General features: G+C 33.9%; 1 protein-coding gene across 2 annotated transcripts; it reads left to right on the top strand.

Moving 5' to 3' along the window:
• The first annotated feature begins 62,815 nt into the window (after positions 1-62,815).
• PIP4P2 (phosphatidylinositol-4,5-bisphosphate 4-phosphatase 2) lies at positions 62,816-132,785 on the top strand. 2 transcript variants are annotated; one of them, XM_031946967.1, is made up of 8 exons: positions 62,817-63,092; positions 88,991-89,139; positions 93,272-93,378; positions 94,599-94,722; positions 113,464-113,516; positions 128,987-129,077; positions 129,931-130,102; positions 132,296-132,785. In XM_031946967.1, the coding sequence occupies exons 1-7, from the start codon at positions 62,987-62,989 to the stop codon at positions 130,072-130,074; spliced, it is 774 nt and encodes a 257-aa protein (XP_031802827.1). In that variant the 5' UTR covers positions 62,817-62,986; the 3' UTR covers positions 130,075-130,102; positions 132,296-132,785. The 2 variants fall into 2 exon arrangements, with proteins under 2 accessions (XP_003770360.1, XP_031802827.1); XM_003770312.3 differs by lacking the exon at positions 132,296-132,785 and having other exon boundaries at positions 62,816-63,092; positions 129,931-131,444.
• The last annotated feature ends 235 nt before the right edge of the window (positions 132,786-133,020 follow it).

The following is a 133,020-nucleotide window of genomic DNA, read 5'->3' as shown; positions in this document are numbered from 1 at the left end:
CAAAATCCATTCAGAGGCTTGATCTAGCATTGATTCTAAGGAAGCTGGGGAGAGCTCAGACACTGTTCTGTCTATTTTCTGCTGTCTTCAATATTTATATGGCATAGACTCACCACTCCTAACTACCCTCCTCTGAATAGTCTGCAATATATCAATTTCCTTCCCTAAATTATAGCATCTATGTCATAGGACTATCATTAATGTATTCCTGGAAACTATTTTTCTTAATGCAACCCAAGACCTCATTAACTTGTTAGTCAGCCATCTATTTCATCTAGGGTTAAATAATTTCCCTTAATGGATGTAAAGAGGCTGTCTTCAAGATTTGGTTGATCCCAGGTATGATGGCTTGAACCATTAACATATGTTTTTCCTATTGCTTGAGGCATACAAAGTCCAGTCTATGGTAAGTTGGTGTGCTGAAGTTTTAGTAGAATTTCCATTCCTTTGTGGGAAGTTTTTCTCACCCAGGGTTGCTGCTATAGTAAATAGAAGAGAAGTACACATTTTCTCTTTAAACAAATGAGGTGTTTGTTTTTAACCTTGTACTAAGTGAATTTATTCTTATTGCATTTTACATTTCAGGAATGCTTCAAGATATTTCAATCCTGAGCCTAAATCATTGAATTAACCTGGAGTAGGCCTGGCCCAAAACATATGTTGCCCCAAATGTTTCCCTGTTTTATGCTTCACTTGATGTTGACATTCAACACGTCACTGAATACAATTTTTTTCATAAATGAATCAATCATAAAATGTAATAAAACTTTAGCATGTATGAGGTAATCCAGCATGTTTTAGGAGAATTTTTAAAATTAATTTTGTACTATTGAGTCAAATGCTTTAAAAAAAAAATCAAACCAAGGACAAACAAAGAGTTTTATATTCTAATCAGTTGTGATTGGGTAAAAAAAGGCCATATAAAAGCCTTTCTTCCACAATTTCATTTTTACCCCATTAAGAATACTTGTAATATGTGCAATAGTCATTCTCAACCTTTGTGCACAATATAAAACAGTTGACTTTGACTCATTCTTTCAGGCCTGGACCTATTACATTTTTACCACCACCTCCCTACCTCCCCTTTAGGGTTTTCAGAGACTCTGAAATGAGGTCCAGACATCTCTTCTCACCACTGCTATTGGCTTAAACCCAATTTGTTAGGGAAAAGCCGACAATTAGTACTTGCAATTCTATTAAATCATTTTATATCAGTTTTATTTTACTTCACAAAGTCAGCAAGAACAAACATGTATTTCCCCCGGACACCTTGGAGATATAATATCCTGCAAATCTCTGCAGGTCTTGAAGAGTTTCTGTGGGGAGAAATAGGAGATTAAACTCAAAAGTGGGACATTAGACTTAAATGTAGCTTGGTTTCTATACAGCAATGGTGGCATGACTACTGGGTGAGTTTGTGTCTCACGATTTTAACATCATAAAATCTGATGAAAGAAAAAAGGTAGGCTGCTTATGGCAAGAAAGAGGAATGAGAGTTTGACAGCCTGTGTGCCTACCTTGCTCCACACAACGAAGTAAAAGCAAAGTAAGACCTCTGGCATGTTTGATGGATGAGGTCATGGAGGATTTAGGAAGAACATGGAGAAGAGTGGCACAGTTTGAGAAATTAAAATTGTTATAGAAGTTTGAAGAAGTATCTATATTGATGAGATAGGTCATAGATTTAGCTAAGTTTTGAAGCATAAAATCTTAATAAGAATAATTGTACATATTGAGGGTGTCTGATGAAAAAAATAAGAAATTAATAGTCAATTATATATAGCCATTTTTCAATTACACAATTGATTACAATATAAAAACTTCATTGTCTTTTTGCTTCTAAAAACAAACAACAAGCTTTTTACTGAGTAGTACAAAATTGTTTTAAAATTCTGTTCCATTGCAAAGGATAATGTGTTTTATCAAAGCACTTTAAAATATTTTTCATGGCTTTCTTGTGGAAAAAATGGAAAGAGATGACATTGTCAATAGTGTAGGTGGATAAATTCAAAACTGGATAAATGACCAGACCCAAAGATTAAATATTAAAGGACTACGTCATCTTAGAAGAAAGTCTTTTTTGGAGCCCAGGAATCTATGCTTGATCTTGTGTCAGTAGGACCATTTGATAATATTTTGACTTAAAGACATATGGAATAAAATTGGGACAACTCTGAGATACCATTATACATCTCTCAGATTGGCTAAGATGATAAGAAAAGATAATGATAAATATTGTAGGGGATGTGGGAAAACTGGGACACTAATGCATTGTGAACTGATCCAGCCATTCTGAAGAGCAATTTGAAACTATGTCCAAATGGCTATCAAACTGTATATACCCTTTGATCCAACAGTGTGTCTACTGGACCTGTATCCCAAAGAGATCATAGAAAAAAGAGAAATGGACCCATATGTACAAAAATATTTGTAGCATCCCTTTTTATAGTAGCAATGAACTGGAAACTCAATGTATGCCCATCATTTGGGAAACATGATGTTATATGAATGTTATGAAACATTATTATTCTACAAGAAATGATCAACAAGATAATTTCAGAAAGGTCTGGAAAGATTCAGGTGAATTGATGCTAAGTGAAGTGAGTAGAACCAAGAAAACATTGTACATAGCAACAATAAGATTATATGATGATCAGTTTGGGTAGATATGGCAATTTCAATAGATTTGTGATGGAGAGAGCTATCTGTATTCAGAAAGAGAACTGTTGGAACTGAATATGGATCACAACATAGTTTCTTCATCTTTTGTTGTTGTTGTTGTTGTTATTTACTTGTTATTTTTTCTTTTTTTTTCTTTTTCCTTTTTGATCTGATTTTTCTTATGTAGCATGATAAAAGTGGAAATATGTATAGAATTCTACATGTTTAATATATATTGCATTACTTGCTATCTAGAGGAGGGCATGGGGGAAGCAGAGAGGAAAATTTGAAACACAAGGTTTTGCAAGGGTGAATTTTGAAAACTATCTGCATATATTTTGAAAATTAAAAGCTATTTTTTTAAAGAAAGAAAAAAATATATATGGCATATTTATCAAATTAGCATATGAAATAAAGTTTGGAAGGACAGCTAGCACATAGGAGGACAGAGTGAGGATCCAAAAGAAACTTTGAAAGTAGAATTTGGGGGCAGCTATTAAATATATTTGTTGATTTCTAAAAGCATCTGATTTGATACAAAAAGTACTTTCCTACAAGATGCTTTTTGTGTATATGTTAAAATTATATAAGCTATGACAAATGTAATCATGGAGATAACTTTGTTCAGTGATCCACTAAGTATGAACATCAAATGAAGCATAAAATAGGGAGACATATGTTCACCAAAGCTATTTGATGAAGTCATGGAAGATAGCCATGGATTTCAGACTTTATGTAACACCATCATCCCTACCACCATCCAAAAAAACTCACTCCCCCTTCTTTTTTTTTAAATTGAATTTTATTTCCCCCAATTACATGTAAAACGATTTGGTTTTTGGTTTTTTTTTTTTTTACTTAATTCCTTCATCTCTCCCTTCCCTTAGATAGTAAGTAATCTGATATTATACGTGTAAAATCATGGAAAACATTTCCATATTAATCATTTTGTGCAAGTCAACTCAAAAAGAATGGAAAAGGAAGTAAGGAAATAAAGAATGGAGAAGGGGGGAAGGAAGGAAAGAAAGAAAGAAGATAGGAAGGAAAGAAGGAAAAAGAGACAGAAGGGGTGGGTACATAAAGGGAGAGAGAAAGGGAGGAAGGAAATGAAAAACAATATTCAGATAATATCAGTTCTTTCTCTAGAGTTAGATAGCATTTTTCATCATGAATCCTTTGGGATTGTCTTAGGTCATTATATTGCTGAGAATAGCCAAGTCACTCACAATTCTTCATCATACAATATTGCTTTCATTCATTCAAATGAAATATTTGAATAAAGCAGTTTGGGAATCAATGTGTCTATTGCTGCAAGGTATCTGTGACTAAAATTTTTATTTTATTTATTTATTTTAATGAATTTTTAAAAATTTTTATTAGTAGAGGAAATTATATTCATGAATGTTCATTTTTTTCTTTATTTCATTGTAAATTGTTCTTTGGTTCTTTGCTACACACACTTTATTTACTTTATTCTTTTTTCCCTTTTCATCTTCCCCCTCCCAAGCAAGCTACAGTTAAGAAAAGCTATGTTTATGGATACATATAAGAATATATACATACATACATACACACACTTAAACCCACATACCCCACATTTACACACATCTTTTCTATCTCTGCTGTCTCTTTAATTAAATTCTGTTCCATAACTTGCCTTGTTATTACTTAACTTCCTCACATCAAGGATTTTTCCCTTGTCTTCTTCCCTGACCTTTGCTTTCCCATCCATCCACTGCTCCCTCCATTATTTCTTTATAGGTTTTAGAGGGTATTATACCCTTTATGATATATATGTAGTGTTACCTATTGAACCCATTCCTGATGTGAATAGGTTTTCAGAACTTGTCCTCTTCCCCTCTAATGCCAATAATGTCTATTCTTCCTCTGTACCTTATTTGTATAACATGATTACCATTTTTACCCTAACTCTGTCAATCTTTCTTTTGAGCTATCCTATAATTGATATGAATTTTGAACATATAATATACATATATAAAAATGTAAATAAATTGTCCATGTTTAAACAGTTTGTCCATGTCAAATTCCTTAAAAATGATCTTTCCTATTGAATCTTATATGTTAAATTTTTTGTTAAGTTTGGCTTTCGTTGAGAGAAAGACCTGAAAATCTGCAAGTCTGTTGAATATCTTTTTTTGTTGTTGTTCAGTATTATAGATAATTTTGCTGCCACAGGCCTAGCTCTTTTGATTGTCAGTAAATATGATCCAGGACCTGAGATCTTTTATTGTAGCTGCTGATAAGTCTTGTACAATTCTAATTAAAGCTCCAGCATATTATTTTCTTGTTTTGTTCTTTTTCTTGTTTCTTGCAAAATTTTCTTTTTGATCTGGGGGTTTCAAAATTTGGCAATAATGTTTTTGTGTGTTTTCCACAAAGGATCTCTTTGAGGTAGTGATCAGTGGATTTTTTTCTATTTCTACTTTCCCCTCATGTTCTATCACTCCAGGACAAATTTTTTTGGGGGATTATTTTCTGCATTATTGCATCAAGGTTCTCTTTTTGGTCAGAACTTTCAGTCAGTCCAATTATTCTTATATTTCCTCTTGATCTGTTCTCCAGATCTGCCCTTTTCTTTATAAAAATGTTGTACATTCTGTTCTATTTTCTCATTCTTTGTAGATACGTTTTATTATTATTATTTTTTTTTGGTTTCTTATAACTTCACTAGCTTCCCCTTGCCCAACTCTAATTTTCAAAGAATTATTTTCATCTTTGAGACTCTATACCTCCTTTTCTAGTTAGTTTTTTCATAATTTTTTAAATTTTTAATTATTTGTTCTTCTTGGATGATTTTTATTTTTCTTTTTCTCTGTGTAGGGAGCCATTTCATGTTATTCTTGGGTAAAAGCTTTTTTTTTTTTTTTTTTTTAAACTAAAATGTCCTCCTCTGAAGATGAACCCTGTTCTTTCCTGTTTCCATGATATGTTTCAGTAGTGGGGTTCTTTTCTTTTTTTTGCCAATTCATTTTTTTAAATAAGATGTTTTAATATAAACACTTCTAATCCTGGGGTGGGAGGATGCTGCTTCAAGCTTCCCTTCATCTCTCCACTCTGACTAGGAACCCCAAACCAAGAGCTCCATCCTCCTGCAAGTGTCCATAGCCAGCAGCATTCCTGTCCCACTGTCTTGCACTCATAGGTGTGTTGGTTCTTTCTCACCCATGGAAGCATCTCGGCAGCACAGCTGGGCCTGGTGTTCTTAATCAGGAGATTAAGTCTTCCTGGACTCAAACCCTGATTCCACAAATAATCTGGGAGGTGAAAATCTCTGTGGTTTCTCCTGAAGCTGGAGTTACGCTGATCTAGCCTGGGGACTCCCCACTTGCTGTTTTTGTAGAGCAATCTTCTCAGGTTGTATCCAGAGGACCTCAGTTCTGTCCCAAGTCTTTGCAATTTTTCACCAGTCTATATGTGCCCTAAGGTACAAATTTGTTCTATTTGTGGGGAAAATCTGGAGAACTTGAAATTTATCAACCTACTTGGTCATCTTCCCAGAATCCTCTCCTCAATTTCCAATTTTTAGCTACCACAAAAAAGAACTACTAAAAATATTTTTCTACAAATAAATAAACTCTCCTTAGAATACAGACCAGAGTGGTATTGCTGGATCAAAGAGTATGCACAATTATATTGCCCTTTGGGTATAGTTCCAAATTGTTTTCCATAACAGGTTGGGTCAGTTCACAACTCCACTAATAGTATGTTAATGTCCCATTTTTCCCATCACTTCCAAGATTGATCATTTTCCTTTTTTCCCCATATTAGCTAATTTAATTTAGCTAATTTAATAGGTATGAGGTGGTATCTCTGAGTTGTTTTAATTTTTGTTTCTATAAGAGTGATTTAGAGGATCTTTGCATATCATTATAGATAGTTTTGATTTTTTTGTCTGAAAACTGTTTATTCATTTCCATTGATCAATTATAAAGTGATCTCCTTGCCAGACCATGTACCTAATGTCCTCTAATCTCCCTATTCAGCTTTTTATGACAACCTAGAGAAGATAAAAAATTAGTCACTAACTTTTTTCTTGAATTCCTTGATCAGGAATTTTAGGTTACTTTGGGGAATATTCTGGAGTTTAGGGACCAAAAGATGACCAAGATTATAAATTGGGATAAGACACAGACCCAGATCCATGCTGAAGCACCACAATTTTGCCCTAGTGTGGGAATAGGTGTCAAATGGCAAATTTGTTGCTTACTATCAAGATCTGGGTCACAGATCCAGAGCAGACTGAGGAGGGGACCTATTCCCAAGAGTGCTGTTGAGAGAGAACTAGTAGTAGGTCCTAGGCTATATACTAAGGGAGTGAAGACTTCAAAAGCATGTAGCTATGTGGCTTGGACTTCAGGTCAGAACCTGATTTTAGTTTCAGCTTCTAGTTCTGTCTGAAGCCTATAGAGAGGAATAATTAGTGCAGGAATCCCAGTCTAAAATGAAGGCAACAATTCTGTCACTAGGAACCAGCAAAGCTAGGTTCACGTAGCAGGTTGATTGTGGCTGAAAATTCAGCATTATCATACTGAAATTCCCAAAGAGGTAAACCCACAGGCTTGTTTCTCAGGCCTAAACCCAGAGTAGGAGCTTGCAGAGCTTGTAACAGTAGGGCAGCAAACTTACCCCAAATCAAATCACTTTGAGATTATTGAAAGCTTGCTGGTTCCCAGTTAGTGATCCCTGAAATCCTGGAATAATAACAATACTCAATGCCCCAAGAAAGCAGCAAAAGTAGACCAGATATTTCCTCAAGGAGTGTGTAGTGCCTGACACTATGATGATAACATAAATATGAAGTTCAGGAAATAGGCTAGAATGAGCAAACAAAAGATTCACACCAGAAAAAAAAAAAGTATTACAGTGATAAGGATACTCAAAATACAAACTGAGGAGAGTTTATTTACTTAATTGAATGATCCTGAAATCTTTTTTTTTTTTTTTTTGTCTTTATGACATGAGCTAAGTCCATCATGGATTCCATGCGTGGTCAGAATATCTTAGTCTTTCAAATGTTTTCCAGAAAATATTACCACTAGTTGGTCAGGATGGGACTTGAATTGTTTAGTGATTTTTTTCCCCCCTTAGACTGATAGAGAACAGTTCTTAGGCATTGTTCATAGTGATTCTGATGATCCTGGAGCCAAAAAGAGAATAACTTCAAAGTATCAACAAGAAAGACAGAACTTGGGCAAAATTCAACTAGAAACAAAAATTTAAAAAGAGAAATAAAAATATTTTTATAAGTGAAATGTGAGCATGAAAGGAAAAAAAGTGAAATAGAAAAGATAGCTGTGGGAGAAAGAACTGGAAAGGGAATTAACTTGGCTTAAGAAGTACAAAAACTTTTGCAAGTAAAAAACTCCCTAAAAATTAGAAAGGACCAAATAGAAATTAATAACTTTGTGAGAAAACAAACAAAAAAAAACCATTCAAAAGGCAAAAAAGAAAGAAACAAAAAGTTAATTAAGGATTTTTTTTTTTCAAGGCAATTGGGATTAAATGACTAGGGTATCTTAATATTAAAAAAGCCTTGGAAAACAGATCAAAGAGAAAAATTTAAGTCACAGCCCTTTCCCACCTCACTCTAAGAGTTTAGATGTCATATTTCAAAAAAAAAATTCTAAATTAAAATTTCCCAGATCTCTTAGAACCAGAAGATAAAGTGAAAAAAGAATCTATCAGTTACTCTCTGAGAGAAATCTCAAGATGAAAACTCCAAGAGACATTATAGCCAAAATCCAAAGCTTCCAGGGCAAAGAAAAAAAAAATTCAAGTGAAGGTCTATGATAAGGTCATAAACAATTTGGTAGCCATCACTAAAAATGAATAGAAAGCTTGGCCTATGATTTTCTAGAAAGTAAAAGATAAAGGCTTTTAACTAAAAATAAATTATTTGTTTTTAATTATTTATTATATATATATATATATATTATATATATATAAAATTATTAATTTTTAAAAAGTGAATTCCAAGTATTTTCTTCCTCCTCACCTCCTCTCATACCCATTGAAAAGGCAAGCAATATGATATCAATTATATATGCAAAATCATGCAAGGAATATTTACATATTAGCCAAAGGAAAAAAATCAAGAAAAATAAAGTGAAAAAATTATGCTTTGATCTGTATTCAGACCATCAATATTCTCTCTCGAGGTGGATAACATTTTTCATCTAAGTCCTTTGGATTTGTCTTGGATCATTGATAAATAGTCAAAGGATATGAACAGACAATTTTCAGATGAAGAAATTAAAATTATTTCTAGTCATATGAAAAAATGCTCTAAATCACTATTAGTCAGAGAAATGCAAATTAAGACAACTCTAAGGTACTACTACATACCTCTCAAACTGGCTAAAATGACAGGAAAAGATAATGATGAATGTTGGAGGGGATGTGGGAAAACTAGGACACTAATACCTTATTGGTGGAATTGTGAACTGATCCATCCATTCTAGAGAGTAATATATGTGTTATCCATTCTAGAGAGTAATATAGCCCAAAGGGCTATCACATAATGTATACTTATTAAGTCTAAGCTAGCTCCCTGAAGGATCAGCCAGAGTCAGGATAAGTAAAAGTCCTTGGTCTTTAGGGAGGGAAGTGAAAGAAGCAGGCAAACTGCCAGGAGTTTTGCCAAAGATCTCTTCTCGATTCTGGAGTCCAGAATCTTCACCTTTCTCCTCATCATCCAGAGGACAAGTGACTCTGGCCTGTCTTACTCCACCCTCTAATCCTTGCCTACTATTATCTTAGCACCAAACATTGAGCCAGCATCAACTGTGAGAAGAGCCATTTATCCAAACATATGCTAATAGAGTCATTATCTCATATCAAATATGTAATTAACCTTAAATGCTCAGTTGTCTGATTCAAGTACACCTTTTCATAGTTTCAGACCTTTACATAAACCCTTTGATACAGCAGTGTTTCTACTGGGTCTGTATCCCAAAGAAATCATAATGGATTGGACCCATATGTGCAAAAATGTTTTTAGCAGCCCTTTTTGTAATGACTAGAAACTGGAAACTGAGTGAGTGGATGCCCATCAGTTGGAGAATGGCTAAATAAATTGTGGTATATGAATGTTATGGAATATTATTGCTCTGTAAGAAATGACCAGCAGCTTGATTTCAGAAAGGCCTGGAGAAACTTACATGAGCTGATGCTGAGTGAAAAACACCATACACAGCAACAGCAAGATTATATGTTCTTATGGATATGGCTCTTTTCAACAGAGAGGTGATTCAGGCCAGTTCCAATGGTCTTGTGATCTGCATCCAGAAAGAAGACTGTGAGAATTGAACGTATCACAATACAGTATTGTCACTTTTTATTGTTGTTTGCTTGCATTTTGTTTTTTTTTTCTCATTTTTTCCCTTTTTGACCTGATTTTTCTTTTGCAGAATGATAACTGTGAAAATATTTATAGAAGAATTGCACATACATTGGAATACTTGCCATCTAAGGGAAGGAATTGGGGAAAGGGGGGAAAGAGGGGAAAAAAATTGAAACACAAGGTTTTGCAAAGGTTAATGTTGAAAACTGTGTTTTGAAAATAAAAAGATTTAATTAAAAAAAAAAAAGAAAGGAATTGTCTTGGATCATTACATAGCTGAGAATAGCCAAATCATTCACATCTGGTACTGCTAAGCTGCCTTGTTTTACTTTTTTTCATTGATTCTGTTGATATTTCTGATCTTTTGTTCTTCATTTTACAACACTGCTGTTACTATGTACACAATTCTCCTAGCTCCGCTCATTTCACTCTGCATCAGTTTATATAAGTCATTTCACGTTTTTTCTGAAACCATACTGCTCATCATTTCTTCTGTTGCAATAATATTACATCACATTCATACACTACAATGTGCTCTGCCATTATCCAATTGATAGGCATCCCCGCAGTTTTGAATGCTTTCCAATTCTTTTCCTGGCCCCAGAGAGGTTCTATAAATATGTGTGTGTGTGTGTTATATATATATATATATATATATACAAAATACATACATACATATATATATGTATGTATGTATGTATGTATTTTTTCCTTTTTCTTTGATGTCTTTGAGATACAGACTTGGTACTAGTATTACTGAATCAAAGGACATACAGTTTTATGGCCCTTTGGGTTTAGTTCCAAGTTATTCCATTTTCCTTCCCCCCCAATTTTATTTTACTTAAAGAAACAGAATAAGAAAAAAGAAAAACAGAAAAGGAATACAAAACAAACTGAACAAAACAAAAGAGAACATTGTCACGTATCCAGCAGAACATCAGGGAGAATTCAAAATATATAACAAGAACCAGTTCAAGAAAGTATATATGTGTGTGTGTGTGTGTATTAATATAAGAAATTATATTTACGAGTGTCCATCTTTTCTTTATTTCCTTATAAATTGTTCTTTTGTTTTCTACTGCATACCTTTTTTACTTTATTCTTTTTCCCCCTTTTCATCCCCCTTACTACTCTCAAAGAGCTTATAATTAAGAAAGGATACATTTATATATACATATATAGATATATACATACATAGACACACACACACATACTCTCACACATAGACACACATACCTTTCCTATCCCTGTTGACCCTTTGCTTTAATTCTGCTTCTAACTTGCCTTGCTATTATTTAACCTTCCCCCCATGGTCCCTCCCTTGTCTTCTTCCCTCATCCTTTGCTTCCCAGTCTGCCTATCCCCTCCCCTCTTAGTTCTTTATAGATTTTGGAGGATGCTGTAGGTGCATATGTAGTATTGATCATTTAACCCATTCCCAGTGTAAGTTTTCAGAACTACGGAACCCTCCTCTCCTCTCTAATGCCTCTGAGTCTATTCTTTCTCTGCACTTCATTTGTATGATATAATTACTATTTTTTCCTTAATTCTGCCCCAAATTTTCTTTTGAATTGTTAATAGTAATCTTAAGCATGTTATAAATTTTCCATGTTAAAAAAACCAAACAATTTATCCATATTGAGTTCCTTTCTAATTGGTCTTTAATATTGGCTTTTATATGTTAAATATTCTATTAAATTCAGGTTCAATTGATAGAAAGTCCTGAAAATCTGCAATTTCATTGAATGTCCATTTTTTCCTTGTTCAATATTATGGATAATTTTGGTGGATACAATGTTTTTGGCCACAGACTTGATTCTTTTGATTGTCAGTAGATATAATTCCAGGACCTACAGTCATTTATTGTGGCTGCTGATGTCTTGAACAATTCTAATTGTAGCTCCAGCATATTTGAATTTTTTTCTTGTTTCTTGCAAAATTTTCCCTTTGATCTGAGGGTTATGAAATTTGGCAATAATGTTCCTATGTGTTTTCTACAAAGGATCTCTTTGAGATAGAGATTAATGGATTTATTCTGTTTCTACTTTCCCTTCATGTTCTCCCAAGACAATTTTCTTGGATTATTTCTTGCAAGGTTTTTTTGTTCACAACTTTGTCTTTTTTGATCTATTCTCCAAACCTTTCATTTTTCTTATGAGATGTTTCACATGCTGTTTTATTTTTTCATTTTTTATAATCTGCTTTATTATTTCTTGGTCTCTCTTAGCTTTACTGCCTTCCCCTTGCCTTATTCTAATTTTCAAAGAGTTTTTATCATCTCTGAGACTCTACTTTTCTAGTTGGTTAACTTTTTTTCAGAATTTTCTTGTTTTTCTTGGATGATTTTTATATTTTTGTTAGTTTTTCCTCACTGTCTCTTATTTGTTTTTAAAATTCTTTTTTTGAGTTCTATAAATTATCTCTGGACAGGGAGTCATTTCACATTACTCTTTGGGATAGAAGCTTTTTTTTTTTTTATTTCAGTGTCCTCCTCTGAAGACAAACTCTGATCTTTCTTGTTCCTATAGTATGTTTCAATGTGAGGTTCTTTTCTTCTTTGCCAATTCTTTTTTTTTTTTTAAATAAGAGATATTAGTGTAAGCATCTCTAATTCTGGAGTGGGGGAGATGGTGTCTCTGGCTTCACTTCAGCTCTCCCATCTCACCAGGAACCCCAAACCAAGAACTCCACCTTCCAGTAAATGTCCACCTGCAGCAACTCTGCCCCACTGCCTTTGTATTCATGATTACTTCTTGACCAGGGCTGCATTTCTGGACCTGGCATTCCTAATCAGCTGAGGTTCCCTCAGTTTTCTGGGACTCAGACCCAGACTCCACAAGTACTTAGGGAGGTAAAAGTCTCTGTGGTTCCTCCTGAAGCTTGAGTCAAACTCGGCTAGCCTGAGAAGTTCCCACTTGATGTTTCCATGCAGCTGGTCCAGAGGTAGTTGCACTCCATACAGGTTAATCCCGACCTTTGGTTTTCTCAAGATCTTCTTGAGTTGTAGAAGGGGGATCCCTGTTCTACCCCAAGTCTTCTTGATTTTTTACCAGTCTATGTTCAACCTGAGGCACAAATTTGTTTTATTTGTGGGGGAAATCTGGAGAACTAGAAATTTACCAACCTACTCTGCCATTTTCCCAGAATCCTGCTCCATCATTTTCCTTTTCTCTCCTTTTCTGAGCTAATAAGTATGAGGTGGTATCTCATAATTGCTTTGATTTTTCATTTCTCAATTCAAAAGTGATTTAAAACTTTTTTTACATGAATATGGATACTCTTGATTTCTTCTTCTGCAAACTACCTGTCCATATCCTTTGACTATTTATCAATTGAGGAATAGCTTTTATTTTTATAAATTTGACTCAGTTACTTTTGTATTTGAGAAATAAGGCCTTTATTGGAGAAACTTGCTATAAATTCCCTTCCTCCATTTTCCTGCTTTTCTTTTAATCTGGGATATATTGGGTTTGTTTGTGCAAAGTCTTTTTAATCTAATCTAATCAAAGATTCTTCTTTTATTTCCTATGATCCTATTACTTCTTTGGTCATAATTTCTTTTCTTAGACAAAGATCTGATAAATAAAATTTCCCATACTCCCCCAATTTACTGATGACATCACCCTTTATGTTAAATCATTTAACCGTTTTGACCTTATCTTGGTGTGAAATAATAGTTTAGACCTAGTTTCTGCCAAACTGATTTCCAGTTTTCCTAGCAATATTTTTCAAATAATGAGTTCTTTCTCCCAAAGCTTGGATCTTTAAGTTTGTCAAATACTAGATTACTATATTCACTTACTACTATATATTGTATACCTAATCTATTCCACTGATCCACCTTTCTATTTCTTAGCCAGTACCATATTATTGTGATTATTATATGCTACAAAACTGTAGTATATTTTGAAATCTGGTACTGCTAGGGTACCTTCTTTCACATCGATTCCTTTGATATTCCTGGCCTTTTGTTTTTCTAGATGAATTTTGTTATTATTTCTTCTAGTTCAACAAAATCTTTTTAGTTTGATTGGTATGGCACTGAATAAGTAAATTAATTAAAGTAAAAGCTAAAAATAATTTACTGAGCAAACCTGAGTATTATCCTACATGGGAGACAATGAATCTTTAATGAAATAGATGACTTCCAAGTATTCTTGATGAAAATATATGAAAATAAATTTTATATTCTAATATAGGGTAACTAACAAGTATTCCCTTTGAACCCTGTAAAGTCCAGGCTAGTTCCCTGGAGGCCTTAGGGTCAGTCAGAGTTAGGATAAGCAAAACTCCTTGGTCTTTAAAGGGAGGAGTGAAGGAGATGGAGAAAACTGCCAGGAGTTTTGCCAAGGATCTAGAGTTCAGAATCTCCACACTTTTCTCCTCTTCGTCCTGTGACCAAGTGAGTTTGACTCCACCATCTAATCCCTCCTACTACTATCTGTATACACCAAAAGATCGAGCCAGCATGGAATAGTAAGAAGGGCCATTTTCCCAAGCATATGCCAATAGAGTTATTGTCCAGTGGGTAATTAGCCTTAAGTGCTTGGTTGTCTGATTCAAGCACACTTTTTAAGAGTTTCAGCCCTTTACAGAACCCTATTATCATTAGGACTCAAGTCTAACTAGATAGAATATCTGGGAATGATTCTTTTATATCTCGATAACCTTAAGAGAATACAAAAGGAAGGAAAGAAGGTAAAAGGGAGCAGAACTTAAAGGAAAATTATCTTATATAATCAGAGTGCACAGAGAGAAATCTATAAGAGGAACAAGTTGCTGAGGAAATAAGAAGGAAAGTGTTAGGAAAGAAACTAATATTTGAACCTAACTCTAATTTGAGTTGGTGAAAAGAGAGAAAAATACACATACACAAAGTTAGGTATAAATAAATTTCACTTAACAGGGAATAAGATGAATTGGGGAGAAGGAAGGAACAATGAAGAAATTAGAGGGAGGGAAGATCAAAGGAGATATTAGTCTGAAATAAACTAAGATTGTACAAAAAATATTTAGGGGTATTTTTGTGATGTCAAAGTAGTGGAAACCAAGTAGGTGATCATCTATTAGAAAATGTCTACACAAATTATGAGTTGGTAAATGTGATAAAATAATGTAAGAGAAGATGAAGGGCATAGTTTCAGAGAAACCTGGGAAGACTTGTATGAACTAATGCAGAATGATGTGAGCAGAATTAGGAGAACAAAGAGAATATTTGTTGTGCCACAGTCTCCTCTAATTGTCCTGCCTCAGTTTCCCTAATTGTCCTGCCTCAGTTTTCCTAAATTGCTCTACCTCAGTTCCCCTGAATTGTTCTGCCTCAATTCCTTGAATTGCTCTAATTCAGTCCCCCTGGTTGCAACCTCCTTTTTTTGCTCATTAGGACTGAGATAACTAGGGCTGTGGAGATCTGACGATAAGACTCCAGATGTCCTATCTCAGATACCTAATTGGCATTGTTTGTATCTCTAAATTTTAGATTTCCTGGCTCTAGTTGGACACTTCTGAAGTCCTCCCAATTTGTAAGAATTTATGGTCCTACCCCCAACCTATCAGGACCAGATTGATGGTCCCCTTCTTGGAGATTTCTGCTCACCAGAGTTTGGATTCTCTCCCTCCCTCCCCCTCCAGTTGTCTACCCGAGCTTGGAGCTACCTGTATATCTATCTATCTATCTATCTATCTATCTATCTAAATATATATATACATGTCATTGAGAACTCACATTAGCTGCTGGATGCTTTGAAACATCAGTCCTGGGGGCAACATGCCCCCAGTACAATCTCTCCCTCTCAAATAAAATATTAAAAACTTTTTAATCTCTATCTTGCCTCAGTTTCTCCAGCATTACAATTGTAAAGGCAAATAACTTTGAAAGATTTAGAATTCTGATCAGCACAATGACCAATTGATTCCAAAGGATTTATGATGAATCATGCTACCTACCTCCTGATGAGGAGGTAAAATACTTTGAGTACAGAGTATTTACTCTGAGAGTGCAAAATTATATTAATTTATGTATAGCTTATGTATATATAATACATATCTATAATATACATATATGTATGTTTATGTATACATAAAAATTTGACATGATCAATTTGGAAATTTGTTTTACTTGATCATAAATGTTTGTGAAAGGGGTTTATGTGCCTTTTTTGGGATCTTGTTAGGAGAGTGGAGGGGAGAAAAGATGATTTTTTTTTTCTAATTAAAAAAATAAAATTTAATATAAAGATAATCAAATGAGCATTTAACTGCATCTGTTGTTTTATTCCCTTGTAATACCAGATGAAAAAATTTTAGGTTTTCAACTAATTAGTCACAAAATGAATTGATCTTCAATCAAATGGGTGATTTTTTTTCCCATCACATTATCATTAAGAGGAACCATGCAGAAATTTTTTGCTTGGAAATCAGTCATTATTTCAACTGTATAAGAACTGCAGGTATCTCAACATTTCATCTATCTTTTTTTTTCCTTGTTGAAGCAATTGGGATTAATTAACTTGCCCAGGGTTACACAGCCAGGAAATGTTAAGTGTCTGAGGCCACATTTGAACTTAGGTTCTCCTGACTTCAGGGCTGGTGCTCTAGCTACTACACCAACTAGCTTGTCCAGCATTTCATCTATCAAATTAGACTTTTTATATTCTGCAATTCTGTAACCAACCTTATGTGAAATAAATAATTCTGACATCACATTTATAATTTTTGTGAAAATTTGCTTTTCTTTATTAAAAGTATCTGGGAAAATTTCCCTCATGCCAACATATTCTGCATGTACCCTTTGAACATGTTTCAGTTTATCAGATTTTATGCCATTAGAGAGAGTAGGTGGCAGGGTGAATACAGTGCTGGGCCTGAAATTAGGAAGACCTGAATTCAAATTTGATCCAAGGCACATACTAGCTGTGTGATCCTAGACAAGTCACTTTACCTCTTTGTTTCAGTTTTCTCAACTGTGAAGTGGTGATAGTCTCAGTATCTGCCACAGAGTTGTAAAAATCAAATGAGATAGTATTTATAAAATGCTTAGCACTTGCCTGTCATTTAATAGGTACTTAATAAATAGTTATTCCCTTTGTTTCCTTTCCTAACTGAACTTATTTGTACAAAGCAATCAAGGAAGTCTTTCCTCTCTATCAACAGCTACACTAATAAATCCCAATGATAAATATAATGTTTTTTCAGATGTAGACTTTTTTTTTTGTATTTTTCTCTATTTCTATTAGTCACTGTTATATTCACTTGAAAGAATTTCAGTTGTTCCTATAGAATTTTCTCTTCAAACCAGTCACATGTTCACCTATCATATAGACATATCATTTAAAAATTAGAAATAAAAAAGTGAGACAAGTCTAAATTTGATTATTCATAATTTCAAATGATTACAAATACTTTAGAGCAGTCGATATTTTTCAAGCTACAGTTTTTGGAATACTAAAACTAACAAAATATATGATTCTGAAATATATAGCTGATATTGCAATACTTTTAACTTATACACGAATTGTTTAGCCTTAGATATGAACATGTCAATTCAAATTCAGCACCAAACTTGACATAACTCATTCTTGTCATAAGGACAATCAGTGCTTGATAGCTAGTTCATCCATTTCAAAATCTGTTACACATCAGCTCAAATTTGGCCCCTTTGTTCATATAGTATTAAATTATATCTTAATGGCATTCATTCACTGTCAGCTGAAACAAATTTACTGTATTATTTTTATTTTTTTTACTTTGATTCAAATGATAAAAAGTGGGAGATATACTATAAAATATACAATTCCTACTATTCTTTTCTATACCACCCTATTCAGAGAGCTTCATGTGTCACAAAATTCAGAAAACTTTAATGTACACAGTATTCAAGCAGGAGAATTCCTAGTGAGAGCAAAATTCATCAAGTGTTTATATCCATACCTGGCATTGTGTTGATTACAATAAGCCTTTGTTATTATCCAATAATTTCAATCATGTCCAACTTTTTGTGACTCCATTTGAAGTTTTCTTAGCAAAGGTATTAGAGTGATTTGCCATTTCCTTCTCTAGCTCATTTTACAGATGAGAAACTGAGGCAAACAGGGTTACTGTCACAAAGCTGTATGTGTTTGAGGTGAGATTTGAATTTAGAAAGATGAGTTTTCTTTATTAGCAGCCTGGTAATTTATTCACTGTACCATATAGGTACCCCAACCACAAGCCTTGGAATACTGAAAAGACTTCTCAATGAAATGCTTAATCATCTGAAAGAATTTGGACTAGATATTTGTAGTGGGGAAACAAAAACACATGTCCAAATTATGTTATTCAGTTAAATGGCCTTGGGGAACAGGTGTTCAAAGAATTATAGGTCAGAGGTTTTGAGACCAATCAGACTTGTAAGGCCATCCAGGTGAATTCTCTCACTTTGTAGAAGAGAAAATAGGTTCATAGAAATAAAGTGACTTGCCAAAGATTATACGGGTAGCAAATGGCAGATCAAGAATAGAAACCAATCTAGAGGCAGCTAGGTGGCACAGGAATATAGAGTACTAGAGTCAGGAAGATTTGAGTTTAAATTTAGTCTCAGACATGTATTGAGTATGTGAGTTTGGGCAAGTCATTGCCTATCTCTGTCTCTTGTGAAGACCGCGTATTTTAAAATCAGCCAGAGTCAGGAATTCAGGTTAGGGGAAAATCGTCAGTCTTTATTCTCAGTGAAGGAAGATCGGAGGTGGAAGGGAATGGGCAATAGCAATGTGTGCAGCTGAGTCAAGAAGCTAATTAGACCAGAAGCCACATGACTAGCAGCTGGGAGTATGGAACCCAGGCTCAATCTCTCCCAGCTTCTCTTCCTGTCTCTCTCTGCCTACACCCACCCAAATCGTCATTTCCTATACAATACATCAGGACTTGCACAGAGAGTGGGCGGGGGCCATTCTTTATCCAATCATGTATATTAATAGAGTATAGTCCAATTACTATTTAGCCTCATGTGCTTGGGACCTCAGTGCATCAACTCAAGCCTCAGCCCATTATAGTCTCTAAAACTATTTTTCTAGTGTTCTGAGGATCAAATTTTTAATGCACTTAGCATAGTGCTTGCACATGTACAAGTTTAGCAAAGGCTTTCCTTTCTTTCAATTTCAAATCTAATTATTCTTCTATTGTATCAAGCTGAAGTTCACTGGATTAGTATATTTGTACACAGAAATAGTCTGCTCAGGTATAAAGAGCATAGAATTTGAAGTCAAATGACCTGCATTTGAATCCTACTATGCAACTTGCTACCTGCATGACTTTGAATAAATCAAAATATTTCTGCCTCTTAATTCCCTCAACTGTAAAATGAGATGTTAAAATGGATGATTTCTAAGATCTCTTACTGTTCTAAATGTATGGTCCTAAAAGCTATAATCCCCTGGTAATATCAAATAGTTATGAATAATAGAACAAATATGATGATCTTAGAAAATCAAAATTGCAAGTTTATCCAAACATCATTGGAATGGCCCAGAGGATATGTCTGCAATACAGTAATAATAAGGGCAGCTAGATGTTTTAGTGGATAGAGTGCAAGCCTGAGATTAGGAAGGCTTACCTTCCTGAGTTCAAATCTGGCCTCAGACACTTAGTAGTTATGTAACCTGGGTAAGCCACTTAATCCTGTTACCCTCAGTTTCCTCATCTGTAAAATGACCTGGAGAAGGAAATGGCAAACTTTTCCAATCTTTCAGCCAACAGTACCGCAAATGGGGTCACAAAGAGTCCGACATGATTCAAATGACTTAACAGAAAGGAGAACCATATTAATAGTGAGTTGCATATAAGGAAGTACATAAAAGATGTCAAGGACTATGTTTGAACTGAAAATGAGGTCTGTCAAGTTTTTTGAAGTCAAGAAGATAATAACAAATGGACAAATCGAAGAGACAGAGGAAATCCTTCAGGATAAGAGTTGAATGTTTTGTGAAGAATTATGGTGAGATGTGAACAAGAACCACACAGAATGTGAAGTCATGGAAAAGGATATAAGTTACATCACTGGAAGGAATATTTGAATTGAAAAAAAATTTTCTCGAAGCATTAAAGTAAGTTGCCTATATCTGTAGTCACTGCCCCTATCTGATTACAGATACCTTCTAGGCAGGTGACATAGCAGCTAGAGCAAGTAGTCATAGAAAGCTTTGGGCAATGAAAGGACTAAGAAAATTGAGGATCCACTTTATAGTTAGTATTTGCATTAAAAAATAGGCATTTTAAAAAATATTTGCTTGATTGAATCTAGAACAATGTAAATAAGATTCTCTAAGAAATGTATATGAAATATTTAAATGTCATATAGACCAAAAGGGAAAGATCCTTAAATGTAAGGTGAATACTGAAGCATTTAACTGTGATTAAGTGGCTGTTCTATTTTGAACTGCCATCTCATCTTACAGATTTTAAATAGTTAAAGCCCCCTGTATTAAAATATCACATTAACACTACTTTGTTGTCTCTGGAGAATGATACTAATTCACAAGCTTAAGGAATCATTTTATGAACAGTGTGTTGTCAGATCCTAGTGTTCACCTTCCTTCATAACCACTTTCTGTCCTCCCTGTGTCATTCACCTTTATAACAGTTAGATGATAGCCTAATGCTGGCTCCAGCTGTTTCTAGTTGTTTTTTTCCCCAAGCTCTTTCTAGGTAAATGGCTTTTCAATGATTTAGAATCCTGATTTATAATGGAACCAAGCTATATTGCAAGAGAAATAATGTAGTTCAGTAATTAAAAAGAACAGTATTAAATTATATATAGATTTCATCAGTCATCTTTAGAGTCAATCTCTGTTGTAATGACTGCTTACAAATCATATTTTTATTTCAGCAAATTTAGAAGTTCAAAATTATGATTGTTTTTTTCCATAGATTCAAGTTGCTATCTTCTATAGTTCCAAATAGTTAACCTGCAAAGAAGTCTTAAAAGAAATAACAACTTGAACAGCAAAGAGTGCTAAACAGGATCTAACTCCTAGGAGTATTTCTGAATTTGTGGACCAAAGTCAAGAAAATGGAGCACTGAACTTTGTATAGCAGGCATTCAAGCTTCATACAAAGTCTAAGCTAGATGGCTTCTAAAATATTTTAAAACACTAAGTTTATTGTAAACACTGTAAAATGTGATTTATTAATAATACCTACCATTTAAGGTTTTCAAAATACTTCACAAATATTTTCTTATTTGTACCCACAATATCCCTGAAAGATAAGTGCTATTTTGTAGATAAGGAAACTGAAGTAGAAAACAATTAAGGGATTTGTTTAGGATCACATAATTAGGAAGCATTATATCTAACTGTGCCACCTAACTCCCTCAAGCTTAGTGGGCAGAGTACTGGGATGCAAATCAAGAGTGTGGGATCTAGCCTTGATTCTATGATAATCTATGGATATCATTAGATAAACTAATTCTGTACTCAAGTTTCTCATAGGCTTAAAAGAGAAACAATAATGTTTTAGGTACTTCCACAAGGTTCCTGAAAATAAAATGAGAACAGTAGGTTCCCAAAGTTTTAAGTTTTAATAGTTTAAAACTGTAACAAGACTTTTGGGCTAACTTCAGTCATCCTATTCTTTATCTGTCCATTGGACTCAGATGGCTCTAGAAGGCAAAGTGAAGCAGGTGACCTTGCAAAGCCCTTCCTCACTTGCATGTTGTCTCTCTGATGTCCTGGTTCTCTTTGAGAAGGAAGAACAAGCAACAGCAAGACTTAAACATTCTGTATAACAAATGCTCTGAAAAAGCCAAACATTATACAAAATAAATTATTCTTTGTAATTTAAAAAATGAGAAACACACCATAAAATGCCCACCTGGAATTCTTTAAGCAGCCAAGTAACCAACAGATATTTAGTAAGTGTTTATTGTATTCAGAGCATTTTGCTAGGCATTGGAGAGAACAAGAAGCCATATACTTTTTCTACCTAGTAATCAAAAACAATCAGCCCTAAATGTCTTACTTCAAGTGCTTACTAGAGCAAGAGAAATATGCTAGCTTTTAAAAAAAAATTTTTTCAGTATGCTTATGATGCTGTAGCTATTATAAGAAATTTTTGAAACATAAAACAGATCTGAATAACTATGAAGGATACAACATAGGAATAATACATAAGTAGCAGCTTTTATTTTAGATGTAGAATTCATAATAAAAGTAAATTTAGTGCCAATGTGAAGAATAGAAGATGAAGTCTAGAGAAAATAGCATTTTGTGATGAAATAATGAAAATGTCACAGATGATTGACATATAGGCACATGCTATCTGAAGCATTAATAGCTGCAACCAGAAGCAAGCAGGTTAGAGGAAAATGGACAGCTGAAGTCATTAACACTAAAAATGCTGGTGACATGGGTAATATCCAGACTAGATCACTGGAGGAGTTCCCCCACTATCTGTGGTACTCTACAGACTATCAGACCAAAATTCCTGGAAATTTCCTCATTTTATTTATCTCCCTATATAAAATTAGAATAACAATGCTAACAAATCATAATTGTATTTTGCTTTAAAGTTTGCACAGAGGATTTTCTTCTCAGCAACCTTGTGGATATAAATTGCACTTACCATTATCTGAATTTTATAAGTGAAATAACTGAATTGTCTGATTATATGGCTAGAGCCTAGGGGACTGGTGGGCTATATTGGGTGGTGGAAATTAATTAGAAAGGATTTGTTAAGATCTCATTCTGTGCTGTTGTTGTTTGTCCTTCATCTCAAAGAGGACCATGCCATCAGGGAGGTGATATGACCTGCAAGTGAATTGGATTTAAGTGAGAGAGAGAGAGAAAGTTGTGCAAAGTCATCTACCTCACTCTTTCCTCCAGTTTTATCTGGGTCCAGTAGCCAGATATAAATCAGGACTGGCTAGATTTTTTCTTAAAAATTACATTTTAAACCTAAACCACTCTGACTCTCATTAGTTGGCTAACAGTAGATCCCAGGCCAAGCTCCAATTGGTCCTGATTGACTCAGAGACAATGCAAATAGCTATTATTTCTGTTTTGGCCAGAAACCTCAAGGCTTTTCTTTCAGTTTTCTTTCTTTTTGTCTTTAGGTTTTGTTTTTGACAAGGTAAAAGAGATCATTCTTTGCCTCAATTGCTACCTAGACTTAATCACTGAATTGGTGTGACCTCAATCAAAGTAAGATCTGTTGAAGACCTTAGCTTAAAAAGGCCAAGATCTCTAGGGGCCATCTCTAGTCATCCTGACATATATCAGGTTGCTGGACCCAGATGACTCTGGAAGGGAAAGTGAGGCAGATGACCTTGCACATCCCTCCCTTACTTAAATCCAATTCACTTGCATGTTAGGATGTCACCTCTCTGATGTCATGATCCTCTTCAAGAATGAAGGACAAACAACAACAGCAAAGAGATGAAGTTTAACCAATGGAAACAAATGAGAATAACCATTCTCTCTTGCTTCAGCCCCAGTTCTAGAATTTATTAGCTATTTAACCTTGGGCATTTTGATAATCCTCATATATGAAGCAAGATGATACATTTATTACATACCTTATAGAATTATTATGAGGAAAGTATTAAGTAAACCTGAATATAATTATTAACATCTTGTATTTTCCTTCTTGGTACAAATGTCATCATCTCTTTAGATTAGAAAACCTTGTAGGGATTCTATTTATTTTACTTTATATTTCCAGTGCTTTGAACAAAGCAGCTGTTTAGCCTGAGGATTTTTAAATTGATCTCATCCTTCTAATTCCCTCCCCTCAGTATCTCCTGGCTAAATGTTCCTCTGTTCTCTTAGATGATCTTCATACAGCTTAGTGAAATTCTTCACCATCCTACTTACCCTCCACCTTGTAAATGATTCAACTGCATGCTGCTTCATAAGTGGTCTAAGGAAGGCAGAGTACAGAGAGACTACCACTTCACTTCCTTCCCTTTGGACAATAAAAATACTTTGGTGTTTCTAGTCCCATTGACTCTAGGACCATCCTAGGCTCAGTGTATACAATATGCTGATACAATACAATATAGCTGTTTTCTTTACTAACAAACCAAATGCAAACCATAAATCAAATAGTGAAGTATTTAATTGGGACACATTGATCAAGTAAATAACAGAGAAGATCAAGTAATAGATTAATTCCCAGTCCCCCTCCTCTCTACACAAAGGAATACAATCTCTCAGATTCTCATGTTGATGTGGGGTTAGAAGAAAAAGAGAGAGACTTTTTCCAGACAATTAATGCTCTATGGTGAATTTCATAATAAAGACATCTTTCTTGGCTCTGTCTTCTGCCACTCTGCCACAATGTTGGCAACTTTGCTTCTCAGGGTTACCTTATCTCTTTGTCATGTTCCCAGATGTCCAGCTAAGGTCATTATACTCTGCCTCCAAAGAACTACTTGTTAATTATTATTGCAGAGCTGTTACCCATTGCAAAATTTTTTTTATTACTTTTTTCTTTCTGGGGAAAGCGTTAGCACTCTTCTGTGAGACTGGTCAGCATGCCTTGGAACAAAAATTCCCACATATCTAATCTTCCTCCACCCCTTTTAAATATAGTTTTGTCACACCTGGTTGACGCACAAAAAATTCATTTAGACAGCTATCTATATTTTTTCTTTCATTTTTTTCTTGCTTTTCCTTAACAATAGATTTCCTGTTCCCTTACTCCCAGCCAAATTAAGGGCAGTGAATTCATTTTTACTCCCATCCTGCCTCCACAGCTAATGCTTCAGCCATGCAAATTATTCTGAAGCTTTGATAGGCCTTAACAATGAATCACAAACAATCTCAGCAATCATATCCACATGATTTCAGGACCTGGGATATAGATTCAAAAAGCCTCAAAAAGGGATTTAGCAGCACAAGAGGGAGAGAAGTAAAGCTACACCTTTGTCCTGAATTCCTGCTGGTAGGGAAAAGTGCTCTAAACATATTCCCTGTGCATTTAGATTACAGCAGTCTAAGAGTAAATTAGTTGTGGTTTTTTAAATTTCCATATTACAATGCTAACTCCTATAGAGTTTTCAGTCTACTGAAAGGCTCTACATCACATAAACTGCTCCTTAGCCATCACTTTTCCAGATTGAAATCGTATAACTTTTTTTTTAACTTTAAATTTTGTTATCCTTTAATTTCATCTTTTTAATTTCATTCTACTATAACAGCTTATCAAGATCTTTCAGAATACCAGTTATGTAATCGAATATATTAGCTGTTCCTTTTAATTTGTATATGTCTTTATTCAAATAACTAATTTTAAAAATTTTTAGCTGCTCAGGACCAAGGACAGATCCATGTAACATTGGAGGTATCCCTAAAGGTATCCCATTAAACTGACATCAGTCCATCAACGCTTACTCTTGGGGTTCCATCATTAAACTAGTTGTGAAGCCACCTATACTTATTATCTAGTCATAAAATTTCATGAAAAAAGAGTGTCAAATATCCTAACCATGATATTTGGCAGATAGGTGACATTGTATAAAGGAATGGACTTGGAGTTGAAAAGACTGAAATATTAGGCAAATTATTTAACCTTTGTTTGCTGCAGCTTTCTCATATGTAAAAGATGAATAATTATATTGATGAGATTTAGGTAGGCACCAAATGGTGAAACTGAGGAGAGCAATTTTTACCAAATGATGCAGTTCAGTAGCAATTCCCATGTGAAGAATTTTATTTATAAAAGATCACAGACAGAACAAAGAGATAAAATAGGCACCAGGAGTAGTGAATACGAAATAGATTTGGGAGAACATAGCAAGGAAGGGTTTATTTTTAACAAATAACAATGGAAAAAACAAGTCCCCCCTTGAAATTCACAATTAACCAAGAATAAGGGAATATATCATGAGGAAGGAATACACCATTGACTGGCAGGCTAAATCCATAGAGGAGTTTAGCATCTTAAAAGAGTTAGCTGTATCAAAGAGAAAGATACCATGAGACATGGAGGAGAGATGAGAAGAAAGATACCATGAGACAACGAGGCAGAACACTGTGATTGGCTAACCCAAAAATGTTTCAGTGAAGATGGTGTAAACTATGGACAGATTTATAGGGGAAATTTTACCTTTGCCATTTTAACCTGGGCTTTCTGATTTAATACAATAAGATGGGATTAACCAAGACCTCCATAGGGGTGGGACTGTAAGGGTGAGGTTTTCCCCCATCAGTACCTTTCCCTGTTTGCCTCAAGGAGTAATCTTAGCAGTACTTCAGGCTTTCTCTGCCAATTCCACCTACTTACCCAAGACCTCATCGTTATTGTGAGGATCAAATGAAATAATACATGAAAAGACTTTGAAAAATCTTAAAATGTTATATAAATGCTAGCTATTATTTTTATATTTGAGTAGGTGTTTTTATTACCTATTATTCTAATAATTGCCCCCAAAATAAAGAAACTTATCCTAATATTATACCCTCCCTCTTCACTTCTACCTATTGGAAACTGTGGTTTCAAGATTCACAATTTTCTATAAGAGATCTTCTTTGAAGATGCCAGAGAGCACACCTACTTAATCTCCATCTTTACTCTCAGAATTTATTTCATGACAAGTCTCAGAATTAGTGCTTGACTAAAAAAAGCCCCACAAATAATTACCAACAGAAGACATCCTTGAAATTCACTAGAAAAGGTCTGTTTTTTGCTAGAGGGTGGGGACAGTTAGACAGGGCACAGGCTGAGGGCAAGCAGCGATGGCAGGCAGCTCACACTGAGCAGACTGGAGCGGGGTGGAGTATGATCTCAGCCATTGCTGCGGAAAGAGCTTTATCACAGTATGGCTATTGTGCCTTGGCAGCAAGCCAGTAGACCAGCAGAGAAGCTGTAAATACAGGAGGTAAAGACTAAATCCCCAAAAAGCCATGGTCTCTCAGGGCCTGGCCACACCCATCCCGAGTGTCTCAGCATGCTCTCAAAGTCTCAGAGCACAGATGCAGCATAGCCATTGCTGTCCTGCTAGTGCTTCACTGCTGCTCCCTGCAGTCTGTAGAGGAAGTTCGGTAATACCATCCGGCCCTCCCCTCCAACCCACAAAAAAAAGCAGACTGCATTTGTTTTTTTGCCAGTTTGTCTTCTTTGATTCTTTTCTGACAAAATGAGCAAAAATTTAAACATACTCTAACTATTGATAACTTCTATGTGGATAGAGAGCAGATTTTAAACCCTAAGGAGACTAAAAACAGACTGTCTTCAGATGACTCCCCAAAAGGGGATATGATCTGGTCCTCAACACACAAGACTCTCTCATAGAAGAAATTAAAAATACCCTCACAAGAGAGCTAGAAGAAAAATGGGAAAAGGAAAGGGAAGCTTGGCAAGAGAGTCTGGATAAGTCATCCCACTCATTTAAAGATAGAATGGATAAAGAAATCAAATCCTTAAAAAACAGAATTAGTGAACTGGAAAAAGAAAATAGCTCTCTAAAAAATAAAATTGGCAAAATAGAAAAAAATTCCAAAGAACAAAACAACTCACTTAAAAACTCAATTGGACAATTAGAAAAAGATATTTTAAAAAGTGAGTGAATAAAATAATTCATTGAAAATCAGAATTGAACAAATGGAATTGAATGACTTGAGAAGACACCAAGAATCAGTCAAGCAAAACCAAAAAAATGAAACAGTGGGAAAAAATGTCAAATACCTTCTTGGGAAAACAACAGACCTGGAAAAAAGATCTAGGAGAGACAATCTGAGAGTTATTGGACTCCCTGAAAAATATAATGAAAAAAAGAGTCTGGACACTATTTTCCAGGAAATTATCAAAGAGAACTGCCCAGAAGTTATAGCAACAAAGGGTAAAATAGAAATTGAAAGAATTCATCGATCACCTACTGAAAGGAACCCTAAAATCAAAACTCCAAGAAATATAGTGGCCAAATTCCAGAAAATCATCCCCAGGATAATACACGGTGACCAAGTAGGATTTATACCAGGAATGCAAGGCTGGTTCAATATTAGAAAAACTATTAGCATAATTGACTATATCAATAACAAAATTAACAAAAAGCATATGATCATTTCAATAGATGCAGAAAAAGCATTTGATAAAATCCAATATCCATTCCTAATAAAACCACTTGAGAGGATAGGGATAAATGGACTTTTCCTTAAAATAGTCAGGAGCATATATTTAAAACCATCAGTAAGCATCATAATGGGGAAAAACTGGAACTTTTCCCAGTAAGATCAGCAGTGAAATAAGCTTGCCCACTATCACCATTATTATTCAATATTGTATTAGAAATGCTAGCCTTGGCAATAAGAGATGAAAAAGAGATTAAAAGAATTAGAGTAGGTAATAAGGAAACCAAATTATCACTCTTTGCAGATGATATGATGGAATCCTTAGAAAAGCCCAGAGATTCTACTAAAAATCTGTTAGAAATAATTCACAACTTTAGCAAAGTTGCAGGATACAAAATAAATCCACATAAATCCTCAGCATTTTTATACATCACCAACAAAATCCAACAGCAAGAAATACAAAGAAAAATTCCATTTAAAATAACTGTCGATAGCATAAAATATTTGGGAATCTATCTACCAAAGGGAAAATCAGGAATTATATGAGCAAAATTACAAAACACTTTCCACACAAATAAAGTCAGATTTAAATAATTGGAAAAATATTAAGTGCTCTTGGATAGGCCAAGTGCATATGATAAAGATGACAATACTCCCCAAACTAATCTATTTATTTAGAGCTATACCAATCAGACTCCCAAGAAACTATTTTAATGACCTAGAAAAAATAACAACAAAATTCATATGAAAGAACAAAAGGTCAAGAATTTCAAGGGAATTAATGAAAAAAAAAATCAAATGAAGGTGGCCTAGCTGTACCTGATATAAAACTACATTATAAAGCAGCAGTCACCGAAACCATTTGGTATTGGCTAAGAGTAGATTAGTTGATCAGTGGAATAGTTAGGTTCACAAGACAAAATAGTCAATAATTATAGCAATCTAGTGTTTGACAAACCCAAAGATCAAAATGGGTCCATAACTTGGCACAAAGAACAAGATCATAAATAAATTAGAGGAACATAGGATAGTTTACCTCTCAGACTTGTGAAAGAGGAAGGAATTTGTGATCAAAGAAGAACTAGAGATCATTATTGATCACAAAATAGAAAATTTTGATTATATCAAATTAAAAAGGCTTTGTACAAACAAAACTAATGCACAAAATTAGAATGGAAGCAACAAATTGGGAAAACATTTTTACAGTCAAAAGTTCTGATAAAGGCCTCATTTCCAAAATATATAGAGAATTGACTCTAATTTATAAGAAATCAAGCCATTCTCCAATTGATAAATGGTCAAAGGACATGAATAGACAATTTTCAGATGTTGAAATTGAAACTAATTCCACTCATATGAAAGTGTTCCAAATCACTATTGATCAGAGAAATTCAAATTAAGACAACTCTGAGATACCACTACACATGTCTCAGATTGGCTAAGATGACAGGAAAAAATGATGATGAATGTTGGAGGGGCTGCGGGAAAACTGGGATATCGATGCATTGTTGGTGGAGTTGTGAACAAATCCAACCATTCTGGAGAACAATCTGAAATTATGCCCTAAAAGTTATCAAACTGTGCATACCCTTTGATTCAGCAATGCTACTACTGGGCTTATACCCCAAAGAGATACTAAAGAAGGGAATGGGACCTGTAATGTGCCAAAATGTTTGTGGTAGCCCTGTTTGTAGTGGCTAGAAACTCGAAAATGAATGGATGCCCATCAAATGGAGAATGGTTGGGTAAATTGTGGTATATGAATGCTATGGAATATTATTTTTCTGTAAGAAATGACCAGCAGGATGATTTCAGAGAGGCCTGGAGAGACTTACATGAACTGATGCTAAGTGAAATGAGCAGAATCAGGAGATCATTATACACTTCAACAACAATACTGTATGAGGATGTATTCTGATGGAAGTGGCTATCTTCGGCAAAGAGAAGATTTAATTTAGTTCCAATTGATCAGTGATGGACAGAAGCAACTACACCCAGAGAAGGAACACTGCAGAGTGTAAACTCTGCATTTTTTTTGTTTTTCTTCCCAGGTTATTTTTACCTTCTGAATCCAATTCTTCCTGTGCAGCAAGAGAACTGTTCAGTTCTGCACACATATATTGTATCTAGGATATACTATAACATATTTAGCATGTATAAGACTGCTTGTCATCTAGGGGAGGGGATGGAGGGAGGGAAGGGAAAAACTGGAACAGAAGTGAATGCAAGGGATAATGTTGTAAAATACTACCCATGCATATGTACTATCAATAAAAAGTTATAATTATTATTTTTTTTTAATTTTTTTTATTTAATAGCCTTTTATTTACAGGATATATACATAGGTAACTTTACAGCATTAACAATTGCCAAACCTCTTGTTCCAATTTTTTCACCTCTTACCCCCCCACCCCCTCCCCTAGATGGCAGGATGACCAGTAGATGTTAAATATATTAAAATATAAATTAGATACACAATAAGTATACATGACCAAAACGTTATTTTGCTGTACAAAAAGAATCAGACTCTGAAATATTGTACAATTAGCTTGTGAAGGAAATCAAAAATGCAGGTGTGCATAAATATAGGGATTGGGAATTCAATGTAATGGTTTTTAGTCATCTCCCAGAGTTCTTTTTCTGGGCATAGCTGGTTCAGTTCATTACTGCTCCATTGGAAATGATTTGGTTGATCTCGTTGCTGAGGATGGCCTGGTCCATCAGAACTGGTCATCATATAGTATTGTTGTTGAAGTATATAATGATCTCCTGGTCCTGCTCATTTCACTCAGCATCAGTTCGTGTAAGTCTCTCCAGGCCTTTCTGAAATCATCCTGTTGGTCATTTCTTACAGAACAGTAATATTCCATAATTTTCATATACCACAATTTATTCAGCCATTCTCCAACTGATGGACATCCATTCAGTTTCCAGTTTCTAGCCACTACAAAAAGGGCTGCCACAAATATTCGTGCACATACAGGTCCCTTTCCCTTCTTTATAATCTCTTTGGGATATAATCCCAGTAGTAACACTGCTGGATCAAAGGGTATGCACAGTTTGATAATAAAAAGTTATAATTATTTTTAAAAAGAAATCTTTGGTGCTTATATTCTATTTTTTTAATATTTGTATCTCTAGCAACAAGCACAATGCCTGACACTTAATAATTATTTAACAAATTTTTATTGATTGACTAATGCTGGTTGGGTGTACTCATGACTTCTATTTTTAAGTATTCTAGAATTTTGTAAGGATTAGACATTATGTGTATATTTGAAAAATTAGTTTGAAATATTTATGTTTTCTCCATTTGAAAAACTGGTGAATTTTCAATTTTCCAATTTTATATTACATCTCCCATTTGCCATGATTACTGAAGGATCACCAACTCAGTAATCACATCCATATATCCTATGATACTGCTTATCTATGCCAAATGACTTCCACAAATTATGAACTACTTGGTGCTCACATATTATTCTCCTCTTTATTCTTGGTATTCAATATCCTATTAATTAGTTTTGTCCTATTGTTGAAAGTGAAAAGTATTCTATTTGATGGGAAAAGAATAATTAAAGTCAAAACTGACTTTAAGTTCCATTAATTTAAGTTGATTAAGAAGTTCAGACTTCTTAATCAAACCCCCACCAATCAGAGGGTCCTAGTTTTCTCTTTATCTTCACCTTGCCTGTCTCATATCTTTAAAAAAAAAAAAGAAACAAAATGTTCTTAGAAGTTTTTTTTCCAGCATTCCAAACTGATTTAGCTTGTGCTAAGCCTTAGCCTTCCTTACTCTATTCTTATAAGACCTGCTCCTTTTTTGTTTGTCTTCAATTTTGCCTTGCCTTGTTTTTCTCTCTTGTACATATCTTTTTAAAATCTGAGTTGTTCAATAAGTTTCTTGTTCAGTCAAATTCCTCTCTTTAGCTATCTCATTTCATTCCTTTTCACAAGAAAATCAGGTTTGACTTTGTTATCCTAATTTATTGTGAGTACCTACCATTCACTTGAAGTGTTCCTCCTTTTTAAGAATTTAATAAATACAGTCTCAGTGCCTAAACTAGGGAAGAAAGCAAGGAAAGTAATATAGCTATTATCATTAGTAAATATTGATTTTAAAATGTTTTTAAACTGTAAAATTGTTTTAAAAAATTAAATAAGTACTTAAAAGTAATTTTTAACATTATTCATTTATTTTTTTAGAGTTTCAGATCATCTGATATTGCCTTTCTTATCTCCAAAATTTGATATAACATTATCCCTCTTCTCTTTATCATAGACTTTAAGATGGCATCTTTATTGCCTCCTAAGGATCTTAAGATTTTTGCTTTATCATACAGTTTGTACTTACTAGTCAGAATTAAGTACAGTATTACTCTCACTGATTCTCCCCTTTTCTGAGAGATAATTTAACACCAAGGCAAGTCAAGAAATTCATTAACTATTTTGCTTTTATATGTATGTGAAAGAGAAAGAAAGAGAGAGAGAGAGACAAGAGAGAGAGACAGAAAGAGACAGAGACAGAGAGAAATACAGATACAGAGAGACAGGAATTAGAGAAGGCATTTATACAGTAGAAATTTCCTATCACAACTCTTTAGCATTTCTCAGACAGCTGTGTGATTTGCTTCAGAAACTTATATAATTTCTTATGTTAGTCTTGAAGCTTGTAGCATACTCTCACCACTGTATTATCTCTTATTTCCCCTTCAATTGATCTGGGTTTTTTTTTTTTTTTCCTTTTCATTAAGTCAGTGTGATGTTGTGGAAAGACTACTGAATTTGGAGACGGAAGTTCTATGTTCCAATTTTAGCTTTTCTAATTATTGTCCATTTGAACTGGGGCAAATCACTTCTCTGGATCTAGTTTCCTAATTGTGAAATAAGAAGATTGACTTTGATGACCTTCATAGTCTCTTCTATTTCTTTACATATGGTCATTGCCAAAATATTTCTCCACCTTTTTGGATTTCTGTATAGGTAAATAATTTTTTGGCATAAAATGCTACCCCATTTCCATTTCCATTTAACTGGTTTCTCTTGAACAAAATTTGCCAATCTTTTGGCATCTACAATTCAAAGATCACATTCCATTGCCTATCCAATAATATCTATGAGGTCATGTTTACCTCTCAGATTTGAAGGCTCTTGTTTACTTGACTACTCATATTCAGCTCAAGGGTTCTATGGCAGAAATAACATAATTCCTTTATGCTAATCAGGTTGATTTTTTTCTCACTGAAAGTTATTCCTTGGACTTAATTAGTCTATGCTGTATCTCTCTTGATGCACTTTCCTGGTAGCCTATGGCCATACTGATATGGATTCCTGATGCATATCATCAAAAGGTTCCCTCATGTGGATTCAGGACTCTTCACACTTGATGATTATTCCAGGATCCATATGAATAACTATACCCTTTCCTGTCAAGAAGATCTATTTTTATATGGAGAATGGAGGAGGGGCAGAGGAGTACAGTCAGTCAAAATTGAGTACTAAAGTATTCTTACTGTATATCTATTCTATGCTATGGTTGAGTAAATCTTCTTTTACTAAGTGTTGAGTGACTAATGAGTACCTCATTGAATTCCAGACTTGTAGCTGAATTAATTGTATCAGGCTTACCCTTAACATTAAGTGTAATATTTGTCTCTCTCATCATTTTTTTCTACTACTGTTTTTCTTTTCAAGTCATATTTGCTGCCATGTGTGGTAAAATGTTTCATCAAAACAAGTTTTTCTTTTTTTTTCTTTGCTCACTTTAAATTCCACTTAATCAGATCAAGCTAGTCTTCAGCCATACACAGTCTTCTAAATCTTCATCAGTTGAAGAATATTTTTATTTTGGTTGTATTATTCCATACTTTGTACCCATCCTTTTAAAAATTTTGACTTTAGAGATCACACTATATAGCCCTTCTTAGTTTTTTAGGAGTATCAAGACATTTTTTGTAGATTATAATTTTTTTTAACATTATCCTCCTCTTTTTTTGTCCCCCTCCCTTTTACTGACCTTTTTTGTCTGGGTGGTTAAGTAACAGCAAGGCAAGCTAGTGGGTAGAAATAAAGTAGAAGAATAAGCAGGGATAGGAAAGAAGGCATACACACAAATACAATAATAATGGTTAGGAGTAGAATTTATTAGAAAAAAACAGGGGTAGTAATAGGAAAACTACATTATATGTCAGCCATATTAATATTTTTAGGCTATTCAAAACAATTAGACAATATAAGGCTGGAATATTGCTGTGATGTAGGGAATGAGGAGTTAATGGATTTAAAAAAATATGGAAAAACTTGGACTTAAGAAGTATGATGTTATTAATTTTCAGAGAAACAGGGGACAAACAGGCATAGTTCAGCCTTACATGGATGTATATGTGTATATCCATGTGTGACGATAGGTATCTATATATACATATATGTGTGTATATATGTATATGCATGTGTATTTATATATGCAATATATATGTATATATATATGCTTGCATACATAAATATATCCATGCTTAATTGTAGCCTGCTTGAGAGATGTGGAGGGAAGTGGGGGGAGAGAATAAAGTAAAAAGTACACAACAAAGAACAAAAGAAAAGGAAGTAAATAACAGATGGACAATCTGAATACTATTTGCTGTATTATTATATATGCTTTCTCAAAATAGAAATTTATTGTAATGTATTTTGAAATCTTTCAAGTACATATGGCAAAGTTTTTTTGGGTTTTTTTTTCTATTTTTTCTTTTTATGTTTTACATTTAAATTTTAAATAAATAAATACATTTTTAAAACAAAAAATAAAAATTTTATGTCTTACAAGGAAATTAAAAATGACCACTGTAATTCACTCCAACTCATGAAGCTTTTTAAGATCTGATTACCTAAGCTCAGGCAGGCCTTTGGGGAAATCCCCCTAATTGGGGAAATCCATGGCTCCCCCAAGATTTGAGACTATTCCCATAACTGCATACAATATATTTGGAAACTTGCCAGAATTTTCTGGGGATGGATAGATGGAATAATTAAAATTATTGGATATAAAAAGAGAGAAAGAGAATAATTGATGGGCCTCAAACCCATTATTGATTTAGGTGATATCTACCCTAAGCATGTGAAGACTTCCTCCAGTCGAATGGGCAGATATTTTTGTTTCAGTGGGACTTGAAGCTAGTAGAAGCAGGCATTATGGAGCTTGGTCAGACATCTAAGAAGACATACTAGCCATTGCTAGTTATCTTGACTTTAGTCTTGACACTAGACTTCAATAACTCAATAACAGAGGGAAATTAATAACTATTTGTGCCCAACCTATGGTAGAACCTTCCAAGCAAGTACTGGTATGATCAGTCATAGCTGGACATTCTGTATGTTGACCTCAGCATCATAATATAATTTTGGTCCTCTTTTATTACAAAGAGAAAACAACAACAACGATTGTTATGCAATTCTACCTTATCTGAAATTCACTATTCTTTCTAACATTCATTCTCTTCCCAACTTGTATTATTTTTAAAAATTATTTCTCTATGGTGTACATATTTCCCTTCCTTAAAAATCTCCTTTCATCTGACTAACCATTTCCCTCAAGCTATTATTTTATATAATTCCTTCATTTTACAACCAGACTCCTCCCAGCTGCTGTTTATATCTCTTACATTTATTTTTTTCCTCCTTCTACTCGGTCCTCCACTTTTCAATGTGGCTTTCATTCACACTACTTCACTAAAACTTCTGTCTCTACAGTGTTTCTCTTTATTGTTAAATCATATGAGTTTTTCTTCTCATCCTCAATGATCTTTCTACATGTAATTTGACAACCTAATTTCTGGATATCTTCTCTTTAGTAATCCTAAAGCCCTATGACCTAACAGTACTCTTGTTCTGACAATCTATCTGTCAATAATTGTAAAAGTCCTCTGGCTTAAAAATGTAATAATATTTCTTCCCTTAGATTTTAGAGAAGATATATTGAAGTGATCCTGAAGCCCTCTGACCTAAGAGTACTCTTGTTCTAGAAATATGTCAATGATTTCAAAGTCTTCTGGTCTTAGAATAGTCCTTCAAACATTACTGATTGTCTGACATACTGTCAGATAGATAATCTGTTGGTCAGCAATAACCAAGTTCCTGAGACAATAGTGAAGAAGACCACCCCTCAAACCCACCTGAAAGCCATAAAATTAGCAAATAAGTAATGTGAAGCTCCGATTCAACTCTGTATAAATCTATCCCCTTCTCTCAGATCCCTTGCTAAATTCTTCTGGAGCTTAATCTTCTTCCAATTGACATTATAATTATAATAAAACTTTTCCCCTTGACTTGGAGATGATTTCAAGCCTGCAAATTCTTTTGAGACACCTCACGATACCGGTCTGTGACCCCAAACTTTTGGGGTTCCCTTTCCCCAACTTCAATAGTCAGACTCTTCCTGTAATAGGCCACCAAAATGATAGGATTACTCACTAAAATGATGGGTTACAGTATGTTAGACTCCTAGTATTAACTCAATGCAATTGATACAGTGCTTATTGGTTCACACATTACAGCAAATCCTTACAAGGTGTTAAGTCACTAGTATTGATAGAAACAATGCTTAAGTTAATACCTTTGAGAGTTCACACATTAGCTCACACGTTTGGGAGATTTTAGGGTTGAGTATGAGATATCCAAATTCACACCTACCATAATCCCACTCTCAGAGGAAGAGTCAATCTTTGAGTTTACACCTCTAAAAGAACATAAAAAGAGCTTCAGTCAGTCAGTTCGGAAGATTTCCAGGAGTCAGAGTTGAGCTAGAGGCAGAAGCTGGCAGAGGCAAAAGACTAGCAACAAGAGCTCTCGGAACCAAGAGACAATAAAAGACTGTATTTTAATCCCTGGCTGTGTTTGGGGTGATTATTACGCGGAACCAAAACTAAGGCTGCCTCCAGAACCCCCAAGAAACCTGATCCCAGAGAACCATCATATATTATAAAAAAGAAGAGAACACCACAACAGTATATTGGGGTAGTGGGCTGGTGTGACAAGTCATCCCAAAAGAATTTGTAAGTATAGAACTCCAAATCAAGTCTGCTAAGAGCAGACTAAATTCCAAGAGATGTTAGCAAGGATCTACATTCTGAAATCTTTTATAGGGGAAATATAACCTGGGAATTTGATATCATAGCTTGGCTTTCTGATTAGATACAATAAAGGTAAAGTTTGAGATCTTCACCTGGGGTAGGACTATAATAAAAAAAAAAAATCACTTGAACAAAGGGCCCACTTAAAGCTGACTATTCCCATCAATGCCCTTCCCTAAAGGCTTGATTGATGCAATCTCTCCTAGCCTTCTCTCTCCTTGACTGGAGGGCAGAATATCAAAATCTTCCCAATGTTTTCCTTTATAGAGGGGCAAAAACTGGACCCTTAGTTCTTCTGTTTTATATCTGCTGCTCTATTTGATTTCAACTCCACAGAACATAATATCTCCTTATGTAATGTTTCTCCTACCCCCATCTTTTTTGTCTCTTTTTCTATGAAGTCTCCCCAAATTAGATTATAAATGCCTAGAAGGGCAGGGACTGCCTTTCTTTTTATTATAATCCCCAGTACTTATCACAGTATCTTGTACATAGTAGGAACTTAATAAATGTTTATTGGATTGGAAGCACTTGGTTGTTGTCCTTCACTCTAGAAGAGGACCAAAATGACATCACTATGTAAGAGTTGAGTTACAGTGTGCTTGACTATGGTTGATCAGACCAGTACAAGTTCAGAGTGTTGTGCCACAAGTCAGACACAAATAGTCCATAGGAACATTTAGGGAAGCTTCTCTAATTTTGCATATCTCATATTTTTTTCTGGGTAAATTGAGTCTGCTTTTCTCATAGAGCACAGCACCTTCTCTGATGAGAGCATGCTATACTGGGTGATTCTATGCCAATGTCTCCCATGTCATACAATCACTTCTAAAGTTCTTAAGAGATACCCTGAGAATGTTCTTGTACCACTTTTTCTGACTACCTTGTGAGCATTTGCTCTGTGTGAATTAAAAATAAAATAATTTTTTTGGCAAGCGCACATTTCTCATTCAAATAAATAGAGCAGTCTCTGAACTCATATTTTACTAGGGAAAAACCACAGAAGCACAGCAGAGTGATGGATGGCTTGGGAAGTCAGAGTCCATAGTGACTGGAATCTCAGGGTATCTATTGACATGCCTTTTCTGGAGATATCAATATTGATTTAATTACTGTTCTTAGAGTTACAGTCTGAAGATATGAAAAGGGGAAGGGAAAGGGGGGTAAGATAAGGTAAAAGCTCATTAATCAGAAAACCAGGGTCCTGGGACTGTGACATGAGTTCCTGAATTAAAGTGGAAGCTAAAAAAAGAGGCTGAATGATGGAGAAATGACTAGGAAGCTGCTGGAATATCTGTTAAATGCCTAGTCTGACCATATTGATGTGGGAAAGATTCCTTTCTTTGTGATTTTTCCAACCCCTCCCCCCCCCACTTAATGTAATTACCCTTTGACTCACAAATCCTGGTCCCTTTGTATTCCAATAGAAGCCCCACCCAGATCTGAGCCAACTTTGGGGCTACACCCCAAAGCCTCTCAAACTAAATCTCCCATTATAAAAAGGACACGCTGGTACCCCCTCTTTGCAGAGGTCCCAAACATTGCTAGCCATGTGAGGACCCTCTATCCACTGGACCCTCTGTCCGTTGCCCTCCTTATCTCTACCTTCACCTATCTCTTTACTTCCAAACCCAAAAATAAACATCTTTTATCAGTCTAGCTCCCGGGCCAATAAATGCCTTTATTGGGGACTCTTGCTGCTACTAGACCTCATTTACCACCATATCCTTGTGCTGAATCCAAGGGGGTTGCAGGGGAGCTCTGTTTGACTCCCCTGTACTCCAAACCTGCCATTAGACCTCAACTAAACTCTAATTTCATTTAGGTACCCCAAATCTAGACCTCAACAATATTTGAAATTAAACCCATTTAAGATTAATTATTATATCCACTCTTTATGTCATCCTCTCTATCCAATGCTTAAGACATTTTTAAATACTTTGGTTGCACCCTAGGTCATCTGAGTGCTCCTTTCTCTGTGTATAATGCCACTGCTTCGATAGTGCCCCCATCCCTTCAAGGAGACAAAAGTGGGGATTTGGGGGAAAACATTCTTTGGTATTCATCCTAGGAAAAGCTGTCTGGGCGAGAGACAGCCTCTGATAGCTTCATCTCCTCCTCCAACCACCCCAGCCTTCCTCTGGATGGGATTCCTAGCTATTGTCCTTACTAACTCCACTTTTAATTATCCCTTTTGCTCATATTTGGCCCCTGCATTTTTAACCTACTTGTGAGAATTGTTTCCTCCAGGCTCTGAGGTGTGAACTTCCAACTATTTGTTCATCCTGAATACCATTGGCTAATTGATTCTGACACTCAGCACCCCACTGAATGCTGCTGCTTCCATCTTGCCTCCCCTCCTCAATCTGGACCCGACTGGGCAGGGACAGCTCTATGCCCCTTGTCAGCATGAAACAGCTCCAGAAAATGAGACCTCCATCCCTTTATCCCAAGTGAATTTGGGGATGACTGCTTGAGGGGGGGAAATGATATAATATGAAACCCTAAAACTTTTGGTTTGGGAGTCTGCCTCATGAAACTCCTATGTCTAATCTGCCTGATTCTGAATAGACTATTTCTCAATTCATTGCTGCTTGATAATCTGATCAGTGATAATCAAATTTCAGAGACCACCCTCAATTCATTGGAGATTATTCCCTAACCCTCCCCTTGAGCTTTAAAATTAGCATATCTATGGTAGAAGCTGGATAAAATGACTCTCCTTGATTCTGTTTCTTTACTAGACTCCCTTAGAATTCAGTCCTTTGAGACATCTTGTGACACAAGTCTGGGGAACTTTTGGGATCCCTCTTTCCCAACCTCAACAATACAACTTTCCCTCCTCACCTCCACCTTAGTTGGTATCTCTAACTTCTTTCAGTGTTTAAATCTAATGTCACCTCCTTCAATAGGTCTTTCTTAATTTCTCACTGAAGAAATTAAATTGGTTCTGTATCATTTTATATTTGATTCTATTCAGTATTACTGTGCCATTTTCTTTAATTGTTCGTGCCACCTTGTTTCTTTGCCTATGGCCTATGTTTAGAAATTCCATTCTCCTTCTAATTACAATTCTATTCATGCCTCAAGTAAATCTGTTACCTTTGAGGAATGCAGGTGAACATTAGAGAATCTGGTCTAATATCTTTATACCATCAAGCTATTCTTCAAGTATCCTTGATTTGTTATTCTTCAAGGATATCTGGTTTGTTAGCTCAAGAAAATTTACTCTTTTTAACCTTGAAGATGGAGACAAACAATTATCATTTCTTAGTCAGGGGAAAAAAATTTTTTTTAATTTTCAAACAATTTTCAAATTTTCAAACAATCATGTTGTACTCATCCCCAGGATGCAGCCAGCCCTGTGACCAATTATATTATTTTCCTCATCGATTCAGTTGTGTTCTTTGTTCTATGTTTATAAAAAGAAGTTGTACCTTCCACTTTGGATCACTGGCATAACTGAAGTAACCATTTGACCGACTTTATTAAAAGATTTATTCCCACCCAATAAACTGATAAAGCTCAGAATTCTGGCCTCAGTTTACTTTTTCTGAATTCAAATGAGATATTTTGTTTTCTATGAATGTGTTATATCACTCTAGTAGAATGGAAGTTCCCTGAGGACAAGAACCAACTCACTTTTATATTTGCAACCCCTAATCTCTAGCACAGTGCTGGGGACATAGCAGATACTTAATGAATGCTTGTTGATGATCTATTTGTTCCTGGTTTCCTCCTCTGACATCAAGTAGAAAAAGTAATTATTTTGTGAGTCAGCCTTTCAAAAGTTAAAAATAGCTATCATCTTCTTCCCTATTTAACACTTGTTTCTTGAGGCTAAATATCTTCATTGTTCAGAACCCTTTTCTTGATACTACCAGTCCAGGTAATATCAACATGGTATCCCTTAAAACCTAGACTAGTAAATCCTACCTTATAAGTAGACCTTTTTCATTCCTCTCTACTCTGGAAAATATATCTGTCATGAGTCCTATTTTCATGGGGCCTTCTTGATATAATTTGCTAGCTTATTAAGGTTTGAAGTATTAAATGGCATAACATATTGACATTCCCAAGTAATGCTTTTGCAGTTTTAATAGGACAGCTAATGCCTTAACATAAAGTGTAACTGTGGAAACTTCTAACATCACACTATAGTTCCTTTATATCTTTTATTGGGCATTGTTACTTGCATACTTTTCTGTTTTACTCTAATTTCTTGTTTCTAAGCACATTTTTAAAAATGTTTGCATTGCTTGTAGGTTTTTATTCATGTAAAGTTGGGGGTGGGAAAAGTTGGTTTATTCTAACTAGCTAAAGTCAAATAATTTTAAACTTTGTATCTACTGGGTTCTTATCAGAGTTGTAAAATTACAATCAGTTTTTATTAGCATCAGTCTCATTTAACAGGCATTATGGGATATCAGAAATGTCAAATATTTGACTCTTCCAGTGGATAAATGTGTAAGACAACAATTTTTTGCCAAATTCACAAACAGTCAAATGAAAGTTATATAGTAGGGTGATGTTTTTCTAAGATAAAAGAGTGGAGAGGAAATTTATAATAAGCATGTTTTATTCCATTTATAAAGCTATGCTCTTAAAAAACTCTTAGATATATAATAACCCAGTTACATAATAAGAGCCACTTGCAACATGCTTAATTTGTTAGGGAGAAAGGCCTTGACTTCTAGAACTGAATTTTCCAGAAGTCAGTTTAAACCCAAGGTCAATATATAATGGGTATCAGTACATGTCTGTTCCCTGGTTCCATAATCCTCAAGATCTCTTGTTGCCTGTGAATCCATACGTTCAGTCGTTTCAGTCTTGACTCTTTTTGACCCCATTTGGGGTTTTCTTGGCAGTGGTTTGCAATTTCTTTCTCCAGCTCACTTTGCAGATTAGGAAGCTGAGGCAAAGAGAGTTAAATAACTTGCTGAGGGTCACATAGCTAGTATTTGAGGCCAGATTTAAACATATGAAGATGTGTTTTCCTGACTTCCAATCCCCTTATATTCAGTTCATTCTGCTTCGGTCCATTCTGTAGTGTTTTGTCTATAGCGGAAAGTTGTAGGTCACTACTCATATCCTACGATTCAAAAAAATAAGAATGAATTTACATGCTAAAATCCATGAAAAATAGTAGCCATTCATGAAACTGGAAACTGAATGGATGTCCATCAGTTGGAGAATGAGTAAGTTATGGTACATGAATGTTATGGAATATTATTGTTCTTTCTTTTTTTAGAAAGATGAAACTATTATTTTTTATTAGAGCTTTTTATTTACAAGACATATGCATGGGTAATTTTTCAGCATTGACCCTTGAAAAACCTTCTGTTTCAACTTTTCCCCTCCTTCCCCGTACCCCCTTCCCTAGATTGCAGGTAGTTACATACATATTAAATATGTTAAAGTATATGTTAACTACAATATATGTATGCATGTTTATACAGTTATTTTGCTGCACAAGAAAAATCGGAGTTAGAAATAAGGTAAAAATAACCTGAAAAGGAAAATGAAAAAAAAAATGCAAGAGGATAAAAACAGGAGTGGAAATACTATGTTGTGGTCCATACTCATTTCCCAGAGTTCTTTCTCTGGGTATAGCTGGTTCTCTTCATTATCGAACAATTGGAACTGATTTGGTTTATTTCATTGTTGAAGAGAGCCACGCCTATCAGAATTGATTGTCATACAGACTTGTTGCCATGTATAATAATCTCTTGGTTCTGCTCATTTCACTCAGCATCAGTTCATGTAAGTCTCACTAGACCTCTCTGAAATCATCCTGCTGATCGTTTCTTACAGAACAATAATATTCCAAAACATTCATATACCATAACTTATTCAGCCATTCTCCAACTTATGGTCATCCACTCAGTTTCCAGTTTCTGGCCACTACAAACAGGGCTGCCACAAACATTCTTGCACATGTGGGTCCCTTTCCCTTCTTTAAGATCTCTTTGGAATATAAGCCCAGTAGTAACACTGCTGGATAACTTTTTGGGCATCGTTCCAGATTGCTCTCCAGAATGGTTGGATCCATTCACACTGGAATATTATTGTTCTAAAAGAAACGATCAGGATGATGATTTTAGAGAGGCCTGGAGAGACTTACATGAACTGATGCTGAGTGAAATGAGCAGAACCAGGAAATCATTGTATATGGCAACATTAATATCATACAATGATCAATTCTGATGAATGTGACTCTTTTCAACAATGAGATGACTAATGCCAGTTCCAATGATCTTGTGATGAAGAGAGCCATCTACACCCAGAGAGAGACCTATGGGAACTGAGTGCGGATCACAACATAACATTTTCACTCTTTATGTTTTTTTCACTTGCATTTTGTTTTCTTACTCATTTACTTTTCTTTTTGATCTGATTTTTATGCAGCAAGAAAAATGTATAATGTATTTTAACATGCATAACATATATTGGATTGTTTGCCATCTGGGGAGGGGTGGGGGAAGGAGGAGAAAATCTGAAACACAAGACTATGCAAGGGTCAATGTTGAAAAATTATCTGTGCATATGTTTTGAAAATAAAAAGCCTTAAAAAATAAAAAGCTTAACCTTTTTTTTTTAAAAAAAAAAATTAGGAGCCATTGAGAAAGATGATATAAATGTTCTTTCTTGTAGAGAGCTGGACTCTGGAGAAGTATACTTGAAACAAGGTTTTAACTCAGTGGAATTGATGAGATGATGGTTCTTTAGTTCACATATATACTTAATACTTAGTATATTGATGTAATAATTTTCTAGTTCACACATACTCAGTATACTGTAATGATGTAATTGCAATAGGGTATTTAAACTGGGGAGGAAAGCAGACTACTGGAGGAGACTGGGTCAGACTGAGGCTGGATCAGACTATGACAGACACAAACGTGTAAGAGACAATAAAGACTTTTGACTCTATTCTTATCCATTCTCATGGTGTCTATCCTGCTGAGACCAAGGCCTTTCCAGAGGACCTCCAGAAAGCTAACACGGACATTACCCTTCCTTCCTCCCATCTTTCTTTCCTTCCTCTCTTCCTCCTTCCCTCCTTTCCTCCCTCACTCTCTCCTTTCCTTCCTCCCTCTCACTTTCCCTCCCTCTCTCCCTCCCTCCCTCCCTTCCTTCCTTCCTTTCTTCCTCCCTCCCTCCCTCCCATAAGGAAAGTAACTCAAAATGTTAAGTAACAAAATTTTTCATTATCTTTGGAAACTCTAGATACATAGGACACATAACAGAATATAGGTCACATAGCAATAGGACACATGACATATATATTTTCTAGAGGGGAGAAAAATGAGAAAGGGTCCACTTATAGGGTACTATTTACTAGTTCACATTTTGAGTGACACCATGTTGATATCACCAGTGTTGGGATAGAGGAGAAGATGAAAACTATCTTAAATTATTGGAAGTAATTGAGGCTTTCTTAAGAATAGAGTTCTCCAGATTACCTTGAGAAAGAGACCTAATAGTGGTATTCCTGGGTGAAAGGATATTCATAGTTTTATAACTCTTTGGGCATAATTCCATGCTGCTTTCCAAAATGGTTGGATCAATTCACAGTTCCAACTGTGTATTTTCCAGGGAAAAAGAAAAATAAAATATTTATAACTTTTTTTGTAATAAAGGACTGGGGAATTGAGGTAATATTCTCAAAATATTTTAGGAAAAGTGGAAAGGAGGATGGCGCAAACTGAGCATAGACCAATATCTCACATATGGCAAGATAAGGTCAAAATGGTTGTATGAACTAGATATAAAGAGAGATTTCATAAGAAAAAAAATTATAAGAAAAACAGGGAACATCTTACTTATCAGACTTATAGATAGTTGAACAATTTATGAATAAACAAGTGATAGAGAGCAAAGTTAGATATAAAGTGGATAATTTTGATTACATTAAATTAAAAAGATTTTGTACAAAAAAATGTAGCCAAGATTAGAAGGAAAGCAGAAAATTTTGGGAAAAATTTATAGATAGTTTATCAGATAAAGATTTCATATTCAAAATAAATGAATAATTTTTGCCAAATGTACAAGAAACAAGTTATTCCCCAGTTGATGAAGGATAAAAGAATATGAACAGATGGTTTTCCATAGTTAAAAAGAAAATACTCTAAAGCATTATTAATTAGAGAAATGCATATTAAAATAATCTTGAGATATTATTTTACATTCACTAAAATGTTAGAAAAGGAAAGTGACAAATGTTTGGGGTGGGAGGAAATGAGGAAAAATTAGGACACCAATTTTCTATTGGTGGAATTGTGAAATTTTGGAGAGCAATCTGGAATTGTGTTCAAAGAATTATTAACATCACCTATGCCCTACTTAATCTATTTCCCAATATGATTGAGAAAAAAGTAAAAGAACATATATGTTCTAAAATATTTATAGCAACTCTTTTTGTAGGAACAAAGAGGTGGAGATTGCAGGGATACACATGTTATATATAATTGTGATGAAATAATACTATGCTTTAAGAAGTGATTAGCTCAAAGTTTTGTAAAAACACAGAAAGATTTGGAAGAAATAATGAACAGAATGAGCAGAACCAAGAAAGTGTTGCATTGAGTAACAATAATATTGTTTGAAGGATGATTGCAAAAGACTAAGTTATTCTGAGTATTATAAATACTCAAATCAATTACAAAAGATGCTATCTGTAGAGAAAAAAAACTGATAAATAGAATAAATAGTATTATTTTACACACACACACATTTGTGTGTGTGTGTGTGTGAAAAAGAGAGAGAGAGAGAGAGAGAGAGAGATAAAGAGAGAGAGAGACAGAGAGAGAGAGAGAGAGATGGTAGTTTTCTTCAAGGATGAAGAGGAATGGAAATAGATAGTTTGGAATTTGGTATAAATAGAAGTACCTTTATCATGATAATGTTCTCATTTTCATATACATAAAGGAATAGAACAGTTAAAAATTAGGTAGAAACCTCTGAAGAAGGGGAAGAAAAAAATTCATAAAAATAATTTATCAGTTGCAAAGAACCTTTAGAGAGGAAAGGGGGAAATATATGATTGAGTAGATAGTTAACATCTGAATCCTAAACTGGATAAATTACTGAAGAATCATGAGGACAGAATTCTGAAAGAATAGGGTAGAGGTAGGTAAACTGCAGAAGCCCAATAAGTTATATTTGTATATTATGCCATACTCAAATACCTTGCATCTATAATAATCTATATTAAAATGAAGTGCATCATCCTATTTTTTTCTTTTAAAAATTTTCCCCAGTTACATGTAAAATAACTTTTTGTTATACATGTGCATTCAGTTTTTATATATTTCCATGTGAATCATGTTGGGAGACAAAAATCAGAACAAAAGGGAAAATCCATGAACTTAAGGAGTTCTAGAGTAATCTTCAAAATCAGGCATTCTTAAAAAATTATTTGCTCAGTTTAATTCAACAAGTCTTTGACTTACTATATACCAAGCACCATGTTAAGTGATGATGATACAAAAAAAAAAAAAAAAAAAAAAAAAGATTAATCATGGCCTCAAGGAGCTTATGGTATTCAAACTCTAAGAGTTAAATAGCATCAAAATTCAAGGTACCCTCTATCAAGGATAGTTTCTATGGTGAGAAATGGTTATAACAACCAAAGTCCAAAGAGATATTTTCTCTCAGGAAAGATTTAGGTAAAAATCAATACCTAAGAAGAGCACAAGACTCTTAAATCCATTAATATTTCTCTTTAAAATAGTTTCAATCAAGCCACCAAACTATAAAATTTATTTATTTTAAAATGAATTCATAATGTAGTGTATACACACACACACATGCATGCATATACACACATTTGTTGGTATCCTCATCTAAACTGAGACATGTCATCACCTTATCAATGAACCAATTTATTCCTAAACTCTTGTTTTCCTAGTTCTCACCTAATGTTTTTCAGGTGAGTATAGCTAGTATTTGTTTTTTCTTTTCTTTTTGAAATTGGTGGTGCAGTAGACAGAGCCAAGTTCAAATTTGATCTTAGCCCCTAGCTGTGTGGCCCTAAGCAAATCACACTCCATTTCCTCCTCTGCAAAATGAGGATATGTAAAAAATAGTTTAAAAAAAAAATTTACCTCCTATGGGAGTTGTGAGGATCAAATGATATATATGTAAAGAACTCTGCAAACCTTAATGTGCTATATAAATGCTACCTAGAGTAATAATTATTAATAACAAAAATAAAGGGATTTGGCAGAGAATTGCTATTCACATTTTAGTCACATAAAGCAAAAATAAGAGGAAGAAAAAAGGAAGAGTGATACAGTGGAAAGGATTTGGAATCAGAGGACTTGGATTCAACTTCTGCTTCTGATTTACTAACTGTATGAGCACCTGGACAAGTCACTTAACTAGTTCTCAAATTTTTTATGTAGATCTCATCTAGTTCTATCTCTATCATTCTCTTTCCTCTTGGTTCTTAGTATTGTGCCCCACAAATTCTCTTAGTGCATACACTTTCAGAATGAAGTCATTGAGGTATATATTGGAATGAGCATCAGAAGACATTACTGATCCTTCTAAGTTTTAGGTAGAACACCAATAAGCTTGGAAGCATCCAGAGAATGTTGACTGTTATAGAAAAAGATCATAACATCATAATAATATATTATATACATAATATATAACACATTAATATTATATTATTTATGATGTACCAATATAATATTACTTATACTTAATAACACATAATATATCATATATTATATACACATATATGTACATGTTACATATATACACACACACATACACACACATAATATTATATTAGGATCATGTGAAGGAAAGGGAATAGTTACCCCAGAAAAGACAACAGTTGGGGAAAGGAAGAAGGCATTAGATTTGTCTTACTTGATTCTAGGAGTCAGAACCAGGAACAATGGATAGGCAGATTTAGCCTTGGAGAAAAAAAAAAAAAACTATTTAACCACTGGAACTATCCCACACTGGAATGGGCTTTCTTAATGGCAGTGGCTTCTTAATCAAAAATAAGTGACCATTTCTCTAGGATATTGAGAAAAGGATTAAATGTTCAGTTATAGGTGAACCTAGATGATTAATGTGCTCCCTTCTAAATCAGAGATATAGTGTTTCTGTGATTCTCTGCACTGAGTTCTAAAAAATCTCTTCTAACTGTAGCATTCTATGATTACTGTCCTTTTACAAATTTGGGAACATTACCATCTCTCCCAAAAACACATTTCAGTTGGTACCAAAGAGAGTAATTATATTTAGAATTAAATTTTCTTTATGGCATGTGTTTAAATTTAATCCCTCATTCTAAGGCTTACCATAGAGAAAAACTTAAGGATAAATCACTGTCTTGGTCACTTTGCATAGAAATACATATTTAAAAAAAAAAAAAAGTTAAATTGACTGCTCAAGAAAAAAAAAAAGGTCTTATAGTAAAGTATTCCCTATCAATAATAAAAATTCCAATTCTCCTTTTTGATGTAAGAAAAGCAAGCATTTCAAAATTCCCATCTCTTCTTACTAAGAATTCCCTCCATATACAGAAATTTAACATTTTCTTTAAAATATTTTCAACTAAGAAATGGTAGCCCAATGGCAGCTAAATAGCCCAGAAATAAAGTACAAGTCCTGAAGTCAGGAGGACTTGAATTCAAATCAAACCTCAGACACAACACTTAGCTGTATGATACTAGGCAACTCACTTAATCTCAATTGCCTCACGCCCCCAAACAAAAATTATGATAGATAAATATAATGGAATATTATTGTCCTATAAATAATGATAAATCACATTGGTACAGAGAAATCTGGGGGGAAATGTATGAATTTACACAGAATGAAATGAAAAGAACCAGGAGAACACTCTATATAATAGTGTAAAGACAATGGCCACCATTATTCCAGAGAACTGATGAAAGTCTATTATAGATGATAGAAAAGATGCAGGAGATAACACGCTTTTTTAGTCATGGACAATGTGAGAATTTGGTTTGCTTGATTATACATATATTTAAAAAAATTTTTTTAGAAAGAATTTCTAACTTGGGAATGGATGGGAAAAAGAAAATAAATGCTTTTTAACTGAAATAGAAAATAAAATGAGAAAATGGCAAACTGATCTTCATGAAAATTTATTAGAATATTATTCCTGGTTGAAATTTATAAAATCATTAAAGAAAATTTCATAGTTTAAGAATGAATAAAAAGTCACATATAGGAATGGATTATTCCTATGAATGAAATGTCAGCATGCTGCATTTGGAAAAATATTGAACATGGTTTTAGAATACTGACTCCAGCAATTACAAACAGTGAAACAACAGTCATGGCCAACTCAGTAAACTTTTCTGAAGCTCAGTCTCCTTAAATATATGCTAATGATGAGGTTAATGGCAAGTGCAGAGAGTTGTGGGAATTCCCTTCTGGTCAGTGCAGCTCCTTAGTGAAAGAATTCACAAACCTGAAATATTGAATGGCAAAAGGGAAGTTTATTGTTGGATGAGAAGTCAGCTTTGCTAGGAGACCGACTTCCTCAGTGGCAAGGTCCTAGCAGAAAAATAACAAAAGGTTTTTCCACTGAGAAGAGGGCCTCTTCACAGAGGGCAGGAATCTTGGCAAAGACCAAAGAGACAAAGCATACTACTTTAGACATTCTGCAAAGAATGAGTGAGTAGAAATCTATTTTATGAGCAGATCTTGGCAGGGGTCTGGGGGCAGTTTGAGCTGATCAGATCAGGATCTCCTAATTGAATGATATTACTTTGAAGTTTTTTTCAGCCTGAATTTGAATGGGGATCTGACTATTAATGGGGGAAGTGAGTGATTTGTCTTAGAAAAGCCCAGTCAGGAGGATATGCTCTCTCTCATAGATTCTCTGGAGTCTGGGAGGCTAGGAATCAAAGAGGACAGAATTTCAGAGATTTAATTTTACAGATCAAAAGGGGACAGTTTTTGTTTTGTTTTGTTTTGTTTTGTTTTTTTAGTTTACCCACATCACTAGGAAAGAAGTTATATGGTATAGTCTGAACTTGGAGTCAGGAAAATCCAAGTTCAAATCCTGCTTTGGACACTTAAAACCTGGGACCTTGGGCAAGGACTTAATCTGTATCAGTCTCCATTTCTTTCTTCGTCTGTAAATGAGAGGGATGGATCACAATTAACTCTAAGGTCCCTTGCAGCTCTAAGATTTGTGATCCTATTTGCATCTTTTATACCACAATATTGTCATGGAGAAAAGTTTGTTAATCTATGACCCCATATGGGATCACATGACTGAATGCAGATATCATTAAATTATTATTTATTTCAGTAAATGTTTGACTTGTATACATATTTAATATATCTATATACCTAGGTTGGTGTAAAAATTTCTCCAATGAAAAAGTTTAAGTTTAAGAAGCCTTGCTATAGAGCACTCTGTCTCTGTCTCCCCCTCCCCCTCCACACACATAATGTACCCCATCTAAATATACACACATATATTTAAATACATATGTGTGTGTGTGTGTATACATATATACATGTTGAAACATGGGAGCTGTTGGAATACATGGGAGCCACTTGACAGTGGCTGCTGGAGATCCATCTCAGACCTGCAGAATGGATCTCCTCATTTGAGAAGATGATACAAGGAGATTGAGAGACAATTGCTGTTCTCTGACCTCTCTGACTGAGGCCATTGCATTGTCTGACCTCCCTCTTCTTCCCTCTGCCTCCAATTTATGTCATTCTCGGTTGGCAACACCTATGTCAGCAAAGGCTGCCCTGCAACTCCTTCAGATGTTATGATTCACAGCTGTGGAGGCTCTCAGAGAATTGACCTGTCCCTTAACATATATACATATAAACTATATGTATATGTCTCCTTATACTTGTGGATATATGCATATGAGGAGAGAGAGAAAGAGAGAGGGGGAAAGAATTATACATATGGACAGGACCTGGATCTGTGATATCACTGGTATAGGAAATTATCCAGTGAGAAATTTCCTCTTTCATTACCTTTTGGGTCAGTACATACTATGCGACTTATAATTTTAGAGAGTTTTATAAGGCACTGGAAGATTAATTGATTTGGTTAGTGGCATCCTGTCTGAGGAGTCCCCTTCTTCCATATGTTTGTGTGTATACACCCCCCCCCCCCCCCCACACACACACACATTCACACATTTGTGAATGAAGGAAAAAGAAAGTAAAAAATCAACCCTTCTTTTAGCCACTTCTGACGCCAATTTAAATGGCTAGAAGTGGCCAAGAATGAATTTTCCTGATCTTTCTTTCCTATGGTCCTTGAAAAGGTAAAGCTCAAGATCCCAGGAGAGCTTTATAATTTAATCTCTTTTGCTTTATTGTTTTTATTCTACTTCAGAAACAATCCATTTATCCAACCTTCAGACACACAGAATAGCCCCAGGGTAAATCCCATTCTTCTCCATGGGTAATTACATGCCACTGAGATTCTGAAGGGGATCTGTTATTATACTCACATAGCCCACAGTTAAGTCAAGTTCTGAAAGGGCTGTAGATCAGAGTACTATCATATTACTCTATTAATATGTTCTTCCCACTATCATAAGTATATTACCATATCTTATTTTAGGTAGGGAGGAAAAATTCTCAATATGTGAATTTAGGTAATAATCAAATATACTTTGATTATACTTACATATTATTTTGTACTTCTGGAGTTATTCTCATTATCCTCATGGAATGCATTTGTTAGATAACTTTTTTTTTTTTTAACAGATATGAAAATTGGGAAAGAAAGGGTCAGGAAGGATCAGTGTTCTTGAAGGAGTCCATTGATGTTCTTCTTTAGTACTCTTTGTATTAGACTCCAGACATATTCAGAATCCATACAAAATACTATACAACTTTTTAAGCTCCCTAAATCCTCTAAAAATGTCAAAAAATCATATCTTTATGCACTGAGATGAGATTAATTTTAAAGAACTATCTTTGAGAAGCTAGAAATAATTAAAAATTATAAAATTTTACAGTTTGAAAAAAACCTCATAAATCATCTTATCTGCTTAGGAGAAAGATGACTAACCAATTAATTTGTCCTACATTACATAGCTACTATAGATTAGTGGCATGGCCAAGATTAAAACACAGGAATTCAGTCTTTAATGTTTAGCTCCTTTATTATGAACTTAACATGTACATTTTAGTATACAAAAGGGAAAAAAGGATTGTATATGAAATGAAACTTTTGTTACAATTTATTTTTAAAATATATTGATTTTTAACATGGTAGTAACAGAACTGTCCTATTTGTATCCTTTTCTGAATTTTTGGGTTTTTTATACTTTTAAAATGTTTCATTAATACAATTTACCTTTTTTTTTCTTGTTACTAAACACTAAATATGCTTTTCTCTTCTTTTCGCTTCTGCCTTTACCTTGAAAGCAAGTATATTCAAAATAAATAATACTACAAGAGACAATAACTATGTCTGAAAATGGTTGCTTTTTTTTTGTATTTCAAATTCATTATCATTTTGCCCAGACGTAGGTTAAATATTTCATCAATTTCTGAAGTCATAATTGGTTATTTTATTGATTAGAATTCTGTAGTCATTCAAAATGTTTCCATTAATTACACTATTGTGATTATTGTGTAAATCATTCTATTGATGCTACTCATTTTATTTCATTAATGCACTCAAGTCTTTCTTAATTTCTTTTAATTAGTCACATTTATTAAAGTACAATGTCATTATATTAATGTGCAAGTTTGTTCACCCATTCCCCAATTTATGAGCACCCTCATTGTTTTTAATTTTTTGCTACAACCAAAAGTAATTGCAAAAGGTCAGTATATGGCCTTTTCACTTTTTCTAACTTTTACTCTAAGGATGTTGTTCTAGAAAAAGGTAATTTCTAAAAGTCATCATTTACTGATTTAATGATAGACACATCAAAACAGAACATTTGGAATAAGGTTGCCATTTTATTCTACCAATGTCATTTACAATGACTATATTGTAAGTGTCTACAAAGTAGGGGAAAAAGATATATTATTTTTGTGTTTCTTCCAGTAGTAGCACAATGAGTGTGTGTATTTGTGTGTGTGTCTGTATAAGTAGATATATCTACATACACATACATACTCAATATTGAGTTGGACTAAGATGTCAAAGACTTTCTTCGCCTTTCCCTATTATGTAGTAAACCTTTAGAAATTATTTTTTTCCAGAATAATCTTTACATTTTCATATGAATTAGAATGTAAACTTGTTGAGAGCAAGGATTTTTTTTTTTACCTTACTTTATATTCACAGGGTTTAGCACAGTGATTTATAGTATATATAAAGTACTTAATGATTGCTGATTGATTCCTATATTGAGGGAAATGAGGTTTTAAAAGAGATCTTTTTAATAAAGTTTTTTTCTTATTTTTTCTTGCTTTCTCAAAGGACAGGAAGAAGAAATAGAAGTAAAGGGGAAGAAGCAGATATTTTAAAAATAATATGGAATTTTAAAAAAGAATCTTTTATTTGCAAGGTATGTGTTTTAAAATATGAAATAAAATCTCTTTTGACTAAGTCTTGTTACTTTCTTTCTTCCTATTCACGTTCCTAATAGCTGATAAGGACATTGGAGGTCTAAGCCTAACTGCTGTTTGAAATATGGATTGCCTAGTAAATGGTTTGTCAATTTTTTCCTTAAAGTTGTCCATCGACATGGAACTTACTATTTATTATAGCAGTCCTTTCTGATTCTTTGTCATTTAGTCATTTTCAGTTAGATTTGATTCTTTTTGACCCCTTTTGGGTGTTTTTTGGCAAAGACAGTGGAGTGCTTTACCATTTCCTTCTTTAGCTCATTTTAAAGAGATGAGGAAACTGAGGCAAAAAAAAAAGTTAAAGAGACTTGCACAGAATTACAGAATTAGTAAAGGCCTGAGGCCTGATCTTAACTCATGAAGAGGAATCTTTCTGACTCCAGGCTCAGAATTCTATCCACTGTGCCATTTAACTGTTAATTGATATCTCTATTGTGAATTTTTTTCCTTTTACTTTACTACAACTCATTGGTTCCAGTTCTGCTTTTGGGGACCAATCAAAAGCAAGTATAATCCCTCTTCCATATAAACCTGGAAAGCCAGGATGATGCAGAAAGGCAAACCTAAGATGCTATCATAAATATGAAAGAAAATTTTGGAGACGTGTACCAAATCTTTTCTAATTGTGTAGAAAACTGATAGTCGGGAAAAGAAGGCTCCTGATGATAAAATCAACATCTATGTCTCCATTGCAAATTCAAATTTAAACTAGGTCCTGAAGTATTTTATCAATAGCTTTGCCAAACTTTAACATTCTTTCAAAAAAGTATAAATATAGCCAAAATGATTTTTTGAAGTAAAAAATCAGGGCAGCTAGATAGCATAGGGGGTAGAGTATTGGCCTAGAGATAGAAGGATCTGAGTTCAAATCAGACACTTAACACTCATTAGCTGTTTTTGGGCAAACCACTAAAACCTCAGTTGCCTGCCTCTCATCTCAAAAAGTGAAAAACCATTTATTAAGATGTATGTATGGAGGAGAGTTGGACTCCATGATTTCTAAGATCATTATAGCTCTAAAGTTATGATCCTACAAATTTTTATTACATGCCCTACATGGCACACATGTTAAATGTTGAAAATAAAAATCAAAAGCCAAGATAGCCCCTGCTCTCAATAAGTTTACATTATATTACAAGTTTACATTGCATTCTAACAGACATAACAATACATATATTAAGTGATGACACTATTATATTAAATTAAAGATATTTTGCTTTGGAAAGTTGCAGGGATGATGAGTAGAGTGATAGGAGAATAGATTGAAATTTCATTTCCAGGAATAATAACAGATCTGATTAAATTATGGGTTCTAAAATCTTGACCACCAACATTTTTCTTTGGAAAACAAACAATTCTCCCAAAGGATTACCTCTGAATTTTCTCTATCTCCAAACAAGGCTTTACTATATAGCAAGTAAGAGTAGAGAAGAGAATGCATGCATAAAGTGCTATTGGAGCTGAAAAGTAAATGGCTGGTGAGTGAAAAATGGCTGGAACAAATTCTTAATATAATGGACAACTGAGGCAATTACTAATCTGGACAATGGGTTTTAAGATGAGAGTTCCATTAGAATTGGGAGTATTTCAGATGCAAAGTTGCTTTATTGTAAACCTCTTGTATATGTATTGAATATACAATATATGTTGTTAATGAGTTAAGAAAGGAAAAAAAATAGCTCATATAGAATATTATCAATGTATCAATGTAATCAAAATTGCCAACATCTGAAATGTTTCTGATTCCCCTTATCCATTAAATACATATGCCCATTTCTATGTTAAACATAATTTTTACTTTTGAAATCTTATGGAGTTGGATGGTAGAAGGTTTGAGCAGTACTATCTCATAAAATAGCAAAATGCAGTGGAGAGGACAATTTCTAAAGAAGTGAGGGACACCCAATTCATCCATACTGTTTTGAGGACAGCTAGGGCATCACAGTGAATAGAGAGCTAAGTCTAAAGTCCAGAAGATTCCCCTTCCTGATAATGATATATGTTGGAGAGGATGTGGGAAAACTGGGACACTAATGCATTGTTGGTGAAGTTGTAAAAGGATCCAACTATTGGGGAGAGCAATCTGGAACTATGCCCAAAGGACTATAAAACTGTGCATACTCTTTGACCCATACTGAATCTGTATCTCAAGGAAATTATACAGGAGGAAAAAGGACCACACATGCAAAAATGTTTGTAGCAGCTCTTTTTGTGGTAGCAAAAAAATCTGAAAAGAATGGATGCTCCTCAATTGGGGAATGGCTGAACAAGTTGTGGTATAGGAAAGTAATGGAATATTATTGCTCTCTAAAATTAATGAACAAGCTGATTACAGAAAGGCCTGAAATGATTTACATGAACTGATGCTGAGCGAAACAAGCAGAACCAAGAATACATTGTACACAATAACAGCAAGAATGTGCGATGAGTAACTATGAAAAGCTTAGTTTTTCTTTGTAATTCAGTGATCCAAAGGAATCCCAATACACTTTGGAAAGAAAATGCTGTTTGCAATCAGAGAAAGAACTAAGGAGACTGAATAGAAATCAGTATATGCTATGTTTACTTCTTTTTTTCTGCTTTAAAAAAAAAAATCTCTCCTATGGTTTTTCCCATTTGCTCTGATCTTTGTCTCCCAACATAATTCATAAAACAATATGTATTAAAAATAAACAAACAAACAAAAAAAGATTTCCTTTCCTGAGTTCAAATCGGATCTCAGACACTTACTAGTTGTGTGATCCTGGACAAGTCACTTGACCATGTTTGCCTCAATTTCCCCATCTCAAAAAATGGGTGGGAGAATGAAATAGCAAGCCATTCCAGTATCTTTGCTAAGAAAACCTCAAGAGGTCAAAAAAGAGTTGCAAGTGAATAAGGATAGAATGGAAGTAGATTGAGACACAAATTCAAAATAGAAAAAAATCTGTGAAGATTCCCATAATAGATGCTTCTCTCCATCAAAGGTAGCAGGAATAACATTACAGTTTTCAATGCATTGCCTGAATAAATAAAAATAGTATCAAAACAAATAAAGGTGAGAAGAGTAAAGAATTGGACTAAACCAAATATATGCAGAGGTCTGTACTGGAGGTAATACAATGTTGAGATTGATTTGAGAACACACAACTCAGATAATCTTTTTAAAATACTCAACAATGTGTCTGCTCCATATTTCTAAAAAAAATTCTTACTAGAGCAACATATACAGGTAGCAAGGGAATCATGGATAAAAAGGACAAAGCTTTTTCATAAATGATGTTCTGGGAATCATGGATGAAAAGAACAAAGCTTTTCCATAAATGATGTTCTATAAAGATTGCATCCTTAGGATCACAATTTTTTAAAATATCAAAATAGCCTTGACAATAAAAAGAAATCCAATGTACTAAATGTTTTTTGATATTTTAAAAATTGATATGGTCCAAGGAGTTATCCATATATGTATTAAAATTACTCAAGATTCTTTAAAAGATGTTGTGACAGAACTTTAATGATCTTCTGTTTATTACTAAAAAGCAAAACATAAAATGGAGAACCATGTGCTTGCCAAATATATTTGCCACCATTATGAAGAGTATCCAATGTAGAATCTAAATTGAAGAGGATCCTCTATCGATGAGGTCCCTCAGATATGTGCTGATTGTGTAAAGCTCTAGAAAATTACATGGATTTAAAAAGATATGGCCTCAAAAGATTTTAATCAAAAAATCTACACAGGAAGCAAGACAGTGTGATATAGCAGAAATAAAGATCCATTTTTTTAATGTGATTATTCTTCTGGTAATACTATATGAGTAAAAAACCATGGATTACCACAATTTTAAAAACAAAACAAAATAAAAATTAAGTCAATAGAAAATTACCTAGTGATATAAACATATGAAAAATTATTTATCTATAATTATTGCATTGAGACCAAGATTTCTTCTTTTTCTACTTTCTCATCCAGAAATTAGCCAGTGTGGGAAATCTTAGACAGACTAAGTCAAGTCTTGTAATAGATCTTAAAAGAAATGCCAAGTTTGCGCTAATGGTTGTATTCCTGATCATTGCTCAGACAGGAAGTGCTAGTTCTCCCTTTTATCAGACAGATTATATGGAAGGTGATGTCTCTTTGACTAAGATCTGAGTGATCCAAGTCAAATGCCCCAAAACTTTCATGGTAATATAGCCCATTCTTTCATTGTAATATTAATTTTCTCATTAATTGTTAAACAGGATTGATTGCCACTGTTAAGGAACATTTTCTCTTCAAAGGGCATATAAAGTGTGAGCCCATAGCCATAAGTCTTTGGTCTAAGAGACATCCAAATAACTGTCTTTTTATTAACAAATGGGCTGGCCTTATTAATAAAATGATTAAATTACCCAGAAATAATGTCTCTTGAATGTTTTTAATCACCACATGTAAATAATGAGTTACCAACACATTAACAATAAAGAATTGTTTTAAGACCATTGTAAAGGATACAATTGGGGAGGTATATGACTAAAAATAAAAGGTAAGCTCTTCACATATAAAAAATTAAGGAATATATAATGGACTGCCTATGTGCTCCACTAATTATGACATTATCAAAAATCCACATGTATATAATGCTCTAAGATCTGTAAAGCACTTTAAATCATTATCTGATCCAGGGAAGTAAATACTATTATTATTCCTACTTTATACATGAGAAAAATGAGGCTCCTTGAGCTTAAAGGATTTTTCCTAGAGTAATATAGCCATTAAATGTGTAAAGCAAGATTTGAATGCATATCTTTGTTACTTCAAATCTAGCATCCTTCCCATTATACCACTAAATAAGAGAATCTGATATAATGGGACAAATATCTACCAGGATTTCCTCCTGAATTACCTGGAGGTTAGTTTTCCTAAAAAGGAGAGAAAGGGCAAAGCTGTATCCAGAAAATGATTAGCTTGGGGAGAATTAAAGCTTAAGATGTATCACTCTAGATACAACCTTCTAATATTTTCTGGGCTTCCTGGTCACTTAAATGTACAAAATGGTCCATCTTTATGGAGTCCCTTTAGGCTTCATAGATATTCTAAGACTGAGTATGTCATTATAATGACTTGATCAAAGTGGAATGTATTCATTCAGGTAAAGTACTACTTGAGCATCTTAGTTGAATACCCTTTCTCTTTTTGTTAACTATTGAATAACCTAGGAGTACATTATTGAATCTAAATTAACAGAATGCCTTCCTGAGTCATGCTTGCCCTCCCATCAGGGCATATCATTTAACCCCTCAATGTCTCTGTTAATTTATGTTATCAAATATAGGTGGCAATATGGGGCAGCTAGGTGGCACAGTGGATAGAGCACCAGCCCTGAAGTCAGGAGGACCTGAGTTCAAATTTGGTCTTAGAAACTTAACACTTCCTAGCTGTGTGATCCTAGGCAAGTCACTTAACCTGGATTGACTCAGCAAAAAAAAAAAAAAAAAAAAAAAAAAATATATATATATATATATATATATACACACACACACACACACACACACACACACACATATATATATATATATATATATATATATATATATGTATGTATGTATATGGAATACTAACATTGTAAGGGAACAAAATATTAACTCAGGTCTTGTTGAATTCTGGTTCAATACCTTTCCTGAGGATGGATACCACGCACTTTCAAAATGCCCCTATTCCAAGATGAATGGAAGGACATGAATAAGAACTACACAGAACAACATATTCTCTAAAAAAGGATTCCTGATAATGTAGAGAGTGGACTAGATGGTTTCTGAGACCTGACAGTAGAAATTCTGTAATTCTCTAATATGAAATAATTGAGGACAGCATCTTCTCCCCATCTTGTTTCATCTTTTTCTTAATATTGTTTTTCCTTTCTTCTTCACAGCACCTGAACTAGGATTCTATATAGCTTAAAGTGAAGAAAAATAAAAGATAAATAATTCTACCTTCCTTTCCAGATCTTTTATCATTGCCTAATCTCTGCCTTTTTTTCCCCCAAAAAAGTAATCATCCTCCTGGAGCAAGGTTCTTTTGAAACTGCTTCTTTCACAGTCTCTTCCAGCTACTAGAAGCAAGTCTGCTTTTGTCTCTCTTCCTCCTTCCCCTCTTATAATAGAGGCATAGGTTGGCACTGTTTCAGCTATTTCTAATTAACTCACCTCCCCCCATGCTCAGTAAGTGACTCAGCATGATTCAGCAATTTTGCTTTCTTGAGGTGGCCAGATTTTTTTTTTTGGGGGGGGATCATAAATAACACAGTAAAATTATTGAGATGATAGGATGTAGTCTGGGCAGATTTGGTCCCTTTGTTTAGAGGCAACAGATTTTCAGAAATGGTCAGAGTGACTTGAGAATTCATAAATAATCAGTAAACCCCAAAGGAATTATACTAAATGGGACTATGTACTTTTATTTGGAAGTTCATTGTTATATTTATTAAATGTATTTGAGTAGCTTATTTACTGTTAAGTATAAAGGAATTGGTTGGGGGATAGAGTTTGGGGAGGGGAGGAAGAGAAGAAACAGCCATTTAAGACCTGCAGGCTTAGCAAAAGAAATAAGCCTTGTATGAAATTGGACTCAGGATCTCAGGAAGTATACATATTCTGATTGTATCTTTTTTTTTCTTCATGAAACTAAAGAAGGGTATTTCAAATATAATACCAATTTTCATTGCCTCCTTTGAAGTAAGGCTGGAACACATCATACAGAGACTGTGATTATCATCAGTAGTATCATCATCAAATATGAATGATACACAGTTCAGGGATCAAAAATTACAAAAGAGAAAAATCTTCCTGCCTGGTACTACATTCAACATGGTCCTAGGAGCTTAGCTCCATGCAGTGAAGAAACTAGGTAATTGAGATATGTGAAACCAGAAAATAGGTCAATCAGAAGAAAGTTCAAGACCTCCCACAACCATTTGGTGAGAACTCATTGAATTCTATATCACCTATACCATTTGGCAAGATTTTGTAGTATTGTACAGGGCAACCTGTGATAAACTGCATGTCTTTCCTCTGAGACTCAGCCTACAGATAGGCTCATTAATAATTTGACCAAAGGGTGATGAATTTTTCAGCCACAGCTGGTCTCAGTAACCAGCTGACCTAAGTCAAAAAAGGATTCTGGTTGAGGCTAGAAGTTGTACTTCCATCAATGAAATCACAAAGTATTTGCATATTAAATAAGTTTGTAATAATGAGATAAAACTAAATACTGGGTCATATGATATTTATGTTCTCTCCAGATGAGGAAAGCTCATAAACTTCTATGTGCAGTGGCAAGAACAATTATTTCACAGTGTGATAAACCTGAGATCAAAGAAATGTGTAGTCTGATTTCACAGGGCTACAAACAGCTGTTTCATTAGCACACACTCGCTATATATATATATATATATATATATATATATATATATACACACATACACACACATACATACATATATAATTTTCCCTTAGGAATTATAGCTGCTGTTTAGTTACATTTTCAGGCAGGAAGGGTAATAATTGATGCCATATGTTCTTAGACAGAACAAATAAAGATTTTTCTTGAGTTCAGAGTAGTTTCAAAGAAAAAAAAGTTGTCTTTCCCTATACTTTTTCACATTTAGAGCTGGGATGACTGCTTGCCTTTTTATTCTTGTCTTTTCCACTTGACTTTCTATCTCTAGTCTCAAGAAAGAACTCAGGACCAAGTCTAATTCCACATCACTCTTTAATAGTCTGATATTTGTATTTCTGCAAATCTCTCATTCCATTTCAATTCATAATTGTTTGTTAAATATCTACTATATGTTTGGCATTGTATAAGTTCCTGAGGCTGCAGAGACAAATATAAAACAACCTTTGCTCTAAAAAAATTCTATTTTTGTACTTAGTCAAATCAATAAAAAAAAAGAAAAAAAATCAAACCCAGAAACCAAGGCATTTATTAGCTTTTAGCCAGTTTCATTTGCAAGTGTTTATTTTAAAAATATTTAATCAGTCCAAAAAAAAAAAAAAAAAAGGTGATTAAATGCCTGGTGCTTTCCAGGGAGATACACAAAATATCCACTTGGATACTTTGTATCCTCACTTCTCCCAAGGAGCTCATAGTGTAATGGAAGAGATAATATACAGTATATACAAAATTGGAAATGATCAATAAATGGAATGGACTAGAATTAAGAGGGTTCCAGAAAGGTGTTTTAGATGGGAGTTTATCTGGACCTTAAAAGAAGCCAAAAAAGTTAGAAGGTGGATGGAGAGGAGCATTCATTCATCAGTCTCATGAAAGTTATGTGAATTTGAGGCTCTTGTAATTCTAAAACCTCATTACAATGTGTGTACCAGTAATAATATTACACAGATCCAGAATAAAGGAAATAACCTACATTTATAGAGGGAAACTTTTGTCATTTTCCAAGCTGAGTCTTGTCAAAAATCCTACTGTAAAGATGCTAATACATGCAGGTAAACAACGAAAAAAGAAAAAACATTCCTACAAAAAATATTGGGGAATAAACACATTTCAAAAAAAAAAAAAAAAAAACTAAAAACAAAACAAAAAAAACCAACCCTTAGTCCTCTCATTGATGAATGAAAGTTTCACAGTATTGTTGCTTAAATTTATTTATTTTTTGAAGTACCAACAGAAGAATTAAAGAGCAAAGATCCAGGATTAATTTTTCCCATACAATTGCCCTTGATTTGACAGCTAAAATTACCTTGCTCTCTCTCCAGGAAGAGCTTGGTGATGTTAACTCTGTTTGCTAACCGTAGTTCTCCAGTTATCTAGAGTCATAGACAGACTACTTTTCCCCCCTCCTTTTCTACTTCTTCTCCAATTGGTCTCCCATTTCTCTTTCTCCATTCAGTAAACTTAAGATGCATTGAGGGTAGAGTCGAAGCCATCCTGCTCTCCCCGCCCATTTCCCGCTCCATCCCTAATTGTTCTTTGCCAGGCCTCGGTTCCTGCTTCCCCAGCTTCTTTCAAGCTCCCCCTCCCCCTCGGATTCTAAAAGCCTTTCCCCTCCCCCTCCCTTGGTCCCTCACTCTCCTTGCCCCCTCCCCCCACTTCGCCTTGTGACACATCCTGGGCTCTTTCCGTCTCAGCAGCAGTAGCCGGTACGGCGGCAGCAGCAGCAGGAGCCGCAGCAGCTTCAGCAGCAGAGGCGGCAGCCGCTGGGCCCTCAGCCTCTCTTCCCAGCTGAGCTCTTGCTGCAGTCATGGCTGCTGATGGAGTGGATGAACGTTCTCCTTTGCTCTCAGCATCCCATTCTGGAAATGTCACTCCAACCGCCCCTCCGTATTTGCAAGAAAACAGCCCCCGAGGTAAGACAAGAGAGGCTGCTTTCTGCTCGGCAAGGAAAGGACTGGAACACTGGAAACAGGAGCTTGGGTTCTGAGAGCTGAGCTTTTCACTTGGGCTTGGTGGGGAAGGTTAGAAAGGGGGAGGAGAAGAGTGGGGAGGAGGAAGAGGAAGAGGAGAAAGAGCTGGAAGTGTAGATGTGAGGGGAATGAAGGTGTTTATTGTGTCTTCCAAAGCCGGAGAGTCTTGGAATTACATTGCAATGCAGGGCTTTTCTTTTGTGCACATTATACAAGTACTTTGCACTGGGAGGGGGAGAAAGGACCTGAAATGTATTTCCTGAGTGGGACTTTGCCTTTTTGCATGAGCCCTAAGTGTACCAAAGCTGGTGTGCAAATTTTCCACAATCATTCACAAATCCTTTAGTGGTACTGTGAAACGGACTGCTGCTCACCTTGATATATGCCCTTGAAAGCACTAAGCTTGGAAAATATGCAGCATGTCTTGATTTTCATTCGAATCACTACCTCCCCACTGCCTCCTACCACCCACCCAAGCTGGCCTGCTATTGCTCTGTTGAGTCAGTGATTTCCTTTAGCAAAAAGGTTCATTACAATCAAAGTATGAAGATGTTTGGATCAGAGTATACAGGCAATTTCAGTTTTCACCGAGTTAAAAACACATATTCATCTGTGGTCCTTAAAAGTGGTAGTTTTGGGTGTGTGCAACCACAGTTGGATGAAGAAGAGATCTTATGTTTGATGCTTACCTGGTGATAAGAAATTGACTTCTCAAAAGTGACCTTTTGTCATATACCAGAAGCTTCAGTTTATACAGTTAATATTTTCACCCTACTTGCTAATCAAATAACATTATTAAAATAATTTTGTGTATTTTTTTTGGGGGGGAAGATCATAGTTTTTGCACTTGAAGTCTCTAGTTGTTATCTCTGTGATAGGAAAAAGGAATATATGTGTGGGGGCTGGGAAGATTATTTTCACTTCAATGAAGTGAGGGAGAAGAGGATTGTGTTTTACCTTGAGAAACAATACTGAAGTGAGAAAGACTTGGTCAGCTGGCAACTGCTGATGAAGCTTAAGTGACTGTATCCCACTTGGCTTGGATGCTGTTTTGGAGAAGTAGGGAAAAGGCTTAGGAGAAAACAGGGCAGTGCTTACGAAAAGGAGAGGTCATGTTTCTGGTAACACGGAACTTTTTAGTTCTAGTGTGAAATAAGAGCAGCTGTAGAGCAGGTTGAACTCGTCCTGTTTAAAGGCTCTATTAACACATCATAGTTTGAAAGGTGACAATCTAGACTGCAAATCCTATAAGAAAAAGGATAGAAGAAAACAAAGTTTAGTTTTAAATAACTTAGTTTAAATAACACCCAAATAACTCAGGATGATAGATTCTTATATGTTGTAAGAGGTGGGACAAATGATACAAGATGATTAGACATAAAAAAAAAGATGTCTAATTTATTTTTGTTAATGGAGGGAAATGCCTGTATTCAGGTGGTGAAATTTCCCTTCTTGGACAAATTCAATCTTAAGATTTTTTACGAACTTGGTTGATAGAGATAGATTGACAACCGTCAGCAAAAGATTCACTGAGGGTGTATATTAAAGTTTGAATTTGTTTAAGTTTTTGTCAGATAACTGTTCTATTTTATCTTTGCTCATCTTTACTTTGAGGGAAGTGTTTTTGGATTATTGAAAATGACCAAGTGGTACATAATTCCTAAAATGGTCGAGATTAGGAAGCCTCAGAGATTGCATATTAATAATACTTTAAAAATTTTTTACCTTGTGTTCTAAAAGTCAGTATAGTTTTAAGCTTCAAATAACACTAAGACTTCTGGGCCAGGCTGCATAGTGCTTTAAAATTTGTAAGTGCTTTACAAACTTGATCTGTACTACAAACCTACAAGGTATAACCCCATAGTAATAAGTTTTAGATGTAAGATTCAAACCCATATCTCCTAACCTCAATTCCATCGCTTATTTCCAACATGATACAGCAGAAATTTCAGTTTGCAACTTACTTTCAAGAAATCTGGAATCCTTATTAAATTTAGGAGATAAAGTTGAAGAATAGTAGATTCTCCCTCCCCTCCGATTAACAATCAGTGACTTTATAGAATAAACAGCCAAATATATCAATTTTGTGTAGTTAAATGGCTAAGGATCAGTTATGATAAATGATAAAGATGAACTTTATTAAGTTTTTAAACACAGTTTAGTAGTGTTTTCTTAGTGACTAATACAAAGTTTTCAGTTCTGCAAACATTAAACAATTCTGATATCATAGATCTAATCCAAAACAAAAACTTCAAAACCCCTGTAAATCTTGTATTAGATTTGACTTAACTCTGCAACGTGAGACCACTTCTTAATGTTTTGAATTATTATAGCAGTCAAACTAATTTAGCCTGTAGTAGTGGAATTAAACTTATCTGAAGCTAGTATTACTAATGCTAACTTTTGGTTTTGATGCTGCTTTCATTTATTTTTCATCGGGCCTCCTTTTAATAAAAGTAACAATGAGTGAGGAGAGAAAACAAAAATTAAATACTTAACTGTGAATGCCTAATGTAGGAAGATACTGAATCTAAAATCGCATCTGAGACTCAGCATTTTAAGTTGAAAGTCATTGGAGTGTTTATTTCAAGATAGGTTATTAATAATGTAGAGGCCATGAATCAATGCGAGTAGATTTAAACCCAGAGAGAATCATCTGCAGCCTGAGTGACAATCTAATTCAGACTTTAAGTGGAATGACTGGAGAACTCTCTACCAAGTCTACACTGGGTATCTGCCCAGATCCTACAGTAGTCCCTTAAAGGGGTTCAGTGGTATCAACATTTCTGTGGGTGCACTGCTCAGCCTTTGTGAGAGAGTGATGACAATGAAAGAGAAAGTCAGTTTCAAGCTCCTTTGGAATGAGAATTGAGCTCCATGAATTTATTTCATAAATTTATTAATAGATGTGGTAGTCCTATAAGCAGGTATTGCACCAATAATGCAATCTCACTTTTTAAATGATTTTATTTATAAGCTCATAGCATTAGAACTGGAAAGGACAAGACCCTGAAGTCATCCAGTCGGATAGCCTTATTTTAGAGATAAAGAAAACAAGACCCAGAAAAGAGAGAAATACATAGTAAAAAGTTCTACAGGGTCGGGATTTGAAACTAGAGCTTTTCATGCAAAATACAATGCTATTTCTATAGCATTTTCTATTTGCTACACAAACCTTATGTTTAAAATTAACTAAGTATAAGCATGGTAACTGAGGGAATGCATTTTAGTTAATATTCATTGTAGACAACTAGGTGGTACAATGTATAGGATACAAAGACTTCTTGAAGTCAGGAACACTTGAATTCAAACAACTTCAGACATTTCCTAGCAGTATGACAATGGACAAATCACCTAACTGCTGCCTGCCTCAGTTTTCCTCAACTATAAAATAAGGATAATAATAGCAGTTACCTTCCAGGGTTGTTGTGAAGATCAATAAAATATTTGTAGGATTCTTAGCACAGTGCCTGGCACAACGTAAACAATTAGTGCTTTTCTCTTCTTTCTTTCATTGTTATTCTTAAGAAATTATCATAGAGAAATTGTTTTGTTTTTTTTTGCAGGGGGGGAGGCATATTTTTAGAAAAAATTTGAATTTTATATAGTAATTCCTATTAATGCTCTCAAATAATTTTCTTTTTGAATTCAAAGATAAAAGAGAAATAAACTTTTATTTTAATTATAAAATTTATGTTAAAGCAATTTTATTTCAGTTCAATAAGAGGTGAAAATAATTTTTGATAATAGGCATTCAGATATCTGATGTAACTTGTTTAAAAATAAGTGAAACATTCTTTGTTTCACATTTTTAATTATGTTAAAACTGAAGTTATTTGAGGAAACATTTTTTCATTGACTAATAAAGTAACTTTATAACTATTTTATTTTGTTTTGTTTCTTTCACAACTGTTTCAGAGAATATAAAATATTATTTCATACTTGCCTTCTCCTTGAAATCTACCATATGTATTTAATGAGGCACAGCAAAATTGTCTGGTGTATATAAGGCCCCATATTAAGAAAAGGGAAAATTTAGACCTAGAACAATGTTCTTTTATAGGAGAAGCTAGGTGGTATGGAAGTTAGAGTACTAGGCTTAGAATAAGGAAAATTTGAGTTCAAATTCTGCTTCAGGTATTTAACTGTATGATCCTGGGCAAGTCACTAAACTTCCATTTGCCTCACTTTCCTTATCTATTAAATGGAGAAAATAATAACATTTACCTTTTAGGGTTGTCATGAGGATCAAATGAGATAACAATTTTAAAGTTTTTAAAATTTAAAATTTTAATTTTAATCAAATTTTAAAGTAAATTTTAAAATTTACTATTTAGCCTAGTACTTGGCATAGAGTAGATACTTAATAAATGTTTATTTATTGATTGATCAAATGTTAATTGATTGATTAAATTAAGAATTAATAATTTCTTATTAAATTATACATTAGATTTTGATCTTGTCACTTAACTTTTTTCATTTTTCATATCTGTAAAATGGTGATAATAGTAGTACCCAAAATCAATCAGTAAATATTTAATAAATGCTTACTGTGTGCTAATCTTCAAAGGAATTAAAAAAAGACAAAAGACAGTCTCAAGCATCTTATTATTTTAATGAAGAAAAACATTAGATTGTGATCTCCTTGATATAGAAACTATCTTTTGCCTCTTTCTTTTTGAATCACAAGTGCTTAGCACAGTTCCTGGCACATAGTAGGCTTTTATAAATGAGTATTGACTGACATGTATACAGTTATGTAAAATTGGATGCATAAATTGGAGATAATCCATTGAGGGTCATTTGTGAGGCTCCATTGAGATAATAGATGTAAAATTCAATGCTAGCCTTAAGGACCTATATAAATGCTAATAATTATGATGATAGTTAGACTGATAAGTGACATCAGTGAGGAAACTAATGACCTTAAATTCAAATTCTGACTCTTCTAATTAAATCTATGTGATTGTAGGCCTCAATTTCCTCATCTATGGACTGAATTATGGGACTAGGTCTAAAGTGTTTTCCAACTCTAAAGTCTATGTTGCTCTAATAATTTCTTCTGAGTTATACTAACTGTATTAGTCTTGGCCTTATGTAGTACATTTTTATTAGCTGTCCATGTATGTCAAAGGATAGTGAATCGGTTATCTTTAAAAACTTTGATTCAGCCACACCACATTCCATTTATACTCTATGCCCCAAACTCCATGTTTCTGCAGGTCTATTTTGGGATGCCCATACTTCTTTTTAGTTCATGCCAACATGTTTCTTAACATTTAACTGAAAAAATCTAAGTCTATTGGGAGGTAAAGTGATCAACTCCCAAATTCTGTAGACTTTCTTTAAGGTAGCTCACTTTTTAGGTTTAAGACTACTTGGTCAACTTTTACTGTTCAAATTATGAGAAATCTTAAAACCAAAAACAAATCTAAAAATTAGAGAGTAAAGATAAAGATGTGAATTGTCAAAACTATTTCTTAAGGTGTTAAAGATATTGTTTTGGCTATTGTCCCAGTAAGCCCCCCAAATCTCCTGATTTGAAGAAAAGCAGATAGTCTTGAATTGATAGTCTATATAACCTTTTTTTGCCCTAAATTTATGGACTGACTAATAGATATCTGAGTTATTGAGACCTGACTTGCTTTAATATATAGCAGGAAGGCATATCTCTCCTACTAGTCTTCTCTTTCTGAAGAGCTACTATGGGATCTACTTTTCTAGGACCCTTTTCTGCTTCCATTCAGACTGTCTTTTTCTTGTAGATGTATACTGTGGGTAAGAAGCAAAAAACATAAGTTTGGTTTCTTCCTTTCTCCCTTCCTCCCTTCCTCCCTCCCTTCCTCTTTTCTTTCCTTCTTTCCTTCTTTTCTCTCACCTCTTCCTCTCTTTTTCCCCTTTCTTGTCTTGTCTTGTCCTATCCTATCCTTTCCTTTCTGATGAAGACAACAGGTTAACAACTATTTGCAAACAGGATATATATATGGGATCAATCCAAGCAAATCAAATGAGATAATAATTGGAAAGTGCTTGGTACTATGCCTGGCACTTATAAATGATGTTATCATCATCATAATGATTCGAGGGAAGGCAATAATTTTAAGGACTTGGAAAGGCTTCTTGTAAAAAGTGGGATTTTGGGAAGTAGAGATGAGGAGAGTAGGAATTCCAGGCCTATGGAATAGTCAGTGAGAATTCTTGGAGTCAAGAGTAGAATGTTTTATATGAGGAAGACCAAGGAGGTAAGTGTCAATTTATTATAAACTACATGGAAGAAAGTAAGGTATAAAAATATTAGGAAGGTAAAAGGGGTCAGGTTATAAAGGGCTTTAAAAGTCAAAGAGAAGATTTTCTATTTCATCCTGGAGGAAATAGAGAGCCATTAACTTTAATGAATAGGGAAGTGATATGGTTAGACCTGAGCTATAAGCTGCTTTTTTAAATAACTAAATGAAAGATGGATTAATGGTGGGGGGGGGGGGAGAATTGAGGTAGGGAAGTCAAGCAAGGGACTATATTGCAATAGTCCAGGCATTAGATGATGACAGCATGCACCATGGTGATGGAAATATCAGAGTAGAGCAGGGTATATATACAAAATATATTATGAAGATGAAATTGATAGGACTTGGTAGTAGATTGGACATGGAAAAATGAGAGAATGAGGAATTGAGGGTGCCACCTAGATTGTGAACCTTTATAATGGAGAAAATGGTTGTATCCTTAACAGTAATAGTTAGGAATTACTAATGGTTAGGAATTACCATTACTTACAGTCATATATTAGGAAAAAGGAGAAAGCTTAAGTAAGGGGAGTAAGGGGAATATAATAAATTGACGTTTTGAATTGTTGAGTTTTAAGATATTTGTGAGTCATACTTTTCAAGATGTCTAATAGGCAGTTGGACATGTTAGTCTGGAAGGCAGGAGATATGTTAGAGTTGAATAACTAGACCTGAGAATCTTCAGCATATGGATGACAGCTGAATTCATCAGAGTAATCTTTTAAGTTAAATAGAATAGAGAAAAAAGCACCCAGGATAGAGCTTTGTGGGACACCCATAATTAGCAGGCATGTTTTTGATGAAGGACCACTGTCTGATCATTGAGAAGGAGTGATCAGGTGGAAAAATAACCGAGAAAGAATGTGGTCATAAAAACCTTGAGAGAAGAGAATAACAAGAAGAGAATGGTCAATATTGTCAGAGGCTATAGTACAGTCCAAAATGATGAGGATTCAGAAAATACCATTAGATTTGGCAATTTAAAAATCATTAGTAACTTTTGAGAGAGAAGTTATCTCAAATAATGATGTAGGAAGATATCATTGAAAGGATTTGGACTAGGGCCTTAAAAATCATTTAGTCCAGTCATTTTGTGGATGAGGGAATTGAGTCTTCTTTCTCTGGTTTCTCAAAATAATTTGCCCAAGATCACACACAACCAGCACATAACAGAGCCTTCTTGAAATCCAAGTCCATTTCTCCCTCCAAATCTATTTCTCTTTACGTTAACCATATGGCTTCTTCCACAATATATTCCAACAGACATTGGACCAAGCCTCTCTTATAAAACAAAGATTAAATATTTCAGTTCTCAACTCCCATCTAAAAATACAAACTACACATGTTACTGGGTAAATAGTCAGGAAAAGACAGTAAGCTTGAGGATTATGAATTTCATTAAAGATGTAGACATCCTGAAAGGTTCAGCAATCTACACAATCTATTCTCATCTCCCATATCTCTCCTATTTACCAGTCACAAAACTGCTTTAACACTATTAACTTTATATTCCAATAATTTCTTCTCTTCTTAAAAGCAGCTTCTTAACAATGAGAGAAACCTGAGCATATTTGTAGGTTTAGAAGTTAATAGATGAAAAGAAATGACAGATCAGAGAATGATCAAGTGAGTAAACTTTCATAATATTGTTGTTTTGTAAACTCAATGCTTATTGTTTTTACTTTCCAATAATTACTAAATATACCCCTGTCCTACTTATCTAGTGAGTCAGTCTTCTATAGTGAAGATTTTTTTAGAAGCTCAGAAAAAAACACATCAACCTCAGTTGACAGTAAAGGCAGTATTCTATATCCATTATCTCTCTCTTCATTAAAAAGAGGGAGATATATGCTCTTAACTCTACCTTGGAGTCAAGGGTGAGCATTTTAATTACATCTCATTCTCTTCTGTTTTATATTCCTTCAGGTTCCTTGTTCAATCAGTGTATCTATTGTTTTTATAGTTCGATTCTGCCAATTTATGTATGTCTTTCATGTTTACTCAATCCTTGATATTCATCGTCTCGTAAGCAGTAATATTTAAGCACATTCATATATCACAGTTCCTTTAGTCATTCATCAGTCAGCAAAATCCAATTTTTAACAGTTATTTGCTACTGCACACACAAAAATGCTGATATAAATATTTTGCCATTTATGGGATTTTTTTTTTTTTGTCCATGATTTCAATGGGATCTATCTAGCAGAGGATATCTTAGTTTGCCCTTTTCCTTATTCAGCTCATTTGAGTAAACTGAGACAAACAGGGTTAAGTAACTTTCCCAGAGGCACAGTTAGTAATAATCTTAGTAATAATTTTAGTTACTTTGCTCATATATTCCAAATTGTTTTTCAAAGTGATTGAACTCTAAGAATTTCAAAATTCTCAGATCCACTCAATTAGTGTGTGATACCTTTCCAACATTTCTAATTTTTGTTATGTTTGAGAATTTGTTGGAAATGAAGTAAAACCTCAAGACTTGTTTTAAATTTCATTTATTATCAATTTAAAGAAATCTTTTATGTGATTGTTAGTAGCAGGAAATTCATCTTTTGAAAGGAAGAAAAGGAAGGAAGGAATATAACTTCATGTAATGACTACCATGTTACTATGATAAGCACTTTGTACAAAGTATCTCATTTTTATATCACAACCCTATATGTGGTGCTTATATTATCCCATTTTATAGTAAAGAAAACTTAGACAAAACTTGGTTGATTGATTTGCCTAGGGTCATATTGCTAATACTGAGAACAGATTTGAATTTAGGCCTTCCTGATTCAAGATCCAGTGCTCTATTTCATCACTTGGAACATTTTCCTATTGGAATATGGCTCTTCATCATATATTTGTATTAATTCCCTATTTTCTTGAATTTTAGATACTGTATCAACAATATTTGATGCATTGATTTTTAAGGTCCAATAGAAAATTTCTTATCTATTACACAGTTTAGGTTTGTGCAGAATCTAATTATTTTTTATTTATTGTGATCTCCATTCAATTAACCATTTATTCAGCAAGCATTTATGAAATATTTACTATGTTCCAGGAATTAGGCTAAGTAAAAAACACTCATTGCTCTCAAGGAGCTTACATTTTAAGGGAGAAGAAACCTTTATCCTTTATAGAGAATCCTCCATCAGTGATAGTTGTGACAGATATCTTCAACTATTCTCTCCAATTTTTATTATGTGAATTTTTTATATTTAGATGGTTTATGCAATATGCATTTAGAATTTATTATTGTATGTGGTATTGTTGAGATTTTTTTAAACAAAGATAACTGGAGTAGTTTGTCATTTTCCTTCCGCTCATTTGAGGAAACTGAGGCAAACAGGGTTAAGTGACTTGCCCAAAGTCACACAGTTAGTAAATTTCCAAGACTACATTTGAACTCATCTAAATGAATCTTTCTGATTCCAGGCTCAGTAGCCTATCAACTGTGTTATATAGCAGCCCTAGTATGTGATATAAGGGAAGGATGAATTAACACTACCTTCCTCCCCCTCCTTCCTTTCCTTCCTTCCTTCCTTCCTTCCTTCCTTCTCTTCTCTTCTCTTTTCCTTTCTCAGATACCTATCCCAGATATGATGGAAAAAAAGTAGACTAAATGATAGCACAGTAAGGTGGATTTAGAACTAGTTGAATGATAAGATCAAGGCCTGGTCAAGCAGCAAGACCATGTATTTAAATTGACCTTGGTGGGTGGTGGAAGAGAAAAGAAATTCAAGGTAATGGAGAAACATTTCAACATTTGAAAAGAAAAATACCTGACAACTTCTGACTTTTCCCCATTTCTCATGGCCTTCCCCCCCAATAGAAATGCCTTAAATTTTTGGATGGTCAGCCATTACTAATCCTAGAGAATTTGGGGAAGTCTAGATGCTAGACTTATTTAGAAACATATCCATATTTGTGAAGAAAAATAATTCCCATGTCTATAGTGGGTTAAAGTTTAGCAAGTGTTTTCCTCATAATAATCCTGTAAGGTAGATAATAACAATATACTTATCTTCCTTATATACAAAAATAAACTAGTTTTTATCATTACACTGATGATTATAATTGGTGGGCATTGTTCTTGTGATTTTGTGCACTTGATGTTGATTTTCAAAACACTTGAAAAAAATAAAAATATAAAAACAAAACAAAACAAAGAAAAAAGAAAAAATTTTAAAAAACACTGTTGAGTAAAATTATTTCTATTGTTACATCTATTAAAGACTACTGAATGATCTAAACATATTCTTGGGAGACACTGTTGAAGGAGACACTTTAAGATTTCTAGATTATTGTTTGTTTTTTTCTGACATTTCAAGTCAAATGCCTCTGTTGCTGTTGTTATTATCAACAAACATAGTGCAATCTTACATCTACTTCTGTTCCTCAGCTTTATATTTGTAATCGGAAAGTATGCTATATAGAAAATAGTCTGTACTTTTCAAAGTTAGCAGTTTGTTTAAGCAAATCAGATTGAAACTATTGCTATTTCATGAACTATTTTCTCATCTCTACTATTTCTTTGAATTGGATTTCATCTAACTAGTTAATGATTTGATTGCATACAGTAAAGAATTTCTTTTCTGGAAGGATATACTAATTTTTTGTTATGTTGTTTGGTGTCTACCATTTATAACATTTTCCAACTTTTTTTGAAGAAAATACTGAATATATAGGGATGTGGCTTCTAAATGATATTCTTTTTTTCATTTCTGAATTTCAAACTAGACTTTGCAACATATTTCCCACAAGCCTGTTCTATGACCATCTATGCCCTGAAGCAATCAAGAATTGAATTATATATTGATTTAATTTAATGGATCTCATTAAATTTATCTTAGGATTTCTGTTCGTTATCCTTTGTAAAAGATGTTGCACATATGCTGCACCTTATCTTCATAAAGACCATTTCCCTTTGTAGCAAAAGAAATGATGCTTGTTATCTTTGGGCAGCAAGGTGGTGAAGTGAATAAAGTCCTGGGACTCATTTTTCTGAATTTAAATCTAGCCTCAGATCCTTACTAGATAGCTATATGACCCTGGGCAAGTCATTGAACCCTGTTTGCTTTATTTTCTCATTTTGTAATATAAACTGTAATTTGTAATATGAACTGAAAAAAAAAAAAAAGGTAAAGCACTCCAGTACTTTTGCCAAGAAAACTCTTGAAGGATTGGACACAATTGAAAAATGACTGAACAATAGTCTTTAGTCACCCTATGAATCCAACTTCATTTATTCCTTATTTGCTCCCTTGAAAAGAACTCATGGGGCATTCTTTCATTTAACTCAGCTTACTTTAATTATTTTAATATTTATTATATTATCTAGATTAATTTTTAGCAAAAAAGTAAATAATGATGTAGCTGTTTTCTCAAGTACTACATCAACTGGTTGGTCACTAGACAAAGATCTCACATTAATTTCGCTATTAGTATTATTAATGTTGATAGATGCTTTAAGATTTGTGTGACTCTTGGGGCAGCTAGATGGTGCAGTAGACAGAGCATCAGCCCTGAAATCAGGAGGACCTGAGTTCAAATATGACCTCAGACACTTAACACCTCCTAGCTGTGGGACCCTGGGCAAGTCACTTAACCCCAATTGCCTCAGCAAAAAAAAAAAAAAAAAAAAAAAAAAAAAAAGAATTGTGTGACTCTTAGCATTCATTCTCTGACTCACTTGGAGAGAGCATTGGACTTGGAGATAGCAAGATCTGAGTTAAAAATCTAACTGCAGATGTTTATTAGTTATGCAACCCTGGGCAAGTCATTTGACATATCTGCCTCAGTTTCCTCAACTTTAAAATGGAGATAATAGTAGCACCTACATCTCAGGATAATTGTGAAGATCAAATGAGATATTTGTAAAGAGCTTTAGCATAATGCCTGGTATTTAGTATATGCTTAATAAATGCCTGTCCCCTTCCCTTCTCCCTATCATTATTACAGTAGAAACAGAAGGGTACTTCATAAAGCTGAAGATAATTTTATATTTTTAATCTTCTTTGTGGATCTTCAAGGTAAATTAATTAAATACCTTTTGTCTAGCATCTCTCTCACACATTGGTCCTTGAACAATAAACCCTGCTTAGAAAGCAAACAAAAATCTTGTCCAAATTTATACCACCTTCTGCCTTGATCTAGCCTTCAAGAATCCAAGATCAGTCAGTCAATAAACACTTCTCAAGTACCTATTATGTACTAGGCATGGTGCTAAGTACTAAAGTTACAAAGAAAATCAAAAAGACAGTCCCAGCACTCCAGAACTCACAGTCTAATAGGGGATATAATATGAAAATAACTACATATCAACAAACTATGGACAAGATAAACTAGAGATTATCAATAGAAAGAAGACATAATTTCTATTCCAGGATAAGGCACTAGAGTAGGACTTTTGTGAGGGCTACAATATCGTAACAAATAAAACTGTATTTCTTTACATTGGGGCATAATAAAAAGCTACTATCAGATAAATTCTCATAAATTTTTCCCTTATATATTAAGAAATTCAATCTGTAAATAGTGGTACTGATTCTAATCTAAGCATTATACACTTTTCTCATGACTCTTATAAAACCATTTAAAAGACATTTTGATAGGGGAGGATTAGTACTTAATTGATTTTGGAGAGTTTTGAGTTTGAATTTCATCTCTGACAATTATTACCTTGACTCTAGGTAAGTCATTAAACTTCCCTGAACCTCAGTTTCTTCATATGAAAGTGAAGATAATAATAATTGTAATCATTACCTCAGGGTTGTTGTGAAACTTAAACTATATACTTAATATTGTGAGGAAAATGATTTGTAAAGCTTAGTACATATTTGGGTGGCTGGATGATGCAGTAGATGGGATGTCAGAGCTGAAGTCAGGAAAACTCATCTTGAGTTCATATATGACATTTACTAGCTGTCTGACAAGTCACTAATTAAGCCTGTTTGTCTCAATTTCCTCATCTGTAAAATGAGTTGAAGAAAGTGGCAAACCACTCTAGCATATTTGATAAGAAAATATCAAATGTAGTCAAGAAGAGTCAAAAATGACTGAAATGACCAGACAATAACAAATTGATTTTACCTAAGCTGCTTTCCAGTCTCCTCAAAAATCTTTATCAAGCGGGAATTCTTTATTAATTTTTGTTTTTTGGTTTATCAAATAGTGGATTACTGAATTCCATCATTTTTTCATTCTTTCTTGTCTAATCTGTTCCATTGATTTACTTCTCTATTTTTAAACCAATATCAAATGATTATGATGATGGTGATTTCATAATATGGTTTTCTTCTTTACGTTCACAAAATGATATTTAAAAATTTGTATCCTATAAAGTATCCCTTTGAAAGTTTAATTAATATGGCACTGAAGCTTTAAAAAAATTGGAAAAATTGCTATTTTTATTATACTGATGCTATGCAGCCCTAATTGAATATTCTTCCAGCTATTTAAATTACTGTACATTAAGAAATATTTTGGATTTGAGTAAGTATTGAATAAATATTTTGTATTCTTTGATAGATTGAACTCTAGGTATTTGGAAATGAGACTCTTCTTACTATTCTTGATAACCTAGATTTTATTTTAATATGGAATTTTCTGTTGATTGTGGGATGTTTTGTAGTCTCCAATTTTATTGAAGCTACTGACTCAATTAGTATCTATTATCTATGTCATCAGCATATTAGGATAGCTTTATCTCATCTTTATTTTTATAATTTCAGTTTATTTAACTTGTATTGTTGCTATTTTTGGGACAATATTAAATGATAACAAGAGAGTGGACATCTTAGCGTTACTCCTGAATTTATTGGGCAAGGTTCTAGTGTAGTTCAAATGCATATGTTTGTTTTTGGTTTTAGGTAAATATTTTTATATTTTTAAAAGGTTCATATATATATATATATATATATATATACATACTTTGCAGATTTTTAAAAAGCACAAATGAATGTTAGAATTTAATAAATGACTTTTCATACCTATTGAGATACAGTAATCATGTGGTTTTATGTTTTTTTGTTTTTAATGTGATTGTTGATTTTTCACCTTAATATTGAACCATCCTTGTATTTTTGGTATAAATGCATCTTGCTCATAATAAATGATTTCTTGAATGAATTTCTGTAGTCCGAAAGGATTTCATTTAAACTTTTTGAATTAATAGTCATCAATGATGCTGGTTTGTAATTCTTTATTTGGGTTTTATATTCATTGCTTTAGGTATTAGGAATATATTTGTCTCATAAAAGAAACCAAGTAGATATTTTTTATTTTCAATTTTTTGAGGATGTTTTGTAGAATATTGGTACTGATTATTCTTTTAAAATTTAATATAATTCTCAAGTGAAGTTTTTTCCTTTTACAATAAAATTATTTCTTTTTCTGAGATTGGATTGTTTGAGATTTCTTCTGTTTTTATTTTTTTAAAAGCATATAAGAATAAATGTTAGGTTCTGATAATTGAAATAAAATTGTTCTGGTTTTGTTCTGATTTAACTTTGTTTATTCGCCAGTTTGTTGATTTTATTTTTTATCCTCTTTTAAATCAGGTTGACTAAGGTTTTATCAGTTTTATTCATTCTTAGTTCTATTTCTTCTCTAATTTTTAACACCTCTTTTCTATTTGTTTTAAGTTTTTTGTTGGCTTTCTAATTCTAAAAAATGAACTTTTAGTCATTAATCTTCTGCTTTCTATTTTGTAATTCTATATATTTTAGGGATTTCTTTTCCCCTGAGGGTACTGCTTTAGCTGTATACTAGATATTTTAGCTTGTTTTTTCTTCATTATCAATTTTTCCCATATACTTTTTAGGTGTTTTTATGATTTGTTCTATGATTTACTAATTATTTACATTTCCTTTGTTAAGTGTCTATTTCAGTTTTTAGTCTGTCCTCCCTGAACTGAAAACTATTTTTACTGAGTTATGGATTGTAAAGAATATGATTACTATTTTTACCTATTACTTGCAGTATTTCTTTGTCTTAATACATAGTTTTTGTCAAAAGTCCAGTTAGAAGCCTTTTAATTTAGATTTTCCAATAATTTATTCAATTTTATATTTTATCTTTTGTTTATCTTTCTGTTAAGTTTCTCTAAGGCTAAAAGAAATTGTCTCCTGATATTACTATATTTTTTTTTGTCTTGTAATTCATTTAATTTTTGTTTCATTAATTTAGATGCTAAAGTATTTAGAGAATGTACATTTAATAATGATAATGACTTGTATGTTTGCTTCAGAATAATATTTTTCTTATATATCTCTTTTTATATTTTAAATTTTTATTTATTTTTGGTGATAGCATGATTGGAATGCCTACTTTTTCAAATTATCCTGATGCATAATAAAATTTCTTTCAGACCTTAATTTTTATTCTGCTTATGGCTTTGAGTTTTTGATGTGTTTCTGGTAAGCAAAGGATTGTATAGGGTTTTGTTTTTTTTATTCAAGCTGTTACTCTTTTTTATTTTGTTGGATTGTTAAATCTATTCACATTTGAATTTATAAGTTAGAGTTATGTTTTCCTATATTTGTCTTTAATATTGTATTTTTCCCTTAGGATTTTTTTTTAAATTGTTGCCTTTTTTTTTCTATGAAGATAATATATCATATTTCATTTTTACCATTTTAAGGCATTTCTATTTTTGCCAGCTGTCTGTCATCTTCAGGCAATTTATAATATAGGGTGAGAGCTCAGGAGAGAAACTTAGACAGGACATGTATTTAAATATCTGTTTATCTATCGGCCAGTAAAGTTGCAACAAAGGCAGATGGAGAGACATCTTTTTCTCCAGGGCAAGATCACATTTTATCAACAGATGCACATAAACAATTAGTAAATTGGGTCATATTGGCTTACCCAAAAAAAAAACAGACTTAAGAATGATCAATTTGTTAGATAGGCTAACAATAACCAATAAATTGGGTCATTGGTCTCTCCCAATTACCAAAGACTTGAGTAAGGGTCCTAGTAGGTTTAGCTGTGTTTTAGTTCTGATTGGCTTAATAGGACCTTCCCTGGCAAAGATAACAATCCCAATTGGTAGACATTTTAAGAGGGAGTTGGATTAAATGTTACTTTAGCTTTTTTTTTTTCTTTTTACTTTTTCCTTGTGGAGAGTAATTCTCAAATAGTAGGATTAATCTAAAATTGGGGAATGTGGATTGACCTTTAGGTGTAGCTGATCCCTTTCTGGCAATTAAGGAATGACAATTGCATCCAGTAGATTTGACTAGAAAATCGGAACCATTTTAATCAGATACCCCCATTTGCTTTTCCTTTGAATTTAGTAATCATGGATGATTTAGTAATGATTGGATGATTTAGTAATCATCCATAATTTTGACAAGGAGTTATAGGAAAGGAGAGTTATCCCTTGAGGAAAACCCAAGATAGTTCTTTATAAATAAAAGCAAGGGTCCCAAGTTAGCAAGTGATTATGCCATACTGAGAGTGTCTTTTGGACTAGACTGGGAAATGAGGGTTTGACAAAATAGAGAATAGGGTGGATTGCATAGTAATTTTTAAACAGTATAGCATAATAACAATTTTTCTCAAGATCTGGGAATCACATGCATGGAGATTATAATTGAATCCTTAGGAACTAATGAAATCACCAAGTGAGATAGTTTAGAAGCAGAAAAGATGATTGGGAATTATGGAAACACCCACACTTGGCAGATATGATATTAGCAAAGGAGATGTATAATAAGAAACAGACAGATAGGAGAACCTGGAAAGATCAATGTCATGAAATTCTAGAGAAAGTACCCTGGAGAAGAAAGTGGAACTATGTCAAATACTGTCAAAAACATGTCAAATGCATCAAGAAGCATTTGAATTAATGTTTTAAAAGAGCTATTAGATTAGGTCATTAAAGGATTGTTCTTAATCTTGCACAGAATATTTTAGTAGAATGATGAAGGATAGAATACAAGAGTTTAGAAGAGTTTAGAAGAGAGTAAGAGAAGATGGAATGGATGGCTTTTTATGTTTCTCTCCAGAATTTATTATAATTTCCTTCTAACTGATCTCCTTGCCATCAACATTTATTTTCTAATCTTTAACATGCTTGCTGAATCAATTTTCCTAAAACTTAGTCTGACCATGTTTCTTCCTTGCTCAGAAATCTTCAATGGCTCCTTATTATCCTTAGGATGGAATTCAGAATTCTCAGTCTGGCTGTCCATAATCTTTCTCTAACCTTCCTCTGCAAACATTTTCCTTACTACTCATCTTCATATACTGAATTGCAGACAAAGTGCCAATTACTGCCTCTTTGCATTCCTAGAGTTACTCTCTTAGTCCTGAATCTCATTCATTTAGTGAATACATTTTTATTTAAGGTCTGTCATATGTCAGGCATTCTGCTAAGCTTCCTCTAAAACTCTGCTGGGATGCCACTTCTTCTGAGAAGTCTTTTCCCTTCTCTAAGCATATATGTGTATACATACACATACACACATATACATACACAAATTTTACAACCATAATAATGTTAAAAAACAATTTTAAAATATTTAATTGGATTGTTTTGTTTTGAATTCTAAATTCTATTTTTCCTTCCTCCCTTTTCCCCCTGCCCCTTCCCTGAGATAGGAAGCAATCAATCAGGTAAATAGTTTGCGTATTAGTCATTTTGTACAAAAAGACTTGAATAAAAGAAAAAGAAAGTGATTAACTTTTTTTTTTCCTCAAAGATTTTTAAAGACTTTGCTTGATCTTTGCTTTGCCCTTCTTTCTTAATTTCCCATTGTGCATTATATTATGTGTTCATATTATCCATCCCTGTGGCATGTAAGTTCCTATATAACAGGAACTTTTTATTTTGTTTCTACTATATCTTCAATTTCTAGCATAATACTTTGGAACATACTAGTCAATGAATAATTGCTTATTGAATTTTTAAAGATTGAATTCCAACCTGTGCTTTTACATATTTTTGGTACTGAAGAGCTAGAAACAAAGTGGATGCCCATTAATCAAGGAATCATTAACCAAACTGTGGTATATAAATATAATGGAAAATTACTTCACTGTAAAAAAAATGACAGATGAATTCAGAGGAATGGGGGAAAGATTTGCATGCATTGATGTACCATGAAAAGCAGAATGAGAGGAACAATGCACATAAGAATTACTAGAACATAAATGACAAAAAAATAGCAAAAATAAAACTGGACTTGATGTAATTATTATGAACACACATGTCCCATGAGAGAAGTTGTGACAATGCTTTCTCTTCTTGCTGAAGATGGAGTGAATATATAAGTAGAATGTTGTATATACTGACACAGTTGATATTTTTAGCTGAACTTTTTTTTTTCTTTTAAAATCTTTGTTATAAGGCATAGCTACTAAAATAAATATGATATAAAAAACAAAAAGCATGCATTAAAAATAAAAACAAGTAATATATGTTGCATTATGCAAAGTCACAAGAAACAGAGAGGCAACAATTTACAGAGGAAACTAGGATTGACATAGGGCCAGAAGACTCTCTTGCAAGTTCTACCTTATCTGCTTATGATCTGTTTAACTCTGAGCATGTTGTTTTAACCTTTCTGCAAAAAAGGAGGTTGAACTAGATGGTCTTTAAAGACCCTCCCACATCTGAAGTGATCATATGAAGCATACTTGTATCATTTCTTCTTCCAGAAATAATTGAGATGTGACCTTCAACTAATATGTTATAATTCTCAGAGAAATGTCATGATGTCATTTTATCATCTCCTTGTTGGGATCTGGGTGTGATAAAAGTTCTTTTGATTATGAATTAGAATGGAATATTACTACTAATAATACAAAAACTGATGTTTATGCAGTACTTAATATATGCCAGGTACCATACTAAATGCTTTAGGATTATTATCTTATTTAATGATTGTCAAAATAATCCTGGGAGAGAGATGCTATTATTAGTCCCATTTTATATATGAGGAAACTGAGGGCAAACAGAAATCACAGTACTTACTCAGGATGACACAGAGTAATTAATATCTGAGATGTATTTGACCTCAGGTTTTTCCTGAATACAGGCTCAATGTTCTATCTTCTGAGCCATTGATCTGGCCCAAAAAGCATTAGTTAATAAGTCTTTAGCAGTTTCGGTATCTTTGATAGCCTTGAGGTTGCTAGGTGATAGTATCCTCACTGTAAATTATAATCAACTTTTTCTTCCCTTTGCTCATCTTTATTTTAGTTACATAATGATCTATGCTCAAGTCCTAAGGCAACATTACTTAATATGCTAGATAAGATATTTTTTTTATACCATAGAATCTGGAAGTTAGTTCAGTGGATTTGGTCTCAGCTACTGAGAAATTATTCCATCACTTTTCTTTTTACTATTAGTAGTTTCAATTACATTCTGCAGTATGGTAGAGACTGTTTTGGATATTACTGATTGTCTCAGATAGTGCTATATACTTTATTAATCTTCTCTCTTTTACATTATCTGATTTAGTTTAAATATTAACAGTATAGTGACATTGATATTTATGTAGAACTTTAATGTCTGTGAGGATTACACAGACATATACAATTACCTAAAGATTCAGATACTACAGCTATAATTTATACCCATTTTATAAATGAGGAACTGAAACTGAGAAAGGAGGTAAGCTAGGTGGCCTTGGAGTCAGGAATATCAAAGTTCCAATCTGCTTCAGATGCTTAATAGCTAAATAATACTGGGCAAGTCACTTCACAAGTCTCAGCCTCAGTTTTTTCATCTGTAAAATGGGTTTAATTTTAGCATCTATTTTGTGAGTATTAAAAGAGATGATATAGGTAAAGTATTATGTAAACCTTAAGACACTAAATAAAGGCAAGTTATTATTAGTAAAATGTTTGTTTGCCCAGGATTGTACAGCTATTAAGTGTCTGAAGCAACATGTAAACTCAGGTATTCCTGACGATAAATCCAGAGTTATTTCATTCTGCTTCTGTACCATCTTAACACAACACTAGCCTTACTGCAAGAAAACATATGCATTAAAAAATTCAGGCATTTTAAAAAAAGTTTTGGACCCCTGAAGGATAGTTTGTTTCTGAACTATATATTCATGGCTATCTCATAGAAAAGGATTACAAGGAAAACCAATTAAAATGAAAGATAATTATCAAACTATTCTTCCATCCAAGTCCATGGCCCCTCTGAAATTTATCATGGAACCTAGGTTAAAAACTCATGGTTTAAAGGAATATAGCATAGGTAATTAAGTTTTAAAATTGTACTAAAAAGCTATTCTACTCCTTATTTTCTATTCCTTAACTCTCAAATTACAGTATCCAGAGTTCAGAATGAAGAGGAGTAGTTATGACTCTTAAAACTGTGCCTCATATAATCTATTTGCCTTATCATGTTAGGCTGTCAGTGGCCATTTGGGTCCAAGTCTGTCTTGATTTTTCTTATTTCTACTGTTCTGTACCAATATGGTTATACTGATTCTCTCCTTCCCTGGCTGAGAGTCAAAGCTTTGTATCTGATCTGTTCCATTTGTATCCACTCCTTAAATTGCTGACACTGCAGTTTTACCAGAACCTTCACCACCCTGACTTGGCACTCCTCCAAAGCCCCAGATTGTCGATGTTGTCAAGTGCAGTATGGCACTGTGACCCAAAGAGCATCTCCAGATTTCTTCCTGTTATGGATTGTCTAATCTTTAGTAACTACATGCAATCTGTAGCAAGATTGTACATTCATAAGATGAGGAATAGTGCTAAAGTAGGCAGGTATCTATGTTCATGTGGGAGAGCAGAATGGGGAGAGATGTCGAGGAAAGGTCAAGATGCCAAGATTATAAAAGTATGCTGTACTTCTGCATCTTTGAGAAGCAAAACTTCACAGAATACCAGCAAGAGACCATGTAAGAAAGGAGGAAAGATCAGAGAATTTCCATTTTTTCCTGTCAAATCTTTGACTAGATTCCTAAAGGACTGTCTAAAGGTTCAAATATACCATGTGAGCATAGAAGTTGAAGGGTTAAAGAGTCTTTGCTTCTTAACAAAAGAGCATTTTGATCTGCAAAATTAGATCATAAGTTAATGAATTGCTTTCATAGGCATTTTCTGTAGATTTAAAATCTCCTATGAATATTGGACCAAGGTTTTGCATTAGGCACAAAACAGTCAGACTGACTTTTTACTGGGTTGTATTCTGAAGAGCTTCTGGTAAAGCCCCAGTAACAGCTGTGAGTTCAAAGTTAGGTTCATTTTATTATCTATAACCATCTCAGAATTTGTTTCTACCATTAAGGACTAAACTGGCTAAGTTTGGAGAAGCTTCTCTGCTTCACCTTTAGGTGATGATACTGTGTATGGGGGACAGGGACTGCAATAATGAGGGAGCAGTCTAATCATGGTCATAGAGGTTGCAATATAATGGAAAAAGGGGTGATACTAATCAAATTTTAATCACCTTTTTTTGAAATAAGGAGTGAATTTGTTCAATCGATTTGACCATAAAGTATGATAGGTAGGAGTTGAAAACTGGAACATTGTGAGTGAACCTTTAAAAAAATCAGTCATGCACAGACATGGTACTGAAATCTAAACCAGATAGGTTGAAAACAGAGAAAGAAAATTATAGACCGATCTCTCTAATGAATATTGATGCTAAAATCTTAGAAAATAAAATATTAGCAAAAAGATTACAGAAAATCATCCCCAGGATAATACACCATGACCAAGTAGGATTTATACCAGGAATGCAGGGCTGGTTCAATATTAGAAAGACTATTAGCATAATTGACTATATCAATAATCAAATTAACAAAAATCATATGATCATCTCAATAGATGCAGAAAAAGCATTTGATAAAATCCAACATCCATTCCTATTAAAAATATTTGAGAGTATAGGAATAAATGGACTTTTCCTTAAAATAGTAGCTCTATTTAAAAATATCAGTAAGCATCATAGGTAATGGGGATAAACTGGAACCATTCCCAGTAAGATCAGTAATGAAACAAAGTTGCCCACTATCACCATTACTATTCAATATTGTATTAGAAATGCTAGCTTCAGCAATAAGAAATGAAAAAGAGATTAAAGGAATTAAGAGTAGGTAATAAGGAAACCAAATTATCACTCTTTGCAGATAATATGATGGTATACTTAGAGAACCCCAGAGATTCTACTAAAAAGCTATTAGAAATAATCCATAACTTTAGCAAAGTTGTAGGATACAAAATAAACCCACATAAATCATCAGCATTCTTATATATCACTAACAAAATCCAACAGTAGAGATACAAAGAGAAATTCTATGGTGTTCTCTTCTTTAAAATATAATGGTTCTCTCTGGGAGCAGGTTTCTTGGGGAGGTTTTCTGGAGGCAGCCTTAGTTTCAGTTACAAGTAATAATCACTCCAAACGCAGCCTGGTGATAAAAGTTCAAATGTTTATTTCTTATCTCTTTCCTTGGGCCCAGGTAGCTATCTTAGAGGCCTCATCTTTCCTTGGTTCCAAGAGCTCTCCTTGCTAGTCTTTTACCTCTAGCTCAACTCTGAATATCTCCAGCCAGCACCAAGGTGAAAGTTGGAATGAATCTCTCTTGCCTCTGAGAGAGGGCTTCTGGCTCTCAATCTCCCAGAGTGCTCCTTTGTCTGTCCCAGAGTGCCTCTGTGTCTGTCCCAGAGTGCTCTTCTCTGACTCCTGGCATTGTTCCGAACTAACTAACCTGAAGCTAAGAGCTTCTTTATATATGATCTCCCAAAGGTTGACTCCTTTGCTGAGGGAGGGAATAAGAGAGGTATGAATTCACAAAGTTACAAAGTTAACTTTGTGACTCTCCCATACTTGTGAACTTCAATGAGTACTTAAATACATTAGTGAGTTAGAAAATTTGCTAAGTACCATGCTAAATTAGGCAATTGACTTATCACTTTGTAAGAATTCCAACAAAATTCCATTTAAAGTAAATGCCGATAGTATAAAATATTTGGGAATCTATCTGCCAAGGGGAAGTCAGGAACTACATGAGTAAAACTACAAAACACTTTCCACACAAATAAAGTCAGATCTAACCAATGGGAAAACTATTAAGTGCTCTTAGATAGTTCAAGCAAATATAATAAAGATGACAATACTACCTAAACTATTTATCTAGTGCTATACCAATCAGACTCTCAAAAAACTTTTAATGACCTAGAAAAAATAACAAAATTCATCTGGAAGAACAAAAGGTCAAGACTTTTGAGGGAGCTAATGAAAAAAAAAATCAAATGAAAGGGGCCTAGCTGTACCAGATCACCAAAACCATTTGGTATTGGCTAAGAAATAGACTAGTTGATCAGTGGAATAGGTTAGGTTCACAGGACAAAATAGTCAATAACTTTAATAATCTAGTGTTTGACAAACCCAAAGACCCCAGCTTTTGGGGTAAGAATTCACTGTTTGACAAAAACTGCTGGGAAAATTGGAAATTAGTGTGGCAGAAACCGGCATTGATCCACACTTAACACTGTACACCAAGATAAGGTCAAAATGGGTTCATGATCTAGGCATAAAGAATGAGATTATAAATAAATTAGAAGAACATAGGATAGTTTACCTCTCAGACCTATGGAAGAGGAAGGAATTTGTGACCAAAGAAGAACTAGAAATCATTACTGATCACAAAATAGAAAATTTTGATTATATCAAATTAAAAAGCTTTTGTACAAACAAAACTAATGCAGACCAGATTAGAAGAGAAACAATAAACTGGGAAAACATTTTTATAGTCAAAGGTTCTTTTAAAGGCCTCATTTCTAAAATATATAGAGAATTGACTCTAATTTATAAGAAATCAAGCTATTCTCCAATTGATAAATGGTCAAAGGATATGAATAGACAATTTTCAGAAGAAATTGAAACTATTTCTAGTCATATGAAAAGATGCTCCAAGTCATTATTAATCAGAGAAATGCAAATTAAGGCAACTCTGAGATACCACTACATACCTCTCAGATTGTTTAGGATGACAATGCTGATATGTTGGAGGGGATATAATGCTGATAATGATAAATGCTGAAAAGATAATGCTGAATGTTGGAGGGGATGTGGGAAAACCAGGACAATGATATGTTGTTGGTGGAATTTTGAATACATCCAGTCATTCTGGAGAGCGATTTGGAACTATGCTCAAAAAGTTATCAAACTGTGCATACCCTTTGATCCAGCAATGTTACTACTGGGTTTATATCCCAAAGAGATCTTAAAGAAAGGAAAGGGACCTGTATGTGCAAAAATGTTTGTGGCAGCCATGTTTGTAGTGGTTAGGAACTGGAAATTGAATGGATGCCCATCAATTGGAGAATGGTTGGGTAAATTGTGGTATATGAATGTTATGGAATATTATTGTTCTGTAAGAAATGACCAGCAGGATGATTTCAGAAAAGCCTGGAGAGACTTACATGAACTGATGCTGAGTGAAATGAGCAGGACCAGGAGATCATTATATCAACAACAATACTCTATGATGATCAATTCTGATAGACATGAGTGTGAATCAATCCCTCTGTTTTTGATTTCCTTCTCAGGTCAATATTATATTATTTCAAAGCCCGATTCTTTTTGTGCAGCAAAATAGCTGTATGGATATGTATACATATATTGTATTTAACGTAACATATTTAACATGTATTGGTGTACCTGCCATTTGGGGGAGGTGGGGGGGAGGGGAAAGAGGGGAAAAGTTGGAACAGAAGGTTTTGCAAGGGTCAATGATGAAAAATTACCCATGCATATATCTTGTAAATAAAAAGCTATAATTAAAAAAAAGAATTAGAAGAAAAGGAAGCTTATAGGTCATTTAAAAAATAAACAATCAGTCATGAATCAAAGCTAGGATTATTCTGTTCTACATATATTAGGCTTTATTTCCTGAAACTAATTTGGGGGAACCTAGTCTAGGTGACTGAAAGCATAGCAGATTTCTGTTCCTTAAATAACCTTACAGAATATTTGTCATTTATATGCCTCTGTGTTCATAATAGACATAATTTCTCTTAGAATTTAATTTTTCTTTTAACCTCTTAATATTGACAGTACCTCCCCCCACCCACAAATACAGTCTTTTTTATAACATGATCCAGCAGCTCCTGCCTCCTTACTGCTCTTCTTATAAGACAGTCCATCTTCCTGTGTTTCCACTGTCTTTCTCCAATACCTGGGCAGATGGGTGGCATAGTGCTGAAGTGCTGGCCTGAAGTCAGGAAAATTAAGTCTTCCTGAATTCAAATCTGATCTTAATCACTTACTTGCTGTGTAACCTTAGGCAAGTCATTTGAGCTCTATTTCTTCATCTGTAAATTGGGGTTAATAATAGTACTTACCTGTCAGTTTTGTTGTGAGAATCAAATGAAATAACATTTATAAAGCATTTAGCTCCATAACTGGAAGAAAGTAATCACTTAATGAATGTTTTTTCCTCTCAGATTGTAAACTCCTCCTGAGCAGGAACTGAGTTATTTCCTAATTTCTTTGTATCCCAAATACTCTATGCAGTAGTTAGCATATAGTAGGCACTTAATAGATACTTATTGACTTAATTCTTATCTTTTCAGCTGAACTTCCACCTCCTTACACAGCCATTGCTAGTCCAGATGCCAGTGGTGTTCCTATAATAAATTGCCGTGTGTGCCAATCTCTAATCAATTTGGATGGCAAGCTTCACCAGCATGTAGTGAAATGTACAGTCTGCAATGAAGCTACGGTAAGGGCTTCCCTTCTCTATTCCCCACCCTCACTTAAGAAAACCTAAATTGATATGTAATTCCTCTCCAAATGATGCATATCAGTAGCATAACAGTAGCCTAATTATCAGTAGATGGGCAGGAATACAAACAGAGGGATCCCTTTATAAAGATCAAAGTGTATTTACTAAAGCTAAGTCAGTTAAAAAATCATGATTGTTTTAAATGGAATGCATTTTGTCTTCTTACAGAAGTAAGTCAGAGAACAGTGAGTTGGGAGACCATTACTGTCCTCAGTTAGAGTCTTCCTATCACAATTGAGTCCATTTTCTGTTTCTTTTTATGATGAAAAGGTCTTATCAGATAGTTTGGTAAATTGAGACATATGACTTCACTCTATGGGTGAAATTATTAAAACATGTAGGGTACTCAGATGAGTTTTCTTGACTAGTGTCATTTACTTCTGGAATTAGACAAAGCCATTTTGCCAATAATTTGGTGATTCAAACATATCCACTTTGACAATGTTTAATTAACTTGCAACATATATTCTAAGGGATGAAATTTCTCTTTTCTCTATACCTTTAGTTGAATGTTTCTCCTCCTTAAGTAACATAGCTGTGAAATGTCTGTGGCTGAATTTGAACTCATCTTCCTGACTTTGGGTTCAGTACTACTTAGCTGCCTATGAAGCTACCTTTATAAAATACAATTTGATTCATCTTTTAACTATCCACTGTTTGCAAGAAACAAGAACAAAGAAGTCTGCTATCAGAGTTTGTATTCTAGTAGGTAAATAACCTATACACAAAGATAGGTATACTAAGAAAGAGGAAGTAATGCAAGCAAAGGAAGAATCAAAAAATGTCTTAAGTATATTTGAAGGAGAGACAAGTAATAACTGGGAGAGATCATTGAAGGCTCATGATGATTTAATGCCAGAGAAATTGAGCAAGATAAAGATTAGAGTATTTAATAATTTATTAAATGGAAGAGATTTACTGGGACCAAATGGATCCATGGTTTGGTCCCAGGGCTGAATGAGACTATTGTCTCCAAGAATCCAGCCCACAATGAGAGTTCTCAATGACCTATATACACATGGCTCAGACTCAGGCGGTAGATTGAGGCAGGGGAGGAATCAGGGTGCTGAGAGCAGGAACGGGACTCTGACAGGGTGGGGTGAGCCTCCAGAGATGAGATGACATAATAGGGAGAGGCACCCCAGACATGGGGAGAGGCACCTTGATAAGATGGTATCTGACATTCCGGTAGCTTAGGATGGGGAGAGGCATTCTGATATTCTAAAACATAAGATCTTTTATCCTTATCAAATATTCTGATAAAGAGGGAGGGGAGGTTTTGCGGGGACTGAGAAGCAGAGAAACTGAGTCAGGGTAATTAGAGAAACTGAGTCAGGACAATAAAAGAGAACTGTGGTATAACAATGGAAAAGTAAGAATTAAACCTTGAAGGGAAATAGATTGAAAAATAAGGAGTAAGGAGAGTGCATGCTCTATGTCAAGCATGAGTTAGGTGAAGTACAAAAATACAATATGGAGTATCAAGATCAAGGTAGAGCTAGGAGTTTAGTTTGTTTGGAATGTATAGCCTCTTAGGAAATAATATGAAATAAGCCTGGAAAAGGATATTGGACCCTAATTGTGGCAGGCCTTAAATACCAGGTTAAGGAGTTTGGATTTATAATAGAGGTAGTTGGAGACCATTGTAGCTTTTAACAAAAGAATGATCTGATCATGATCAGATTTGTGTCTTCAGAGAATTATTTTGGTAGTTGGGTGAATGCCCAGACCTGTTCACTAGAGGATTTTGGTATCAACCTGAATCCTGATCCTGGGTGAGGAGCGACAGGGCAGAACTTTCAAGGATGGTCAAACAGGAGTCCGTTTATTCAAAAATTTCTCAGCCTTATATACCCAAATAAACTTATATAACTATAGCACACTGTACATGCACTAACTATAGAATACTGCATATGTGGGACCACATAAACAGTTTGCTATTGTGTGCAGATGTTTCCTTGCCACCTTAGTATAACTGTTTTACTTACAACACAGTTGTCACACACCCTGAGTTCTCAGAAAGGCTGAGGTACCCCTGGGGGGATGGGGAGCCAAACCAAACACTCAGTAGGGTTCCTTTTACTGGACTAAAGTGTCTTATACCTCACCTAGTATTCCCCACTATCTGTGGTCATCTATATGTGAAGGATAAAATTGAAGAGACTGGATTTAGGAAGATCCATAAGGCAGACTTAGAGGTCAGAGAGAAAACATGGAAGAGTAAGATGTTTGTTGGATTTGAAGTTGAAAGGTCTGGGATCCTTTTCCAACATTGCCACATTCTATCTGTGTCATTTCAATTGTGGACATCAGTTTATTCATTTGTAAAATGAGTGGGAGTTGAATCAGATAAGTACCATTGAGCTCCCAGATCAATCCTATGATCCTCTTAAAATTTTCTGGATAAATGGTGATGAGAACCTTAATAAGACTGCAGTATACTCAGAGAGGAAATGACATATAAATTAGAATAAATATACATAAATTTCAGTGAAATTATAGAATTTTAGAATGAATAGAGATCTCAGAAGTTACCTCATCTAATCCTCTCATTTCACGATGGAGGAACCTGAAATCCCAGAGAGGTGAGGTAAGTGATCTTTGCAGGGTCAGTTGTTTGTGACGTAGTGGAACTAGAATCTGACATTTGATTCCCATGAAGGCTCCCTGTGGCACAATGGACTTGGAATAAAGAAGACCTGAGTTCAAATCCACCTCAAATACTAGCTGTATAAATCTGAGCAAGTCATTTAAGCTCTGTGTGCCTCAGGTTACTTAATGGCATAATGCAATTTAAAGTAGTATCTAACTGCAAGCTTATTGTAAAGATCAAATGAATATTTGTTAAGTGCTTAGCACATCAGATGCTTAATAAATGCTTATTTCCTTCCCTTCTTCCTTTATACCACACTTAATCCATAATTATTTATTAAATACCAATCATATATCAAATGCTATCCTAGGACTATGACTACAAAGTCAAAAAGAAAAAGTTCCCAGAATAAAGAAGCTTGTGTTCTTTTTGGATACACATGTACATGTACAAGTATGCCCTATCTTTCCCTCTCTCTTCTCTTTTTCCCTTATCCCTGCCTCTGTTTCTCTGTATCTCTATTTCTATCTCTTTAGACTGTATGTTTCTGCATCTGTGTCTCTGCCTCTCTCTGTCTTGGTTTCTCTGTCTCTTTCCCTTACTCCTTTTCTGTCTCTTTATGACTTGTCTTTCTCTCTCCATTTCTCTCTCTCTTGCTCCCTCTCTATTTCTGTTTCTTTCTTCTTTGCTCCCTTTTTGTCTCTCTCTTCCTTTTCTCCCTCTCTCCCTATCTCTCTCTTTTTATTAGAATTGGGAAATTTCAGTTGAACTTTGACTAAGGATTTTAAGAATAAGAGGTGAAAAGAGAGTGTATACCAGGTATAGGGGACAGTCTCTGATAATTCCAAGACAAGGGAGATAGAATATCTTTGTAGAAGAACAGGAAGTACTACATAGTCACTTTATAAATCATTTACCCTATATTCTCCTTCATGTCCACTCCCAAAATATATTCTAGCTTCTGGATGCTTAAATTTTAACTAAGTGATAAAGACTTTTGCAGCCTTTTAGAAAATTTTGTATTTTAAAATATTTCAATGATTTGTTAACATTAGAAACAGAAATTTTACTCAATTAAGTTGAACTTTTTATGTATTCTAATGAATCTCAGATTTTAAGGTACCATATAAAATTCAAAAGGAGGGAACAACAGTATGACTTTCTATTTCCTGTTTAGTGCCAGATATCTGATATAATGGATAGGCATTCTGGAGGCATTCTCAGGAACACCTGAGGTCAAATTTGATTTCAGATACTCACTAACCATAGTGAGTCATTTAACTATTATTTGTCTCAGTTTCCTAATCCATAAAATAGAGATTATTATAGCACTTATTTATCAGGGTTGTGGTGAGGATTAAATGAAATAGTTTTTGTAAAGAGCTTTATAAACTTAAAACATTCTGTAAATATTAAGTGTTACTGTTTTTCTTATTATTTTTAATAATCTATGTTTGTCTTTCCCCTCTTATATAGCCAATCAAAAACCCACCAACAGGAAAGAAGTATGTTAGATGTCCATGTAATTGTCTCCTCATCTGTAAGGATACATCTCGTCGAATAGGATGTCCAAGGCCCAATTGGTAAGAATTAAACCTATAATTTCAACAATTCTCTTTTCTTTTATGTAAAATGAGAGCTTTTAACTATGGGCGAAGGGCAGAACTGCCTTTTTGTGCATATTCTTCTTGAATAACTGATGAAAATTTCTTAGATAGTAAATAAATATTTGTTAAAACCTTGAGTTAAATAAATCATTCTGATTCAATAGATTGACACCCTCAAAAATGACAAATTATTTTACCTTTACAATATTGATTTACTATGTTGCTACTTTCAAGTGTTAAATGTTTAATTGATGTATTTCATAGTATGTCTTTATAAGTATATTTTATATACAACTTGTCATTATTAATATGTATACATGTTGACATGATAAATGGATGAGGATATTTGTATCCATGCATATCAAAATTTTTTATCATCTCTTTTTTCTCTGCTTTCCTGAATTTTGGAAATTTCAATGGGTGTTTGTACTTCCTCCACAAGGTGTACTAGAGGAGAAAGGAATACTTTACTTTGTTATCTGTTGGAAGCACTGACAAAAGGTTTGGGAGCAAAAAGAGGCTGCATTTGTTAGCCCAAAAGACATTGGTAGATTATTTATATATTATGCTATTCTCCATACTACCACAAATAAATTAATTGAATTTGGGTTTATGAAAAGATGCAATTTAATGATAGTATTAGCCCAATTTTTCTTTTATCCACCAATTTAGTTGTAGCTTAATAGTAAGTAGTTTTATCATGTTCATGGTACAGAAATTCCTGTTGACATAATGTCAACTAATGCTGGAAAGTATTAGTTATGCTTGTAACTTTTACAAATATAAGCACTAAGACAATAAAGTATTAAAATATAATTTTATTTCCTTGTAAAATTAATAGTGATATTTTTTTTTTACTTGGCAGTTTCTATTTCTTACAGATTGAGAGTATCCTTTTAATGCTTTTAGTGAATATCATATATTTTCCTTTATATTTTATAATTAAGAAGATGTTGGAATAGAAATAAAATTATTTTTCAGGATCTTAATAAATGATGAATCAGGACTGGTCCATAGAAGATTTGCTAAACTCTTATAATAAAGAAAATGATCTCTTCAATGTTTTTCAAATGACAAAAGTTTTACTTTTAAAAAGTATATTGGAACCATATCCTATATAACACAGGAGTCTTTAAATCTTTTCCTTCATCAATCTCTTTGTGGGATGAGGAAGCTGTTTAATTTTCTTTCCACAGTAGACGCATTATTAATCTGGGCCCAGTAATGCTAATTCCTGAAGAACAGCCTGCTCAGCCTGCATTACCAATCCAACCAGAAGGGACACGAGTAGTATGTGGGCACTGTGGAAACACATTCCTGGTAGGTACCTAGAATTGATCATAGAGAAACTAATCCACTCAGAAAGAGCTCCCCACTGGAGACTTCAAGCAAAAGCTGGATGACCATTTGTTAGTTTTAAAAGGGATTTTTGTTCATTCATATGTTGGATGTAGGAGGTCCCTTCCAACTCTCAATTGGGTGACTTGCCAGCTTAGCTTTCAGAAACATTTGTGCTTATTTTTCCCAAAGAGGAAGGGCAATGAAAGATTTTGCTTTTTTTTTTTTTTTTTTCAAATCATATGAGCTGCTGCAACTTAGCTCTGAGTTTGGTTGAACCATTTAAACTTGGCCTAATTTCTGTGAGGAAATTAACTAAAATACAAGGGGAATTTTTGATAATTTTTTTTTGGTCAAAAGCTTTCTACATATTTTTATTGTCTTTTTGGCAAAAGATTACATGACTTTTTATTGTAAAACCTCCAAATTTAGACCAAAAAAGTTTTATAAAGAAATAAGATTAATCTTATCAATAAATATGACCTTCTATTCTTGTTCTGACCAGCCTATTCCATTCAACAAACCCTTCAATAAATATTGAGTACCTATTATGTGCAAGGTTATCTACTAGGCTTTGGGGATACAAAGACAAAAATGAAATCGTCTTTACCTTCAATGAGTTTACATTGTGTAAGAAAATTTTAAAGAAAAATACAAAGTGGAAAAGATCTGAAATTACAAAGGTGGTCTTGATGCCATCAAGTGATGAGAAAATCTGGAAGGTGTAGCTAGGTGGCACAGTGAATAGAGCAGTAGACTTGGAATCAGAAAGACTCATCTTCCTGAGTTCAGAGTCTGTCTGTGTAATCCTGGGCAAATCATTTAACGCTGTTAGCCTCAGTTCCTCATCTGAAAAATGAACTAGAGAAGAAAAAGGCAAACCGCTCTAGCATCTTTGCCAAGAAAATCCAAAATTCCAGTTATGAAAGTGTCAGACATGACTGAACAACATCAGAGGGTAGAACAAGTTACTTCCCATATACATGAGATTCAGAAGACAAATCTCTTTCCTCTATTATCACAATTATCTTCATCATTATGAAGTACTTATCTTCCTATCTTACTTAACTTTAACATCACAACAAACCTGTGTGATATTTTACAAAGAGCATTGAATTAGAAGTTAGAGGGCCTGACTGAAATATTGGAGATTACTAATTTACCTCTGTAATCTTGGACAAATCACTGAATCTCTTTAGCAATAATTTCCTACTTTGTATTAGAAAGAGCAGAATTAGACAATTTCTAAGGTCATATCCACCTTTCAATCCAATATGATATTGTAGTGTATAGTAAATATAATTTTGATGATGATGGCATTTATATATTACAGGGGTTCTTAACCAATTTTTTTTTTCATAGATTCCTCGGAGTCTGGTGAAACCAATGGGCTTCTCGGTTTAATGTTTTTAAATGAATAAAATAAAATACATTTGGTTGTAAAGGAAACTAAAAAATCTGAATGACAGTTATCAAAATATTAAAAAAAAATGCACAGACTCTAGGTTAAGAACCTCTGACAAAGTGTTTTTAGGTTTGCAAAACTTTTTATGTTTCTTATCTCATTTAAATCCTCTTTTGTCATTCTATTCTATTCTACATCTAAGTATAGTGAGATTCATAGTGACTTGAGTGAGGTCAGGAATAAATGAATAAATAAATGACTGATATTTTTGAGGGAAGGTCACATTTTTTTTAATAATTCAGTATTTTCCTCTTTGTGGAAGTCATTGCCAGGAAACCTATGGACACTAATATTAATAGCTATTAGATAAAAAGCACACATATTATCCTTTTCCCTCTTGCATACTTCTATATGTAATATCCTAATGAAAATGACATTTAAAACAATTCAAAACATATTTAATCTAAATTTAAGGATTTCAACTAAATTTAGGGATTCCTTTGGCCAACATCCTTGTATCTTGTCTGATATTTTATATCCTCATATCTGTGCCCAAAGTATTGTTTTGCTTTTTTCTTTACTTCTCCTTTATTTCTATTTTTCTACTCCAAATGATCAATTTTCTTTTATAAAATCAGAAAGTACTTCTGAGATCATCTTGATGAACTTATCAAAGAAGAACCTTTCCTATGATTTTTCTAATTAGTGATTATACAGAATCCTTTTGAAGACCACCTCCATTGATAACTCTTGACTTTAAAGATCATATGACTATATAGATTTTGAACTGAAAGGCATTCTAGAAGCCACTAAGTATAACTCCCTCATTTAATAGAAGCAACAACTGAGACAGATCTTGTGTCACACAACTAGTCAGTGTCTAAAGGAGAGGATGGGGAGATTTGAACCTAGTTCTGCCTGACTCAATGTCTAGTGGATAGGGCCCAGAGACATGATGTCTCTCTATTCAAAAGTGAAAAGGGCTACTGGTCTACTGCTTCTAACTTTTTCTCAATAGTATTTATTTTTCCAAATGCATATAAAGATAGTTTTCAACATTCATTTTTGTAAGATTTTAAGTTCCAATTTTTTCTCCCTCATTTACATCCTCCCCTCCCCACGACAGCAAGAAATCTGATATAGAATATACATGTACAATCATTGTAAACATATTTTCATATCTGTTATATTGTGAAAAAAATCAGACCAAAAGGAAAAAAGATGAGAAAGAAAAAGAAAAAAAATTTAAAAAGAGGTGAAAATAGTATACTTTAATCTACATTCAGTCTCCATAGTTGTCTCTGGATACAGATGGCATTTTACATCCCAAATCTATTCATATTGTATTGTTGAGAAGATCCAAGTCCATCACGGTTGATCCTCACATAATCTTGTTGTTGTGTACAATGTTCTCTTGATTCTGCTTGATTCACTCAACTGATTCAGCATCAGTTCATGTAGGTCTTTCCAGGTTTTTCAGCTCGTAATTTCTCATAGAACAATTATATTCCATTACATTCATATACCATAACTTATTCAGACACTCCTCAGTTGATGGTGTTTCTCTCAATTTCTAATTCCTATTTTTCCCTCTGTTATGCTCTCTTTGGGAAACAGACCCTATAGTGATACTGTTGGATCACAGAGTATGCAGTTTTATAGCCCTTTAGGCATAGTTCCAAATTGCTCTCCAGATAGTTGGATCATTTTACAACCCCACCAACAATGTATTAGTGTCCCATTTTCCCCTTTAGCATATCCCCTCTAGCACTTATCCTGTCATCTCAGATAATATAATAGGTGTGAGGTGATACCTCAGAGATGTTTTTAATGTACATTTCTCTAATCAATGGTGAATTAGGACATTTGGTAATTCTGGTTGTTAAGAAGTTTTTCTTCATATTGAATTAAAATCTAGCTCTCTACCACTGCCTTTGTATCTGTGGATCCTAGTTCTACCATTTAGTACCAAGCAGAACAATTGTAATTCTTCTTTCACATGACAGTTCTTTTGATAAATACTTTAAGATAGGAAGATGAGTTATACTTGAAGACAAAAAATTAAAATCTGGTCTCAGACATTTTTGTCCCCATTCCCTCATTTTTAAGATGGGGATAATAGCATCTACCTCTCAACATAAGATCAAAAGAAATAGCACCTAAAAGTGCTATACAGATTCATTAGATAACTCTCATATACTCCTCAAAATTATTTTCTTCCCTGGATAACATTCCCAGGTCTTTCAACTGATTTTTTAAATTTAATGTCTTTTTTGATTCTTTCACCATTAGCTCTTCCTCCATCAAATGTGCTCTAAGTGGCCAGTGTTCTTACTAAAATGTAGAGCCCAGAATAGAATATAGTATTCTAGGTATGATGTGAAAAGAATAGAAGACAGTGGGAGCATCACCTCCTTCATTTTGGATTTGAAGTTTTTTATTATGGTGGCCTAATAATGCATTTATGTATTTGTGTGTGTGTGTATGTGTGTGTGTGTATGTGTGTGTGTGTGTGTGTGCACACGCATGTTATTTCACACTTTTAACTCACATTCACTTTGAAGTCCTGTAAAATGCCCATTTAATTTTTTAACAAGCCATTTTCTGGTTGTGCTTTGTCTATTATGCCCATCTTATTCTTAAAAATTAAAATGTAGAATTTTAATTCTGTAAATTCTATAAAACCATTCAGAAAAATGTTGTATTTATACATTACTTTCCCTCTCCCCCTTCTTTTATAGAAGAAGAAACTCAGCCTCTTAGAGGTGAGCTTATTTGCCCAGTATAATCCTAGAGCTAAATCAAGGTGCCGTGATTTCAAATCCAGTTTTTCTTCTATGTAGCCTTCTTAAATTAGTAAAAGAAGTAGAAGAAATTAATGAAGTTTTATGAATTCATTGCAATTGGTTCCTGATGTTTCAAACTTATTTCCTTGTTTTAACAGGATTACTTTGCTAGTAGATGAGGGGCAGCTAGGTGATATAATGAAATACTGGGCCTTGAATCAGGAAGACTCATTTTCCTGACCTCAAACTTGGCCTTAGATACTTACTAGCTGTGTGATTGTGGACAAGTCACTTATCCCTGTTTGCCTCAGTTTCCTCATCTGCAAAATGAGCTGGAGAAGAAAATGGCCAACCACTCCAGTATCTCTGCCAAGAAACCCCCAAACGGAATCATGAAGACACATACTACTGGAATGACTGAACAACTACAGCAACAAAGATAAGAAGAATGCTGTAGACCAGTGTTATCATCAGATAGAAATGGATTCCTGCAAACCATATATTGAATCAGAAAGCTACAAATTAACATTATCCATGTTATATTGTATTTTAATTTATCCTGTTAAACTTTTCCCAGTTACATTTTAGTTTGGCTCTGGCAGCATCCTGGAGTTTGGGGCTAGAGCACTGGACTGAATTTATGGCATAAATATATTCCTGTATCATTGACCCTTGGATTAAAAAAAATAAGCTTCATTGCTAAAAGATGGGAAAAGGCATAATTAGATAGCAGTTTATCTCAAAAAAGAATCTGGGAGTTTTAGAGTACTTCAAACACAGTGTGATGCGGAAGGTAAAAAAGACTTTGTATTTTTAGTCTTGTGTTGAGACATGCATAGGTTTCAGGGAAAGGAAGTGCCTCTTGTCAGAACACAGGAATATTGTATTATGTTTTCATATGATGCTCTTTAGAAGGATGTTGTTATAAGGTAAATATACAGAGAATGGTAACCAGGATAGTAAAGAAGCTTGATTCTTGCCATATGAGCATCAGCTGAAGGAACTAGGTATGTAAAGCCTGAAGAAACAAAAATACAGGAACATGACGATTGTCATGTAAAAGAAGGCTTGGACTTGAACTGTTTGACCTCAAAGGTTAGAGCTAGAGATGACAGCTTCCTCTTCCTTAGAAGATATCAGGCAGAAGGTAGATGTTGAATTGTTCGGTATATTAAGAGTTGAGATTCTTTCTGGATATATTTGGACTACATAGATGCTGACATAACCTCCAACTCTAAAATTCTGTGATTTTGTTCAGGTGCACATTGAACTAGATGAGAGGTTCTTATGTTTGGGACCCTTTTATAGTTTGGTGAAGTCTATGGATTCCTTCTCAAAATTATATTTTAAATGGATAAAATAAAGTATGTAGGATTATGAAAGAAACCAATTACAATTGAGATAATATTAATCATGAAATAATATTAATAAAGTGTTTTGCAAACCTTAATATATTAAATAAATGCTCACCATTATTATGCTGAAATTAAGATATAATTTTTTTCCCATTTAAATTCACAGATCTCTTGGGGCCATTTTGGAGCTTATGTTAAAAACTCCTGATATCTAGATTGCTTCTGAGCTCCCTTCCAACTGTGGGATTAAGTAAAATTTTATCTTTTTAGATTCAACCCATCATTTTATACTACTATGATCTTTTTGGGTCCAGATTCTCCCATTTTTCTTAGTTCTCCCTTCCAGATACATGTTATTTGTAAATTTATTAAGAATGCCATTTATCCCTTCATTTAAATTATTGATTGAAATGTTGAACAGAACGGTTCCAAGGAAAAAATTCCTGGGGCATTCCACTAGAGACCTTATCTCTAGGTTGATATTAATTTGCAAATCACTATTCTCTTGGTCCAATCAAACAGTTTTTAATCTGAAACATTTATTTTCCTCTAGTCTACATTGCTTCATCTTATCCAAAAAGAACATCATTAGACAAGTTATCAATTTATTGACATACATTTATGTACTAACTATAGCATTCTCTTAATCAACCAATCCAATATGTCAGAGACATCAAAGGAAAGAAAAGAATGGGAATAAGTATTTATACAGCACTTACTATGTGCCAGACACTGTGCTAAGTGCTTTACAAATATGATCTCATTTGGTCTTCACAACCCTGGGAGATAGGTGCTGTTAGTATCCATATTTTAGAGTTAAAAGAACTGAAACAAACAGATTTGCTTAGAGTCACATAGCTAGTTATAATCAGAGGCTAGATTTGAATTGAGATCTTCCTCACTACAGGCCCCAATGCTATGCCACCTGTCTGTCAGGGTAGCTGGTTAAATGAGGTCCACAATACTCCTCTGTGTGACTAGAGACAAATTAAAATGCAATTGGGAAATATTTAACCAGATAAGTAAAAAAAAAATTAAAAAATTAAATTAATATGCAGCTTACAGGGATCCTTACAGATTGGTGGCTGAGTTTGACACTACTGCTGTAGGGAATGGGGGGAATAGAGACTAGACTTAAAATTTCATTGTTATAGGAAATTCCCAGAAGAGGAAACTCCCTCTACCAGTGGAGATGGATACCTCACTACTACTTATATTCTGAAAATTTGCCTACAGCACAAAGAAGTTAAATAATTTGCTCACACAGCTGACAGATATTGATCTGTCAGAGGTGGGAGTTAATTCCAGGTTTTCCTGGCTCCAAGATTAGTTCTCTATTCATTATGTCATACTGTCTTTCCTGTAAAGCTATCAAAAAAGGAAATGCATTTAGTCTGACATGATCTGTACTAGACAAATTTATGCTGACCCTTATTGTTTACGCTTTCCTTTCTAAATACTCACAATGGATCTTCTAATCATATTCAATTCAGATCAACAAGCATTTTTAAGTGACTACTTTTTGCAAAGTTATATGCTAGGTTGGGAGGATACAAATGCAAAAAAATATATAAAACATCACATATAATCTTATAAGGATTTACATATGGGAGAAACAATATGCACTCATAAGGAATAGGGATTAGACCAGTGACTTCATTAGCATAAGGACTTCCTTGGTAAGGAAATTTCCTCTACCATTGCAAGTAAGTACTCTTTCTTGACCATAGTCCCAGAGCCAGTGTTTTTCAGAGGTATACTTGAATACAAGTCTTCCTATATTCAAAGTCAGCTTTTTATCCCCTATGCCATATTGCCTCTTCCACCCCAACACAAATATCTGCATCTTGGAAAACATGGTTCTGGTACTTTCAGATGAGCTGTCACTGGCCCTGGAAAATCTAGGGAAAATCTAGGGTATAAATCTTGTGCAAGATTTTTTAAGCTCTTCCTCTTTATTGCATTATGCATCATTCAGATGTTCTATGTCTGGCAGACACTCTGGATGTCTGGATCAACAGATGAAGAAATTGTCTTTTCACTTCATCCATCCATCCTTGTTAGCTATTATCATATATATGTCCTTCCTTTCTTAGATAAACTCTTTGAGAAGACACCTCATTTTCTTTTCCTTTCACTCTTTTAACTCATTGTAGTCCGGCTTTGGATCCCAATTTCCAACCCAAACAACTCTTTTCAAAGTGGTCAATGATCCTTTAGTTATTATATCCATTGGCCTTTTTAAAAAATCGTCTTCCTTTTTGATCTCTGTAATCTTTGATACTGTTGATCACCCTCTTCTCTTTAATATCCCCTTCTCTCTGGGATTTCATAACACATGCTTTCTCCTGATTATTTTTTACCTCTCTAACCACTCTTGAGTATCTTTTTTTTTTTTTTTTTTACCTAGTAACCATGGTCTCCTAAGGTACTGTTCTGAGCTCTTTTCTTTCTCTGAACTATTTTTCTTTGTAATCTCTTTAACTCAAATGTATTTAATATCATATTTATGCAAGTGATTCTTAGATCTATTTATCTAGTACTACCTTCTCTTCTGATCTCTAGTTTTGCATGTCCAACTGCCTGAGTATTTCTTTTAAAAAAATTTTCCCACAGTTACATGTAAAAAAACAACATTTTAAAAAACACATTTCCTTGTAAATCATATTGGGAGAGAAAAATCAGAATAAAAGAGAAAATCCACAAGAGAGAAACAAAAACAGAAGAAAAAGGGGGGAAAATGAACATAGCATATGTTGATTTACATTCAGTCTCCACAGTTCTTTCTTTAGATGCAGATGGCATTTTCCATCCAATGTTTATTGGGATTGCCTTGATCCCACCAAACTGCTGAGAAGAACTAAGTCCGTCATAGTTGATCATTGCACAATCCTGCTATTGCTATGTACAACATTTTACTGGTTCTGCTTGTTTTGCTCAACATCATTTCATGTAAATCTTCTCAAGCCTTCCTAGAATCTTCCTGTTCATCATTTTTTAATAGAACAATAATACATCATTATTTTCATATACCATAACTTATCTAGCCATTCCTCAAATGATGGGCATCTCATTTTCCAATTCTTTGCCACCACAAAAACAGATACTACAAACATTTTTGCATATGTGGGTCCTTTTCCCTCTTTTGTGATTTCTTTGAGATACAAACCCAGTAATCTGCCTAGGTATTTCAAACTGCAGAGATCTTAAATTCTAGATATCCAAAATTGAACTCATTATTTTCTTCCTTAAACTTTCCCCCATCTTCCCTATTTCTTTTGAAATCCAAGTATACATCTGGATACCTAAGCTTACAATCTAGTTGCTATCTGCCTCTTCTCATTCTCATCCTCCATATCCAATTAGTTGTCAAATTTTGTTTCTACCTTTGTAACATTTCTCATAAAAATTCCCTCTCATCTTCTCATGTTGCCATTCTCTTGGCACAGGTCTTAATCACATTATGCCTGGACTATTACAGTATCTTGCTTATTGGTCTTCCTGCCTCTAGTCTTTCTCCTTTCCAGTTTAAACTCTACTGGGTAGGCAAATTGATCTTTTTAAAGTGCATGTTACTTTTCCTATTCAATAAACTTCAGTGGCTATTACCTTCTGACTAAAATATAAAATTCAGTTTGGCTTTTAAAGCCCTTTATAACCTGCTCCCTTATTGCTTTTTTATTTATCTTATGCTTTAATACATCCCTCTCCATACTCTGCAGTATGACATAGGGTACTTCTTTGTTCCTTGAGTACATTCACATGCATTTTCACTGGCAATTCTTCATGCCAGAAACATTCTCCCTCCTCATTTTTGTTTCTTAGATTTTCTTCAAGTGTCATCTAAAGTCCAATTTTCTGCAGAAATCCTTCTCTGTCCTTCTTAATCTATCTAGTGCTTTTCTTCTAAGATTATTTTCAGTTTATCTTGTCTATATCACATTTGCATGTAATTGTTTTAATTAGTTCTTTAAGTGCAAGAACTGGTGGTTGAGAGGTTTTTTGTTTTGTTTTGTTTTGTTTGCCTTTTTGTTATCTCCTCAAATCTTAGCAAAGTACTTGTCACATAGTAGATACTTAATAAATGTTTCTGATTTGTCTTGGCATGTTTATTTTCCTAGGTCAAACCATCTACATGCACCCTGGATCTTTCCATGATTTATATACCCTTCCTGCCAACTCTAGAAAATTTCATCATAGACATTTTAATCAGTTTATTCCTATCCAATAATTCCTTCCTTATTGCTTACAAACACATCTGTTTCACCTATCCTTTAAAATAAAAATTTCCTTCTCTCCTACTTTTCCTCTGTCATCCTCTTCAGTTAAACTCCTTGAGAAAGTCACCCACATTTAATGTATGAACTTTCTGCATATTCGTTCTCCTGTAAATCATCTGTAATATATCTTATAATCTCATCATTCAACTGAATCACTCTATCCAAAATTAGCAATGATCTTTTAATTGCCAAATCTAATCTAACATTTTCCTAATCCTCAATCTTCTTGACTTCTACAGTATTTGACATTATTGATGACATATTCCTCCAGAATCAACTTTTCATTCAGGTAGCCATCACCCTAGTTCATGTCCTTTTCACTTTTTACCTAGATTTCTACCTGCCTTAAGTCTCTTTTCCATTTTGATTTATCTTCTATTGGGCTATCAAAGCAATTTTCCTAAAATATAGATATGCCCATGTTACTCTTTATATAATAAATTCCAATGGTTTCCTGTTATTTTTAGGATCAAAAATAAAATTCTCTGACTTTTAAAACTCCTTGTTAACTGGCTTCTTCTGACAGTTCTAGTCTTACATATTACTCCTTTCCAGGCATACTACATTGGCCTACATGCTGTTTCTTCTTAGGACGTTTTGTCTCCCATCGGTATACTTTTGTACTTACTATTCTCTTCCTTCCTTCAACTGTTTCCCTCAAGATTCAGCTCATATCCCAGATACTCAAAGATAACTTGTCATTATGTTCCCCCTAGCTGCTAGTATCTTCATCAATAAGATTACTTTCCATCTACTCTGCATTCTTTCTTTATATATTTGTTTATTTAAATTTGTGTCTGTCATTGGAGTATAAACTCATTTAGGGATGGTACTGGTTTTGTCTGTCTTTGTATCCCCAGGAGAGTGCCTGGCACATAGCATGTGCTTACTAAATGCTTCTTTACTGACTGACCCATACCTGCAATGGGTCTCCAAAGTAAAATGTTGCTGGCATGTTAGAATGATATTGGAAGTCAGCAAGTTCCATCTATATTTTTAAAAACATTTTTCATTTGTAATACTATAAATAAAAGTGTGTCAAAATAATAGTTCTCTAGTTTAAAAATAAAAAAGCAAGATGAGAGCTCCAAGCACACAAAATGAGAGATTTTTGGAGGAATTGTGAACTGAATTTCTATTGAAAATTAGCTCCATAAGGAAATTGTGGATAATTGTAAGCATCTAAGATATTTTTTTTAAATAAAATAGTTAAAACAATTTTAGCATAGTTACCATTTGCATTTAACTCACAGTGCTCTAGGAAACTGTTAGCCAAGTGCATTACAATTGTTCATTTGGCACATCTTTATTGGACATGGAAGTGTGCTAATTGCTATTGAAAACAAGATTCTTTGAACTATCTTAAAACTTTACCATCTTAGGGATATTAAGGAACTTTAAAATCTTAGGACCTTACCTACACCTAATCCAACTTCTGATTTTATATTAAGTATACAAGATTGAATGATTTAATTTATTGGCTAAGACTACAAAGTTAGAGATCAGAGATAATATTATTAACCTCAATCTTCTGGTTCTCCATACAATATTTTTTCTATTCTGCCTGATATATAAGAGGTAACTCTATTGCTTGGCAATTTGCCACCTTTTGGTAGCCAAAATAAAAGTATAGTTTTAGCACAAGTGAATTAAAATCCATATAACTTCTCCCACTTTTTTTTTTAACATTGATGTAACTAGATGAACAATATAATAAAGGCAGAGAGTTGATGAGATCCTATTATAAAGTGGGATAAACTAAGTGCCTTCAAATTTAAGAGAAAGAATCAAATGCCTCTGACTTGTGTGTTGACCTGGACCTTTTCAAAGGGTAGGATTTCAATTGATAAAAATTTGAGGAGATAGGAAAAGGAAGACATTCCCAACAAGAAGATGGCTTGAATGTTTTTGAAATAGAAATTGCTGTAGCCATGACAAATACATACAAGTACCCATTGCCTTCTGTAACTACAATAGCATATGATAGATTCTCATTTGTGTAAAATGTCTGAATGGTGTATTTCAAAGCACCTCAGCTCTTGTTTTTTGTTCTGTATTAACAACTCACATTTCTATAGTTCTTTAAGGTTTACAAAGTGCTCTCTTCACAACAACCCTGTGAGGTAGGTGGTGCATGTAGCATTCCTTCCATTTTACAGATTAGGAAACCAAGACATTGAGAATGTAGTATGACTTATTTATGGTCATATATTTAGTCTCAGAGCCATGATTTGAAATATACTCCCCTGACTTCACAAGTCCTATGTTCTTTTTCTTCTCTTAAAAAAAAAGATTTATAAGCAGTTTATGAATATTTTGGAGGTATTTTTAAAATATTACTTCTATTTCTCCTTGTAATTTCTCCACTCTTCCTTTCAGAAAACCATGCTTTAGAATAAAGAATTTTTAAAAATGAATAAGAGGAAGAAGAAAAAGATTCAGTCAAACCCTCAATACATCAAAAAAAAATCTGGAATTATATATAATGATTCACACCTGTAGAATTTCAAAAGAATTACATGAGGGATCTTCACATATCTTTTCTTTGGGGTTTATATTGTCTTTTATAATTTTATAACTGATTTTTTTTTTACTTTTTTGTTCTTTTCATTTCCATTATATTTACATAACAAGTAGTTATCATGTACACTATTTTCTTGGTTCTACTTAACTTTGCATCTGTTAATCTAAGTCTTTTCATGTTTCTCTGTATTCATCATGTTCATCATTTCCTGTAGCACAATAATACTTCTTTATCTTCATTACCTAATAATACTTCATTACCTAGTTTAATGTCTTTACTCATTACCCTGTCAGTGGACATTTATGTAGTTTGTTTCTGGTTCTTTGCTACTATAAAAATTACTGCTATAAATATTTTGGTCTATGTGGAGCTTTTCTTTTTGTCACTAATTTCCTTGGGTTTTTTTATTTGTTTGTTTGTTTAGCAGTGAAATCTCTGAGTTAAAGGTTATCAGATATCTAACCATTTTATTTAAATTAACTTCAAAATGCCTTCTAAAATAGTTATAGTAATCCATAGCCACATGAACAATGCATTAGTGTATCTATCTTCTATAACCTTTCTTCCCCATTCCCTATTAATAGTCCCCATTTTCTATCTTTATCAATTTGCTGAGTATGAGGTAAAAACTCAGGCTTGTTTTGATTTGCATTTCTCTTATTATTAGAGATCTGGCACAAGTGGTTTTGGATGTTTTTGTTACAAGATTTATTATATATCTTAAAGTTGAATAATCTTTACAATTCTGATATAAATCCAGCTTGATCAAAATAAATTATTTCTTTGGGGGTAAAGCCTCTAATCTGTTACTTTCATTGAAATTTTTTTGAATGATTCTTGATAGTGGTCTATAGATTTTCTGTATTTTTTTTTCTTTTCAAGTTTAAGTATTAGTATTAAATTTGTCTTCAAAAGAAGTCTGGTACAGAGCTTTCTCAATTTTTGAATACAATTTGTTCAGTATAGGTATTTATTTTTCTCTAAAAGTTTGATGGGACATTTACATGAGTCCATAAGAACCAGAAGTTTTTTCTTCTTTTTGTGGTTCCCTTGCAGCTAGTTTTATATCCTTTATGATACTGGATTATTTAGGACATGAGTTCTTAGTTTGAAGTCTATGAATTTATAAAATATTTTGAGAAGATGGCAGAGTAGCAAAAAGGATAGCAAAATTTTAGAAATGTCAGTTAATAAGGAAAACAATTGGTACAGAGTAGTAAAATTGCCCCATAGTAAAAATTTCTAGTTTGCACAATCATTTTTTGAATATTTTCCTTTGTCATCCCCTTTTCATTTTCTTTCTCTTTCTACTTTGTTATAAGATTTCCTCTTTTAACCATATTTTCCTCCCTTTCTTGATGCTGGTTTTGTTCCCAAGAGTTCTGATTTCCCTTTTTCTGAAGCAGGATGTTTTCTGTGGAGACAAACACTCTCTCAGATGAAGTGATTTCTCTATACACCAAACTTCTCATATTAAATTCATTTTAAGATCCCTTCTCCCATTAAGAATATATCTTTTACCTCATGGTAGTGTTTTTTAGTGGGATGTCCTCTCTCATTGGGTGGAATCATTCTATTTTCACATCCCCTCTTTCTTTTAACACATCTTTTATTCCCTTATAGATTTTTTTTTTTTTTTTGCTGAAAGATTACAGGAATTAACTTCCTATTGTTGTTCACTTATATGTTTGATTTTATTCTATCATCTGCCTTCTTTTCTCTTTTCTGCACTTTCCAATATCTCATTCTAACAACAAAAATATAGTGATTCATCTATAAGGAGAGATTTAGGGTTTATTCCTGGTCATAGGAGAGGAGGGCGTTATAAAACTGGATGATATAGTGTTTGAAGATACATCATTGTGGATATTAAAACCTCCAAGAGAGAGGACATGGATTACAGTGGAAAGATGGAGTGAAGTACTGAAATCTTTGGGCGAATCAGGGAAGCAACTGAACAAGAGACTAAATTTTTCACAGCGATTCCTAGCTCTCAGTAGTAACATGGATCTGGGTATAATGATATAGATTAAAGGAATGAACCTCAAAAAAAGAGAAGTTGTTGAGTGATGAAGGCTAAAAGAGGGTGATTTCTTCCTCTCTCCGGGTATGTTTGAGGGCATGAGGGATTAGATTGGGGGGAGGGGGGAGAGGAGAGCATCCAGCACTGATAGCTTCCTCATCTCTACCTCCTAGATTTTCTAGCTTCCTTCAAGGTCCAGCTTAAATCTCATTTCCTTGAAGAGACCTTTCCTGGCTTGGAGCTGCTAGTGACTTCCCCTTTGTAATTGTCTTCATCTGCTCTGTATGTATTTTTTATGTACCTCATTATTTACATGTTGATTCCCCATTAGAAAGGATAGTCTTTATGGGGGGGGGTATATTGTCTTTGCCTTTCTTTGCATCTGCCGGGCTTAGAGGTGTGCCTATTACATAGTATCAAATGATCAATCAATTACTAAGTATTTATAAAGGGGCTACCATGTGCCAGGAGCCATGTCAGGTGCTAGGAATTTAAGTACAAAGAATGAAACAGTATGTACTATTAATTAGACTACATTAGAATGAAGGAGATAAGTACATATACAAATATAAACAGCATAAAGTGAATAAATAACAAATGCATACAAAGTAGTTCAATACAAGATTATTCGGGAAGCAGAGCAGTTGGGGGTGTGTGTGAATGGGTTAGAAAAAGATTCATGCTAAAGACAGTACCTGAGTTGAATCTTAAAAGAAATAAAGGAATTCTGAGGCAGAGATGAGGAAGAAGAGCATTCTAAGTATGGAGGATGGCCAGTGCTTAATGACTGAAAGTTGACTGATTGACTGGAAGGGGTGTCAAGGGATGAAATTTCTCCTAAAGAATGAGGAATCCAGTGTCACATGGTGATATAGAAGTGGTCCTAGGTGTTTTGGAAAATGATGCCAGATATAGATTAAGACTTTAATATGAAAACATCAGAAGATTATGTTAGCTTATAAATGATGTTATTAATCTTTTAAATCTATTTTAAAGGGGAATTTTGGGGGGGGGGTTACTGGTAACATTTTTCTGCATCTTAATGAAAATCTGGAAGTTTAGACTCCATAATCTGCCACTACCAAATTGTGTAACTTTAGCAAGTTTTATAATATTTTGTAGTCTCAATTTTATCACTTGAAAAAAAGATATGAGTTAAAAAAGAAAGAAAATTGAAACTTGAGTTGATTGAATTCTAGATTTAGACCTGAAAGTGCTTAGAGTTCATCTAGTTCAGTCTACTCATCTCAAAGATGAGGAAAGAGATTTAAGTATTCTTTTGTGTTACCCAAACATAATCAATTAGTAAGCATGTGAGGTGCGATGTGAGCCTAGATCCTTTCCAGTTATCTTTCCAAATGCCTGTTACTTTTTTCCACATTAGTTTTACAGATTGGCATAACTATGTCAGATATGTAGAATTCAGATTTTTTATTTATCTTTTTAATTTGACCTATCAAGCCATTCTTTTTATTTTAGATAAGGAATACCTAAGTTCAGGACCTCTAAAGTGAGAATTGTAATAATCCAAATCTAGTAAAATACAATTGCCATATCAAACAAATAAGAAAAATCAGTTTGACAGATAACATAGCAAAGGCTATTCCTTATTCCTACATTTTGGCCTTTTATTTCTTAATCCTTTGCAATTTGGTTTCCAACTTCATCACTCAATTTAAACTGCTCTCAATGATCTTTTAAGTTTGGGGGATTTTTTTTAGTCAGTCTTTATCCTTAACTTGTCTTCAGCTTTTGAGACTGTTGACCACCTTCTTCTCATAACTTTGAGTGTTCTTTGCCAGCATCATTTGCTGGATCATCAACCATATCATGCCTTCTAAATGTTTCTATAAACCAGAGTTCTGCCATCATTCCTCTTCTCTTGTTTTGATCTGTCCTTTTGTATTCCCATTAGCTCACATGAGTTTTATTATCTCTGTGCTGATTTCCAGATACACACACAAACACACCCCTATTCTCTTTCCTTAACTCTAGTCCTACATCAACTGCCTGTTGTACGTTTTACCAATCAGATTGCAAATATTTATTCAGCATTTACACTGTGCCAGTCACTATGCTAATACAGGGGATGCAGAAAAAAATCTTTTTGTAAAATATCTCAAACCCATTACATTTAAAACAGGCTTTCTTATCCTTTTCCCAGAATTCATCCCTTCTGAATTTCCCTATTAGTCTTGATATCACCGCCCTTCCATTTACCTAGTTTTATAATCTTAGTATCATTTTCGACTCCTCAATCTTACCTTTTCTAGTCAGTTGCTAAATATTTTCATTTCTACCTCTGTAACATCCTGTCCCATCTGCATCCTTCTCTCCATTCACACAATTGAAGTCTTCATATTACCTAGGATATGGCCTACCAAGAGGTGTCCTTGCCTCATTTTTTCTTGTTTCATTCTGTAATTCTTAGCTGTCAAATTATATTTCCCAAAGTACATGTCACTTTCCTATTTGATGAACCATAGTGGCTCCCTATTACTCTGCAGATAAAATTTCCCTCATTTGCATTTAAAACTTTTTATGACCTACTACATTCTATTTCCACTGTTGCTTCACACACACACCCTTCACACATATACTGTCCACTCACACTATACTTTCTTACTAATCCTCATGTATAACACTGCATATCCCATATCCTTACTTTGATGTGCCCCATATCTAGAATACCTTTCCTCCTTACCTCTATATTCTATAATCCCTGATTTCCTTCAAAGTTCAATCACATACCATCATCTCCCCAGATGTTGATGCCATCCCTTTCCCCCATATAACCTTGGATCTACGTACAAATACATACATACATTCATTGTATATATGCACACACATGTGCACGTGCACACACACACACACACACACATATACTGTTTCTTCCAGCTAGATTGTAAACTCAGTGTGGGCACAGATTATTATGCTTTTGACTTTGTATCCCTAGAATTTAGCAAAGTGCCTGACGCATAGCAAGGGCTTAATAAATGTTTATTGATTAATTAGTTTATCTAGAGGATTTGTGATATAGTATCAGTAAAACTATTTCTGTAATGTAAGCATGATAGAACACATTATTATAATTTCTTATAGGAATAGAACATTATAAACATGAAGATTGACTTGACATTGTAGGCTATTGAAGTGAATCCTTTTTTTGGTGAATTGAAGGTACAAAATTTTTTGGTAATTGGTTTACTTTTGTGACCAAGTTAAAAAGTACATTTGAGGGTTAACTAACTCCTTGAAAGAGAAAAAAAGAATCTGGGCCAATGAAGACAGGTTTGCTTCTATTTCTGAAGCTCCTTTCCAACAGATAACAAGTGTCCAGTAAAAGGCATTTTTATCTACATCCCCTGTTGTGTAAACATTTGAATTGTATAACTTTGGAACACCAGAGAAAATGAAATTCCAACGTTCTAAAAAAAAAGATATAAGAATTTTGGGTCTAAATAAAAAAAATTTAAATAGTTTCTTAGGAGAACTCTAATCTATTTTAAATTTTCCCTTATGAAAGGGAATGAAACTCTTCAGTGGAAGGCGCAATAGAAAATGGGAATAGTGATTAAATATCATAGGGGATGTGATAATTGATTTGAAATCTTAATTTGTATTATCTTCTTTCTAAAACCCCTAAATTACTAATTAATACAAACCATGTAGGGATTTAAATGCCATGCCTTGCGAGATAAGTAGCAGATCCCAATCTCTGTATTTATCTGAACCTGAAATAGGAGTGTAGTTTCACTTGGTTGACATCATTAAAACTTACACTAGGCTAAAACCAGAGTCCTGGCTTCCTCTCAAATACCTTGCCAAATACGACTTCCTCTTACACTAATTTGACTTTTACTGCTTATTTTTCTTCATGGCTTCATAAATTCATCTGCAGCACAGATTTGTCTGTCCAAAATATTAACAATAAAGATTAGGAAAGAGTATGTAGGAGGAGAGGCAGAGAAAATGAGGGGAAGGAGTCTTCAGTGTGTCATTAGGTGCAAAGGTTTGTTGTTTAGGATAGTCCCACAGGAAATAAATCCCAGCCCACGACCCTAAAACTGAAAGAAATCCCTTATTTATGGCCTTGTATTCAACCTAGGTTGTAAAAATGAACCTGAATTACGTCAAAGAGCCTAGAGAAATTCATGGGAACTGTGTCATGGGGAAAATGCCAAAGTTATTCCATTTAAGGAATAAGTAAAGAGTTGGGGTAGGCAGACCCTAAGAAAGCATAATAAAGAAAATGTTTTTTCGTGATCCTTGGTGATATTGTAATGTATTTTCTCAGGTTTGATTTTTTTTCCAACTGTTTTCCTCTCATTTTCTTTCTTTGTTTTACAGTGGATGGAACTGAGGTTCAACACTCTAGCAAAATGCCCCCACTGCAAAAAAATGTAAGTTCTTTACCAGTGGAAGACAATGAGAAATGAAGTGCTTCAGAGCATTTGGAAAAGCTCAGAATTGTCATTTTAGAGAGGTACTCATTACAGAGAGATGGGAGGATGTTCCTAGTGCTTTTTCAAACTTAGAAAAACTTTCAGGAATATTACCATTAATAATGTATTCTGGAGTGAATTTTAAGTGATTTGGTTTGATCATCAGTCTCTGAGGGTGTGATAGTTTCAGTGAGGGAAACAGGATTTAAATAATCTGCAGTAACTTAGTTCTGACTTTTAAAATGGTTTTGGATACAAGCCATATTTTGAAATAAGGCAGGATTTATCCTGAAATGTGCTTGGATTTAGGAGATGAGCAAAGCTATTTTATAAAGTATTCTATAGTGCACTGCTATTTCTGTCCCTTCTATATTTATATTGTCCTTTTGGGATACAGACCTTATATAGATTATGTATTAATGTTAATGCTTTTTCTTGTAAAATTATCAACTGTCATACCTTGGGAATGGATATCAAATAAGCAAGCAACTAGCCTTTATTAAGTGCCTACTGTATACTAAAAGTAGAAAGTACAAAAACAAAAATAAAAATCTCACCTCTCAAACTGCTTACATTCTACCAAAGTAGACAACTTTTGAACACATAAGTATATAGAAAGAAATGCAAAGTATGTTTGCGGAAGTAGGGCACGGTGGATAAAAGGATCCAGAAAGATTTTGTATTATAAGAATCACTTGAGCAGAAATTTGAAGGAAATAAGTGAATCTAAGAGTGAGAAATAAGATAGGAAGACATTCATTGGAAGGCCTCCTGTGATGAGGAACTCACTACCTTTAGAGATATTCCATTTTACTTTCAGATAGCTCTAATTGCTAAAAACATTTTCTTTTATTTACATACATAGGACTATACAACTTCTACCCATTTTGAATGGTTCTACCCTTTGGAACCAAGAAAAATAAACCTAAATCTCCCTGCCATGTGAAATCTCTTCAGATAAGTATAGATATATGGTATGTCCCCATCCCTTAACAATTCTTTGCTTTCCCAGACTTTAGTGAATGATGTTATAGTACTTTCTCTAAGTAACACCACTACTGCCACACAATAACAGTAATAAGACAAATATTGTCTCAATTGATCCTCTCAATGATTCAGGGAGATAGGTGCTATTATTATCCCCACTTTATAGTTGGAAAACCTGTAGAAAACGGTGACCTGTCCAAGGTGGTCACATAAGGTAATAAATATCAGAGTTTGGATTTGAATTTGAGTCTTCCTAACTCCAACCCTGGACTTGGAGTCAATCAGAGTATCTGAGTTAGTATCCCAACTTTGTCACTATTTGTATGATTTGAGCTAGTCATCTAACCCTTGTTGGATTCAGTTTCATCACCTATAAAATAAAGGAATTAGAAAATGTGTCTTTGAAAGTCATTTCCAGTTTTGAGTAAATAATCCTATGAACATCTTCTCTTATATAAAAATGTGGTTATTCCACAAAGTGCAGTCTTCATATTTCTGCTTTCCTTTTTCTATTCCTTCTCCCTTAAAAGATTATTTGCCTTACTACTTAAATATCCTAGTTTGGCATATCTGTATGTGAGAGGTCACGTTTACTATAAGAAAACAAAAAATGATTATACACAGCAGATAAGTGTAATGTGAAGTAATCTGTGATGAATCAAATCTGTTGTCCTCAAAACTTTGTTGCCTCTATTTTATTCCTAATATTTGTTGGGTGAGAAGATAAATTCTCTTTATTCTAGTTTCCTTCAGCATTGGGCATGTAAGTTTGTTAATCATTCACTCATTAGATTTCAATTTTCTCTTCTCTAAAATAAGAGGCTGTCCCTAGTGACCCCTGATCTTCCATTTGGTTCTCAGACTGTGATTGGGTAATCTATCATAATGAAGAATGTTTTAGATAACATTCAAAGGCTCACTATAAAAATCACAGGATCTTGGAATGAGAAAGAATGTCAACATTTTCATCTAATACCCTTTATAGGTGAACAGGAATCTTCTCCACCCTTCTCAGCAAGAAATCATACAACTTCCTCTTCACGATCTCCAATTAGAGGAAATTCCCCACTTCCACTTTTGGATGGCTCTCAATGTTTTCTTTCCCCTCATATTTATTTGATATTTGCCTCTCTACAATTTCCATCCATTGTACCCAATTCTAATTCTTATGCCATTCTTACAGTCTGCCTGTCAAATATTTCTATAGAGTTAAGAAGTTTTTCTCTTCCTTCCATATACATACATACATATTCATAAGGCCATTTCTTTTTCCCCCTTACAACAGTATGTTGGCAGGGTTTTTGATTATTTCTTAAAGACATCATTATTTTACCAGTTATTTAAAAAAATCATTAATAAGCCTTGACTAGCCCATTAATGTTTAAGTTGTAATCACAAACCAATACGTTAATGAAAAGAACTTAGAGAAACTCGGGTATTATTGTTCCTTGCAGAAAAATTCCAGTGGAATGAAATTGCTTAAATGTTTGGCACCATTTCAAAAAAGAATGGTTATGGCATTCTAATCACATGCTAAACATGTGAGGATAGACTTGTGTTCTTAATTTATTTGAGTAAGATTTTTTTTTTGCCTCATATGATTATTCATTTCGGAATGAATATTTCTCTAGTGATCTTTTAAAATATTAGAAGAAAACAGTATACAAATATAGAAAATAAGATACATGTTTTTTTTTTTTATCAGAATCATCTTTTTTTTTTCCAAAACCAAATAAAAACAGTGAAATTATTTTCAGGATCCCAGAGGAACACAATTATCTCCATGCTTTTCAAAATCCCCATAATGCCTAACACAGTGTTACAAAAATAAGGAGCATTCAGTTCACATTATCATATGATAGAGAGTTAGAAGTATTGAAAAAAAAAAGTATAACAGTATTCTCTTTACTATAATCAGAATCCAGGAATTTCTAAATTAGAGGGAGAAATATTCAAACTGTCTGAGTGCCCTTATGCCTTGAATATAGCACAACACAAGGCAATTTCACAATATGATAAAACATCATTATATATTTAAAAATAAGGGGAAGATTAACATTTTTCCTTATTGAATAGAAAAATAATTACTTAATCTTTTGGTGATGTCCTTGGAGAATCCTTTTTTTTTTTTTTTTAAACCACTCAATTCCTCTATGACATCCCTTCATGAATCCTTGCCTGGACAGCTCTTCACAAGTGACTTAAAGTAATTAAGTAATTAAAATTTCTTTTCTTTGATGAATCATATTTATTCCTTAAGTGTACTGGTAAAAAGTTTACTCCTCTTAAATCACTGAAAGGTCCCTTGGTCTTGCCCTCAATGGGTCACAGATCCTAATGCTTCAAAGGAGAACTCTTTCTACGGTGACTTAAGAGAGAAGAAAACAGATCATTTCAGAACCTCATTAAAGACTAATAAGGATTTCTCTTGCAAATTTATCCCAAGGTTTCAGACTAGAATAATTTAAAATGCTTTTTCAGTTTTTTTCAACATTTAAACATGTTCATTTAAAATTTGGGTTCATACTCTGTCCCTCTCTTCTTCCCTGCCTTCTCCCCCCTCCCTGAGATAGTAAGCAATCAAATATATGTTATACATATGCAATTATGTAAAACATTTTCATATTAGTCATTTTGTACAATGAAACTTGAATAAAAGAAAAAAATGAAAGTGAAAAATAACATGTGTATGTCTGCATTCAGACAACATCAGTTCTTTTGCTGGAGGTGTATACTACACTTCATCCTTTATCTTTTGAGATTGTCTTGGATCATACATTGTATTGCTGGGAGTAGGTATGTTATCCACAGTTCTTCCCTGAACAGTATTACTGTTACTGTGCACAATGTTTTCCTAGTTCTGTTCACTTTAAGATGAATCAGTTCATGTAAATCTTTCCAGGTTTTTCTGAAATCATCCTGCTTGTCATTTCTTAAAGTGCAATAATGTTCCATTACAATCATATACTACAGCTTGTTTAGCCTCGCCCCTGGTTGATGGGCATCCCTTTGATGTCCAATTCTTAGCCACCACAAAAAGAGTTGCTATATTTTTGTACCAACAGATACTTTTCTCTTTTTGGATTGTCTTTGGGATATAGACCCTGCAGCGGTATTATTAGATCAGAGAGTATTCAGTTTTATTGCCTTTTGGGCAATTTGTTCTCTAGAGCTCTCTAGAATTTGCTTTCTAGAATCTTTGGATCTGTTCACAACTCCAATAACAGTGCATTAGTGTCCCATTTTTCTCATATCCCTTCCAAAATTTATCTTTTTTTGTTGTATTTGCCTCTCTAATAAGTGTGAGATGGTTCCTCAGAGTTGTTTTAATTTGCTTTTCTCTAATCAATGGTGATTTAGAACATTTTTATATGAAAATAGATAGCTTTGATTTGTCAGAAACTGCCTGTTCATATCTTTTGACTTTTTATCAATTGAAGTTGATCAATTGAACTTGTATATTTATAGACTTAACTCAGTTCTCTATATATTTGAAAAATGAGGCCTTCATCAGAGATACTTGTTGCAAATATTTTCCCTACTTTTCTGCTTTCTTTATAATTTTGGTTGCATTGGTTGTTTGTACAAAATTTTTAAAATTTTACATAGTCAAAGTTATCTATTTTATATTTTCTAATGTTCTCTATATGTTCTCTGATCCTACATTTTTTTCCTTATCCATATATATGATAGATAAACTATTCCAAGCTCTCTTTTTTTGTTTATAGTATCACCCTGTATGTGTAAATCATGTACCCATTTTGATTTTATTTTAATATACAGTGTGACATATTGGTCTATCCAGAGGTCCTAAAACTACGTCCCGTGGGCCAGATGCGGCAGTTGAGGACATTTATCCCCTTCACCCTTCATAGCCCTGGGGCTATGAAGTTTCTTTATTTAAAGGCCCACAAAACAAAGTTTTTGTTTTTACTATAGTCCGGCCCTCCAACAGAACTGGCCTCCTATTTAAAAAGTTTGAGGACCCCTACCTAGTTTCTGCCATACTGTTTTCTAATTTTCCCAGAAGTTTTTGTCAAGTTTTTGTTTCAAAAGTTTGGATCTTTGGATTATCATATATATTAGATTACTATGGTCATTTACTATAATGTAATTTGTTCCAGTGATCCACCACTCTTTTTCTTAGCCTACCAGATAATTTTGATAATTATCACTTTATAGTATAATTTGAAATCTAAACTAGACCATCTTTATCTTTTTTTCACTTATTTCCTTGATATCCTTGAGCTTTTCTTCCTCTAAATGATTTTTTTTTTAGCTCTAGGAAATAATTTTTGGTAGTTTGCCATGGCACTGAATAGATTTAGGTAGAGTTGTCATTTTTATTTGTATTGACTCAACCTATCCATTAACAATTCATATTGTTCCGATTGTTTAGAGCTAATTATTTGTGTGAAATGTGTTTATAATCTTCATATACTTCCTGGGTTTGTCTTAGCAGGTGTTTACCCAAGTATTTTATATTGTTTATAGTTATTTTAAATGGAGTTTCTTTATCTCTTGCTGCTGTGCTTTGTTGACCCATAGAAATGCTGATAATTTATGTGGGTTTATTTTGTATTTTCTAAAGTTGTTAGTAATTTTAAGTAGTTTTTAGTTGCTATTCTAGGATTTTCTAAGTATACCATCATATCATCTACAAAGAGTGATAGTTTTGCTTCTTTATTGTCTATTCTAATTCCTTTCTTTTTTTGTCTTATTGCTATACCTAACATTAATAGTATAGAGGTGATAAGAGGCATCCTTGCTGCACCCCTAAATTGTATTGGGAAAGCAGTTCTAGCTTATTGCTATTATAAGACAATGCTTGCTGGTGATTTTAGATAAATATTGCCTACCATTTTAAGGCAAACTCCATTTATTCCTATGCTCTAGTGTTTTTAATAGGAATGAATGCTGTATTTCTTCAAGAGCTTTTTCTGCATCTGTTGAGATAATCACATTTCTGTTGTTTATTTTATTGATGTGGTCAATTATGCTCAAGAGTTTTCTAATATTGACCTGCCCTGCATTCCTTGTATAAATCCCATGTGCTCATAGTGGTTTATCCTTGCAATGTATTGCTTTAATTTCTTTGCTAAAATTTTTGCATCAATATTCATTAAGGAGAGTGATTTATACTTTTCTCTGTTTGGACTATTCCTAGTTTGAGTATCAGCACCATATTGGTGTTGTAAAAGGAATTTGGTGGGACTCCTTTGCCTATTTTCTCAAATAGTTTATGCAGTATCAGGATTAATTGTTCTTTAAATAATCGGTCACATTCACTTGTGAATTCTTCTGGTATTGGGGATTTGAGGGGGGGAGTTCACTAATGGCTTGTTCAATCTCTATTTCTAAGATTGAGTTATTTAAGTATTTTGTTTCTTCGTTGATCTTATAATTTCTATTTTTGCAAATTGCAAATATTTATCCATTTCATTTAGATTGGCAAGTTTATTGGCATATATAAATGAACAAAATATTTTCTAATAATCATATTAATTTCTTCATTGTTGGTCAATTCATCTTTTTCATTTTCATAATTCTTTTGCATTACTTTTATTTTCCCAACTTTTCTTCTACTTTCCTAATTTGCTTTATAAAATTCCTTTTTAAGCTCTTCTAGGAATTCTTTTTGGGCCTGAGACCAAATCACATTTTTCATTGGGGTTTTAAAATATATGTAGCCATTTTGACACTATTCTTCTAAGTTTATGCCTTGATATTCCTTATGTCTCTAATCACATCAATAAAATAAAGAAAAAGCAACCTCCCATCCCTCCCCCTCCACCCACCCTGGGCTCAGGGTTTTTCACTGAACTTCATGGTTTAGCTACTTGTTTTCTCTGGGAGGTAAGTGTCCACTCTAGCATTTATTGGGGGAAGAGCTCCCTGTTGGCCTCCCTTGAGTGTGGGATTTAGCTACTAGCTGGCTTGCTATGGTAACAAAGTCTTTCTGCTATGCCAAGGGCCTGGAGGAGTAATTTTCTATAGAAACAGGTTCTTTCTCCCTTTCTCTGTCTTTCTGTCTTGTTCTCTCTGTATCTCTCTGTCTCTCTCTCTCTGTATCTCTCTTTCTCTCTCTGTCTATCTCTTCTAGTAGGCTTCCATGGCCTGTATCTAGTTGTTAATCAGCCCTAGGGGTGGGGCTTCACTACTGGTGAGCACTGGGGTCAAAGCCTCCCCGGTGGCATGTGCTGGAGCTGGGTTACTGTGTTGGACCTTACTGCTCTGCACAGGCTGCTCACTTGCCTACAGGGCTGCTGGTTTGTAGAAGGTTGGGTCCTAGCTGTATATTGTCCTAGGCTTGTAGCCTTGTTGCAAATCCCTTGTTGCAGATCCCCTGCTGCTGCTGTTCTTTGACCTTTATTTCCTCCTCCTAGAGAGAGAAATGGACTGTTCTGGTAAGCTGCTTCTTTTTTCTGGATTGGTTCTAAGGTGGTTTTCTAATTGTTTGGAAGAAAATTTGGGAGATTTTCAGAGGGTTCCTTTCTCACTTTGTCATCTTGGAACACAACTCCTTAAGTGGTTTTTAATTGACCGTTAGGAGAATACCAAAATATGATTTACTCTTCATCCACATTTTGATCAGATCCTCTCTATACAAACTTTCAATCTAGTCCCAACAATCCCTTTTCTACTAGTTAATGAGCATTTCTCTAAGTTGACTAGGGTGAATTGGTATTGTACTCTTCCCTCTATCAGGGAATACAACTAATTGCCTGTGTGCTACAAATGGTTGTGATATATTGTTGTAGTCAGACCCTAACAATTTTCCTGAAATATTTTATAGCTTGAAAGTGATCCAATCTTAAACTAATTTGTATGAGATAGTAATTGGTATGAGATACTGACATAAGACACTAAGATACATTAGCTGTACTCTATCACTTTCCAGTTCCCAGGGAGGGAATTCAAGCATATCATCTTTGAGCTTTGGATAGAAGGGCAAGCAGTGGTCTTTCTTTAGCAGACCTCTTAAGCTTAGGAAGCATTGGTTGCTTGCAAATTTTCTCATCTTTTCAATCCTCCCATATTCCAAAGGACAGATCTATAGTAAAACTTCACTCCAGTATCAGAAATTAGGTAGTAGAGCTTGTGTCATATTTTTTTGTAACTTTATATGCAAGCATATGAAATGTCACATGTTGACACTGCTGAAATCTGCTCAGATTATGAGCTCAGAAATCTGCTCGTAAATAGTTAAAATGCTTCAGGCCTTCTTAAGGATGGCAAAGCATATTTCTCAACTGCTTGATTCTTTCTGAAGCCAATGTCTCCTTGAGTAATTTACTCTCAAGTTTTAACTTTGATCAGATAATTTGTGTCTACCAAGAAGTTGCACACATTTTTCCTATCTTTTTTTAGAGTTAAAAGTCTATACACAATCTTTAGAGACTCACTGGTGTTGGATTTGCCCCCAGGAAGCTCATTTTGGGGTAACTTCATCATCCTATAAGATCATCCTTAGTATTTTGCCCCATCACTGTCCTGATCTCTCTAATTAGATGATGGATCTATGGATTCAAAGTCTCCATTTAAGGAGAGAGCTGCTCAGCCATCTTATCTTTCACCTAACTGGACTTCCTTAGATCTTCTCTGACTGATTTCTCCACTATACCCCCATGCTTCCCTCATTCCCTTTCCTCCCCTTTTGCTTTTCAACTGCCTTTTACATTTTGTCTTACTCCATTAGATTTTAAACTCCTTAAGGGCAAAGACTGTCTTTTCCTTTTTTTTTCCAGTTCTTAGCACAGTAGGCATGAAGTAGGTGGTTTAATAAATTTTTAGTGGCTGACTTTCTTTCCATATAAACAGAACTTCATAATTTCATATAAATTTGCTAAACATATCTCACCCTTTCTATACATATTTGTTGTGATACTGGGCAACCAAAATAGATTTTGTACTAGTTCAAGAAATCTCATTACCTAAACAGCTAAAAATAATCATGTAGAACTTTCATGGCCATAGGAAAAAATATCTTTATCCTGTTCTCCTCTTGTCTTCCTCCCTTACCACAGAGACACATATCAAGCTAGATATCAATATCATAACAGTATCATTGAGAGTAGCTAAAGTATGTGAACATCCTATATAACACCAATCACTTTTTCTGATAGCTAGTATGGAATCAGTTACTGTCAGCCATAGTACTCTATTACATAGTTACCACTTTTGCTGTTCTTTCAAGAGTAATGAAGTTTCAGTCCTAAATCATGTGCTTATTCCAATCTCTTGACTTCTTACACTCAATAGTATGTGGTTGCTCTTACTGACACTTATTTAAAAACATTCAGAACAGAAGTGATTATCCAACCCAATAGTCCAATTTTCTGGACTAAGGTTTAAAATATAAAGGTGATGGTCTCGTTCAGTTGGAGTTTCCTAACTCAGAAGTTGAAGATGTATTTGCACAGAATCTTGCAATTTAGTTTTTTAAAGGGGATTTAAGCTGAAAAGGAAGGAGGGAGATAACTGTGTATATCTGTCTACATTTTTTCCTCTTCTTTCTCTCCTTTCATTTTCTGATTCCTCTTCCCTTTCCCCCCTTCTCTAAAGAGATACATAATATCAAACTAGATATCATTTGTTAATAGTAATCAAAATATATGAAGAACAGGAGAACATATGCTTTAAAAATTCACAAGAGCTGATTGTAAAACCATTGGCTTCAATTATCAGGACAGAAATATACTAAATATATAGATCTTAAGGCAAGGAGGCGAATTTCACTGATTATTATTCAGAGTAATGAGATAAAATCCATGTCTAGAGTATGGTTCTGGGAGAAAAAAACTCATTTATAAATAATAGGTTAAAAAAAAGGTGTCAAGCGATAAAATACATATATTGAAAGGACAGCCTTGTGAGGACATTCAAGAACCCGAAAGGAATTCATAGCAGAAAGACATTTGAGTAAAAGTCAACAGTAAGAGAATCAATATTATTATTAATTAATTGATGTTAATATTGTTGAACTACTAACAATAGATAAGTAGTTCAGGACATAGATCTTTTTTTCCCCAAGGCTACTTCTTTTATTGTTTCTTTTGCTAGTTGTGATTTCCTTATCATTTTTAAATAGCTTTTTATTTACAAGTTATATGCATGGGTTATTTTACATCATTGACAATTGCCAAACCTTTTGTTCCAATTTTTCCCCTCCTTCCCCCCACCCCCTCCCCTAGATGGCAGGATGACCAATACATGTTAAATATGTTAAAGTATAAATTAAATACAATATAAGTATACATGTCCAAACAGTTATTTTGCTGTATAAAAAGAATCTTACTTTGAAATAGTCAACTACTAGCCTGTGAAGGAAATAAAAAATGCAGGCGGACAAAAATATAGAGATTGGGAATTCAATGTAATGGTTCTTAGTCATCTCCCAGAGTTCTTTCGCTGGGTGTAGCTGGTTCAGTTCATTACTGCTCCATTAGAAATGATTTGGTTCATCTTATTGCTGAAGATGGCCAGGTCCATCAGAATTGATCATCATATAGTATTGTTGTTGAAGTATATAATGATGTCCTGGTCCTGCTCATTTCACTCAGCATCAGTTCGTGTAAGTCTCTCCAGGCCTTTCTGAAATCATCCTGTTGGTCATTTCTTACCGAATAATATTATTCCATATTATTCAATGTATTAGTGCCCCTGTTTTCCTACATCCCCTCCAACATTCCGCATTATCTTTCCCTGTCATTCTAGCCAGTCTAACAGGTGTGTAGTGGTATCTCAGAGTCGCCTTAATTTGCATTTCTCTGATTAATAATGACTTGGAGCATCTTTTCACGACTAGATATAGTTTCAATTTCTTCATCTGAGAATTGTCTGTTCATATCCTTTGACCATTTATCAATTGGAGAATGACTTGATTTTTTTTATAAATTAGAGTCAGTTCTCTATATATTTTGGATATGAGGCCTTTATCAGAACCTTTGACTGCAAAAATGTTTTCCCAGTTTATTGCTTCCCTTCTAATCTTGTCTGCATTAATTTTGTTTGTACAAAAAACTTTTCAATTTGATATAATCAAAATTTTCTATTTTGTGATCAGTAATGATCTCTAGTTCTTCTTTGGTCATAAATTCCTTCCTCTTCCACAGGTCTGAGAGGTAAAGTATACTGTTTTCCTCTAATTTATTTATAATCTCATTCTTTATGCCTAGGTCATGAACCCATTTTGACTTTATCTTGGTGTATGGTGTTAAGTGTGGGTCAATGCCTAGTTTCTGCCATACTAGTTTCCAATTTTCCCAGCAATTTTTGTCAAACAGTGAGTTCTTATCCCAAAAACTGGGGTCTTTGGGTTTGTTAAACACTACAATATTAAGATTATTGATTGTTTTAGGACATAGATCTTAAGCCAGGAATGGAGATATGATTCAGTAATGATAGTGGAACTGATTATTTAAATATCTGCTAGACTTCTTGCTGCCCAAAAATGTTTCTAATGTTATATCAAAGGGTTTATAATGTTGTATATCTTATCAGATAGAGTTGTTATAATAGTTTTCTTTGCTTAATTTGTCTTCCTTTTATATAAGGGAGATATTTTGTAGAGTTCAGGTGATTGTTGGAGGGAATGCTTATGGAAATTAATAGCGATAGAAAAATGTAACAATAAAACATTTTAAAATATTAACACCCAGCTTGATTATCACCTTGACTGTGGCTTTATAGTTCAGTTAAAAACACTTAAATACTGGTTTATAATAATAGACCTCTCAAACAACAAACTACTTAAGAGTATTTGCAGCCTAAAATAGTAACCAGATGAGGATCCAAGAATTTTTTTCATTTGAAAAACACCTAGGCATTTCCCTGATATTGCCAAATTGAGACAGCTTTACATCTTATTTTAAAAGGGTAGGCATTTTTGTCAGGCTGAGATCCGAATTTATGCCTCAGGGAAATATGCCAGATAATAATTCTTTAGAAAAGTATTATGCAGTAATGATTATATCCTAGGTTGGAGTTACTGACTTGCAACTATTTAGAAATCAGGGATCTGATTACATTAAGAAAACAATTTATGAACTGTCAATTCTTCAAATGAATACTTTTGTAGTGGCCTTGAGATTAGAAAAAGAAAGTATATAGCACTGCCTTTATATCCCTATCAGAAGCTGCAGCTTCATGATTTTCCTGCCCCTTTACAAATATAGAGTTTATTGAGTCACTGGGTATCCACTTGTCATGTCACAAAACTCCAGACTAAGTATTTCAGAGGGAATGCAAAGCTTCTGTCCTTGATCAAGACTTCTGTCAGCTGCAGGTTCTTTCTGTTGTCTTCTTATGGGGAAATAAGGTTATTCTGTGTCTAGCTTCCACCAATAGCTTTTAGCCAATATGTCAGTTCTTAAGAGATTTCAATGAAAAGTGTGCCATCCATTCAAAGATGCTTCAAAAGCCCATCTTCTTCCATCAATATATTAACCAAAGCTGCAGCAGAATCCCAATTGCAAATAAAACTCCAAGGGTGATGGAAAAAAATACACTGTGTATGTATATGCAAAGAATGTGACTCATTACTAGTGATACTTAAGTTCAGTTAAGCAGGTGAGAAATATGTCATTCAGTATGTATGTGATTGAAAAAGGAAATTGAGCAGTCATGTAGAAAAATAGGAGAATATGATATTTCCTAAAATATTAAAAAAAAAAGATAACTAACAAAATGGTTGTTCTTTGGCATCTTGACTCTGATTTTCTTTCCTATTTTGTCTCTTTTTTCTTAACTTGTCTAGTTCTATCTTGTGAGAAATCCAATGTTAACCTTGTTCATTCTTGTATTCTGGATTCCACTATCTCCACGGTACTTAAATTTCTTTCTTCAGTATAAAGTGACCAAATTGCTCAAACATCCTTTTCTCAGTCCTTCTCTCTCTTGGCCTCCACAGGTACAACTGTCTGTGAATTAGTAGGCAAATCCTTTAGCATTATCTGAGACACATTTGGAGAGATTAAGAATTTACTCAGAAACACAGAGAAATAGAGGTAGAATTTGAACCTAGATCATCCTGATTCCAAACTCAGCAGAGATAAAAGTCACTTAACCTCCATGATTCAAGTAGTTCCCTGGGATTTAATCTTCTAAATCACAGCAAAATTATTTATTCTTATTCTTCCATTTTTGTCCCCTTGTACAAACTACTTTTCTTCCATTAACTTCTTTAATGTGATAATTTTCAAAATTTATTGTTCACTTCCTATCATCTTTCTCAGAAATTTTAATCACTTCCCCCTTTTCAAAATGTCTATCTTTCTATGAAGACTTCATAACCTCTATCTTCTAATCTCCTGATCTTCATTTTCACATCACTAAATGAATTTTTAAAATTTTAGATGGATAATTTCCTCCTGATTCCCCCTTTATACCCCCAAATTCAGTAAATTTCAAGCTGAATTCATCATCTTCCTTCTCACACTAGATCTCTTTCCTAATTTTCCTAATAATGGTGCTATGAACATATAATAAAAGCACAAGAATCTGAGGATTTAGTATAAAAGAAAAGTCTTGTGTACCATAAAAGTCTCTGGGAGCATCATCTTAGGACAACATGGTATAAGAATTGGTCTTCATAGGGATAAACAATGCTGTCCTGTCTTCTATTTGAGTCAATAAAGTTAATTTTAAAAGAAGGGCATTGATGATGGAATATGCCCAGAAGAGCATAATTAAGATGATAAAAGGCCTCGAATTCATATCAGATTGGTTGAAGAAACTGGAAATGCTTTGCCTACTTGGAGTGGACATGCTAGTTCTCTTCAATTATATGAAAGACAATTTATATGGAACAAAGATTAAAATCATAGCACTTGTTTTTGCTGAGGCAATTGGGGTTAAATGACTTGCCCAGGGTCACACAGCCACGAAGAGTTAAGTGTCCGAGGTCACATTTGAACTCAGGTCCTCCTGACTTCAGGGGTGGTGCTCTATCCACTAGTGAAGTGGTAAAAGCAAAGTTGATGTTCATCACTTAAGGAATGGCTAAACAAATTTTGCTAAATGGATGTAATAAAGTATTTCTGTTCTATGAGAAACAATGAATATAAAAAAATTCAGAAAAGATTTGAAGCACTGTTATGTGAAATAAGCAGAACCAGAAAAATTATATACACAGTGACAGCTATACCAATGTAAATGGAAAGAACTACAAAAGCAACACCTATTCCCCCTCAAAACTGAAGATTATAATCACAATGAGTGAGGTTGATCTGAAAGAGGAAATGAGAAAATAAACTCTTTTTGAGGGTGACTATGGATATAGAATCACATTTCTTCCATTTAAATGCAATCTTGAGAGCAGGGACTATTTCTCTTTTTTTGTTGTTTCCTCATTGCTTTCTCTCTCTCTCTCTCTCTCTTTTTTTTTTTTTTTTTTTTTTTTTTTTTTTTTTTTTTTTTTTTTACTGTTTCCTCATTGCTTAGTTTAGCCTATGCCAAGCTTATATAGTATTTGTAGGTGCTTAATAAATTCTTATTGATTGGCAAATGTACTGTCAATAAATTGATTAGTTTTGCTAAATATTTTTCTTTCTTTTTCTTATTCTTTGTTACAAGGACTAGCACTTTGAGTAGAGGAATGAGAGAGTTATATTTGGAAATGAAAGACTAAAAGAAGCATTTAGGGTTTGTTCTGCATGCCACTAGGAAGAAGAGGTAGGAGCAATGGGTAGAAGATACGGTGGGCAAAAGTAGGTCTGATGCTATATTAGAAAAAATTCTTCATGATTAATAAGAGTTATGCAAAAGTACAATAGGATATCTTGCAAGGTTTGAGGTTGCAACACAAATCCCTCCCCATCAACTTCAGTGGAAGTTTTAAAACATAGGTTGTATGACTGCTGGTCTTTATATAGAAGAGGTGGTGTGTGTGTGTGTGTGTGTGTGTGTGTGTGTTTGTATTTTAAGGTGCAGGTAAGACAGCATGGCCTTAGAGGTTTCTTCCAATTCTAAGATTCTGTGTTTAATCACTGACAGCACTGGTGACCAGGTGACTATAGCCAGTACTAGAGAACATTTAAGACCTCTTTCTCAGAAAACTCTTTATACCTGTCCCTTAGTTCTGTCCTTTTGTAGGTGGCAGTGCATATTTCTTTAGTCTAGGGGCAAGTTCTTTATAGATTTATCCAATTAGTGATTAGTATTTTATACTACTTCCTGAAATGACCATACATAGGTATATCTATACACATTATAGGCTCCATATTATTACATATTATTTTACATATTATATCCTCTCAGTTAAGTTTCTTGACTTTTCTTCCTTTTTCCTTGATCCTACTTGGTGCCTTATACACAGTAGGCACTTGATAAATGCTTATTGGATTGAATTGGATACATGGATATAGATGAAAGGTATATATATATAAAAGACGACAGATTAAAAGAATTTTAACCTAGCTTTTGTTGTTATGCACACACAGTTCCTCAGTGGGTAGTGCACTTCCTCGAAGACGTTGCTGTGCATATATTACCATTGGAATGATATGTATTTTCATTGGAGTTGGATTAACTGTAAGTGTTTTATTAATCGTGAAAAATAATAAAGTACTCTATTTTTCATTCTGCAACATAGTGGTGGCTGTATGGAACAGCAAAAAGAATTCTGCTCTTGGAAATCTGGGATTAAATTTGTCCCTTACTATTTGTGCAACCTTGACATGTCACTTCACTCCCTGGGCCTCAGTTTATTCATTTGTAAAACATGGAGCTGGATGTCTAGACCTCTAAAGTCACTTCCATCTCTGAGTCCTCTGATTTACCCATTGACTCAAACTTTACTGTGGAAAATAGAAGCCAGTTGGCTTCTACTTCTTGCTGGGACTAATTTTGCCACTGTCCTGTGGGATGCATATTAATAGATAAGGATTTCATATCAAAGTGGGGAGGATATTTTTTGTGTGTGTGAGAAAAGAGCAAAACTTAGTAGCCATAGAGAGAAGGCTTGAAGACCTGAAGTAAATTAATCTTTTTTACAACCATTAAGCTTTTATTCTCCTTTGTCCCTTAAGAGAAATTTGGTCAGTCTCATATCAGGACTATCTGAATCCCCTCTGGTCAGATAGACTGGATACTTTTTAGAATTTATCTGTATCCAATAATTTTATAAAGGTAGTTATTAGTAGATATTTTTATAAATGAATAAAGATCCGAGAACATCTACAGCATGGTCTAGTTCACCCTAATATCAAACTCAATGATTTAATAAATATTATATAGAGATGGTTATTTTTTCTATTTATTGATATATTTTTAGATGCTAAGAATATTATTATTTTCTAAATAGTAAAATGCAAATTTTCATCATTTATTTCTATTTCCTCAAATTTTCTAATCCTGAGTTATTTTGTTTTTCTTTTCATTTTAGGTTGGTACACAAGATTTTGCCAGGCGATTTCATGCAACCTATGTTTCTTGGGCAATTGCTTATCTTTTAGGTTTGATCTGCCTTATCCGAGCTTGTTACTGGGGAGCCATAAAAGTCAGTTATCCAGAACACAGTTTTGCATAAGCATACTTCTAGTGATAGATTGCTGCAGGTGAGATTCTCTAGCAGTTCTGGATAAAACAAGTGAACGTTTAAAAATAATTTTCCTTGATGGATTCCATTCTAAGTATAGTAGTTCCAAGTTTGGGGGAGGGTCTTTTTAAAAAGTAAATATCCATTGCACTGCATTATATGCAAAGACTTTGTTTTGCTGCTAGATTTTCCAAGCTCTGAATAATAAAGCTATGTTTACATGTTTATTTTACAAAGTACTTTAACATTTTTCACCCACATTTTAGGTTTTACATCTTTTCATTGTTTTAAAAAAATTTTGTTACATTACTTTATGATCTGAGTATTTAAAAGCAAGATGTTAATCTGTTTCTAAAATAATTTCATAATCATACTTAGATTTTAATTATAGCTGTATCAAAGTGGCTTGCTTTAAGATCTAAGCAATAAGCATTCTGCCTGAACTTACAGTAACTTACAGAAGATCATAGTGACCCTATTCAAAACACATTAATTGAATCTACTTTTGAATACTGTGATACTGTCACTGGAAAGAAAACATTTGTAAACACTGTATGCTTGTTTTTTCAGGTAGAAAGAAATATTTTGGTAGCATTGAAATAGAATGATAAAATAATTATTTGTTCACTATGGGAGAAAATGTTGGATAAATGTCTTTTCTCAAAGATCCCAAGAGTTGTTTTATTTTTCTCCTAATTTTATTTGTCTGTCCTAAGAAGCCCTGATCTAAATTCATTGAACTTAATTTTAATAATTTGTAGGAGTTCCTTTACCCAGTCTGGGGAAAGTGTTTCATATAATGTTTTGTAATACGGAGCTATCTTGTAGAAAAAGGTAGGGTTACATCGGTCTGCTTCTTGTCATTTGACTATGGCAGAATTTCCCTTTGGAGGCCAATATATATACTGGTCATGTGGAAAAGGAGTTATTGACATTTTATGCTAGCTAAAAGGATGAGTATAACTTAGTTTTACCACTTCATCCTAATATAGCTGGTCAATTCAATACCCACTTTATATAAGGTGGAATAAGCAACAAGAAGCAACTTAGTTTTCTAAGAATTCACAAGGGTTAAGGGACCAGCTCTCACACTGCCCATCTTTGCAGTTTTGAAAACTTTTTTTGCAAAATTGAGAGAGATTGTCCTGAGCTCTTTATAAGCTAGTAGTTTTTAAGTAATGGGGAGTTGGGAGTAAATTAATTAGATATTCCAGGAATAAGAAAAATATTTTAAAAATATTTCTGTTCCTAATTTTGTTAAGAAGGCACTTATGAGCTTATTTGGAATACAGTAAGTGTAAACTTCAAAGGGTAAATGATGATTAATTAATGTACAAATGCAGTAGCTCAGGATTATAATGTACCTTTTAAAAGTACACTAATAAAGATAATTATTCAAAAGTTTCCCTGTTTTCCCTCCATGTAATTATTTTTAGTTAAGATGTATCTTCTCTGACTGGTCTGTATCACTTGTGATTTATTTCATAGAGTCCTCAGAAGAAGCAGATTTAGGGAAAGTCCTATTAATGGGCTTTTTTGTATTTTTAGAATATGGAAATAAGCTGTAGGGAAATGGGAATAGCTTTCATTTTAAAATACACTTTGTCTTAGGAAATGCAGGTATATTTCTTTATCTCTATTCATAGATGTGATTTATCCCCATGAACAATTAACTATTTTTCAGAATCATGCTATTTGCAAAAGTACGGTTATGCTCCTTAGAGGAATTTAACGTTTATAATGAGTTTATTACATTCAATTACAAAAAAAAAGTGGCAATCCCAAATAATTTAAAGAATGATTATCTAGTTTGTGAATTTTCTAGCTTATTATTTCTCTTTTTCTTTAGGTATTTTTCTGATTCTGTCAGAGGATAAAGAAATAAAAACTAAAATTCAAATAAATCAATTTGGCTAATTGCAAACAGTTCCGGTTTTTGATGGGGGAGTTTGAAATTATTGACAAAAATGAGGTTTAGAAAGCATCTGTGTATTTAATTTGTTCATGTTAACCATGTTCCATCTGCATAGGTATTTAAAAGATTGTTTTATTCATCGGGGTCTATCATTCATATCTTTAGAATAAGTGCTTTCAAAGAAATCACCAAAAAAATTACTTAAAATGAAATTACATAAAAGTGAGTTTTTAAGAAAAAAAGGGCTCAACTATAGCAACAAATCTACCTTGATTCACTCTTCTTTCTTTTCCACAGAATATTGCCATTTCCCTACAGGAGGGCTTCAGGTATCCTGCAATTAACCAAAAACTTGGTTAATACGGAAGGACTGATGGTTTTAGTTACTTCTTTGGGACTAAGCTAATGGAGATTTTAGCAGAATAGGATGGAGCTTATTTTCTCTACTGTTTCTTATCAAGCATTTGGCTTTTAAAAAGGCCTTCCAGCTGAAGGGGTCCTTGCATATCTTTGTTAGGTCTCCTCTCTCCACTTCTTACCCCACCCTCTTTCAGACTTTAGAATGACTGCTCAGATACCTGGGGATTCTGCATATGGGATCCAAGGCCAGGTAGTATCTACATAAAAGGACAAAGATCTTTAAAAGATCTATTCTATAGGGCTGGTATGCCTTTTCCATAGAGCAATGAAGCAGAATATGGGAATCTGTCTGGGTGGCATAATGGATAAGAGTGCTGGGCCTGGGGTCAGGAAGACCTGAGTTCAAATCCAGCCTCGGACACATAACTAGTTGTATGACCCTGGGCAAGTCACTTAATTTCTGTCTGCCTCAGTTTCCTCATCTGTGAAATGGGGATAATAATAGCACCTACCTCCAGGGTTGTTGTGAGGATCAAATAAGACAATAATTGTGAAATGCTAAGTGTACTGCCTGGCATATGGTAGGCACTATGTAAATGCTAGCTATTATGATTCTTGTCATTATTATTGTCCTGGATTTGCCTTAAGGGCATGGTCATGGA

This window comes from Sarcophilus harrisii, chromosome 1 (assembly GCF_902635505.1).
Source record: "Sarcophilus harrisii chromosome 1, mSarHar1.11, whole genome shotgun sequence".
NCBI lineage: Eukaryota > Metazoa > Chordata > Mammalia > Dasyuromorphia > Dasyuridae > Sarcophilus > Sarcophilus harrisii.
The sequence above is the reverse complement of the archived record's forward strand: the minus strand, read 5'-3'. Positions and strand labels throughout refer to the sequence as shown.

Coding starts and splice junctions, on each gene's coding strand:
- PIP4P2 (XM_031946967.1), top strand. CDS start 62,987: ATGGCTGCTGATGGAGTGGATGAACGTTCTCCTTTGCTCTCAGCATCC. Junction 93,379..94,598: donor GGATGTCCAAGGCCCAATTG/GTAAGAATTAAA, acceptor TTCTTTCCACAG/TAGACGCATTATTAATCTGG. Junction 113,517..128,986: donor TGCCCCCACTGCAAAAAAAT/GTAAGTTCTTTA, acceptor ATGCACACACAG/TTCCTCAGTGGGTAGTGCAC.